Raw genomic sequence first — 121896 nt, forward strand, 5'->3', positions numbered from 1 at the left:
CAAACTTTTAGCGATTTTGTTAACGTGACAGCCGGTTATGCAAATGAGTTCCTTAAGTAAACTCGACCGTTTTATATAAGTAGCTCAATAAATCTTAGATTTTGACCATTTTAAGTTGAAAATATAGTAGGACAGAGATTTTAGACCTCATCGATTGATACTGTTAATTAAACCATTAAAAGGTTGACTGAGCGCTAATCAAATTATGATATTCGATACGTTGTTGTTGACGTCTTTCGTCACGAGATAGCAAAATTTGACAAATTTTACTATCTTGTTAAAATACTCTGTCTAAAACTATCAGGTGTGAATTTACATACAGTGAAGTCAAAGTAGTTTTCTTAAAAAAATAACGCTTCCACAATGCAACGCAATCAGAGTGCGGACACCGCGTGCGCTACGATCTGCCCAACTTTCGATGTGTTGAGGGAAAGGGTCGGAAGCCTCGCGTCGGAAACCGTCCAGCTGCGAAATAATCAATAAGAGAATCCGTAAGTATTGTAACTTTTTGCCTCTGAACAGTTTGGTAAGACATATTGTCACGTTGCTCTGGTTAGGGAACGTTTACTGTTCCGTTTTCGGTTTCGGAGGTACCCTCTCAACTGTAGGCTTATCCGGAAATCTTGCCTTAGGGCATACGTCACTCGTTTCTCTTTTATGAAATATCAAAAGAGAAAAAATGTAAATAGTCGTGGTTTAAGCTCTCCGACCTACGTGTGAACTACATAGATGTCGATCAACATTGACCAGATCTTAAAGCTAAATTTTCATCAACGCCGAAGATATTTTAGAGTCAACAAGCGTCGTAAGACTCCTTTGCACTTAAGTGAGTCCACCTATGCATTCAGAACATAACGAAAGTAAGAAAATACAAACGTTGTAGACAGAAGGAAATCATTTCAGTGCGTGGACCTTCTTTCCGTGCTATGATATGAGGAAATTTTATAGTAGCGTTGCGTGGCACTTATGTCTTCGTTTTGCATCTCAAACAAATTATTAATTCACTTTGTATTTTGGGTTGTGAATGCATACTATTAAATATCGAGAAAATCCCCAGATTTACTTTGTGAGCGATGAAGTGATTCTTATTTCAAAATACGTTTATTCGCCTCCGAGCTAACTTTCGATTTTATTGTGCTTTAAGTTGAGGTCAGTTTTGGAAAATGTGAATAGCATGTGATTAACAATCATACCACTTACGTTTTCACGCGCCATTTATTTTAAAATGCTGATCGATCCATCAGTTAGTCGGTCAGTTGTAGGGTTCATAAGGAACTGAAATTAAAGATGGATTTTTCTTCATGAGAGTAAAGTTAAGCGCGAAGTCAGTTTTGACTCCGCTAATGTGAACAAAGATCGATTATTCCCGGCAGGTTAACACGGTTACGCGACTCGACGCAACTCGAGACTAATCAACCTACAGACTGATCAACTGATCAACTGATCAGCTCAAGACATAGTTGAATTCCATTGTCCTTGCTTCAGTGATTAGTCTTCCTGTTGTTGTGCGTCGTGCTGAATGTGACCCATAGCGCTTTTTCTATTTTATTAGTCTTTTACTACTACTATGAGTCACAGTTCCCGTATCGGTTTTGTGGTGTTTGGTTTGGGTCGAGCAGGTGTCATCCATTCCACGAACCTCATACGAAACCCACAGGCAACCCTAAAATGGATCGTAGATATTGACGAAGACAAGGCCAAGAAGTTCGTGACAGAAAATTTCATGGATACACAAGTTATTGCCCCATCCGACATGGACAAAGCGTTACTTGATCCAACCGTTCAGGCTGCAGTGGTAGCTACTCCAACTGAGATGCACGAGGATATTGTGATGCGCTGCTTACGAGCGGGAAAAGCTGTCTTCTGTGAGAAACCAATTGCTCCTACCTTACAGGCTATAGGTAAAAAGTTATCCAGACCCCTGAATCGCATGTTAATAAACAATATTAGGTATTTCAAGTTTACATGTTCTGAAATATTCCCAGGCCTATTTAACAATGACAACTTCTGTGTTTTCTGAGTCAAAATTTGAATCCATTCCCCATCAAATGTTTCTGGATACGCTCCTGTATTCCACTTATTTTAGTCTTGCTCGTCACATTTTTATGACTAATTTGTCCCCTTACAGTTTTAATTGATTGATTGTTTAATCCATTTATTTATTCGTTCTTTTACGATGTTTCTCAGAGCATTGGCAGAATCGTATGTTAATAAACAATATTAGGTATTTCAAGTTTACATGTTCTGAAATATTCCCAGGCCTATTTAACAATGACAACTTCTGTGTTTTCTGAGTCAAAATTTGAATCCATTTCCCATCAAATGTTTCTGGATACGCTCCTGTATTCCACTTATTTTAGTCTTGCTCGTCACATTTTTATGACTAATTTGTCCCCCTTACAGTTTTAATTGATTGATTGTTTAATCCATTTATTTATTCGTTCTTTTACGATGTTCCTCAGAGCATTGGCAGAATCGCATGTTAATAAACAATATTAGGTATTTCAAGTTTACATGTTCTGAAATATTCCCAGGCCTATTTAACAATGACAACTTCTGTGTTTTCTGAATCAAAATTTGAATCCATTCCCCATCAAATGTTTCTGGATACGCTCCTGTATTCCACTTATTTTCGTCTTGCTCGTCACATTTTTATGACTAATTTGTCCCCCTTACAGTTTTAATTGATTGATTGTTTAATCCATTCATTTATTCGTTTTTTTACGATGTTTCTCAGAGCATTGTTACAAGGAGGCCGACAACCAACACCTTCCATTGCTGTGCGCTTTCAACAGACGATTCGATCCAACAGTTCGGTCTGTGTTCGACAGAGTTCGAAAAGACGACATTGGCAACATTCAGGTCGTTAAGACAACTAGTCGGGACTCCACTCCGCCATCAGAAGGTTATATAAGGATTTCCGGGGGAATCTTCCATGACTCCTGCGTTCATGACGTAGATCTCATATGCTGGATGCTGGGTGAAGCTCCTCATACAGTCTTCTGTCTCGCCCATGCCTTCCATGCGCACATCGGAGCTATGAATGATGTAGATACAGTTGGAGTGGTCATGAAATTTCCAAGTGGCGCCATCGGTCAGATAGATATGTCACGCCATGCTGTTTATGGCTATGATCAACGTGTTGAAGTGTTTGGATCTGGTGGAATGCTCACCAGCGACAATCAAAGCAGTCTCTGTGCCACCTATTTTCACGCCAGTGGAAGCACACAGAATCCAATCAAAGTTTCCTTTCCACAACGATATTCCGAAGCTTATGAGTTAGAAATGAATCACTTTATCGGCGTAATCAAACACAAAGACAATTTGCTCATCTCCAAAGATGATGTACTACGTTCATTCACCGTCGTGGAAGCTATTGAGAAGTCTTTCCGGACCGGAAAACCAGTCAGTTTATGAAAAGAGATGATTGACCAGAACTAAAATCTGAAATATTACAATTAATGGTAGTTTTTGGCCTATGTTCTGAAATTTTAAGTTAATTTTAGTGATTTTCCTCTTTTCTGGAAATGAAGAAATCTTACTATTACTTTTAAATGCAGATTTGTTGGACATTTGATTAAATTTTGCCGAGAAACGCTCATGTCAATGATGGTGGCCGAAAATTAAAACACCGAATATTTAACAATTGTACGTGCCCCGTTGGTTATGGTAATCTTATATTCGGTAAGCCTGAGTAGAATCATGAATTGTTGGAGTAAAAACAGAAAGAAATAACCCTAACAACTAGCTATTATGTGGTTTGACAACGACCGGAAGACAATTGACTTTCCCTTGTCCCAAATGTCGTTCCAACATGCAAATTAATCATGCATCAAGCAAAACTACCTAAATATCCGTTACATTCCTTGAAAATTTTCATACCAAATTTAGTGGCTTTTTGGTGGATATGGAAGTCGCATTTTCTATTAGTACTGCTATTTTTTTAAGTTTCATACTCTGGGGCAAACCGACTTTTTACGGCCATTTCTTCAAGGCTCGCTCATGCACTTGCTCGCTTGCAGACGAATTCATTAACAATATTTGTCATAGCTAGGTTATGAGCTGTGAGCTAGGTTTCAAGGCCATAGCATAACTCGGTTCAGTCAATCAGAAGGCAAGAAATTCAACAACGGTGATCCAGTTTTTACCAAACTAATTTATTTCGTGCAGGAACTGGTTTAGGATTCAAAGAGTAACAGAAAGTTTCTGAAAATTTCCCTTACTTGTTCACAAAATGGCTTAAGGTTTTTTGCTTTTGTTTGTTTGTTTCTATTTTTGAGTTATTAAAAAAAAAAAACTCTACGTCAGCGTATAGAGAGTAGTATATTGCTCGCACCAATCAGATCGTTTAGGGTATGTATCTCGCATCAATCAGAGGGTCGATTTTGTTTTTTTGTTTGAGAGGTGCTCAACGAAGTAATGCGGGATTCGGAGAGAGCGGTTCAGAAAATGTAATCATCTTTTAGAATGAGAAATGTTGGCTTTTCTGTATTTTTAACGTGTATTTTACCACGCTTTATGAGAAATGCGATAATACTGGACAGATGAAAGATATCACCTATAGTAAACGTGTTACATGCTGTGAAAATGGTGGATAGTTGTTCGAGAGAAAATGGAGCCCTGTGCAATGTAGCACGATCATGGTTATTGTTCCTTCACGACGAGAGTGAGTGGAAAAATTTGGAATCAAATATTACTTGAGGTGTTGATGAATTGCACCAAACATTTTGATTTTAGCAGTTCTTAAACGACAAACTGTGTTGCAAGATTCAAGAGTTGTTGATTAGGCCGATTGTATTTTTCTGGATTGGTTTGCTCGGTGCTATCTCGATCTCTAGATGAATGTCTGATTAAAATTAACTATGGACGATATTGTATATGGTTCCGATGCCTGGAGAAAGTGATCTTGTGAAGTCGTTTGTGTTTGGCCATGGACGAATTCAGATACCATCGTTGGCATGTTTATTTGATTTTGTTATCTGGAATGAATGATTTACGGAGGTAAGTTAATATGATGTATCAAGTCCAAGGAACAGTTTTGGTCTCGGTCCGCATTTTTGTTGACAAAATAAACACATACTACTTAAAAAGATATTAATACGGACCACGTGCAAAGCTGTCATTGTTTCTCAAATATTGCGTGCGTTAAATATTCAATAGTGACATCTCATTTACATCTACATCTACATTTATTGTTAGTAAAATCTGTACAGACATCACAGCAAACAACTCGTGCGCAAAGGGAGAAGACTATATGAAGGCTTGAAGTTATATTAAGATCGACTTTGATCAAGAAACGGGCTAGGAATATTCCACAATAGTGCAAATAATCGTGAAAGCTGATCACGGAGGAGCCATTGCGTGACGCTCGGTAAGTTGTAAGATGACATGCTATCACATACCAGACGAAAAAACTCTTTAGATTCTCAGTCTGCATTTTGTAACCACTCTGCAGTCAACATTTTGTACCTAGTCTACATTTTGTATTCGGTCTGCAGTCTGCATTATGTACTTACAGGTATCCGTGACACCAATACAGTTTATTTTCAGTTACAGTTATTCGCACAACACACACAATCTACCACAAGATACCTGTGTGAGAGTTAATTCGGCATTTTCCTTCTTTTTCGCGTTAATACTCTTCTTCCCTTTGTAAAAATGTAGACATCACATACAATGTTTCAAGTAATCCACCCAACCCCCAAAAAATAATTCTTGCATGCATAGCATGCCTATGTTTTTTCAAACTGCTTTGTTTTTATCAGCTCCCTTTTCCTTCTTAGCTTGTTATTATGAATGCAAGGCAAAGGAAAATGGAATCAAATACACATGTAATAAACTGAAGGTCCTGGGTCATTTTTTAGTTATTTAAAAAAAAAAAATAATAATAACTCTATGTTAGCGTCAGGAACCATTAAGGTATCTGTGGCACCAATATAGTTTATTTTTGGTTACAGTTATTCGCACAACACATACAATCAACCAAAAAAATACCTGTGTCTGAGTTTACTCGACATTCTTGTTCTTTTCTGTTATAATACTCTTTCCTTTTGTAAAAATGTAGACATCACTTAAAATGTTTCAATTCATCCACCCATCCAAAAAATAACAGAGCATGCCTATGTTTAACAAAAGTCAGTATGATTGAAGTGAAATGCAGATGTATTTAGAAACCACTGTTTACCAGGGTATCATTGGAGAACACAGCAAAATAAACCAGAAAAACAGCTATCATGGCAAACATCAGTGTGCCTAAGTTTTGGGAGTCCATCAGCAATTCCACAAGAGGTATGCTTCCCATCTGCCAATCATAGCTCAACACACTCGGTGATAAAAGCAACCAAGAGTTGAATGCAATCAGATATGAGTAAGTCATGATGTGAGAACTGAGACAGTCTGAAAATGAGGTAGGGTTGTCCTGAAGTGTAAAATGTGGTAGATTTCCTCCAAGCATCCATACTCTGAATGCCATGAGACAAGAAACCAGTGGCTGAAAAAGAAAAAAATCCAGGTTTACCTCAAGTGAGTAAAAAGGGTGTTAACTCTGAACATAATCAGTAAGGTCATTTGCTTTTTTCACCTCTTTTCTCAAAATCCCTACAAAACTTTAAATCCTAAATATATGCCTCCACACTGTCAAATCACATTACACTTTTTAAAAACAAATTTACTTGCACTTACAGACACAGAGAGAACAAGTGACACAGTTCTTTCTCCAACAACTCTGCTGGTAAATACAGTTAAACAGGAACATGGGCTGTTCTTATTTCATAAAAACTTCTTAAAAGATAGTTGAACAAAGATTTAAAACATACAAATGGAAAACAATACTCTTGAAAAGAGGATCCACTTGTTTCATGAAATAACTTCTTTCTTTCTTCCTTTCTCACTAAAAATTGCTTTTTCTTGATTTTTTTCTATCAACTTGAGGTTCAGGCTATTTCCTCTAGACCCTTTACCTTTCATGAGTGACCAAGACAGAATTTCTCCTTACTATATCTATAAAAAATCATAAAAACAAGTGATGAGAATAAAGAAAAATATCAATTATGGGATTACTAGTTGATCCAATACCAAATTCTCCAAACTTACATAATGAGAATTGTTTGGCAGACAGTAAAGAGAATTACTTATGAGATCTTGGGAGTTAAAGGGTAAAGAACATTTTTAAGTCATTTAATGTCACCTAAACTGTAGCTCCAATGTCTTGTGATCTCTCATAGTTTTTTTGTACTCAGCAAGTAAGGCAACAGTTCACAGAAGTTCCAATGTAATTTATATGATAAACTGAATCATGTGCATTTTGATCTTCATGATCTATTGGAGGAAAGATGCATATATGATGTTTAGATTAATAACCTTTTGCTTTTTCATTGCATAAAACAAATAGATTCCCTGTTTCATGGAATAGTTAACAACAGATCTTAGAAGTTTGAAGGTTGCAAAAGAGTGGCACGACCTGAACTTACAGCTTCTGTATGGACAAGATGTGTAGCAAATAGAATTCCCGCAATAAATGCAAATATACTGGACTTGAAGGCCACCACCTTGCACACACAAGTATACAACAGACAAACCAATCTGTGAAGAACAACATTGACCACATGGTATCCAAAAGGTTTTAACCCATGTATCATGAAATTTCTGTGAAAGGTTAAGACACAAAGCGGTCTGTGCAACTTATGGCTTGTATTACTCAACTTTGGCTTGCCCCTGAAGTCATTAGAGAGTATGTTCAGCAGCAGAGTTTCAGGGTGAATGTCCATGTTTTCTTTGATCGCAAAAATATCATCAAAAAATGTCATCAAGAAAAGAAATTGCCCAGTATAATGTGGGCAGTGTAATGTGGAGAGAGCTTATTATGAAGGGTTTGTCATCAAACAGTCCAATCTGGAGGCAGAGAGATGGTTTCTTGAAGCAGCAAGAGATGGTAAACCTACAGGCAACATAAAGGCTCAAACAGTATTGGGTTTGTTCTACTCCAGACCTGGTGAAGACTCTTTTGACTTACAGAAGGTTGGTTAGCATTTGCTAATTAATGCATGTCAACACTCAACAGCATTATCCTCTTCCAGTCTGTGTCTGGGGTTCATTTAGTAAAACAGAGCCCAATATTTAAAATGGCACATATTTAATAAGTAAATACCACTCAAGTTTATAGTCCCTTTTTGTACATGCTGATTGGCTAATTTGGAGGTAAGTAATGAGTAATATTTACCTCACAGTAGCTGAAGAGGCAAAATCAGGCATCAGGATTTTAATTTCTGACTATTGTTTGGTATAGTTATTAAGAGAAATACACTGAATTTTTTTGTATCTGTATGGTACACACTAAAAAATTTATTTACCTCAATGTTGGTGAAATTGGTGGATATTACCTCCACTGTGGTGAATAACTGTGAAATATAGTAGAGTGAGAAATAGAAAGAGAGAGGCTTTGGGCACTGGTCACTTGACAAACATGAATAGACTCAAGCATCCCTTATTTTTCATCCTCCTTCAATTTTTGAGTGGTTTACTATTGTTACTGAACCCCTGGAAGAGGCAATAGCCACTGCATACAGTAGTCTTTTTTAATATTTTATATACTCCAGGGGGAATCTTAGGTTAATCATAACATCTATCCCTACCTTTGTCTTACTAAAATTTTTTTATCTGTAAGACATCAGAGTAAACTATAAAATGATGTTCATTTGTTCTCATCATGTTTTTCTTCAGGCTTACTTTTGGCATCAGGAAGCCACAGGTAATAGGGGCCTGGAGTCAAAAGGTACAATATTTAATTAAAATGATCCATGTTTTGCAAAATTACAAGAATACAGAGTATTTTGTGTGCTTGTGTATGATTTAACACCACTTTCCTGATACCATCAGGTGCATTAGCTGAATTGGAAATGGCTTTGAAACAACTTACAACTGAGCGACGGCATTTATTGCTTTGGTTTTGCTTTACTTTGCTATGAGATTAATCTTAAAAACTCACACATCAGCTTCTCAGTTAAATTCTATGACAAATCCAACATTTGCTGATATTTCTCGGACTTCAGGCAGTTTGCTCGTTTTTTTGTTGTTGAATAATTATGGGCTCTTTGTCAGAACCAGTTCTCTGTCTCACGGAATAGTCTTGAAATTAACATAGCAGAGAACCTTGCTTGTGTTGAGGTTTTGTGATCATCTGCCGAGAATGGAATACCATGTACAAAATGTAAAAACAAATTCATGATGCGCGTATCATGTCAGAGCGTCAGTCTTCAGTAAGAAGGACCGGTCCCATAATAAGGACCCGTCGTTACTTATCAACTAGCGGGAAGGGGTTGTCGGATTTTGGTTGAGTCACAGTAAAATTTATCCGATCTCCCTAGGTTGTGAATAATAACAAATTCAGAAAATACATTCCTAGACGCGAGTTGTATATTAAACGCTTTACAAAAAGACAGAGACCTAATACACGAATTTTTTCTCGTGTCACTCACCTGGCGTAAATACGGGATCCGTATAAGAAGAAGCCCTTTGCCAGCTAAGAACGACTTCGTCACGCTCCACGTTTAATAAAAAATGTAGCCTGAGAATTTCATAATGCGATTAAAGAATAGAGGATACCTATACGAAGGTTTTGAGAAACCTATCTCCGGAGTCATTTTCTGCGGGAGAGAAAGTATACTTAAAAACAACGCACACAGAAAATTTATATTTATTTACCTTTTGTAACACAATCTCATCTAGCTCTGCCAAACTTCAAGAACATACAGATGGGGAAATGACACCCTAAAACTAACCCTTATTGTCACATCGCAAAGGAAAATCATTAAAATATATACTTATGACAGCTGAACTTTGAGGGCAGAAGATTTCAAAGCGCTAGCGAATGGCAGCAGTCGCACAAGCCAATCAACATCTTCTAACGGTCGACCGCCTTTTGTTACCCGGCTGATCCTGTGTGTCGCCTTGCACAATGTAGAGTAATTCACGAGTTGAGTGATTCCTTTCGCTACTCTAATTTAACTGTCCCTCTTTCAATGATCAAATAGTAGATTTACCACACAATAATTGCGATCAATTAACTGGTTTTTATTTAGGAAAGAAGATTCATAACACGACTGAGTATATGTAGGAAATGTCCTTACAATAGTAACGCTGTGTAACGCACTGCACGCAATACAACAATACGCCTTTTGCGGTTATAGCCGGTCTCACACACTACCACTTAAATGCATAAAACATGGCCCAAAACGACTTCGAGTGATTTCTAAAATGACCTTGAAAACCTAATATGACCTTGAGTGATGTGAACAATGCGGCGTTGACAAAATCTGGATCGGACCGGATCGGATAGGATTGTTCATTTCGGTTTGCCGATTTTACGTGGTTTAGCATTTTGTTTTCGGTTTCCCGGTTTGTCTTCGATCTGAGCGGCAATTTTAATTAAAAGCGCCTCCACTGATCTCGAACAGCCGCGAAACACAAATGTTACTGAGAGGAATTCGTGACAAACCTACGGAACGCTGAGCCATTTCATGCCATCTCATATCTCCCCTTCTTTTTTCACGACCTGAACTATTAGGTCATTTTAGAAATCGCTCAAGGTTTTTTTAAGTCGTTTTAGCTCATTCCTTGTTTTAGTAACTACCCGAAAATGACGCTACCATGATGCAACGCAATCATGCGGCGCTAACGTGCACTGCTTCTTGCGCAACGATCTACACGTACAATTTCTGATGTGTTGAGAGAAAGGATCGAATGACTCGCGCCGGAAACCGTCCAGCTACGAAATAATCATAAAGAGAATCCGTAAGTCTTGTAACGTTTTGTCTCTGAACAGTTTGGTAAGACATATCTTCACGTTGCCTTGGTTGGGGAACGTCTGCTGTTTCCGTTTTCGGTTTCTGTCGACACTAAAGCTAAGGTAGGCACTCATCTGTGGGCTTATATCCGGAAATCTTGCTTCAAGAATGCGTTACTCGTTTCACTTTCTAAAAAGAAAAAAAATATAAATAGTCGTAGTGACTCAACTTGAGTTCTTCGACCAACGTATGAACCGCACAGGTGTCGATAAACATTGAGTAGATTTTTAATTTAAATTTACGTTGCTTTGGTTAGGGAACGTTTACTGATTACGTTTTCGGTTCTTGTCGACACTGAAACTAAGGTAGGCACTTAACTGTGGGCTTATCCGGAAATCTTGCCTTAAAGCATACGTTACCTCAGGGGGCTCAAGCTCACGTCTCGACACACAGGACGTGAGTAAGTTTTATTGATTTTACGTGTAAAATATTCATCTTTCGAAATATTTATCGTTGTAAATCGACCATATTTTGTTCCCCATACTATTCTTTATAACGTGTTCAAATTTTTAACGGTTCCTCTCGTAACTACAGCGAGTCACACAACGCGTGACGCGTTCATGAATTAATCGTTGGCTTTTTCTCGAGACGTGAGCTTGGGCCGCCCATGACGTTATTCGTTTGATGAAATTTCAAAATAGTGAAATATAAATAGTCGTAGTGACTCAACTTGAGTTCTCCGACCTAAATGTGAACCACAAAAATGTCGATAAACATTGATTAGATCTTGAATCTCCTCAATGCCGTAGATATTGTAGAGTCAACAAACGTAGTAATGCTTCTTTGCACTTGAGTGAGTCCAACTATGCATTCAGAACCAATCGAAACTGAGAAAATACAAACATCTAACAGGAGGAAATCGTTACAATGCCGGACTTTCTTTTTGTCTCGTGATATGACGACATTTTATAAATAACGTCGCGTGACATTATCGTATTCGTTTTGCATCCCAGAAAAATTATTAATTCTGTGTGTATTTTGGATTGTGAACGCATACTATTAAACACCGAGATAAACCCCAAATTCATTTTGTTAGCGTCGAAGTGTTTGTTATCACAAAATATGTTTATTCATCTCACAGTTAACCGCTTCAGATTTTATTGTGCTTTAAGTTAAAGCTATGTTTGGAAAATGTGATTTGCACGTCACTAGCAATTATACCTCCTACGTTTTCACGAGCCGTTTATTTTAAAATATTGACCGATTCATCATTTAGTCGGTCACTTGCAGTGTTCAGAGGGAACTGAAATTAGAGACAGATTTTTCTCTATGAGAGTAATGTTAAGCGCGAAGTCAGTTTTGACTCCACTAATGTGAACGAAGACCGATTATTTACGGCAGCTTGTCATGGCCACTTGAGATTTACTCAAGACGTAATTTCCTGAATTCCACGGGCCTTACGTCAGTAGTAAGTCTTCCTGTTGATGGAAGTCGTGCTGAATGTGACCCATAACGCTTTTTCTATTTAATGTTTCCCTTTTAGTTGAATACTATGAGTCACGGTTCCCGTATCGGTTTTGTGGTGTTTGGCTTGGGTCGAGCAGGTATCATCCATTCCACGAACCTCATACGAAACCCACAGGCAACCCTGAAATGGATCGTAGATATTGACGAAGACAAGGCCAAGAAGTTCGTGAAAGAAAATTTCACGGATACACAAGTTATTGCCCCATCCGACATGGACAGAGCGTTACTTGACCCAACCGTGCAGGCTGCAGTGGTAGCCACTCCAACTGACATGCACGAGGATATTGTGATGCGATGTTTACGAGCGGGAAAAGCTGTCTTCTGTGAGAAACCAATTGCTCCTACCTTAGAGGCTATAGGTAAAAAGTTACCAGACCCCCTCCCCTATTAGACCAGTAATTTTTTTCCTTTACTTCTTGTCAGACACCAAATTCTTACAACAGTAGAATCGCATGTTGGTAATCAATATTAGGTATGTAAAATTTAAATGTAATGAAACATTTCCTGGCTTATTTAAGCTCGAGAGTAAATGATAAGTTCTGTGTTTTCTGAGTCAAAATTTTAATCCATTCCCCATCAAACGTTCCTGGATACGCTCCTGTCTTCCGTTGATTTTCTTCTTGCTCGTCACATTTGTGTGACTAATTTGTTCCTAAATTTGATTGATTGTTTAATCTATTTATTTCTACGATGTGTCTCAGGGAATTGTTACAAAGAAGCCGACAGCCAACACCTTCCATTACTGTGCGCTTTCAACAGACGATTCGATCCAACAGTTCGGTCTGTGTTCGACAGAGTTCGAAAAGACGACATTGGCAACATTCAGGTCGTTAAGACAACCAGTCGGGACTCTCCCCTGCCATCAGAAGGTTTTCTAAGGATTTCCGGGGGAATCTTCCATGACTGCTGCGTTCATGACGTAGACGTCATATGCTGGATGCTGGGTGAAGCTCCTCATACAGTCTTCTGTCTCGCCCATGCCTTCCATGCGCACATCGGAGCCATGAATGATGTAGATACAGTTGGAGTGGTCATGAAATTTCCAAGTGGCGCCATCGGTCAGATAGATCTGTCACGTCATGCTGTTTATGGCTATGATCAACGTGTTGAAGTATTTGGATCTGGTGGAATGCTCACCAGTGACAATCAAAGCAGTCTCTGTGCCACCTATTTTCACGCAAGTGGGAGCACACAGAATCCCATCAAAGTTTCCTTTCCACAACGATATTCCGAAGCTTATGAGTTAGAAATGAATCACTTTATCGACGTAATCAAACGCAAAGATGACTTGCTCATCTCCAAAGATGATGTACTACGTTCATTCACCGTCGTGGAAGCTATTGAGAAGTCTTTCCAGACCGGACAACCAGTCAGTTTATGAAAAGAGATGATTGATAAGAAATGAAATCTGAAATATGGCAATTACTGGTGGTTTTTGGCCATATATTCTGAAAATTTTAAGCGGTTAATTTTACTGATTTTCGTCTTTTCTAGTGGTGAAAAAATTTACTCATAACTTCTAAATGCAGATTTAGAAGAAGAAGAAGTAATTTAGAATTACATTTAACTATAAAACATTGCGATAAAATATTTCTTAAAAGCATTTTAAGATTGCCAAAAAACGACCTTTTCGTGCCCATTCTATGAATGATGAAGATATATCGGTCTTAATAATAAAGATGCAGATTATGTCAGGTAAGAGACCAGTATGTCTTCATTATTCATAGAATGGGTACGGATCTCATCAGCAAAGGCAAAGGCGTCAGTGATTGTTTCTCATATGATCTGTGCGATGCAGATTATGTCGGGTACACAGCCTGATACCTTCATCAACACATTGCTGAGCACAAATATTCGGCGATTTCGTGGAAGCTCACTGTAGCAACCACCTCTTGAAAGAAAACCAATTTAGAGTTTTAAGAAAGTGCCAGGGAAATTCTTATTGTTAGTCTTTGAAATGCTGTTCATTAATAATCTCTTTAGCCTAATTTAAATATCCAGATGGACTCCATACGTGCCAAACTTTTTGTTTGATTACTATTGTTTTTTTCTTACAATTTAGCTTTTTATCATCCATCGGTATAGATAGCCTGCAGCAAACAAATATTTTTTCGACTTGATAATGACGTTTAGCCAACCTCGAAACGTCATTGTTTTTAGCAATCTTAAAATGTTTTTGAGAAATGTTTTATCACAATTTTTTGTAGTAAAATGCAGATTTGTTGGACATTGGATTAAATTTTGCCGAGAAGTGCTTATGTCAATGTCAGTGGCCGAAAATTAAAAGACGGAATCTTTAACAATTATACGTGTCCCGTTGGTTATGGTAATTTCATATTCGGTAAGCCTGAGTAGAATCATGAATTGTTGGAGTAAAAACAGAATAAACGATAAACACTCTGGTTACGCATCAGTTTATTAAGCCTCTCTACGCTCGTTTGGTGAGGATCATCGCTCTAGCGTGGCACGATATCCCCTCTATGAGACTCGAGCTTTATGGCTGTAGGGGAGGTGATTCAAAGGTTTATCATTTTCTATCTATTTTGGATGGAAGTATTGCTCCTTATACTTGAACGAGATGTTAATTCATTGAAGGGTTAGCTCACCCTTTTCAAACTTTTTCGGTCTTCATTTAACATCCTGCCCGTAAAGAGGGACTGTGTAGTACAATGTCCTGCCCTAGGACAAGCATTGACACTGCTGAGGCTAGAGCCCAGCCCTCTAGATTTAAAAATCTAGCGCGCCGACTACTGGTGCTAAGTTTCCCCCATCCCACTGAAGAACCTATTGAAAACGCTTAACTTTAAAAAAAATACAAACACATGAAGCTGACAGGCTTAAAAACCTCAAAACAAGCTCTCAAGTGGTTGTAGATGTGAGCAATTGGAAAGTGAGAGGAGATTTGGACAAAAGTCTGCGTATAAAGCACAATTTTAACAAATTCCGGCCTAAATTTAGCCGTTTGAAAACTTAAAATTTTTATGACGAAATTTACGGAGATACTATCAAAGATTTTTAAGAAATTATTTTGGTATAAGTTGTTATATACATTTTAGTCAATTGCAAGCTTGACCTCTTCACCGTGACTAGCAATGGCAAAAGAAAAATAGTTTATTCTGAGACGAAGAATAATAAAGTTGAATCGCTTACTTGCACTATATAAGAACCACATGCACAAACTTCTTACGATGCTGCTCAGATGAACAGCAGATCAAAAGTAACAAAACATGAACTCTGGCGTCTGACATAAACACCCACCCAAAAGAAAGTTGCCGGCTCAAAATACCGGTGTTTTACTGACACAGTTCTTACCATTTTTTTTTTTTATTAATTTTGTTTCGTGAATAGGTTTTGTTCCCCTTCTGAGCCCTGTTTGCATGGAAAGTCTCGAAATGGAAACCAGAAAAATTCCAGACTCCGATATTACTGCTCCTCAGAGTTTAAGGTCAGTTACACGGCACATTTAGCAAGGTTGTAACGTTTTACTGTATCAAATGTATTGCGATTTAGCAATTTTTTCAATCCATCGATGTTAGTAGCACTAGCAGAGTTGGTTATAACTATTCCCTTACCTAAAAACCGGGTAGTGAATAATCCAATATTGGGTTAGACACCTTAAACCTGGGCAAGTCCTCTGCAATTTATATCAGATTATTTCCTATTTATGATATCTTGGGAAAATCTAGAGAAGAAAACCAAAGTCGGGAATTTGCCCTGGTGGATTGCCCATATCCTCCCTCTCCTTCCCGTGCCCGCAGTGCAGCCTCGTTTTGGTCCAAAGCATCTAAACTAAACGCAAGGTAGTCCTTCAGACAGAGGCCTTCAGACTTAAAAGAAAGAGAAAAATCTTAGAAGATAGCTCTATCGGAATAAGTAGGAGGAGGGGGGGGGGGCATATTGATCCTTGATTGTATACAGACGCTGTTTTTTATTTTTGGCTCCTAAGTTACCATCAGTAACACTTGTATCACACATATCTAACAGGTTTTTGATGGCAATTCAGACCTATACACCGTCAAAAGTCACGCGTTAAACCCACCAATAACAGCTCGTTACATCCGTGTTCATACGATTACATTGCGTAGCTACATTGCAATGAGGGTGGACTTCTACGGTTGTATTTCAGGTAAGAAGTGGTTCTGCCTTAGGTCATTCTCTGTTGGTGCATTGACAACTTATGAATCTCCCCATCCTACCTCAGTTTGCAATTAGATGTTCTCAAAAGGTCATCACTAGTTGTTAGCTTCTTTCCTGCAAGGAATCAATGCAACGGTTAGATCAGTTACCAGGTGAAACTCAGAACTGACGTAGAACATAGAAGTTCATGCGAAGGTTATTACTTGCATCATGAAAAAAACGCGGATGTGATATCTAATTATCTTTATGTTTATTGGTCATGTGCATCTTTGTAACTTTGACTCGAAGTAAGTGAGTTGTGAACCTGTATGAAAAGATCTTCTTCCATTAGAATGCTCATGATATCACTAACCTAAGCTTGGAGAAGGACTTGGACTGAGTCTGTTCACCGGGCATTCTATCGAATACAAAGTTGTTGGATTCAGAAAAGAAACAAATGCTTTTGGCAAGGCTATCTATATTACGTTTTCTTATTTGTAACCCTTTCTAGTTATATTGATGTAGCCTCTCGGAAAGAACATCTCAATGGCCGTTTTCAGACTGCACATTGTGTGACGATCTAATTACAGAACATAAACACGAAAGTTCGGTTAAATCCAGTCTTTCTCTCTCCATTTGTTTTGACAATTTTGCTCTCTTTTTCCTAGATCCCCCAGTTCCAATTGCTGTATACCCTTTCAATGGCGAGTTTGGCACCAGAGATTTAGGTCCCCATCAAAATTTACCAGGCATTTCGTATAATATACAACTCGCTCCAGGTCCCTTTGGGTAGCCAAGTGGCTCTATCCGGTTCTCTGGTACTCCCTTTAGCTACATCGAGTTCCCCAACAACGGAGGACTGGACACAAGGTTTTCCTTGACAATCCTGCTGTGGGTGTTTCCAGAAAATGTCAACGGTCCCATGATCAATTACGGAACTAAATATTCTAGTGTTCATTTTTGGATCGATAATAGTGAAACTTGGGCCAGATTGATGGAAAGACTCGGAGGAGTTTCAGGAGTGATACTACGAAATTCTTTGAACCATCATCCGTGGAATTTTATTGCACTTTCTTATGACTATGTGACAGGCGTTCAGAGAGTTTGGAACGACGGAAAAGTTTGTGATGCTGCAAACTTTGGTCAATTTGGGCTAAAAACTCAAGATGTCATCAGAATGGGAGTGAAAGATGGAGATCCAAGATTTCTTAAAGGGAGAATATAATCTTACTTTCAAGTGTATGACAGGGCTTTGACTGAGGGAGAAGTACAAGCTGTTAGAGGACTCTGTTTTAGAAAAGGTTAGTGAACCTTGTAGAAACTGTAAATTTATATAAAAAGATTATATGGTAATTACCAGATGCATGAAATCCCCACGTAGACCTAAAAGCCTATCATACCAATGTGACAAGGATTATTTGCCCCATGATATTAAAAGTAAGTGCCCTTAACTTGAGATGTTTCTGGATTTTATTGTTATATATGGTCTTTGCGGGTAATTTTGGAGATTCAGCGATGTTTGCATCGTAGGATACTTTCAAAATCCTTTCTAGTGGGTAAGCCCTCTTGACTTAATGCTCAGTTTCAAATATAAATAATACTTATGCATCGCCAAATATATGGATTTGTAAAATTCATTACGTATCTATCCTTCAACGGCTTATCTTCGCGAACAAATGTACTCAAATACATTAGTGGATTAAATGGACAATACGAGACAACAGACGCCAGTCACAGCCACAACCCTACCAAAATTCAGGGAAGGCGTCGAATCTTGAATCAGTCTCCTGGCCCGACGGTAACATGGGAGGTTCGTATCAGTTCTGGAGGAACTTAACCAGCTTCATACAATTCCCAAACCTCGGAGGACTGGACACGAGATACTCGATGACGCTTTTGGCTTGGATCTATCACGAACAGATGAAAGGTCCGATCTTAAACTACTTTTCACTTGGCTATTATGGAGTTCGATTTATGGTCAGTGAGCAGGGCTATTTTTTTGTTGAGTTACGCTCATCAAAGAACACAACGCTGACAATTTGGCTCAATGGAAGCGTCGATAACAGAACTATTGTTGACACACCTGTCGAGTTGGCAACCCAAGACAGTGCCTTTATGGGCGCAACATCAAATTCCCAATTTAAGGGAAGAATTTCATGTCTTCAGCTTTATGACAGAGTTTTAAGTGTGCTCGAGATTGAAGATGCAAAACAATTGTGTTCTACAACAGGTGGGAAATTGTTCGATATCTATTACACCTATGTGGTCTTTCAACCTCCTCTTACATTTTGATGTCTGCCTAAAGTTTCCTGTTGCTTACGAATTTTTCCTTCTTTTTTGGGTTAGATAATTTTTTGCTTTGCTTGGGACATGTATGAGGTATGAAGATACTCATACCTTGCTTGTTTTTTTGTTGTTTAGTACGTTTTACTCTCTTTTATGCCTTAGGACGGTCAAATCGTAATGAAACTGTCTATGTGGGAGAAGCAATAAAGTTGAAATGCGACGCTTTAAGCAATAAAACGGTGCAATGGAGCAAAGATGGCGCTGTTCTTCAATCAAAAACCACTGGCTGTGGAACCAGCTTATTCATTGGCTTCGTTAAGTATTCTGAAGAGGGGATGTACACGTGTGAAGTAATTAACAAAGCCGGGGCAATCGATGTTTCTTATAATATAGCAGTCAGGGTAAATGATATGTTCATACTGAGCAGTTTTCACCATATTTGCACTCAAGCGAAAAAAAGGTTCAGGTAGGAATCAGGAAATTTTCCAAAATGGACGATAGCATGCTAGTAGACAGTGGGGCTTGTTTCTTATTCGAACAAGAAGGAAACGCGGTGGTGTCGTTAAGGCGTTAGTAGCGCGGCGCTGGACTTCAAATCGAGCACTAACTACTGTGATTTTATGCTGTTTTGTTTTTCATTTGAGCATCAGCTAACCTTTTTACGTGAGACTTGTTATTCTTGGCGATGACAACAATAGAACATAGTAGGATGCCAGGAATTAGTTCCACTAAGTGCAGTCTCACACTTAAACTTTCTTTGAGTCAGATAAAAAATGATGAACATAGCCGTCGTGATATTTTTGTTTCCTTATAATAACACATTTCAGATCCGAGTTCCCTTTGCTCCGAGTTTAAAGGCCATTATACTTCTAGCGGTAGATGGCTGCGATGGAGTGTTTTGCCATCTTAAATGGCAGTCGCACATTTTACGAGGGAAAATGGTTCCGGGGAGACAAAGGAATAGCTATGACAAGCTCATGTGTTTCGGAAGAGACCTGTGGTGTCAGGGCTCCTGGCTGGTTGAACGGTCAACATCCGTCGAGTGAGACTGGGATCGTTACTCGTCAAGCCTGTTTCAAATTTCTCAACAACTGTTGTTATCATTCAATGCCTGTGCAGATAAAGAAATGCTCAGAATTTTCTGTTTACAAGCTACGGAAAGTTCACCCAATGATAGCTGGACGATACTGCTATACAGAAAGTAACCGAGGTAAAACTAAAGGCTCTTCTTGTATAAACTCTAGGATAAAAACCAACTAATTGAATGAGTGAAAAGTTTGCTTAGGAACCATATAATCTTAATCTCCGTCACTTAAAAGGTTTCAAGAAATTATGACACTAGCCACATATTGCAACCACAAAGAGTAACCTAACTTTTCGAACTTAGTCTTTGACTTTTGGAAGTCCTGCTCAACAACCTGGCTGCGTATCTGTGACGATAAGTTTGGACAATAACAATTATTGGTAGGTGATGGAATAAAAACGATTTTGTTTAATGGTAAAGGTTTAAATTTCTGGAGTATACTTCTTCTTCTTCTTCTTCTTCTTCTTCTTCTTCTTCTTCTTCTTCTTCTTCTTCTTCTTCTTCTTCTTCTTCTTCTAATGTAAAAAGCATTAAATAATTACCAACCATTCACCTCAGTATCGGTGGCGAGTAGTGGATATTTACCCAGACGCGAAAGGGATGGTAAATATTCACCGCTAGCCACCGACACTGAGGTAAATAGTTGTTTGATTTATGACAAAAAGATGATTTTTACACGTTTATTCCTGCAACAATTATAATATTTTCGTGTACAAGTCTCGTATGCGTTGCTCGGAGGTGAATAGCAAAGAATATTTGGAGTCTGAGTAGCCAATCAGAGCACACGTTCAACGCTATCCATTGTTTTACTATGTGTTTATACCGTTCATCTCGGACATAAGTTTTCATTAACTAATTTCGTTGTTCTCCAGATTTTTTAGAAGAAGACGCCATTTTAACTTCCCACAAAGCTGACTGGCTACTTACGGGTCACGTGATGGCATCCGAGAGGTCTGTTGACAGCTCATAACAATGCATGCAGCATTGCGCAAACACAGCTCACGAGCACTGTAGATCATTCAACTACAACAGGGTCACTGGTGAATGTCAGCTGAACAATGCAACAGGGCATGCCCAAAAATCAGCTGACCGGTTGGAGACGAAAATAGGATAAAGCTACTATTATGAAGCTGATAGACCAAGAGATATCATGGTGTTCCCTTAAACTCGAAACATTTCTTTGCTCCCAATTTAGAAGTGATTGAAGTTTTTGTAAATTTTATTTCTTAAGCTTTTAGTGATGGTGCTCTCAGCACGTTATTTAACAAGGGCGGGTTTTAAATGTGCAATGGAAGGGCATGTGCCGTTGTAGCATAATAAATTGACCTTGTCGTTCGTATCGCCCCGATCATTCCAGATACTTCTCAAGCGATCAGAACTGTTTAATTTAATTCAACAGGGCGAACAATCCCTGGCTGCTCAAACTGTCGGGAAGACTACTATTGTCAGGAGGAAAACAAGTTTATGGGTGCTGTCCGTTTAAACTATACATATGAATCATGGAACATATATGGGGGAACCATTCCTAAGTTTCTGGTAAACGTTATTTTCTGATTGTATCATTAGGAGTTAAGTTTCGTCATAAACAAAGGCTTTCACGGTCCATGTTGATACAAATTCGTCATTCAAATGCACTGATGGTAAGTCTAAACTGCAAGTGGAACGTTTTTCACAAGTGGAGCGTGAAGTGATCCCGGTTTATGAGTTCGAGACCGGTAAAATAGACTTTCCGTAGGGAGTACAAGATGAAAGAAAAGATAAATGAAAACCACACAATCTTCTAAGTCATTGAGAAGGTGAATTTTATTTATTCCCTTTATTAATGAGTGAAAAAACAGAGCTGGTCTGACAGTAGAAACTAGTAATACTCAATCAAGAACACGTGAAGAACTTGCATGACTTGTAATCTCAGTTAAAATAATGACCAGAAATCCTGTAAACTATCAATTTAATTTGAAAGGGGAAAAAAAATGAAAACTAAAGAACGCTTTCCTCAGAATAACGCTCCCTTAATTATTTAATTAACCCAGATACCTTATGAGATACGACACACATCTCATAGGTAACCCCTCCTTTCATCAAGATTTTTCAATGGCATCGACAACATATGAGGAGCGAAGCCCATCATGTTTGGAGACTTCTGAAACCTCTTTGTTATTCCTTACATCCATAAAATGATTCATCTCTAAATCGAAAGCTTGGGAATATCGTTGCAGAAAAGAAAATTTGATAGGAGGTTGGGTGCTTCCCGTGGAATGAAAATGGGTTGAGGCCAAGGCGTTTTGGTTGTTGCTGGTAAGCATTCCACCCGATCCAAAAACTTCAATGCGATGATCGTAGCCGTAAACAGCTTCACGAGATTGATCAATCTGACCAATAGCGCCACTTGGGAACTTCATGATTACCCCAACTGTATCCACATCGTCCATCTCTGCAATGTGTGAGTGGAAGGCATGGGCGAGACAGAAGACCGTATCAGGAACTTCACCCATTATCCAGCAGATGATATCCACATCATGTATGCCACAATCGTGAAAGTACCCACCAGAAATCTTCAGGAAATCTGTGGACGGCATAGGAGAGTCTCGACTTGTTTTCTTGACCACTTGAACTTGACCTACATCATCGTTTTGTACTCTGTCAAACACGGAACGGATGGTTGGATCGAATCTTCGGTTGAAGCCGCAGAACAATGGAAGGTTACGGCTCTCGGCCTCCTTATAACAACGCTCTAACAGTAATTAATCAAAAATAAAGCAGTTGATTGTCAAGAAATCAATGGGGTTGTCACTCAGTTATAATTAGCTAACTGACAGCCAGTGCTTCTATTTTTCAACTGTCAATCTCGTAAATGTACGGTTATCTTGTGAGCTAGTTGATCAGTTGGTGTTTTTTCAGCTGTCTGATAATTTATTCCATGGTTCTCTTGACGACCTTGAATAAGCGTTCCACAGCAGTCTGTAATAGATTTCTCGGACTTTCGGCGGTTTTATGGATAAATGAGGTTTTAAAGTTTGATCAGAAGCTGTGTCGATTAAGATGCTGAACTTGAGCATCATGTGCCCAAATCAAGGTTTTAATTTATTTTCGGCTCATGAAACGTTCCGCGTTTGAACCGGGTATCTTTTGCAAATTGTTATATTGTCTCAGTAGTTACCGTTGTTATTTCAAGAATGCTTGTTTAGGTGTAGCATTAAAAAAAATACACAAACTTACGTTTACGCCGATTATGACGCTGTTTATTCCTCTGTCGTTTTCCTATGAACAATGAATCAAGGTATGTGCAAGTGCCTCAGACTACAATTAGTTAGTTTCATTTTTCAGTCGTACGCGATGAGTAAGGCATCTCGCACCGGCTTTGTAGTATTCGGTTTGGCTCGTGCAGGTCATATTCATGCAGCCAACCTCATTCGAAACCCAAGGGCAAGCCTGAAACTGATCACTGGCATTCCGTTCTGCGACCGATAGAGCCATGACGCGTGCTCCTTTCGCGTATTTGTTTTTTCTGCGGCTAATTTCTATCCACGGGATATTGGGCAACTGTATCGGTTGAGTCCCTTCCTTGAGTTCCTTCCTCTCGGTTGAATAAGTTTAGTAAGGACTAGTTGGCAAAGTGACCATCTAACTGATGTACTGACTAGCAGCTGATGAGTTGACTGCTTTACGTATTGACGCACTGAGTGACTCGTGGACTGACTGGTTCACTGACTGACTGACTGACTAACTAACTGACACAATGACCGATTAACTGCCTCATTCGCTCACGGGCTCATTGACTCACTGACTCACTGACTCACTTACTCGCCGGCTCACTGACTCAATAACTCACTCACTCAATGACTCAATGTCTCATTGACTCATTGACTCACTTACCCGCTAATTCACTGACTCACCGACTGATCGGCTGACCAACCACGTAGTAAATCATCAGACAGCTGAAAAAACACCAACTGACGAACTAGCTCACAAGGTAACCGTACATGAACGAGACTGACACTCACTGGCTGTCAGTTAGCTCATTATAACTGAGTGACAACCCCATTGATTTCTTGACAGTCAACTGTTTGATTTTTGATTAATTACTGTTAGAGCGTTGTTATAAGGAGGCCGAGAGCCGTAACCTTCCATTGTTCTGCGGTTTCAACCGAATATTTGATCCAACCATCCGTTCCGTGTTTGACAGAGTACGAAACGATGATGTAGGTCAAGTTCAAGTGGTCAAGATAATAAGTCGAGACTCTCCCATGCCGTCCACAGATTTCCTAAAAATTTCTGGTGGGTACTTTCACGATTGTGGCATACATGATGTGGATATCATCTGCTGGATTATGGGTGAAGTTCCTGATACGGTCTTCTGTCTCGCCCATGCCTTCCACTCACACATTGCAGAGATGGACGATGTGGATACAGTTGGGGTAATCATGAAGTTTCCAAGTGGCGCTATTGGTCAGATTGATCAATCTCGTGAAGCTGTTTACGGCTACGATCATCGCATTGAAGTTTTTGGATCTGGTGGAATGCTTACCAGCGACAACCAAAACACGTTGGCCTCAACCCATTTTCATTCCACGGGAAGCTCCAAACTTCCTATCAAATTTTCTTTTCCGCAACGATATTCCCAAGCTTTCGATTTAGAAATGAATCATTTTATCGATGTGATGAATAACAAAGAGGTTTCAAAAGTCTCCAAACAGGAAACTTCTGTTTTCCTCCTGACAATAGTAGTCTTTCCGACAGTTTGAGCGGCCAGGGATTGTTCGCCCTGGTTGTAATTAAACAGTTCTGATCGCTTGAGAAGTATTTGGAATGATCGGGGCGATACGAATGACCAGGTCAATTGACCAGGCCACAACGGCACATGCGATTGCATGGCACATTTAAAACCCGCCCTTGTTAAATTACGTGCTGAGAGCACAATCACTAAAAGCTAAAGAAATAAAATTTACAAAAACTTCAATCACTTCTAAATTGGGATTGAAGAAATGTTTCGAGTTTAAGGGAAGACCATGATATTTCTTGGTCTATCAGCTTCATAGTAGTGGCTGTATCCTATTTTCGTCTTTAACTTGTCAGCTGACTTTTGGGCATGCCCTGTTGCATTGTTCAGCTGACATTCACCAGTGACCCTGTTGTAGTTGAATGATCTACAATGCCCGTTAGCCGAGTTTGCGCAATGCTGCATGCATTGTAACGAGTTGTCAACAGACCTCTCGGATGCCATCACGTGACCCGTAAGTAGCCAGTCAGCTTTGTGGGAAGTTAAAATGGCGTCTTCTTCTAAAAAATCTGGAGAACAACGAGATCAGTTGATGAAAACTTATGTCTGAAATTAACGGTATAAACACATACTAAAACATATGGATAGCGTTGAACGTTTGCTCTGATTGGCTACTCAGACTCCAAATATTCTTTGCTATTCACCTCCGAGCAACGAATGCGAGACTTGTCATAAATCAAAACAACTATTTACCTCAGTGCCGGTGGTGAATGGTTGGTAATTATTTGAGGCTTTTTACAGAAGAAGAAGAAGAAGAAGTGTACTCCAGAAATTTAAACCTTTACCATTAAACAAAATCGTTTTAATTCCATCACCCACCAATGATTGTTATTGTCCAAACTTATCGTCACAGATACGCAGCCAGGTTGTTGAGCAGGACTTCCAAAAGTCAAAGACTAAGTTCGAAAAGGTAGGTTATTCTTGGTGGTTGCAATATGTGGTATGTGCCATAATTTGTTGAAACCTTTTAAGTGACGGAGATTAAGATTATATGGTTCCTAAGCAAACTTTTCGCTCAATTCAATTAGTTGGTTTTTATCCTCGAATTTATACAAGAAGAGCCTTTAGTTTTACCTCGGTTACTTTCTGTATAGCAGTATCGTCCAGCTATCATTGGGTGAACTTTCCGTAGCTTGTAAACAGAAAATTCTGAGCATTTCTTTATCTGCACAGGCATTGAATGATAACAACAGTTGTTGAGAAATTTGAAACAGGCTTGACGAGTAACGATCCCAGTCTCACTCGACGGATGTTGACCGTTCAACCAGCCAGGAGCCCTGACACCACAGGTCTCTTCCGAAACACATGAGCTTGTCATAGCTATTCCTTTGTCTCCCCGGAACCATTTTCCCTCGTAAAATGTGCGACTGCCATTTAAGATGGCAAAACACTCCATCGCAGCCATCTACCGCTAGAAGTATAATGGCCTTTAAACTCGGAGCAAAGGGAACTCGGATCTGAAATGTGTTATTATAAGGAAACAAAAATATCACGACGGCTATGTTCATCATTTTTTATCTGACTCAAAGAAAGTTTAAGTGTGAGACTGCACTTAGTGGAACTAATTCCTGGCATCCTACTATGTTCTATTGTTGTCATCGCCAAGAATAACAAGTCTCACGTAAAAAGGTTAGCTGATGCTCAAATGAAAAACAAAACAGCATAAAATCACAGTAGTTAGTGTTCGATTTGAAGTCCAGCGCCGCGCTACGCCTTAACGACACCACTGTGTTTCCTTCTTGTTCGAATAAGAAACAAGCCGCATTGTCTACTAGCATGCTATCGTCCATTTTGGAAAATTTCCTGATTCCTATCTGAAACTTTTTTTGCTTAAGTGCAAATATGGTGAAAATTGCTTAGTATGTACATACTGACCTTTTACCCTCATTGCTACGTTATAAGAAGCATCGATTGCCCTGGCTTTGTTAATTACTTCACACGTGTACATCCCCTCATCAGAATACTTAACGGAGCCAATGAGTAAGCTGGTTCCATAGCCAGTGGTTTTTGATTGAAGAAGAGCGCCATCTTTGCTCCATTGCACCGTTTTATTGCTTAAGGCGTCGCATTTCAACTCTACTGCTTCTCCCACGTGGACAGTTTGATTACGATTTGACCGTCCTAAGGCATAAAAGAGAGTAAAACTTACTAAACGAGAAAAAAAAAAGCAAGGTATGAATATCTTCATACCCCATACATGTCCCAAGCAAAGCAAAAAATTATCTTTCCAAAAAAAAAGGAAAATTTCGTAAGCAACACGAAACTTTAGGCAGATATCAAAATGTAAGAGGAGGTTGAAAGACCATATCGAACAATTTCCCACCTGTTGTAGAACACAATTGCTTTGCATCTTCAATCTCAAGCACACTTAAAAATCTGTCATAAAGCTGAAGACATGAAATTCTTCCCTTAAACTGGGAATTTGATGTTGCGCCCATAAAGGCACTCCCTTGGGTTGCCAACTCGACAGGTGTGTCAACAATAGTTCTGTTATCGACGCTTCCATTGAGCCAAATTGTGAACTCCGCCAACATAGTTGTAAGATGACCCAATGAAATGCCACGTTTTACGTTGAAGGACTGATCCCTCAAGAGTTTTCAGCGTTGTGTTCCCTGATGAGCGTAACTCAACAAAAAAATAGCCCTGCTCACTGACCATAAATCGAACTCCATAATAACCAAGTGAAAAGTAGTTTAAGATCGACCCTTTCATCTGTTCGTGATAGATCCAAGCCAAAAGCGTCATCGAGTATCTCGTGTCCAGTCCACCAAAGTTTGGGAATTGTATGAAGCTGGTTAAGTTCCCCCAGAACTGATACGAACCTCCCATGTTACCGTCAGGCCCTGAGGCTAGTTCAACATTCGACGCCTCCCCTGGAGGGTTGTGGCTGTGACTGGCGTCTGTTGTCTCGTATTGTCCATTCAACGGGAAAAAGGCCACTGGATTCGATGGAACTGATAGATAAAAAAAGATTCCATAACGCACTAATGCATTTGAGTACATTTGTTCACGAAGATAAGCCGTAGAAGAAAAGGTATGTAATTAATTTTTCAAATCCATATATTTGGCGATGCATAAGTATTATTTATATTGAAAATTAAGGATTAAGTTAGAAGGACTTACCCACTAGAATAAATTTTGAAAGCATCCTGCGATGCAAACATCACTGAATCTCCAAAATTACCCGCAAAAACGATATATAATAATGAAATTCAGGAACATCTCAAGTTAAGGGCACTTACTTTTAATAGCAAAGAGCAAATAATCCTTGTCACATTGGTATGATAGGCTTTTAGGTCTAGGTGGGATTTCCTGCATCTGGTAAATGCCATTTAATCTTTTTATATAAATTTACAGTTTCTACAAGGATCACCAACCTTTTCTAAAACAGAGTCCTCTAACAGCTTGTACTTCTCTCTCAGTCAAAGCCTTGTCATACACTTGAAAGCAAGATATTCTCCCTTTAAGAAATCTTGGATCTCCATCTTTCACTCCCATTCTAATGACATCTTGAGTTTTTAGCTCAAATTGACCAACGTTTGCAGCATCACAAACTTTTCCGTCGTTCCAAACTCTCTGAACGCCTGTCACATAGTCATAAGAAAATCCAATAAAATTCCACGAATGATGGTTCAAAGAATTTCGTAGTACCACTCTAGAAACTCCTCCAGGTCTTTCCATTAATCTGGCCCAAGTTTCACCATTATCAATCCAAAAGTGAACACTAGAATATTTAGTTCCGTAATTGATCATGGGACCGTCGACATTTTCTGGAAACACCCACAGTAAGATTGTCAAGGAAAACCTTGTGTCCAGTCCTCCGTTGTTGGGGAACTCGATGTAGCTAGAGGGAGTACCGGAGAACCGGACAGAGCCACTTGGCTGCCCAAAGGGACCTGGAGCGAGTTGTATATTATACGGAATGCCTGGTGAATTTTGATGGGGACCTAAATCTCTGGTGCCAAACTCGCCATTCAAAGGGTATACAGCAATTGGAATTGGAGGATCTAGGAAAAAGACACAAAAACTGTCAAAACAAATGGAGAGAGAGATTAAATTTAACTAAACTTTCATGTTCATGTTCTGTAATTAGATCGTTACACTATCTTCAGTCTGAAAATGGCCATTGAGATGTTCTTTCCGAGAGGCTACATCAATATAACTAGAAAGGGCTACAAATAAGAAAATGTAATATAGATAGCCTTGCCAAAAGCAGTTGTTTCTTTACTGAATCCAACAACTTTGTATTCGATAGAATGCCCAGTGAACAGACACAGTCCAAGTCCTTCTCCAAACTTAGTCATGTCATGAGCATTCTAACAGAAGAATATCTTGTCATACAGGTTCACAACTCACTCACTTCGAGACAAAGTTACTAAGATGCATATAACAAATAAACATTATGATAACTAGATATCAAATCCGCGTCTTTTTCATGATGCAAGTAATAACCTTCGCATAAACTTCTGTGTTCTACGTCAGTTGTGAGTTTCACCTGGTAACTGATCTAACTGTTGGATTAATTCCTTGCGGGAAAGAAGCCAACAGCAAATGATGACCTTTTGAGAACATGTAATTGCAAACTGAGATAGGATGGAAAGATTCTTAAGTTGTCAAGGTACCAACAGAGAATGACGTAAGGCAAAACCTTTCCTTACCTGAAATGCAACCGTAGAAGTCCACCCTCATTGCAATGCGGCTATACCATGTAATCGGATGAACACGGATGTAACGAGCTGTAATTGGTGGGTTTAGTACGTGACTTTCGACGGTGTATCGGTCTGATTTTGCCATCAAAAACCTGTTAGATATGCGTGATACAAATGTTACTGAAGGTGACTTAATTAGGAGCCAAAAATTAAAAAACAGTGTTTACATACAATCAAGGATCAATATCCTTGATCATTGTCGTTTTCCCAAGGCAAAACAATGTTTTTTGGCGACACTTTTTGCACTCGATGAACACGTGCAGCATGCCTTTCCACTCCGTAAATTCTTCATTCGCATGCAGACTTGTAGCATGCAATTCTTCCAGAGAAAGAAACTACTGGTGGCGCCTTCCATGCTCTAAAGGTCAACAGAAAGTAATGTATTGGCCCAGTTAGGTTTATTATAGTAACAAGTATTCATAGAAAGCAAAAATGAAATAGTAAAACATGAAGTAACAAACAGTGGGTATCATAAACCATGTACATATATGTTAAAGAATCTAACCGTTTGATTTTTATTCGTTTGATACTGAATGAATATCAAACCATCCATGCTGAATCTCAGGCTGTAGCTTTTCACCCATTGATCATATCTATGTCTTCCTTGGGTAGCTATACGTCTGATCTCAACTTTCTGACCAAAGTTTACTTGTAACCATTGAAGCTGATTGTTGATTCTCGACACCCAACCTCCTTCGTTAGCAGACTGAGGGCGCAGTTCCAATCTGTGAGATTGAGGAAAGGTTAAGCTCGGATACAGAATTTTACCTCCCCCCCCCCCCTCTCCCCCTTACCTTACTTATTCCGGCGGGGCTATCTCCTAACTTTTTCTCTTTCTTTTAAGTCTAAAGGCCTGTGTTTTTTCTTTAAGGACTACCTCACATATAGTTTAGATGCTTTGGACTGGAACGAGGATGCACCAGGGAGGGGGGGAGGGGAAGGGAGAGGATATGCGCAGTCCACCTGGGCGAATTCCCGACTTTGTTTTGGATATCTTAGATTTTCCCAAGATATCATAAATAGGAGATGATCTGATATAAACTGCAGATGACTTGCCCAGGTTTAAGGTAACCAACCCAGTCTTGGATTATTCACTACCCGGTTTTTAGGTAAGGGAATAGTTATAACTAACTCTGCTGGTCCTACTAACATCAATGGATTGAGAAAATTGCTAAATCGCAGTACATTTGATACAGTAAAACGTTACAAACCTTGCTAAATATGCCGCGTAATTGACATGAAACTCTGTGGAAGCTGTAATATCGGAGTCTGGAATTTTTCTGGTTTCCATTCCGAGACTTTCCATGCAAACAGGGCTTGGGAGGGGAACAAAACCTATTCATGAAACAAAATAAATAAAAGAAAATAATGGTAAGAACTGTGTCAGCAAACACCGGTATTTTGAGCCGGCAACTCTCTTTTGGGTGGGCGTTTATGTCAGACGCCAGAGTTCATGTCTTGTTACTTTCGATCTGCTGTTCATCTAAGGAGCATCAGAAGAAGTTTGTGCATGTGGTTCTTATGCAATGCAAGTGAGCGATTAAACTTTATCATTCTTCGTCTCAGAATACACAATTTCCTCTTTTGCATTTGCTTTTTCACGGTGAAGAGCTCAAACTTGCAATTGACTAAAATGTATAAAGCATCTTATAAGAAAAGTAATGTCTTAAGGATCTTTGATAGTGTCTCCTTAAATTTCGTCATAAAAATTTTAAGTCTTCAAAAGGCCAAACTTGTTAAATGTTGCTTCATACACAAGCTTTGGTCCAAATCCCCTCTCACTTTCCAATTGCTAACATCTACAACCACTTGAGAGTTTGTTTTGAGGTTTTTAAGCCTGTCAGCTTCATGTTTTTTATATTTTTTTTTAAGTTAAGCGTTTTAAACAAACAGGTACGGTTCTTCAGTCAGATGGGGGAAACTTAAGACCAGTAGTCGGCGCGCTGGATTTTTAAATTCAGAGGTCGACGTCTGGGCTTGAGCCTCAGCGGTGTCAATGCTTGTCCTAGGGCAAGACACTACTTCACAGTGCCTCTTTTCGAGCAGGATGTTAAATGAAAACCGGGAAATTTTGAAAAGGGTGGAGTAACCCTTCAATGAATTAACATCTCGTTCAAGTATAAGGAGCAATACTTCCATCCAAAATAGCTAGGAAATAATAAACCTTTAAATCACCTTCCCTACAGCCATAAAGCTCGAGTCTCATAGAGGGGAAGCCGTACCACGCTAAAGCGATGATCCTCACCAAACGAGCGTAGAGAGGCTTAATAAACTGATGCGTAACCAAAGAGTGTTTATCGTTGTTTCCAGCAAAGTCCTAAAATTAAAATAATTTCAAATAAAATTAAAATAACAGTAACTTACATAGATAAAACTGCGAAATAAAGGCTTCTGAAAACACAGTGAACACTCAGAATAGAGCCGGAAGTTGCCTCATAAGTCCTTATAATTATTACTGTATTGTTAATTATTAGTGCTGATTGCAAAAGATTCACCACGTTAGCTACGCGCGCACGCTATGAGCCTATAACCTTGAGCAGAACAAGATGAAGGAAAGGCATAATATCTGCTTTAAACTCATAAATAAAAAGGGTAAGTTTCTAAAGAAACTGTGATGCTAGCGCTGCGTCTGCGGGAGAGCATAACAGGGTAATTAATATTATCAACACAGTGGATAACGTAAATTGGCCACCGTGAAGAGTTTCAAAGTTAATGTTTCGAGCATTAGCCCTTGATCAGAGCGATGACGAAAGGACTAACGCTCGAAACGTCAGCTTTGGAACTCTTCACGGTGGCCAATTTACCTCATCGACCCAGTCGGTAATACTAAATTACCCTGCTTTAAACTTAGCCGTGCGGCTTGATAAAAGAAAGATCCTGGGGTCGCGTTGGAGAAGAAGTTTTTTATAGCCCTTCAATCATACTACCTGATTTAGAGGTTCGCAAAACCCGTTCAGTTTTTCACTATAACATATCCTGTATGAAGTAACCCATTGAAGATAAGACCAGTCCTGCCTCCCTTGTGTTGCAATTGAGGTGATCTTGGTGATTGTTCTCAAGTTTACCTGTTGGTGTTATTGCGCGATATTGTAATGAGAATTGCCTATCTTGAGTACTATTTGAGGGTTAGAGTTAAGACACCTTATGCACGTAGAAAAATGACACTTCAAGTGGGAGAATGGCACAACGTTACGACTTATTGAGCAACCTTTATAAAAAGGTTGTTCCCAGTTTAACCAAGGATCATCAAAAGTTATCAGTGGTAGAACTGATGAGAGTAAACTTTTTCCTAGATCGCAGGAAGCCTCAAGAAAGCCTTCTCCATGCAGAGACAGGGCAAAACAATTTTCAAAAAGGCTTCTAATAAGAGGTCTTCTCGAGCTCGACACAAATGTAGACGAACACAAAAAATTTACAGAGGAGTGAATAAAAAAGTTTCTACTCGCCTTCGGTTAAAAGGCTAATTCTTATCTGTTTTTTCCGTTGTCGACATTGCAATAACAGATGTAGCTGACCTCTTATAGATGCTATATCTAATTTTGTAGATCTCAAGTGCAATTCAAGGTATAAATGGTTAGTTGCAATGTAAATGTAACTCAGAATTTGCTGAAACTAGGGTCTAAACATCCATAAGAATTGCCTTCCCAAGGGTTTTTAATATGAGCTTTAGACAATATGATATGATGAAATGTAACTGAAAAGCTGCAATAGATTTCGAGTTTATGGACCTGTATCCATTCTCCTCGATATGCGTAACGGGGGGACCATGCTCCTGGGTAAGATCCACTCGGTACAGTGTTGAGCCGGGCGCGCTCAGGCCCATGGTAAATATTATATACTGAAGATGCTGTTAAGTCAGTGTCGGGAATGGATTTGTCTTCAAGCCCCAGGGGTGAGTTGCATTGCCCTGAAAATACATCAAGGCTGTAGGATTTGTTGTATTTTTTACACACAGTAATGAACACAAAGTCACTCATTCACATCAACATAATCCCCCGGGTCCCGGATCTAGTTACCAGTACCACAAAGGCGCACCTTAAAAATAATCAAATCATAATGAGCTGCCCAGAAGGACCACGTCACGATAATCGGATGCGTTGAATAACTTCCTTCATGCGAGAACTCCGAAATATGACAGTTTAGCGGGATAAAAATAGGTAAGTTGGAAGAATTAGTTTAACAGCATCGATGATGTTTTAGAATGGATAAGATCTGAATCAAGGATTGCAAACAAGTTACAGGATGATACAACAAGGGAACTCCAACCAGCTCTGAACAATTGATTGCGAATAATAAGCGATAGACATAAACAGTATGGTATTAACGAGCCACTGTGAGTAAAAAGAATACGTACACTGACGAAAATTTTTTAGAACCTCAATTCACATCATTATTCTCTCTTGGTACTACTCTATCGTTTTTAGGATAAATTCAAAGTTTGTTGCGATCCTATCCTCAAGTCTTAGAGTTTCATAGAAAAGTTCGATTCGGAATCGGAAAAATGAAAAAGCCATTTTCACATACCAAAAGCATTGGCAAGTTTGATTAAAAATTTCTTTTGTTTTTTTGACACAATTAAAAGGTTTGACGTAACGTTATTGACAAATTCGAAGGTGCAAGACGCGAATAAGGCCTCAGAACTAAAAACTCAAAGTCCATGTAAAACCGACTACCTGACTTGCTATGACTGAGACCTAACATAGCCGCGCTTTTGAAAAAGTTTGTTAGTTTTTCAAATGTTCCATAACAAATACTCATTGAGATATTTTCCGTTTTCCTTACTGTGAGTAGATACCTCACTGAGTACCTCATAATATAAACCATAAATCCATCATGGTTGCTGGTAATGCCCAACAGGTGTTCTTCTGTTATTGCTGTCATAAGTTATAACACTTGAACAAAATAACACCAAAGCAAACTCAATTTTCAGAAATAAGTAGAGCGTCAGTAAACGGGATATTTAACAATAATGTTTCCCTTACATAATAAATATACTTCTCACTGATAAGCATTAGTTCTGTTTTCCCTTGATACAGAAGTGTGGCCTCCTGCTGCTTTCATAATTCGGTCGACGCTACCTTTGCCTTTAAAATTCTCAACTATTGAACTTCGTATTTCCTCGAGTGATATCTCGTTCATGGCTTATGGATAAAAGTTATAATAAACAACTATGTCAAATTATCCTAAACTCACCTTGTGAACCCCAAACAGCGGAATATTCCTAAAAATTTTAAAGATTACCACAACAAAAATATTCAGTAAATTTCAAAGAGCTGTGAAAACTACGTTACCAAACTAGATGCCGAAATTGTAAAAACGGTACGGTATTACAAACCCTTAGAAAGAAAAAGGTAATGACACATATCAAGGAACTTTGTTTCATTCTCTCAAAAAGATTCACGGATCCAACAGCCGCATCATTTAGTACAAAACGTCTGTTCCACTTTACTTCAAGAAAGTGTATAAATTATTAATTGAACTCAGCTAATTGCAGCCTTCGGCGGCGAGAATTGTTATTTTTTACCCAAAAATATTTTTACTAATGTACGTCATGCAGCTCAAGGAAACGAACTTGTTTAATAGCTCCCGAAGAGGCTTCATAAATTATGTACCGAGGATTTAAGATTGCTATAAAATGAACTGACACAAATTGTATTCTTAAAAGTGTTCTTCTCATTCTTACCGCTGATCAAACAGTCTATATTACACGACGGCTTTGAAACAGCGCCTTAGGATTTTCTCTCTCTACCAGTCGCCACTCGGTTCTACTTTGGTCATAAACGTCTTCCAACCCCCTTCCCCCCCCCCTCCCATAAAAAAAAGAGGCAGCAGAAATGGCACAAACTCTTTTTAAAGATCTTTTATTCAAAACCGGAAATATAAGTTTAAAGGGGTGATAGACTTTCTATAACTAGAATGATATGTCTTATAGAACATCATGAAATTTTCCGGGATGGAAAAAATTTTTCTTGGTCAAGAGAGAGGTATCACAATTTTTCATATTGTTAACCCAACTTTCCTCTCGTCTTTCAGTATAAACTTAAAAGCTGCTTGCGCAGGTTAAATCTGTGCTTTTTTGTCAGACGTTCGTCCCAAGTTGAATTCTTTCCCAATAATTAAGTGTTTAATTGACACCAGAATCCATCTCTACTCTTCAAGTGCTCTCTTATCCAGTGATCCAACTTCTCTCGCGACACAGACGCCCTTTTACTACAGGTAAAAGTATAGAAATAACTAGAAGGTACGTAACTCAGCTATGAGCAGTTTTATTAAGAGTGCTAAGGAGTCCAACAAGATCTAAGGGTTCTTCCTGGTATTAAAAAGAGGTTTTGCGTTCACATCTGCCTTAAGGCTTGATCGGGTATCCGTAAAAGTTCTTTAAGCTTAACCTTGCACAGGCTGAGGTAGTTTAAATCCATATTTATGGAAATATTATCATTTCGGTTTTAGCGATATCGTACTGGTTGTATCCAACTTTCATCTCCATGCCAGATCTTTCCTGCGGTGCTGTTCCGTTGTTCAGCTGGCATTCTCTTGTTAGCTTCCTATAGTTGAAAGACTTACAATGGCGGTCAGCGGCGTTTGTGCAGTCCTGCATGCACTGTAAAGAGTTACCAACTGACCCCACAATGGCGATCTTGTGACCATTCAACAAACGGTCAGCCCCAGAAGAAGTAAACATGACATTGTTGATTCGGTCGACAAAGTCTGAAACATAAGGGGAATAATAGGAACAAAAATGAAAATCATTTTCTTAGCCGACTTTTTGACACCCTGTGCAATTTGAAGTATCTCCAGATATTGAAGTCCGAATTACTGCACTAAACGGGTAACTAAAAAACTCACCGACTAATAGTAATTGATCGTTATTATTTATCTTAAGCATTCTTGAATACAAAAAGGGTAAACCAGTCGTTTACATCACGTGGATGTACTGGATAGAACGATTGTTGAGTGATAACATCATCGAACATCATGACATTCAAACGAGGTTTATCATTTAACTTTTGCCCAACTGTTCATAGTTTTACATTACTCAGATCATCATCATATTCCTTTTAAATTAAATTTTAAAATTTTAATAGAGTACCATGAATTTTCGAACACAAGAGTATCTATTTGGTTAAAGCTTTTTTCATCAACATGATTAGAGAGAACGTTCGATTTCTTTAAAGAAAGTAATTGAAACAGTCTCCGGGGTACTCCTTAGAATTCCATGGAATTTAATTGACATTTTTCAAGAAATTCTATGGGGTATTTGGTCCTCTTTTTCACGGAGCCCAATAAAATAGACGTCACGATGCTCCTGGGAATTCATCTGAATTTTTCGCGGAATACCCCAAAGCGTCTCATGAGACATTTTACTAGGAATAGCATGGACTTATTTCATAGAGATAATTAACGATTATTCACAAAAAGCGAGGCGAATAGGACTTGCTATTCCTTTGAACTAGCCAATCAGCGCGTGCAAAAAGCACTTTTCACCTGGTGGTATCTACTAATCGTTTTTATTCCTTTTGAGAGAAAAGTAGTTTATCTACAAACCTAAATTATTTGTTGTGAAACAGTATCTTCCAGGTATCATTGGATGAACTTCCTGCAACTTGTAAGCAAAGAAGTCGGAACATTTCTTTATCTGAACAGGCAATGAATGATAACAGCAGTGGTTTCGAAAGTTCATACAGACTTGACTATGAATAATCCCCATCTCTCTGGACGGATTTGGACCATTCAACCAGCTAGGAGCTTGGACACCACAGGTTTCTTCCAAGATACATGAACTTGTCATGGCTGCTCCTTTTTCTGCCCGGAACCATTTCCCCTCGTAATATTCGCGACTATAATTTGAAGGAGGCAAAACACTCCAGGATTTCCATACGCTGCTCGATTCAGCTTTCAAATCGGAGCAAAGGGAACTTGGATCTAAGATCAATTGAAAATGCATCTAGTTAAGTGATAAATGGGTTTATGACCATTTTTATTAAAACTAAAACACCTAGCTTAAAATTTTTATATATTTTTTTCTCCCTCAACTGCTTATCAAAATGACATGTTAGCGTTGAGTAGCGAACGCTTCCCAAGAGCCCCACAAGTCATTATTTGGCCAATATTATTGGTAAGTGGTGTCCCGCTCTTATTCATAAGTCTTTAATTAGGTTTATCTAGAATGGTAAGGCTTCTCTAGACCATTTACGAAAAAAACTTACAGTTCATCACTCCATTTTCACATTTTTTTCAATTATCAAAATCTATTAAATAGTTAAAGACTTGCCCTCCACTCTCAGAGTGACACTGTAAGACGCTTGGATATCCCCCGCGTCGTTGATGATGTCACAAGTGTATGTTCCTTCATCAGGTGGCTGAACATAGCTGATGACCAGGCTCGTGCCATAGCCGGCGCTTCTCTCTTGAATTACAGTGCTATCTTTGCTCCAGCGCGCAGTTTTCCCTTCCAAAGTGTCGCATTTTAAATCCACTGCCTCGCCAATGTAAACATTTTGGTTGGGATCTGACCTTCCTGAAAGGAGTTGACAAAAAGTAACGTTAAGATATGTAAAAGATCCGTCATAGGATATGCAATGAGAATCAAGGTGTTGGATTTTCAAGAAAAAAAACACTGTTTCCATTTTAAGGAATGACCGAGGATTTCAGTGCTTTGAACGTCAATTTCGTGCCAGTGTATGATAACGTTGCAGGTGGAGAGTTTTTGCAAAGCGTGGTAGAGGCTGAATCATCAACTTTTAGAGCAAGAGCCATTGCAATGCAACTTAGGAAGAAAACGCACCTGTAATGCATGTTAGTAGATTAAGCAATGGCCAGATCTAAGATTACCTGTGGTGGAACACAATTGTTTGGCATTTTCAATCTCACTTTCGGTCAGTACTCTATCGTAAAGCTGAAAACATGAAAATCTCCCGCTGTATTGGCCAGCTTGCCCGGGCAGCCCACCCATGGTAACATTTGCTTGTGTTGCCAGCTCAGCAGGCGAGTCAATGATGACTTTCTTATGGACGCTTCCATTTACCCAAAGGATCAATTCTCCACTGACGTAATCGTAAGACGAACCAATGAAGTGCCACTTCTTTTCTTCAAGAACAGATGCGTTGAGCACCCTCAAGGCCGCTGATTGTGATGTGCGCAGGTTGACATAGAAAGAGCCCTGTTCATCGACCATTAATCTAACGCCATAATAGCCAGGTGCAAAATAATAGAATATCGGACCTTTAGTGTGTTCTTGGTAGATCCACACCAGAAACGTGGACGAATACCTGGTGTCAAGTCCTCCAGTATTTGTAAACGTGATGAAGCTTGTTTCCATTCCCTTGAACTGATACGAGCCTCCATCAAAACCGTCAGGCCCTGGGGCTAATTCAACATTCGACGCCTCTCCTGGAGGGTTTTGGCTGTGGCTGATGTCTGTTGTCTCGTATTGTCCATTCAATGGGAAAAAGGCAACGGGTTTTAATGGAACTAAAAAAAAAATGAGCACAAGAATGGTTTCGTGACTTATTTCGCTAGTATTTTGTACTTATTTACAAAACAATTTTCACCACAAGGCAGAAACATGAAAAAAATAAACATCACACACTATTTGTACGTAACACTAGCTGAAATAGCTTGCCCTTCACGCTTGGAAAGCCTTTTTATATTCCAATTGTTCTCAAAATCTTCTAGAGTAATTGGCTATACTACATGTGAGAGCTTTTCCCAATGGAAGGAAAATATTTCTCACTATCAAGATATGATAAAGCTGTGAGTCGCGCTCTCATTTATAAGGTGGCTCTGCTCAAACTATTAATCTCAAGGTTTTTGGTCTTTCAACAAGGATGGTACACGTATCTCGCTCGCCTGTTGACTGGAACTTTTATTCAAGATTAATGGAAATCCGATACTTTGTTTGAATCACATCATTTTTCGAATTTGCAGCTAAATCTTGGCCATTCACAATCCTCTTGGTATTCCTGAAATCTAGAAAGGTCTAGATATTGCGTTACTATAATTTATTGCACTTTCGCTCACTAAAAATGCAATAATTCAACACTGAATTTAAAAAAAAACCATGTTTGGGTTGGCAAGAGACAGTTGTGAGGGGACCAACCTTTTCTGAAACACATCCCTCTTACAGCTTGTACTTCTCTTTCCGTCAAAGCTTTGTTGTATAATTGTAAGCACGATATTCTCCCCTTAAAAAATCTCAAATCGCCATCTTTCTTTCCCATTCTTATATTATCTTGAGTTCTCTGTTCAAACTGAGCAGCTGTTAACACATCGTAAACTTTTCCCTCGATCCAAAGTTTTTGAACGCCTATGTCATAGTCATACGAAAATCCAATAAAATTCCACGCATGATGCTGTACAGATTTAGTTTGTACTGGTCCTAAACCTCCCAGTCTCGTCACCGATCTGGCAAAAATCTTATTATCTGCTATCCAAAGATGAACACCAAAGTTATCGGTTCCGTAATTGACGATAGGACCGTCGACGTTTTCTGGGAATACCCACACTAAAGATGTGAAGGAATATCTCGTGTCCAATCCTCCGTCGTTGGGGAATTCAATATAGCTAGAGGAAGTACCAGAAAACCAGTACGAACCATTTGGACGCCCAAAGGGACCTGGGGTGAGCTGGAAATTGTGGGGAGTACCCGGTTCATTTTGATTAGGACTCAGGTCTCGTGTGCCAAATTCTTCGTTTAGAGGGTACACTGCAATTGGAACTGGAGGGTCTTAAAAAAAACAGATTACACTCTTAATGTAAAAGATTGAATAATCAGTAGTGTAATTCCAAGTTTTTCAGTATTCTTTTATTTCTTTCCCGTGTCAAATTTCTAAAAGCATGACTCATCTTTGTTCTTCTGGCGTCGTAGTCAGAATAAAACTGGTTAGTGCAAAAAAGGTTTGCGCCAATTATATTACAAGAAAGCTTCAGTGGTTATTTCTTAGCCTTCATTTCCAGAAGCGAAAGGAAAAAGCACCCATCTCGGACTCCAGTTGACTCAGACATCTAACCGTAATCTAGTTAACAATAAGATTGTGAGCTCGATGTTAACATCGCATGATTGTCGATGAGGGCTGATAATCTAGTCGTTCTAGTGCGTGTTTTTATTTTGTTTTGTTTACAGTCATGCTCTGTCAGGCTAATCACTTCACTCACTGACGTGGAATAGATAGCGAGTAAATTAGCCAATCAGATTGTAGAATTTGTGATAGAATGGTGGTAGAATTACATCGAAAAAAGATTTTGACGTATGCCTTTACCTGGAAAGCACCCGTAAAAGTCCACCCTAAAAGAAATGTGATCATGCCACGTGACAGGATGAACACGAATATAGCGGGCAGTGATTGGTGGGTTCAAAACGTGGCTTACCACAGTACCAACGTCCGTGTTACCATTGAATACCTATTTGGAAATGAGACGAAGAAACAAACTGATCGCTAAGAAATGAGAAAGATGGCAAAGCTAGAGCTCTAGATAGCCATCAGCGTCGAACAATGAAATATTAGAGTCTCCCACCGGGGAAAGTGGTCAGATCCGCCCATTTTGAATTCCAAAGGCCGGAGATTCGATTTCTCAAGGAAATCTTTTTTTTTTATTGGCCAACAGTCTTGAAAAATTGAATTTATAGCATTTAAATTTTAAGGTGGTGGCTAAGGCCAAATTATGAAGTACAAAGAAATAATTTCACATAATTATTCGTCATCGCACGCCCGAACGTTTGTCATTTCATTATACCGAATCATGACGGAAACCCTCCGAGGTAGAGTTTAATGTCGGCATGGTTATAATTATATCTGAGCAAATAAAATTCGAACTGCATGAGTTTTGAAAATACGGATACACTAACAAAAAGATACAAACCAGAGAAAACTGATTTTACGAGAGCGCTGAAAAAAAACTGGAAAAACTGAAATAAACTGACCGTTTGTTTTGTATTCGTCTGATAGTGGTGGAACACCATGCCGTCAGAGCTGTAGCGCAAGGAGTATGACGTCATCCACTGGTAGACGTTGTGTCTTCCTTGGGTGGCTACACCTCTGATTTCTACCCGCTGACCGAATTTCACTTGTAACCACTGATTTTTATCGTTTATTTGTGCAGCCCACCCACCTGCGGAGTTTGGAGCAACGTGCTTGTGTAGTCTGTGAGAGAAACAGAGTATCAATCCAAAAGACTGCAAGCCTTACACGATGGTTAATTCACCTAAATTTATATTCAAACTTAAGGTATGCGCCCTCTCGGCAAGGGCATTAGGCAACTCAGGGCGGCGATGTCTTCAAGGAAGCAAATATATCAAGGCTCCAGAACAATGGTTCTGTTAATGATTGTTAGAGCTTGTACATTTCCTGGCTACCCTTTGCAAAACAATAATGCAAAAACTCCAATTCTTTACGACACAAATCCCGACAGCAAATTTTCAAGTTTCCTTTTGGTACAAAATGAGTTCAGATAAAAAGATTCTACCCTATTGAGCGCTGTAGGGGAAACCTAACACCGTTTAATTTAGGAGATCCTCGCAGCTAAGAACACTACTGAAACGAGTAGTTGTAAATAGGACCTGAAAAAAATTCAGGCCCGTACGGGATTTGAACCCATGACCTCTGCGATACCGGTGCAGCGCTCTACCAATTGAGCTAACAAGCCAACTGGGAGTTGGTATTCTCTCCACCGCAGTGCAAATATGTGAATTTTCATATATCTAAAATCTTCATTCACTTGGATGTTTATTTGTACCCAATTCATTGACCAGCTCCCAGTTGGCTTGTTAGCTCAATTGGTAGAGCGCTGCACCGGTATCGCAGAGGTCATGGGTTCAAATCCCATACGGGCCTGAATTTTTTTCAGGTCCTATTTACAACTACTCGTTTCAGTAGTGTTCTTAGCTGCGAGGATCTCCTAATTTCATCTCTCCACCACAATGCTAATATGTGAATTTTCATATATCTAAAATCTTCACCGTTTAATTTTTTCGCACTCGAGAAACTCTCAGGATGAACTTATGCTCGCTTCATGAAGATGCCTTTCTCAGCGAAAGCTGTCTTGTGATACGCGTGCCTCGCGCGCTACGCGTGTGACATCCTCGCGTGTTACATACTGTGAGAGACAAATGATCAACGCATGGGTTCTCCACGTGAGAGTTATTTGCGAAACATACCCTTGTGAGATCTTCGTTAACTTTATTGATCTCAATATAAGTTTTAAAAATTAGATCATTGGATAATGCAATTCAAGAGTTTTCAACGGCCATCATAATATATGAACCATTGCTATATACCTTGACATTTTCACTCAACAAAACTGCGATTAGTTGATTCTAAGTCCCTGATCAAATTCAAATGTGTCCCATCCAGGATACAATTGCGCAGTTGTTGCCCGCGCGCCGAATAAAAAAGCATTTATTGGAGCAAATGTTACCATCAATTTTTACAATTTCCAAATTATTTTGTATTCCTTATTGAGATTACAAAAACATATTTGCTTTTTCATGTACTTCCAAACATTTGTAATTTACTTTAGACTTATTCATTCAGCAAGATTGACGACTGTGAATAAAGAATTTGTGCCGTCTTTGTTTGTATGTTTTTGCCATATGATTGTTTAAGGGAAAGTCTAAATAAATAACCAAGCTCTCAAGGTATGGTCCCTCGGGACTAGTCTCCCGAGGGACCATACATTAAGTGTATATTATACCATGCGCGCGCATGAAGACGAGTTAAACCGGAGGTTTTTCTTTACATTGCAACATTCCTGTTGTTTTTACAAAATAAAGTTGGGAATATTTAGCTATATTTTGGGGCGTTCTTAATAAAACGATTATTTCACTCGCGCTTGTTGAAAATGAGATGATTAAAGTCAACGAGGCCCGTAGGATTTCGGTTGCTATGTACCATCTTATATTTAACACAACTCGTGAATTAATTGTTTAATAATGGTAATGTTAGAAAGAAAGGAGAGGGAAGTTTCTGATTCAGACCCTGAGCAGGAATTCACAGTGCAAACAACTATACTGTCCTTATTTATGATTTCATGTTTTATATATCTTGAACACCACACTAGATCACGCAACATAACACTATCTCACACAGCATTGATCAAGTCATTTTACACAATACTGTACTATTTTATCGACACTCCACAAACCTTGCATTGTGGGGTGCGTGATAGGAGTTATAAACCGATGATGCCGTGATGTCGGAATCAGGGATTTTTCTGGTTTCCATTCCAAGACTTTCCATACACACAGGACCCGACAGTGGAGTGAAACCTATTTATCGAAATGAAATAGCCATATGCAACATATTAAAATTGTATACTCAAGATCTTATTTAGACTCAGTTGAGAAAGTAACTCCAAATAACCTAAACTGTTTCAAACAGTAATTTCTAAAGATCAGAAGATGATGATGATGATGTAACTGCGGAGGTTTTATCTCAAAAAGGCTTCAAATGGTAAAAGGAAAAGGTTTGATATTAAAGGGAGGGTTAGTTTTTAAAGAAACTGTGATGCTGCGTCGGTGGAAGAGTATGGCTGGGTAATTTAGTATTATCAACTGAGTTGATAACATAAATTGGCCACCGTAAAGAGTTTAAAAGCTTCGAGCGTTAGCTCTTCGTTCATCGCTCTGACGAGGGGCTAACGCTCGGAACGTCAACTTTTAAACTATTTTATGGTTTTATGGTGACTATTTACCTTACAAACTCAGTTGATAATAAAAAATTATCCCGTTTGGTATTGAGATGAATTCTGATCGTTTCTGGTTGAGTTCCAGAAGCTTTCGTCTTCTTCGATTGTGCTGAATGATGTTTTTGTAGATGTACCGTTCTATTGCTTTAGATCCATGGTTATGAAGCAGCTTTGAAAAGAAGATAAACAATATAATTGACTTACCTTCCTTGCAGCCGTAAAGCTCGAGCCTTAAGCAAGCGTGTGCATACCATGATACAGGAATAAGCCTCACAAAGCGAGCGTAAAGGGGCGTGGTAAACTGATGAGTAACCACTGTTTGTCTGTTCACATTTCCAACAAATTCCTTTGATTGATCAACAACAGACACATTTTTACGCCAATGAAACCTAGCTAGTGTTACTCAAACAGTGACTTCATTCGCATAAGTACCCATGAAGGTGCCAGCTGAGGAGCTATTGTGCAAAAGGCCTGAACATCAGAAATTCGGAGAGCTTTTTTAAGACGTTCATTATCGAAAAAAGAAAACGGTCCAGTTACGGACAACAATTTTAGCTTGCTTGCTGTTTGTTTAGTCAATCATTGTTGCTTTTTGCATTAATTGCAATTTTCATTTTTATTTTCACAACTAAGTACTCAAGCTTTATCCGATAATCAGCCCCAGTGACATTACCTGATTGAGTGGTTCACAAAAGCCGCTCAGAGATTGTCCATAACAAAGTCTGTATGATTTAACCCACTGAGCACGATCTTGTCTCCCTTGTGTGGCAATCGCTGTTATCTTCATTATCCTTCTTAAGTTAACCTGTGGTTGAAATTATGGAGATTTTGAATTAAAAAAGTGTTAGATGAAAGAGTCAGTCTGTTCTGTCTGTCTCTTCGCCTTTCCCCGTTCACTTCCCCATCATCGAAGTCCAAATCAAACTTGGCCGGTTGAAAAAACGATCGCGCGCTTCTTAACGTTAATTCTCCCTAACAAGACGCCTGCATTGCAGGTTAAGGAATCAAAAGAGATAATGAGGAAGAGGAGAAGAGAGATCTTGAAGGAGGTGCCACTTATGTCCAGAAATACGCACACAAACGAAAATGGCAGATTTGACAAAATTTCGTCAAACCGAGCGAATGTATGTAGATTTGACGATATTGGCGAAATTTAGTCAAATTTGTCAAAACGAAATCAGCTTGGTGAAATGGGCGATTTTGCCGAATTTTAGTGAAATTCGTCAAAGCGAAATCAGCCTAACCCTAAGCAAACCCTAACCCTAACCCTAACCCTAAGCAACAAATTTTCGTTACTGTGTGCATGATTTCTGGACATCAGGAAGTGGAATACGAGTATTGAGGAAGAAGCTCAGAGAGGGGAAGGGAAGGAATCGCCGACCACAAATTGCGCAAGATTTCTCCGGGATTACTAAACTAGCCCCCTAAAGAATATCTCTTGCTCAACAAGCTGAAATCATCATGAAAATTGTGAAAAAATTACGTTTTACCTGTAACCATTCGCCTGGTAAGTGGTACTTGACGCACCAGGCACCTGCATGAGAGGAGTCTCGGACCCAGTTAAGTCTTGCAAGACCTGGACCATGAGATGCATCATACTGTGAAGTTGCTGTTATGTACGAGTCCGGAATGGAATGGTCCCCTAGTCCCAGAGGTGAATCACAACTTCCTGATAATAAGAGGCGCACATTAATGAAGTCCATAAAACATTCTGAGACATAATTAAACGCCAAATAAACATTGCATATTGATCAAGTTATTTAGGAATTTTTAAAAAGACTTATATGCATAGCCGACCACAGTAGAATTAGCTCGTGATTGTTCTTCTTCCATAAAGTGGGTGTCCGGATGTTTCTAAACACAAGTAAACATGCCTCAAACTTGGATCAACTTTGTGTAAATTTCGGTGTTTTTTTTTTTTTTTTTTTTTTTTTTAAGGGAGACGATGGGCATATTTCACTCAAATTGTTTTTATTAAACTATGAAGATTAAAATGCCCCTGAAGCTCCCTGATGGGAATTTCGGTGCCCCCTACAGTTGTGTTTGATGCCATGAAATCTAGTTTGCCTAAATTTGAATACATAGTGTCTAGATATTTTGGCATATGATTTTCAGTCGTGATTCTGCACCAACATCAAATCTGGAGCGCAATTCGTCAATAAATTTTTTATTTATATCCCATTTTTACCATTTTCAACATCTCATCATTGCTGTCGTTATTCTGTTCGAAACACGATCGCCGTACGTTGTATTTCATGAAATGCTGTTGCAAATTTGACTCAAGATTATATGATTGAAGTTTTAAAAGAAGATGAATACACAAAACTCACCTTTAACGAACCAAACTCCGAAATGTTCCTTTGAAAAGACAAACGTGATGTTGATATTGACTAAATGTGAAAACATTTGGAAACGATATTTTTCCTTTTGAAAATTAAAAAAAATCACTATGAATTGTTACAAACCTTTTGAATCCAGAACAGCAACATATACACGAAAGATTTTGCTTTCATTCTCGTGTAATATTTCAAAAGTTTGAACAAACGGCGTACTTCGGGATTAAGATCTTTTCCCGAGTCTTTATCAAGTTAGATAAATTATTAATCATGATTCTGGGCAATTCGCTTTGTTAAAATAGTCTTCAAGTATATATGATTTGTTTCGGTTTTACGTCAAAGGGTTTGCATTATGTATCATTATCATCTCAATCATAGCGACCAAAAAACTGATATCTAGGACAGTTTTACCCAGGGCGAGCTTTCATCGATTTGCTGCCCCGGTCTTGGTTATTAAAAGTATGTCATAGTCATTTGTGCTATGATCTTAAGCGGACGCTTAAAACTGAGACCTCAGTTTTAATGCAATTATGTCATCAAAACCGAACGACAGCGTGCGCACAGCAGGTTGAATTGCTTGTCAAAATTTGTCCTCCCTTTTCTGTCCTTTGGATCTCTCTGGAAAGTTCTCTTCAGTTAATCAATCTGAGTGTTTGCATACACATTTTCTGTCCGTTTGAAAATCTTGAGTGTGATTAGATTAAAGAAAATTTAACCCTGGACACACTGATAAAGGAGAGTCTTTTTAGTAATTTTATAAGTTATCATTCACAGAAAAATAGTAAATTATTTTTAGTGAAATTTTCCAAAGTTTCGCTTCAGTTCAAAGGTCAGCCGACCAGCCGATGCAAAGAATTTTGGGAGCAGCTTGAGAAGAGATGGGGTTGTTTCCCCGGCATGCATTGTACGATACTTAGCATATTTCTAGAAGCGTTTTCAAATACACTGTTATCATAAATAACAAACGCTTAGCTTTGTCAGTAACGACTAAAATGAAATTGTTCAAAACCACGCCAGGCTATTGCAGAAATCTATACAGCTTCTGCATGAAGGCTGGCCCCAATTACAATTTTGTTTATCAGGTTACCGAAGAAAGCTTCCTGGATGTGGTAGTCGGAAACAATTTTCTCGTGGCAAATAATGCATTAAAAATATTTATTTATTCATTCATCCATTCATTCACTCTTTCAAGTATATATTCATACGTTTATTATCTGTAAGCTTTCTTATTCATCTATTTGATAATTTATTTACATATCTATTTAATGGCGTATATATTCATTTATTATCGGAAGTTCTTCAGTTGCGTACCGAAAAAAAAAGACGAAGGTTTTATATTCGTGACATTGAGCCGACAAACAAACTTTATATGTGAGAACGAACCGATGAAAACTCAAAGGAAATACACGTGACCTGGGAAAAATTAAAAGATACTCACAAGATAAATCAAGCTGACTAAAAGGATTTATTGATATATGCCGCAAGTTTTTTCGTGAGTTTCAACCACAAAAATGCCTAGCAAAGGAATACGAACTTAAATAATTTAAGAAACTTAACACAAAACTGTTTTATTTCCCGTTTGTAATAAATAATTAGGCTGGTCTTTAGAAAGATATTAAAGCCTATGCACAGGTAGGGTCTAACTTCTTCATTGATGTAAGAATGAAAATGACGAGGCCGTAAATTCATATATAACTATTAGGCTTAAAATTTCCTGAGCACAATATACTCATTCGTGACCCCGATCTATTTATTTGGATAAAGAGTTGGTCTTCCTTATAATCCTATACATGTTTACTATCTTTTCGTGAATCCCAAACAAGGGCTTTAGGAATGCTAACTTTTCAGCTTCAACAAGCAAAAAATATTTTAAAAGAAACCTTTTCCAAGATTCCAGCGCAAGCGTGTTACGGTATTTATTTAAGAAAAGAGCGAGCCGTTTATGATGTCAAAATTTTATGTTTCGAGCGCGAAATTAAAATGGCGTTCCTGATAACTTTAATGAAAGTAGAATTGAAGGGAAAAGGTTATCTTTAGAAAATTGTTATTTTATTTTGGAAGAAGTCGACGCTTAAAGCAATGTGTTTAGGCGAATCTCGGTTGGTTATATCTGTCACTGTGGGTGACTGATTACCTTCGCAATAAGACTACACATATTCCTCTTTAGCTCACGGCTGCCTCACTTTTGAGAGGCAGAAATTCAGCCAACACGGCCCTAAAAATTTTGGTGAGACGTTTTGCTGAAAAGCGTACTAGACCTGAAAATGAGGCAGGTGATTAAATCATTAATTAATATACTGCAAACCCTTAAATCCTTGGATCCAAGTGAACAAAATTTTGGCTAGCATGACAGCAAAAACCAAAATATATTGTTCTGAGCCATGCTTTTATAGATTTAATTTCTCGAACAGTAGGAAAAAAACATCAGGAATAACGATAAATAATAAAACACCAATAAGCGAGATTATATCTAATTCAAAAAGAGGTAAAAGCTCCATGTTTTTGTGGGTCAATAACTGAATAATCTTTAGGCCAAAGGTCGCGAACTCCACACCTATCGGCTTAGAAATTCACCGGATCTTTTCACTTTCAAGTAGTTTAAAATCATATTCACCAGTTGAAAATAGTGCATTTATTTACTTATAAATTTTGTGTAGTTCCAGTTTTATTAGGCGGAAATATTGTAAACAAGAGACTGCTTTGCACAACATCTTTTTTGGAGTTTAAAGATATCTTTCACAGACTGACAAGTCGTAAAAAGAAACAGAAAATGAACTCGCTCCAAAAGATGTGGGGTTAAAATGAATGCAAAAGACCGATCAAATAGATTTTAACATTTACTGTATAATGAAATAATTTGATTACCGTTCCTAAGTCAATCTTGATTCAGCGATTTTGAGTGCAAGTTCAACCGAATTTCTATCATTGCATGACTTGGTGTCAAAATAGCAAAAATAGTTCTAAGGTGTTTATCCATAACTGAGAACGCCTGCATTATTAACTGCGTCAAAAGCGTTCTTTTCTGGACTATTATTATCTAGTTATTGCACTAATACCCAACAGTGATTTATCAGAATCGTTGATCTGACCAGCCTGATTCAGATAATGTTATTAAAAGATAGCGGTGAGTGGGAAATCTGTCTTCATAGGAAATGGGCAAAGTGTAAATAGTTTTGTCATCATTTCAAAACATGGTTCTTTAGGTGACAGTTGTTGCCGACCGTAATAGATCACTCCAATTTAAACATATTACGCAATAACAATGAGTATTCAAAAGCTTCAATTTACAAACTTGTTCAGTTGCTCTCAGGCAATAAGGAATAAAATAAGGTCTCTGAAATTCATATGTTTTCCTTAAGGAAAGCTGGAAAACGTCCTGTTCGTTTCTAAAAATTGCGGAGCATTCTATTTGAGATAAAATCAAACTTTTCACAATTTCAGATGGTGTTTAGTAAAATATGTGCAATAATAACTATATGCCAATGTCTCTGGAAATGAAAATTGTTCAGTTTCCTTGAGGTGTCAAGCCCCCTAAACTTTATTTCATAAATTTCCTCAAAACAAACAAACCGAACTTCTAACGCACTAAATACCCAAAGCTCATTCAAAAGGTTGCAGTGATTTCCATGATCAAATGCTGGCCATAAGGCTTAATTTGATGTCCCTAAAAACCAATTAAAAAAGTCATTATAACAAGTTAAATGGCTCTATCTATTACGCTGCGAAAATGACGACATAAAGGTCTATTGATAACCATGGTTTCCCCGACAACTGTGATCCATATTAGTTAATTGAAATCCTTACAATGGCAAAATTAGAGAATGAGAAGAATCGATTTTTCGAAACAAAAACCTCACGCGTCTTATCCCTTAATTCCAATTATAGAGTTCTTATGGCAATAACAAAAATCTTTTGTCTGCAAAACAAACATGGTGCAGATGGCTAGCGTGTTAAGGCTTCTTTTGAGCTGTTGTAATTATAAGCCTAAATTGCCTCACCTCGTATCTTAACAAGATTTTGCAAGGTAACTTATGGCTCACTAAAATTTTATGAATAGCTGTAACGACGTTTAATTACCAATTCACTGCTCATTATTATGTAATTAGCGTGTTCATTTATCTGTTTGATCTTGAACTCTGAAATAAATCCGAGAAAATCATCGATCCCATATGCCACTTCTGGGGTAAATCTCGAGCAATAAACAGTATTAAAAAGAAATGGATCTCAAGCAAACGGAGAGTTATTTTCGCGGCTACGTTTTTCTTCCATGCTGCAACGAAGAGCATTCGTATTTTCATGGGTATCAACCCAGTTATTACCCCTCGCAAGTTTCAAAATGTGACGCCATTTTACAAACAAGAAGAGATCGTCAAGTTTCTCATACATCCCGGTTTACGCCACACAGTGGTGAATATCGGTTGTTATTGCCCGCCACTCAGAGGGATGCACGACCACAGCCAAATGAAATTTGCCAACATAAACTCAGCGTAGGAAATTTGCCTGAGAAGGCATTATCAAGAGGTAATCACTTGAAATAATAGTTTTAATGTTTTTCTTACATCTCTTTTGGTAATTTGCCTCTTAGACTAATTTTGCAAACGTCGAAAATTAGCTAACTTTATAATGGACAAAACACCTAAGAGTGCATGACCTTGTTAAAAAAACTGCACTCGGCCTTTCTTGAATATCGCTCATCTTTAACATACTGCACACAAACTTGAGAAACACAGAGAAGCCTTAAATAATAATCGGATGACAATAAGCTTAAATGAAACAAAAATCTTACCTTACTATCGCAGATTTTCGCGAACACCGAGGTTTGAAAACGGAGGCTGGATACAAAAGAAAGCGAAACCGCACAATCTTCACCACAGACCAGTTGCAGCGGCTTGAAAATGAGTTCGATCGTCAACAGTATGTAGTTGGTACTCAAAGATTTTACCTTGCTGCTGACTTGGGGCTGAACGAAACACAGGTTAAAGTCTGGTTCCAGAATCGCAGAATTAAGTGGAGAAAAGAGAATTTAAGTCATCTGGGAAACTCAAAAAGTAACTGTGAAGCAGAAAACTTACATTTGTAGAAAGAAACAATGTCTTGCGTAATTTTAAAAATAGATTGCGTTGTTTTCAAGAAAAATTTAGAGAGCAAATCAAATTTTTATAATAGGGCTAGAAACCAGTAGCGAAGTAATCCTAATCAAAGATGTTATATGGAGATCTGTCGTTGTTTCCTGCAGCTTTCAATAATTCCAGTGAATCTTATTTCGATAAAATTACAACTCCTTATACTTCCTTTTCAAACGTCGCGTCGGGTCTTAGTGTTAAATCATCTACATTATTTCAGAGAAAAGACAGTTTGTAGGAAGGAAGATCTATTACTGAGTCAGTTTTGCGCCAGCTCATTTACGCTGAGTTCTGCGGAGCCTCAAATCATAGGATTATCAAAATTCGTTGGCAAGTAACAAGCATAAGCAAAACTTTGTGCGAAATTAGGGGGGGAGGACTATACGCGCTCCCTTTCTTAGGGAAATAGTTCTATATTATACCAAGTGAACTCTAAATAAGCAGGCGGGCGGGGTAAACGAATAAAATGAACCTACGAAGTATTTCATCAAGTTTTATTATCTTATGAAATTTGGTAGAAAAGCTGTAAACACGGGACGACGAAGCTATTCGTCTACAAAAACTAAGCCCGAAGTTCGTCATACGTGATCCGCCATTGTAACTCATTATCGGTTGTCTTTGATTCAGTCTTGACTCTTTGGGTTTTTTCCTTATCTAGACCGTTTCCATTTTGAGGTACGCTATACTTTTTAACACAATTTTTTTTATGGGTTGTCCTCTTCAAAATGTAATACTTTCACTTCGAAACAGGACTTAAACGACCTAAAACGCATGAAATTTATTCGACATCGTAAATGAAAGGATTCCCATTTTCCACTTTACTATCAGAAGCCAATTTTGACAACTATGATCGCGGAAATTATCAAAAGAACCTTGTTTGCAAAAGAGCAACATATCTGACCCGATACTCCCCCACCGAGAGAGGTAGGGGCTGTCGACGTTGCACTTGCTTCTGTGGGAGTAGGGGTAGTGGTTTTTGTTTCTTCTTTGATTGGTAAAACGTTCTGGCTAAACTGGAAACGATAATTTCCTGGAGGAGAATATCTTATCACCAAAACAAATCTGCCATCCTTTCTGGTGGCATATGCTGCTCCTATCTGTTTTGTGTTTTTCCACACAACCTGTAAGAAATATTTGAAAAAAATTAAAACTAGATAAACATTTGTAACTCTATCTTATCAATAAAACGTCAGGAAAAGTGCAAGGCTCTCTTTTCTACAAATTATCTTTGACTGAGACGAGCGATGACTGACTTTGAATCACGAAGCAACTGGCTATAGCGAATGTCCTTCTGATTGGAATGCTGATTAGTTCAGTTTGACTTACCCAATTCAAGTATTTTCTCTGTGGCGGACTTTTTTCACGAGTTCGTAAGTTCAATTACCTGAGTAAAGTGACCTGTCCTTAGAGAAAATCCTGGGTTGTTATAGTCATAATATTTGACCTCATCGTAGAAAGCTTTCGTTGCAGAGGTACAGGGTTCCATAGGCTTGCGAGAGGACAAATATAGGTTCTCTCCCACCGGGCTGTTTGCTGCGTGTTGAAACAGATTGTTTTCTGCCAGATAGTTCGCCCAGGATTGCGCACCTTGGGCGAGGTTGTCGCTCCAGACTAAAGGGCCGACCTACAGTTTAAAAATGAAATTTTCAGGAATTCAATGCTGGTGTAAGTTTGAAACTGTCGAAATTCGAAGTCTTCGAGATAACGGATTTAAAAATAGAGATTTAAATATAAAGGTATCAGATATACGTAATGGAAACGACCACAAAATTTACTCGTATATGTATAATCTGCATTACCTTTCGCTCATCAACTGAGGTCACTAATTGACGCCCACGCTCAGCGAATTCTTTGTTAAATTTTGAGCTCGGGATTTGTATCGCAAGAGGGTTGATGAGGTCTGGGCCCAAATCACCAAGTACGCATAGAAATAGACACCCAATAATCTAATTGTCTTGACAAAAATCTACATGTGGTTCAAAAGAAAGTGACTGTCAAGCTTCGGCAAAGAGAGCTTGAAGTTTCTCTTTCGAGCTGTTTCACTTTGTTTGCAGCTTAAGTTTTTAAATACAGGCTTATAATAATTTACCTGGTGCCTACTGCGATATTCATTATGCCACTTCACACACTGATCTTTGAACGGGAGAGCTGCATCCGCTACAAGTAATAAAGTGAAAAATGTTATTGAAGAATAAAGGAAAAACAAACAGACAAAATTATGGACGAAACAAAAAGAAAAATACACAATCTATTTTTAAAAGAAGAATCAATCGATGAACCAGTAATAAAATAAGAGAGCAAGGTGAAAAAAAAACTGAGCCGGGAAACGAAGAACATTAACCGAACGATCAAACTATAGAATCGAAGACGAACGATCGAGCAAATTATTTCCGAAAGGATCCGGAATGAAGATAATTATGTGAATGTATCGCGTAAAAATTCAACCGCAGAACAACTGCATGTCAAGGCCGGCTTCCCTGCTTAATTCAGCATCATTTGAATTTCGTGACTAATTAGGAAAAATAGCAACAAACCGCTTGAGCAATATAACAAATTGAGTGGCTGCAAATGGGCGAAGAGGGCTTTACAAAAGAAATGCTCGCTAAAGAAATGTTTAAAGCAAACCGAGAAAGGCCGGTGGTTGAAAATAAGCTTGTAAAATGTCACCTCTCTGCTATTAGAGCAGTTTTGGTACTTTCTTTTCAACTCAACGCTTTAGTTCCTAGTTTTATTCAGAGCGACTGCGTTTTCCGTCGATTTTCAACATTTACTTGCAAATTCGAATATTGGAAACTAAGGTACGATTGAAAACATCTCGAAAACTAGAATTAAGTTTCTGTTTCATGAAGCGAAATGTACCGCCAAGTTTTCATGCGTCGCTTATCTAAATAAGTTTAAATGAGTCCATGAGCATCATTCATAGAGTAAGTGAAAATGAACCACTTTTGTATATGAGCAGAATCAAAACAATTAACGTGTCTGCACGTGATACAGTAAGTAGTCCGTTTAAGACTCTGATTCCAAACAGACGCGTTTGAAACTAGACATAATTGTCCTGAGCATCAAAAATAAGCATTGGGAAAGGAAAACCGAAAAAAAAATTGCCGAGCGACATGCATGAGTTGCAATATTTCTTAAAACATGTTGTGACCTGCAAGTGAAATTTCCGCCTGCTAAAAGACTCAGATGAGATTTGAAAGGATCTTACCCTTGTCAAATGCGACATTGAGAAACATGAACGTAGTTATCAGTAAATCAGTCCAGTTCATTGTAGACCTAAGAACCGGTACCTCTCTTCTCCAGTGGCTGATATGACGCGATGTGGTGCGTGTGTATGTTTTAGCCCAGTATCGCTCAGCTGTCGAGTTATTTATAACTGCTATACTTGATTTAAAATAGACAGATAAATGTATTTGCATAAAATATAAACATAAGTTTTGTGGCATCAGAAGTTTATTTTCGATTGCCGCGGTCACGAATGTTAAAAAGTAACGAAGTAGAAGCCCGCAATATTTCGTACACAGCCGTCCGCTCTCAGAAGATAATCTAAAGTGGCCTTCTGTCTAAATTTTCCTTGAAGGCGAAGTGCAGGAATGAACGATAGAAATGCGTGGTCGCCATGGCGAAGATTAACGGCTACCAGCGGACAGCCACAGCAGGTGTCAGAAACCTACCTGCTGATTATTGGTTCCAGTATTTTTATTTCACAGTTTCATACCAAGAGTCGTAAATGGTTGAAATTAGTTCAGAACCAAATAGTAATTTAAACAATCAAAATAACCAACAGGAATCTTAATATTTGCCTTCAACTTTGAAACAGCTCTTACTTATAATCGGTAAATACTTGATTTCGATTTCTCTAATGAACTTTCAAAACTAAGAATGCTGTATAAGGAAGTTCAAAGATTTTCCCAAGCTCGTGCAATACCCGCTGTGTAAGATTATTCGAGTGCAGATCTCTTAACATAATCAATTTAAGCCATGTACTTTGAATAGTATGCTTTTATTGAATTTTTTTGATTTCTTAAGTGGAAAGAACCGAGTGCGAGGCGAGTGCGACGCCACGCGCGGGTTGAAAAGCTCCTCACTCCACCCGCGACCCGCCCTCGCATTCTCCTCGCATTTTCATGCACTCGAATGAAATACGCAAAAGAAACGCCTGTTCTACACCCTAAGAGCACGATTTTGAAATCAAGTGTTTTTAAATTAAAAATTCGTTTGTAAAGAGATGAAAGAAAAACGCCAAATGGGCCTCTATTAATGGTGACTACAAATCAGATTTACTTCGCTGCCTGCACGTAGAGGTAAAATTCTCATAAGGCAACCATTACATAATATTGCATAAAATGTCACTATGCTACGATCAAAATCTGCCAGACCTGGTAACATACAATGCATTCATGTATTTTTAATTTCACCGGGTCAATAACATATTAGTCAGAGAGTCAGAGAGGAACTTTGGTGCTCTACCTACCTAGTTACGTCAATTGCCTGGCAAACAAAAGGTACTTACCTACGTACAAATCACTTGGAAGAAGAAAAAACGCGATAAATGCAAGAAACATTTTCTCAGTACTGATTTTGTTTGGTCTTCATTACGGCATACAGTAAGATGAGATCAGAAAAGGTACATCCCACTATTTGGGACGTTTGTCCATCACCATTGGTGACAAAGCAATAAAAAAGCTCCCCTGCGGCGTCGACAAAAATTTGGATCGGACCGGATCGGATCGGATCACGGACTGAATCAAGGATCGGGTCGCGTAAACCATATGCTAAACTGCGTAAAATCCGCAAACCGAAAAGAACAGCAAAACCGAAAAACCGAATTAAAAATAGCCAAAACCCCAAAACCGAAAATCCCAATGCCCCCCTCCTGATTGAAGAATGATACGTACCTTTCACTTGCCTTTGTCCATGGCGGTATTACACAACACTCCTCGACATAGCCGTGAAAGAGACTACATAGAGTTGTGGGGCAAAAAAACTTTCAAATGGACTGGCACTTCATTATGTCACGCAGACTCTATTTTGGCTTGTTACGCAACATCTCTAATATTCATTGAAAATATTTTAATTTTTTCGCATCCCCTTTTTTTTAACTCTTTATTATTTTGTAAACGATTTGATTGTGTATTTTCAAAACTCTTCTTTTTTCCGGACCGTGATCCGATGCGTCAGGTTTTGGGGGAAAAAAACTTTCAATGGGGCCTGCGTTCAATTATGCCACGCGGACCTTATTTTGGCTTGTCACGCAAAAGTTCTAATTTCATTTGACAGGATCCGATCCATGATCCGCGATCCGATCCGTCATCCGATCGGTGATCCGGTCCCTGATCCAATCTGTGATCCGACCCGGTCCGATCCAGATTTTGTCGACGCCGAGCTCCCCTAAGAAAAATCCAGAATCCTAAAGAAGATTCGATGAACTAAACATTGTCTGCAAGATTTATCTTCTTCCCAAACATTGGGGAACGACGCTGCGATGAACCCTGCCCTGATTAACAAACAATTCATCGTTGTTGGAAATTTAAAATTCTGTGCACATATGCAATAACTAAACTTTGCGTTATCTATCAATCAATCATCTGAGAAGGGGTGCAAGGAAAATGTGCGCCCTCTTGTTGGGAGGCCTGTGTCAACAACCCCACAACTCTTTGCGAGCCGAAACTTGTGTGGCAGAGAACTGGGCCGAGTATTCGAGCGGAAAATTCGAAAATCGTTTGGTTCTCAAACTATCAGTTTGCCTTTGGGAAATAGGCATTTTTTTGTCCTAATTCATTAAAAAGTCAAATGTCTAAGAAATCAAGAGTGGTAAAGACGTATGGAAGGCATAAACATCGGACTGTGAAGGCTCAAATTTGGCTGTCTCCTGACGAAAATGTTCATTCCCCGTTTGGAAACGGTTTCCCCTCCAAAATCGAAGCAAGCTCATCGAAAAATGTTTTCAAGCCGAAGTCGTCAAAATGGTGAGACACATCTCTGTTATTCCTGGTTAAAACAGCCTCGTTTTACCGAGGTGAGATGAGAACCTTAATCGGTGCAAATCGATGAATGAACTCTATCGTCCAATGGTTTTTTGTCAGGTGGAATTTTGGGACAAAACCACATTTCCGAGCTAAATTGCGATCTCCCTGTTTACAAAAATTCACTGTAAAAATGGAAACAAATGACAAGAAGTGTTTTATTGCTTGTAGGCAATCTAATGGTTGAGTGTTTTATTTTGTCAGGTCCAAGCACTCGAACAAAGTTACAACCTCACAAGCTTCATCTGCTTACGAAAGCTGTGCGATTCCAATCGTTGAGAAACAAGAACTTATAATAATCGATGACAAAGAAAACAGCCATACTTCAAATTCGTCAGCTGATGACCAAAAGGAGAGGAAGTTCAAAAGGAAAAGGCAAACACTATTCAGTAATTGTACGCCGCTATCAACACAAAAAGGTTCAAATGTTGATTCAACTTGTCCGTCGGAAAGTGAAAAGTCGGTAGTCAAAACACCTGAGGTTGTTTTGGTGAATGATAGTTTAGAGATTAGAGAGAAAAGCACCCGCCATATTTACGATGTCATTTGTGTTGAAGACAGCGTAGAAGATGTTGTTTTTCAATCTGGTTGCAATAACCCAACAAATTTAAGTATAAATACGTCAAATGGAAAGCCAAATTTGAGTGGAAATGCTTCTGTATTCAGCGATTGTTCTTCAATATCAAGAGATGGAGAAAATCGCGATTTAGGAAATAAAGACTGCATCCAACTTAACAAAAACAACAACGCAGTTTATCAATTTGACAGCTGCCACTCAACCTATGCCACTTCAACTCCAGTATTTAATGGTGACAATTATTTAGCAATTGGAGGAGTAGGCCAATCAGATTCCCAAAACTCTTATTCAATAGATGGTAAGGTTATTTTGGAACCAATTAGAATCACACCAATTCAGTGGGAGAAATCATTGTTATTGTTATCTTCAACTGAAAAACCTAGCAACGAGAAAACTAGCCAGTTGTCATCTGATGAGCACAAAAATTCAGTAGCACTTGAAACTTTGAGCTTAACCAGCAGTGACAGGACATCCAAAGAGATGAAAGAGTGTGTGGTTTCCTTGGAGAAGTTGAGGATAACACCCTTAAAAAAGAAGGGTAAATATCTCACAGCAACATTATCTGGTGATGGAAGCCTTCCATTCATTAACAGAGGGAAGTCCCAGCTCTCATTTGCTGTAAGTGCACTCCTAACTGTTGAAGAAATGATGATGATGATGATGAGCAGAATAATAATTTGCTATATGATAAGCTGAATAATACACACATTTTGATTGGTTTTAAGTTACGATCTTTTAGAGGACTGACACGTGGATGATGTCACCATGTAAATCAGATACATCCAATAATGCATTGCCATGTATCTAAAAAGTAATAGATTGCAGGAGAAGTCAAAATGTTGGAAGAACATCAGTGTCATAACTGGCTGCACCTCATTTGCCACTTTTTTCTTCTTGCCACATTTTGACAACATCAGTGATCTGTTATTCAACAGATGCACATCAACATGGAATCTATTTTCTAAATGCATAATCAATTTTATGTTTTGCATGTGACATACAATATATTGGAGTACACAAGTTTCTTCTATGTAATCAGCTCATTTTGAAATGATACTTACAATTTTAATTTCTTACATTTTGAAGGAAGCTTTAACTCCAGTCAAGAAAAACCTTACCAAAACAAACTTTGGAAAGGAGTCTGAAGAAGTAAAAGAACTCACTAATTTTGAGAAAGTCCTGATGGAGTGCAATCAAGAGAGACCACTGAAATTTTCAGAAATCTTAGACAAGAGGTAAGCATCTGTGTTACCTTGATACCACACAAAATTCACATACTTCATTCAAAAAGAAAAGTATGAAATCCAGAAAAGAGAAATAATAATCAGATCTTAGGAATTGAAGAGCTAAGTTACAGAGCCAATGAAATTAAGTTACACTGCTGTACTTGACGAGGCTGTTACAACATGTAATTTTCTTCCTTTGCAGTTTACTGGAGCGTTGTGTTAAAATTGGAGAGGGAGTTTATGGAGAAGTATTTAAATCTCAGTATAAAAATGGACAATCAATTGCACTGAAGGTGAATTATACTGATTTTTGTCTATTATAATGAAATCAACACTTCTGGCCACAGGCAATAAATTGTGTCATAAACAGGGGTGTAGTTTAGTTTTTTGTTCTCTTATTGTTTGTGTCTGGCTGTGATTTGGCTATTCAGCATTATTCCTGGACACTATTTTGAAAAGTAATTTCAATTTCAAAATTGTCAATCCAATTGGTTTACTCAGTTGGCAATTAACAAAGATGGACCAAAAAATTCACTTGAATTGATGCAATGGAACGATGTTCCAGAAATTGATTACCAATTTTTCGGTGTGTCTTATTAGCAATAAGCAATGAGAGTCAGTTAGTATGTTAGTATGCTTTGTGTAACTCTGGTATAAGTAGACAAGCATCATATACCAAGAACATGAACGTTCTTTCTTTTTATCTTCCACTTGTGTATGCAGTGATTTCTCTTAATATACAAATAATTATGTTTTAAGTGTTTAGCTCTGGAGGTTTAAAGTGCATGGTTTTTTTAATGTGTTTGAAATTCAGTATGTTATTGACAGATCATCCCAGTTGAAGGTGATTTTCAAGTGAATGGTGAACCTCAGAAATCATTTGAAGAAATTTTGCCTGAGATTGTTATTTCCAAGTAAGGTTCAAAACTCCTATTTTAAATTTAACACATAAAGTACAAATGATTTGAACTCTTATGATATGAAAACCTTCATAAATGATTCAATAATATTGTGAATGCTGACATTGTCAATATTCATTTTAATAGGGAGCTGAGTTTACTTGGAGAGTCTCTTGAGAATGTAAGAATTTCAAACATTTTCCATCAGATAATTAGTTTGTGTCATTCTGTCAGTCAATAAATTAAATAAAATGCCTAAAAAGGTGTCAGTTCATTCATTTATTGCTGTTTTGTTTCCAAATGTTAAGGACAATGGGACCACAACCTTCATCACTGTTCACAGGTTGGTACAGCTCTTTACTTCTTGATACCATTTGATACCTCTTTTTCTTGCCCGAGTAGCTGGCATTTTTAGGGGATCTTTGAAAAATGGAGCAGAGATGAAGCAAGGGTACAGAACTCAAAGAATTAGACGCTTTGCAGATGGAGGCTTTGCCAGTCATCAAAGACCCAAACAACTGCTTGCTACTAAGGATAATTCTTTACTATTCAAAACTGGCAAACAAAGCCTTGTAAAGATGTCTGATTTAAGACACTCGTGTCCAGTTTAAACACACTCTTTGGACACTATTAAAATTATTATTACACCTGTATGTCCAATTTTGGACACTAGTGTCCCATTTTAGACACAAGTGTCTAGTTTTGGACACTCACGTTTGATTTTGGACACTAGTGTCTCATCTGAGATTCTAGTGTCAGATTTTGGACACCAATGTCATATTTTGGCACCAGTGTCTAAATCAGACTCTGTCGTCTGAAATCGGAGACTGACGTTCAAACACGATTTTTCAAGAATGCCTATGATATTGAATGTTTAAAATGATTAAAACCTGGATTTTGATGGAATTCAATTTTTTTTTACATTCGTAAATAACCAGACAAAATGTTGGGCCATCCATGGAAGTGACTGTCCAAAACTTACATTTTGCTAAGCATTGTCCATTGTCCAGTCGCTATTTCATGCAGTAATTAGACTCTTCATTTTACACATTTCTGAATGCTAAATTTCACTTTTTTTTACGTTGAATTCTATTTGTTGTTAAGTGTGACGTGTATTCAAGGTGGATATCCCAGCTATTTGATATCGGAGTGGGACAAATGGGATACTAAACACACATCAGAAAATGACAAGCCTGGTAAGAGATACTCAATAAACTGTATTGACATTTGGCTCTATATTTTGTGCGCATACTTGTCCAGTCTCTGAAAAGGATAAGCTGATCCTTTGACCCCTAAAAGTGACTGGCATCTAATTTCTTAATTTCTCCTTACAATATCTTTCCAGAATCAAACATTAAGGTTAAGGGAATAAAGGAAATGATCAACCACTGAAGAAGCTTTTAATTGTTTAAAAAATTTCCTTATCAGCACCTTAGGAAGCGTAAATAGAACAGTATGGTGAATTATGCAAACTGGTGTGAGAGTGTAACGCTTTAATAGCGATTTAATTGCTCAAGTCTCCCTCAGGTTTCCCGCTTTTAGATACAATTTACATCATTTTGCCTCTTCTCTCACCCCTAATCACACTCTGGCTAGTTGGGTATTCAGGTATACCCGCGTTTAAAATTAAAAATATTAACAGCTGTCACTTTTTTACTTTAAGATATTTCCTTATTCTATAACCTTCTTCATGTGATGTGCTGTTCTGCTTTTGTGATAAGAATACATGAAAGTCATATATTTGTACTGCGGAAAATACATTTTAAGCAAATGAAGATCATCGCAGTATATACTCAACTTAAGCAGTTATTTCTCAACTGCTTAAGTTGAGTATATACTGCGATGATCTTCATTTGCTTAAAATGTTCTGCTTTTGTTGATACTGTAGATATCTTCCCGAGTGATCAGTTCTTCATTGTGTTCGAGTTTTCAAATGGTGGCAAAGATTTGGAGAGCTTTGAGTTCAACTCCCTGTCAGAGGCATGGAGCATACTGCATCAGACGGCCCTTGGACTGGCGGTGGCTGAGAACGCGCTTGAATTTGAGCACCGTGATCTGCACTGGGGAAATGTTTTAATTTGTAAGACTGGGGACCAGTTTGTAGAGAGCACTTTGCAAGGAGAGAAAAAGCTGGTACCGAGTCATGGTGTCCGAGTTAGTCTGATCGACTTTACTCTCTCACGGCTGAAAAAAGGTACCCAAATACAAATACAAAGAGCAAGTTTCTATAGAGTCGAAAGAAATAAGATATTACATTGGTTTTGCTTTAATTACCTCTGTGATTGATCAAGAGAAATCGGGCCACCCTCTCAACCAATCAGATGTAAAATTAAAAAAGCGACGTGGTTGCGCACGTTTTCCGCCCTTGCTGGCTTGTTTTTATTTGAGTTTACACTGGTTCTTTTTCCAGGAAAATTTCGAAAAAAAAAATTCCAAGTTCTCTCTGAACCAGACCATATAAAAACGTCCTTTCCATTATTTACGTTCTCTTTGATGCTTAATCATTTCTTTTGGATTAAAAGTCCCTCTTTTTTTTTTTTTGTTTTGTTTTTTTTTTTTTTCTTTTACTGCAGATGGCGTGACGGTGTTTTGTAACATGGCAGAGGATGAATCGTTGTTCACTGGCAGAGGAGACTATCAATTTGATGTGTATCGGCTCATGAAGAAAGCAAACAAGTACGTACTGTTTAACTGCACGAGTAGCAGTAAGAAAATTGTCGTGTTTACATTGTAAGTGCTTATCTTATCGGAATTTACACTCCAGAAAGTCTAACTGTTTAAGGGAAAGAATCAAGTTTGTTTCAATGGCTGTGAATATATGAAAGTCATATATTTGAACTGCGGATAAAGACGTGAATATGAAAACGGTCTTTGCAGTTATGAACACTACCTAAGCAGTAGTGAAAATATATGACTTTCATATATTCACAGCCATTTATTCACCGCTTCACGAGTTTATTTGGAACCAACATAGTGACCAGCTCCCAGTTGGCTTGTTAGCTCAGTTGGTAGAGCACTGCACCGGTATCGCAGATATCATGGGTTCAAATCCCGTACAGGCCTGAATTTTTTCAGGCCTTCTTTCACTACTGCTTAAGTAGTGTTCATAACTGCGGAGATCGCTTTCATTTTCACAAGTTTGTTTCCTCGCTCACCACGTTTTTGGAGAAAAAAAATAGAATCGTATTAGTAAGCTGAAGGGAACCTTTTAGCGTTCTCTTTGCCCCTGTTATTAGCGCTGCGGGACGCGACTTTATCCACCCGAAGGAATATTTGAGACCAGTCGGGGACAGGTCTGCCGGAGGTCTGACACTGCTAAATCCCATACAGACCTCTGGAAGAAACGTTCGTGCTGAAACGCTAATGAAAAGGACCTGCTCGTGGCCTCGAGCTCTAGTGACTGACCAGAGTCTTAGAGTAAATTGTTTGAACCATGTTATGTTTATATGGGTGCTTAAAGGAAAAACAAGTTTTATTGTCCTTCCTTCCTGTTTCATAGGAACGACTGGGAGCCATTTGAGCCTCACTCAAACGTGCTATGGCTTCACTACCTTGCCGACAAAATGTTAAAGAAGAAGAAATACCCGAGAAAAGATAAAGAAACGGAGACACAGCTGAAGATGTTTTTGAGACAAGCAAGAAAATGCTCCTCTGCTACAGACATTATCCATGAGCTTTTCGCTTAAAATGGGAAATCAAATTACAATTTTTTTGGACCGATCTGGGTTAGCAAATAGTTTCTATGAAACTTCAAATAAGGGATAGGTGTTTACTCGCTATGAGTAGCATGTAAAGTACATGAGTTAGTAGAAGTGTAAAATCAAAATCAATATGTAAATAGACGATCTTTTGGATTTTAGAATATATATCATAGAGCTCAAATAGTTAATAATCGATAATATGCCGATGCCACTTATGTTCGCTTTGTTCCCCACTCATCCCACCTCCCCTTTTCAACCAAATTGTATCGTGGACAATTCGGAAAAAGGGAAATTGATACAAAATTACCAATTTGACCACGTTGTAATATTGAAACTTTTATTAGCAATATTGCATTTTAAGAGGTTTTAATGCCTACTAACTGGGTTTTCTTTAAATTCTCAATAGCATATCGTGTAAATAGTAGCCGATATTATTAAAATTGCAATTCAATCTAAGGGATTATGATTTTATCTCCATGTTAAGTCTAATTACTGTCTGTACGGCAAAAATTATGGAACCGACCTATAGCAGACGGAATTGTCCAGAGTAATATAGACTAGGCCTAAAATACAACCAAACCTATCCCTGTTTGAAATAGACGGAAACATCCGACAATTGTCAGAACCTTGCGAAAAACATCCGAATCACACGAAAACATGCCAAGTAAGATACGTCCAAATAGACCTTTATTCGTATTACACGAAGTTTCCCATTAATGCCTAGCCAGACCGCTGTTTATATGTTATCGCTGGCAATGCTGACCTGTTCAATGTCCGTAAGACTGGCACTAATTTGTTGCCAAGTACAGTTCAGAATCACAAACAATATGGCGTCCGCTAGCAAGTAACCTTGCATATCTGTGAATCTCTTTGTTTTACAAGCTAAAAACGGGGGTACTTTAATAATTTTCCCTAGCTTCGAGTAAGAAAGAAGAAGCAGGACATATAGGAGACGTAGATTACCACAATTTTAAACAAGTGTTTTCGCTGATTTTCAAAATGGAACACAAGCGTTTGTTAAAATGGTGTGTCGAGATTTTAGATTCGTTTAATCCAAGGATTCATGGTGTTTTAGAACACCTTAATATCTGCCTGGCAACAAAAACGGTAAGCCAAATTTTTAGTCCTTTAAAGGAAAGCGTTTGATGACAATTATGTCCATTTTACGTTTATATAAGGTAACTTCTGGAACTTGATCAGCTTTTTATTGATTTTCGTCGGGCGGTTAATTAATGTCTCATTTTGGTGAACTTCTGTTCTCTTCAGGATCTTGGAGAAAGTGATGAATCTTTTCTTACAGAAGTGTTTTCTGGATGCGTGCAGTACACAAATATCCTAAAGGTATGCGTCTTAAAAAGGTTTCATATTTACCCATTCAACTGTCTACTCTGTTTTGTGGTGAATTTGGTAAAATTTCCACACAGCCCCATCCTACATTATGCATTCAGTTCTTGGATAGAGAAGCAATAACAAAGACAATACATTGCCATAGGGAAAACAGATTTGTTTTACAATAGTATGGGGCTATGCGGAAATTTTACCAGTTTTACCTTTACTTATAGTAGTGTCACATCAAAGCTACTCATTTGGCTTTGATTTTAGTTCAAAATGATTCAGGATTTCTGAAAGTGGGGAGTGTGTGTGTGTGCATATGTTGGGCAGGGGGAGGGTGGGGGTTCAGTCATGAATTTCTATGATCTTTACACAAGCTGGCTTATACTGTTACTCTACCCTGTGTATCAAGGGGATAGTATTCATACAATAAGAAGGACCACCATTTGAAATATCTCAAAAGGTACTAATAAAGTTTTATGCTCTGAAGATTCTTCAATATTTAAGTTTCTCCAAACCTGAAATATAATTTTTTTTATGTTATTCATCAATAGGTTGTTGTAGATGCATTCTATGCTGATGTTGGCAAGACTTCCCTTCGTGTTGACAAAAATGTATATACTGGTGAGTGCTTCAATTTACAGGTATTGAACCTTACCCTCATAGTTTGTGGTAGTGCAGTTCGTACATTATGGTAAAGTCTGTACCCGAGCCAAGTAGCCCACCCCACTTGAGCTTATCTTAGATTCCATAGTATGATGTAACTAGGATATTTCTGCTTCTCCGTGGTTGGGATAACTGTCTAGCTAATAAGCAGGGGTTTCAAAATATTTTGAAGTAGATATCAGACTCTGCAAAAGTGGATGACTATGAGAAGTTCATTAAAGGCCAAAAAGTAGTTACATGTATTTTGACCATAGTAAACAGCAAAAGGTTTTCAAGTAGTCGGCAGAACCCCAGGGGTCACTGGCTTGTTTTGAAACCCTTGCTTGAGTTTATCCCTTGGCATTTCATTAATTCAGCAATGCCCATTTACAGTATACTCCTGGATGGAGACCAGGGAGAGGCACTGTGAAAGTATCTGGTGTTTTAGGCCCAATTACACAACTTAATGACCCCCTTAGGTATTGAACCTGGACCTTTCGACTTGAAGTCCAGCACACTGACCGATTAAGGCCACCAAATCTCCCAGTATGTGACTTGAATTATATTCAGCTGGCTTTCATCTTTTCTTTTAGTTCTGGTGTATTTGGCTCTCTACAGACTTGATGAACTGGGCATTGCACATTTTAGAAAATTTGTCATGAGCCATGAAGCCAACAAGATGCACAAAGTAAGAAATGCAATAGCATAAAATCATTTCTTCTGAACACAACAAGGTCAATTTTGTCAATTTGATAAATATTAAATAAAGGATGATTAATTCTACAATACCATGATATTTTTAGAACTGACTCTTTCTCCTGTAAGGGTAAATGGGATGTATATTGTACAACTAATTTCTCCGTACAGCATCACAACTGAATCAAATATTAAGTTCATGAAAATAGCGAAAATGATTGCAAACTAAAGAAGCGTTTGATGGTTAAACAAATTCTCCTTGTCAGTACCATAATGTATTTAAAGATAACCGTGTGGGGAATATGAAAATTAAAGTTAACATTGGTAGTGACACGAGGGGATATTGAATCTGAAACACAAGTCCAAGTCTGTTGTTACCCATAGTCATGTTATGTGCCTAATAGCACCATGAGTACATATTTTATTTTTTCTTTTCCTTTTATTCCAGTTTCTCTCATTCGTGTTCAATGAAAGCAACATAACAACATGGATGAAAGATGAGGTAATTGAAAGCACATTGTCTGGCAAAATTTTTCCTCTTAGTCTGTCATCAAAACTGGTGATTTTGTTTTACTTATTAAAAAGTTTTAACCATAGTGATACTTTTTCTTTTCCTTTAACAGTGGTGTAAACATTACGAACACAGTTATGTTCAAACGCATTTGATATCCCCTCTTTTGAGGCAAGTATTTATTCTGATTTAGTCAACAATTAACTCTTTAACTCCCAAGATCTGATTGTTAATTCTCCCCTCTAGCTGCTACACATCTCTTAGTAAATTAGTTATGAGAATTTGTTGCTAGATCGAGATAGCAGCTTCTATCAAATAAGTTTGAATATTCTCATTACCTGTGTGCTGGAAACTGTATGGATATTATAGGGAGAAGTTTCATGTTAATCACTTCTGGGAGTTGAAGGGTTAATTAACTGGTAAAGCAATAACCTTTCCAGGTGAACTGCAATTAAAGCACTTATTTCGTTTACTGTAAGGAAAATCCTGTCCATCTTCTTCTCTTCTCCTCTTTTTTCCAGACTTTTTTTTTCCTGCTAGTGCTTACTGCAAATTGCAGCTCACCATATATTTACAAGTAGGATCATGGCTTTACTTGATTTTCATTTGCACATTATTAAAAAATTGTGGTTACAGGTAATAACTAGCAATTTTTACAAACATTGAGGTGAATAATACTCAGTGGAATTATTAACCAAGCTGTAAAGCATGTATGTTAGATATCATTATTAATGCATATTTTTATTTATTTTATCTTTTCTTTTTCAGATGGTTACCAGAGTTAAATGGTCTCATTACTGATTTAAGAGATAAATTAGCCAACAAACAGAAGCCCAGAAAATCAAAAGCAGCTACAGGTGATTAGCAAAGACTAAAAATGTTCTTTCTATTATTATTTGGAAACACAGGTTTCAAGGTGCAGAATTGTGCACTGCACTGCTTAACAATGCATTGCTTAACTTCTGGTGAAGAGGGAAGGTTTAGGGAGGGACTGGGTGCCCCATCTTTTTTAAATTTTTTCTTTATTTAATTTTATTTCCAACTTTTTAATTCCAGTTATTTACAGTGATATATGATATTTACATAATAATCTTAAAAATTACAATTTCCTTCACTGTGATTGGTTTAAAATTCTCCTATTTTCTACTAATTCACTTGCCGAGTTGTTATCGGACAGTTTGTTACCAGACGTCTAATATGTCATTGGATGGTTCAATAAGCAATCGCATTCGAACTTTTAGTAAAGATCAACTAATCACAACCTTGATTTCAATTTTCCCTTTTTTTTCCATGACCTGGCTATTTTTTCTTTTCTCAGAAATTTTTTTATTTTTATGATTAATTGGTAACAAGACTTTGTTTTGTTGAATTCTGTCTGAAATCATACTTGTGATAAACAAATCAGACTCCCACTATGCAGTTGTTCGATTTTGTTATCACTCATATCATTACTCACTGAATTGGACTCCACTCAGTCCTATCACCATTACTTGTAATTGTCAACACTAGACTTGAGGTTTTCTTATCTGCCTTAGAACCAAAGCCATTTAACCTGACAAAACCTCGACCAAGAAGTGTTCCTATGCCAGAGAAGGTAAGGAATCCATGTGGATTTGATATTTCTTTCAGCATGAGAAGTGATAATTTGATGCTTTAAAGTACATAATTATACAAGTACGAGTGGCTTTAAATAGTCAACTCCAATACATGTGTATGTCTGTATTGTTCAGTTGGAACTAAACAATTCTCTGTGTTTTCAGATCCCTAAATTAAAGAAGTCTAGACAGGTAGGTGTCCATCAAGCTTCCTAGTACTGAACATTCAGTGTCAGCAGTTGCAGTATGTGTTGAAATTTTCTTAAGTTTTGAAGTGACAAGTTTAACTTAATCATTGTTGACTATTAGAGTGTTTTTTTTTCATCTTTGATTGGAAAGGTCCCTCAGACTACATATCATGCACCTGTTGAGGAAGATGTTATGGCTAAGATTAGGGAAGAAAATCGGAAAAGAGCTGAGGTGAGTGTAAATGTCATTTTATAATCAATACTAAGTAGATAACATTTGCCCTGTTTTCTCTTGAGGGTCTTCTTCCTTAAATCAGGAAGAGCTCTTGCAACCACTTTTTGATGTAAATGTTGCAACTACAGGCTGATTTTTGATACTTGTGGTAGAAATATGTTTTTTAGAATTGCACTGTCTGCCTTCATTCCTGTACATGTACAGCTGTACATACAATTTTGAAGTTGGTTAATGTGACCAAACAGTTCTAGTTAATGAGAGGATCATGTGAATATAGCAGTCTGACTGGTACAATCACCCTGAATGTAGTCTAGTAAGGGCTCATTGTACAGCACAGTACACCTACGTAATAGAGTTCCCCCTCCAAGTAGTTTGATAGTGTATGGCTGTTTTTCCCTGAAGACAATATGTATGTATTAGATCCTTCTTGTAGCACATTGTCTGTATAGTAAGGGGTGGTTTAACTGGGTGCAGAAACAAGAGTTTGCAGCAGGTGCAAACCTAGGCAAGGTGAAACTGCCATAAACCTGCAAGACTCCTGGCCTTGAATAATAACACCACACACCAAATAAAAAGAAAAAGATTTATTGGAGCCGAACGTGCTTGATACTAAGAGTGTGGGTTGAAACTAAAACGAAAAAAAAAAGCAAAAAGGTTACAAGTTGCGACTAAGGTAAATTAGAGTAAAGAAATAACAAAACTGCAAAACGAGGACTGTGAAATACACTTACATTGTTTTGGCCAGAGAAAACTTCTGTAAAGAGGACTGCGAATAACGCGAAGAGGCTAGAAACAAACTAAACAGAACTGCGCTAAGCGCGGACCAAACTGAACTCACAAACTGTACTGACAAACTACGATATTCAAATACGCTAGAAAATGCGGAAAATAAAACTATAGAAAGGCGCTAATGAAGATGAAACAGCACGGAAACGCTAACGAGGGCACGAAAACTGACAGAAAGAGATAAACACCTAAATTAACGCCAAAAAAGAAGACTAAACAAATGAACGAAAGGAAGTATAAACTAATTTGCGTACGCAAAGGAAAAACAAATTAGGCAAGAACGAATAATCAAAAAAAATGTTACACTTGGATCTAACACAAGGTCTTTGTGATGCTTTCTTGGACAAAACATTTAACCCATTAGATCCTAGCATCAGTTGGCCTATGTTACTGACAAGGAGAATTTGCTTAATTGATCAAGAGCTCCTTTGCCTAGCAATCAATTCTGATGTTCTTGCGACCTTAATGTTTGATTCAGGGGCAACAGTTTTAGGAGAAATTAGATGCTTATCACTCTCTGGGGTTACAAGTTAACTTATACAATACATCTGTCCACCCAGGAGTTTAAACAGATAGTAGTAGCTGCTAACTGATAGTAGAAGCTGTTCGGGAAGCTTTCTGAATAGCTGGACTCACAGTCAGTAATTTTCCTTGAGCAGAAATGCTCTCAGCAAGATTAGGGTAATCTTTAAGTAGAAATCATCACCAGGCTTCTAAAACTTAACCCTTCTCTTCTGGAAACAGGAGGAATTCTTAAGATCATCAGCCAGGCAACCTGCGTGTGCAAGTGCTGAGAAATCTGATAAAACTAAACGAAGAATGAGACAAATTACAGAAGAGGAGAACTCCAAGTGAGTAGTGTGGTTGTTAGCATTGATCTATTTGGTTTCATTTGAAGAACATTCATAGATTTAAGCTAATTTGGTTTTATCAAGTGAGTTGATAAAGTGATGATAAACATCTTTGTCAGCTTTCTTCGTCTGCAACTACCATATTATAGTCTATCTTCGTGGTTTTCACTAGAAAAAAGACAAAAAAGATCATGTGCTCTCTTTCTTTAAATGTTACAGGTTACAGTTCAACAAACCCAAAGCACAAGAGGCGCCGTCAACCACAGTAAGAGATGACAGTTCATACTATGTATAAAAAAGGCATTACTTTAGTTTTCCTGGGTAATCCTTTGCGTTGTTTGCTCTTGAAGGAATTTGACTTTACTGTGAGGGTAGTCGATAATCCTATTTTGTTTTGATAGAAACTAGCATAGTTCTATAGCACATCGTAATGTATTTAAAAACAAAGTTAGTGAACTGTTAGTGAAGGAGAACTTCATGTACATGTACCGTACATACAATCACGTGTATGTGTAATTGGCAATGTTCTTTCCTTTGTAAGGGTGGAAACATTCCGATCAAGTTAAATGCAGCAACAATCATGAGAGAAGGAGTGCTTTTTCACAAGAAAGAGGAAGAGGAACTGAAAAGGTAAATATAGGAAACACATGTAATCTGAGTTAAACATGCATACTACACCTGACGGAGGCGCTGCGCACTGGACTCTGGGTTGAAAAGGGAAAAGGTTTGAGTTGAAGTTCTCACAACTATACGGGCCCTATGTAATATTTCTAGATGTAACTCCTCGATGTAATAATGCGAGTTTTTGCTCAAACACCTGTCCATTCTGTTTCTTTCCCTGATTTCTGAATTTCAAACAAACATCCGCTTTTCGGACCCGTTAAGTTACCAAGTCTTTAAAGAAACGAGCTCCCTTACCGGATTATATTGCTGTGTTCTTGAGAAAGACACCCAATCTTCACAGTGCCTCTTTCCACCCAGGAGGGCTAATAGCTACCGACAAACGGGTATGGCCATGATCCTGACGATACGCAAGGGAGGGTAGCCATACTAACAGGCCCTCATCATCATCTTCGGCTCGAGCGTTTCTAATCCTGACCCACGGCGAAATATGAGGCCATGGGCAACGTCAGCCGGTGAGAGGTCGGGAACGGGTTCGGCAATGATAACCAGGATAGTGCCAGACCCCTAGAGAATCTCTCTCGACTCTTCTAAAATCCTCCCACGGGTGGAAAACGCGCGTCCTGCCACGCTTTTATTGAGGGACTGCTCACCAGTTACATGCTACCAAAACTGACCCAGGGATAAGCTACATCAAGGTTCTGCGATTTATTTTCGTCCACAGACTTAAAGAATAATGACTTGAGAGATTCCTAAACGCGTCAACTTACGCTGATGACTATTTCCAATTCCAATTTTTAGACTGTCAGAGTATGAAAAAGGAGGACGTGATGCCACTGAGTTCTTAAGATGGCAAGAAAGTGCCAGAAAGGTATTGAACTAACGTTTGGGAGTATTTTCGCCTGGCTTCTGTTATAGTTATCAAAAACAATTTACAAAGAAAATTCGAAAGTTTAATCAAGATACCACGAGCTTTTTCGGTTTGATACTTTGCTAATCAAATTGAGTATACAGAATGTAAAACTGTGAGGCGTGTAAAAAATTTAGTATATAAAGTTTGGTCAACATTTACTTGATCTCAAATCTGCTTCGGTTTGAATTTTATTCATTTTCATTGCAGCATTTATTGTTCATTGATGTTTCATTTTCTTTTTGCATACTCCTTTGTAGAAAGATTTGGAAGACAGACTCGCTGAGATTGAGAAACGAAGATTGGTAAGTTGGAGATCTCATTTTCTAGACCTAGAAATGACGGGAACACTTGCAGTCTGAATCTTGTGTTTCTAGGAGGGAAAGTTACGCTTAAGATTGAAGTCGTTTCCGCTGCTCTTCTGTTTCAGGAGGGAAAGTTAAGCTACGAGGAGGCGATACTTGCAAGACAAACAATGATCAAACAAAACCAACAGCGGGTCATGGAAATTAAACAAGAGGTGGGAACTATTTGGTCAACCTGAGAATAAAGTCTACAAGATAGCTACGGTCCATTTCTGTGTTGGAGCAATTTTCATTGAGTGTCGGAAAGTAATCCGGAATTGCATCGGATTTGCTTAACTTAAACATGTAATTGGTTCAGAAAACGTTCGCCATCCTCTCAACCAACTAGATGCAAAACTCAAAACAGTCGCGACTCTGTTATGCGCGTTTTCCCGCGCTTCAAGCAGTCTGCTTCTTTTCACTTTCTCATTGGCTAATGATAATGTAAGCTTTCGTTCTGATTGGTCATTGAGTATACTTTTGGTTTTTCAACCCTCAATTGAAAACTGCTCTAATAAGTTATGATAGATTGGTGTTAAATCACGACCACATGTTGTGACTTAGAAATTTGTCCATTTTCATCAGTTGGTTTTTCTGTAATTTACATTATAAAAATTGAATTGCTAGATACTTCTTACAGTCACAAATACGTTGTTAGAAAATGCTGAATTCATTTGTCTGTCTTCGCAGACACAAGAGATGATGCAGAAACATCTTGAGAGAAAGTCGAAGGAAGATGAAGAAATGAGGTTGGTATGCCTGTGTTTACCTTTGTTTCCTCTTCTCGGAACAAATTTTGTCCGAGCAAATTTCGTGGTAAGTGCGTTATTTATATATTGTGCTTTTACATTTATCGTCCTTTTCTTGGTTAGGAAACTCGTCGAGCAAACCACGATGGAACATGAAAATACTAAAGAGGCCCGCAGGAAACTTCAAGAATACAACCAAAAACTGGGTAAGGTGTTAATGGAATCTTTGAGAAGAGTGGCCCATAACCTCTAGTGGTTTATCTTATCTGTAACTAAGACAAAACAAGTTGATAAATCATATTTCGGTATAATTACGATGGCACTTTCTACTTTTTTCGTGGTTTTAGTTCAAGAGGTCAGCAAGGAGAGTCAAGAACTTATGCGTAAAGCTTTGGAAGAAGTGAGTTGTATTTGCGTTACAAATCGATAATTTATTTTTGCGGTTTTTTTCTTTCTCTCTTTTGCTGGTACTAGTATTAGTTTCTCCTTGACATTTACGGCAACTGAAAACGGCTAAAAAGATTCTGAATTTTCTTTTTCTTTGCGCAATCCTTGAATCAACGCTGGAGAGAAATGGCGAAGAATTTCTTGTGCACAACCACAGCAAATAGTTCAAATTAAGTGCAAAAATGGCGGAATTCAGACGGCAAGAAGTTCAATTTTTGTCGTTTGCCAGTTGTTAGACGGAATTTATCATGATTGACTAAATGAGTTATTTACTCGATAACAAATGACATTTGTATCCCACAGGCTGAAGAAGAAATGAGACAGAGAGTGGCGCTGATTGCAAAAATACGAGCCATAGAGAGTGTACCAGTCATTCGATTTAAGGTATGCCTTGTTTTTCTTGTCCATTGTCTGCAGTCCTGATGACTCTGTCCCTGGCTTTACCTCGAGTTAAACGCAGGAGAAAAAAATAAATCACCACTTCGAGGTGTCTAGATAACCAACTTGCAGTTTTAAATCCCACAAGTAGCGTTGTTACTGGCGAGGTAATTATCGAAGAATAAAACAAAATCCCAAGCAAAACTTTGTATCCATGTTCTTGGAGACATATTTCATCAACAGCATTATGTGATTTGCAGAATTTATCCAGCATTAAGGTTAAACTTTTTGGGCAGTTTTCTTCAGAATTTTTTTCATAAAGAACCTCTTCATAGATATATTGCGGTTTAAACTTAATACTCATTTTTTCCCCCTTTTTTGGTTTTTTGTCTTATGCAGCACGTGGATCTCACAGAAACTTCAGGAGCTGGCCTCCTCAGTGAAATGTCTGTAGCAGAGGTATGGTCGACTTCGAACCACTTTATGTTATCGTTTGTAAGAGGTTGGTAGGCATTTGGTTGTCGTATTCTGAAAATAACCTGAGCAATCATTTTTGATCAACTGCAAGGAATGTTAATTTACCCTTTTATAGTGCATTATTTATATAAATTTCCAGTCGATAGTTTTTACAAACGATTTGGCAGCAAACTACTTTTTTCCATCTGGGAAAATACGTGTAGCAACATTTCTAACAGCTTCATTTCTTGTATGATGTGCGAGAGGTTCGTTTTAGTAAATAGATAATGACCCAATCATACGTTAGAGTAGCGAAACCCTCTGAAGCACCTTGTGTTTCAACTTTTCACTCCTCAATAAAGCAGCCCTGTTATGAATGGCGATTCTTTTTTCCCCCTCAGCTTCGTGAGAGGTTGGCGTTACTTAAAATTGCCGAGAAAGAGGCGGAGGAGGAGAAAAGGGACAATATATTGAAGTCCAAAGTGGTGAGTACCAAAAACGAGCCAAAACAGGTCATTAAACCACTTTCAGATGAGGCTCGTAAATCTTCAGAATACCCGAGCTGTCTTCGAAACTCTTGGTATACTCGGATCGTCCTTGACGAAAAAAAGTACAACAGAAATAGAGAGAAAATTCGGTAGTTTTGTCCTTTTTATTGTTATATGTAGCACAAGCCTTATATATCTCGAGGAGGGTTCCAATTGCCATTATTATGGAATTCAATGGGAGGTTCACTTTATTTTTAAGGGTTTGTTCTAAGAGATTGAAGTTATAGTCCTTTGTTTGTGATTTGATCCAAGGCTTCGTTAAAATATTTGTACTTGTACTTGGTTTAAGTATTATTATAATTTTTTTTTAGGAAAAAGACCAGTTCCTTATGGACACTTTAGAAACCATCGCCAAGCACCGAGCTGAGATAGGGAACGAAGCAGCCGTGCAGTGAGTGACTCTTCATTTCTATACGAGTTGTACTGCAGTGAGCGTCATTTTGAGGTAAGCTGACCGTTTTCCCTTTTTGTGACTTAGGCTGGAAGCAAAGAAGCGACAAAAGAAACCCGAAGTGAAGGATCCCAAGCTAAAAGAATTACAAGAACGATTGGAGGCCAGGAAAGCAGGTTTGTTCAAACTCCAGTAGTTTTTTGTCCTGTTTTTGCTGTCCAGCATGTGGTCAAATCACTTCAATTATGGACCCATCTACAAAAATTGTTTCAGACGATTGTAAACACTTGTGAGTTGACTCACTCGTAGATTATTCACATCTGATCCCTCGTTCTAATGATCATCAATATGATCACTGGCTTTGGCGAGATAAAAAATGCGCGTTGTAAATCTGATTCTGAAGCTTAATGCAGACATAAGCTTGGATTTACCTTAAATGAAGTTTGGAGGTGCCAAAATTTGACACTTATATAGTATTGAGGTACTAGATCCCTTGTTCGAAGTATTGTCTCAAATATATTCCTTAATTTTGCCTGTTCTCACACCTAAATCTTGGTGAATACAAGCAAAGGCCTTGCCAATGTACTCGTCAATTTGCCTCTTTCCATTTTCCATCAAAATTACTTTATATTTGATTGTTTAAAACAGAACGCAAGAAAGAAAGCGAACGTCTAGCGGTGGTTCCGAAGAAGAGCTCAGCACGAAGACAAAAGGCTCTACAGGAAGAGAAGGTTGGTAACCAACGAACAGTTAGGGTTATTTTTATCTGGACTGTCACATTATTTTAACTTGTTAAGGGAGGTAATTAAAATGGATACCACTGGCCGATGCAGTTGAGAATCCGGAGAAGATAGTATCTTGACCTCTCCAAATTTCAGTTTAGAGCTGTTCAGTTAATATTTCGTTAGTGGAAAATGATCGATTAGTTTACATCAATTTCACATGAGGATTGCATTCTTTCAGGCGGCACTGGAGAAGATGAGGTGGAAAGAACTTGAACAAACACGAGAAAAAGCAGCTAAGCTTCGAGGTGAAGGCTTAGCGAGTAGGAATTCGGCGGGTGTACGGCCAGTAACAACCCTAAGGTGAGAAAATAAGAGAGGTCAATGAATAAAGCAGTATAGAGCAGTTTTCAGGTTAGTGTCAAAAACCAAGACCAAAGTAATCCCGGTGACCAATCATAACAAAGATTTACATTATCATTGACCAATGAGAACTCAAAATGAAATGGGCAAACTGCGTGAAGCGCGGGAAAACGCAAATGATCAAGTGGCGGTTGTTTATAGTTTTGCATCTGATTGGTTGAGAGTATTGCGCGAGTTCTCTGGGCCAATCACAAAGCAAAGTTAGAAAAAACAAAAGCAATCCTCAATTACTTTCGAAACTCAATTCAAAATTTCTTAGTCCTCGCTGGTAGCGGGAAACATTATTTCGAACGTCCTCGAAAAGGTCATGAAATATCATATCACGTAAGGTTAATTAGTCTTCAGAATACGAATCCTGTTTAATTACTGCATATGAAACAGCTTCGCTCGGTTTAATTCTTTGCAGATGAGCAGATATGTAAAATAACTAAGTATATATTTTTTGCTTTTTTTTTTTTTCAGAAATCAAAGGACCACAACAAAGGTTGCAACCTAGATAAAACAGTTTTAAATTATATGAGTTACGTATATTGATGTTTGCCTGTCTCCAGAAAGTCACACAATAATAAAAATTTACGTTGGTTGAAACTAAAGATCTACAGTTCCCTTATTTCAATTTTTTTTGTTTATTGTTAATGTAGATATGTAGATTCTCCTTCATTTAATTCTGCGCATTACGAGTTATACTTTACTAGTTAATTAACCTTTCACAAAGGTTGCCTCGTGGAGATCCTTTTTCCCAGCTATTTTGGGATCGAATGATGCATGGATGGTTCCGCGATCAAATTACTCATTCGGAAATCGAAATCGTTGTTTATTAGATGAAATACTATTTCAAGTAATTTACTGTCGTTAATTAAATTTTTTTTTTGTGATTTTTTTGGTCATTTTTATCAATACATTGGTTTTGTTTTGCGGGATAAAAGATGACTAACCCTACGTTGGAAAGCATTATAAGTCTGATAACGATGTCACTTTGCTGAGTTTATCCTGCCTTTGAAGAAACTGAGAAAATAAAATTTCTCCTGTTATGGACGTTAATAAGTTTCCTTATTCTCTTAGACACCTGCAGTCAATGTCATTTTCAAACTTTGCACTAACAGGAAAAAAAGCAGCGGCCTAATTTAGTCGGAGACTTTTGAGCAGGTAGTTGAATAAATAGTTATCTCGAACGACAGAGTCCTGTTAGCAAACGGGCTTTCTGATGACGCAGTCTCCTTCAAACTATTTTTAATTTTTGGCAAAAATGAAATGCAAAAGATCGGATGTCACTCCACTTAGCTTGAGATTTTCATTTTCGGAAAGTTACTGGCTGATGCTGAGATATTTTTTTGCGTCCTGCACTCAGCGACATGAAGAAGTTTTTCATGCTATTAAGTGTAATTATTACCATTCCTGACATCGCTGTTTTGAAAGGTAATTTTTTTTGCTTTATTTTTCCTAAGGAATAACGGTTTATTGAAACGCTGAGTTATCGACCGACGCCACAAATTCTGCTCTTTAAAGAGTGAATTTTTAAAATAGGTTTAATTTTAAATGGCGTATTAAAATTCAGTGGCATTCTATATTTGCAATTTATACACAACTTTCAATACATCACTTGCGATTTTTACGTGAGTTACAGAAAACGTATCAGCCGATAGCGTTAAATTTACCATATATCAAGCAAACGCTCACTAAAGGCACAATACAAAAAATCAAATTTAAGTGTATGCTTATTTTGAATGTGGCTTCGTCTAAGTATGTGATAGAATTGGACAACGTAACCTCGTAATTATAGTAATTAGATAGATATATGTAGCTTACAGAAGACTGTCAAATTAACAGTATTTAGAAAAATATGCCAGTGGTTGTTGTAGCTCCTGCTATTTCCGCTCTTTAGTCAGTGAATTATTCCGGTTCCCTTGTTTTAGTTCTCATGGTTTTTATTCGTAATACACTTTGGACCGATATACTTGTTGTATGTGTTACGTTTTCAATGTCTTTCGTAGCCGGAATTAAGACCTCATGAATTTGTTCAACGCAATATGTTTTCCATAGTGATGCCGTGAACACTGCCTCCGAAACAACCTGCGATATTGAAACTTACCACGACGAAAATGGGTCTTCATAGGTGGAGAATATTTGGTTTCTACTTATAGTTATTGAGAATTTTAATAAATCCAACTCCACCACGGAGAAATTTCACCCAACCTGGACTTTTTGACCGAAATTGTTTAGCAGGGGTGTGATAAAACAACAGCCATACAAATGCTTTTAATTTGACTTAACCCCCCCTACACCCTGACATCAGCATCCATATTCTCCATAATGCTCGCTATACATTTCCTAAGATGCCGATAAGGAGAATTTGTTTAATAATCAAAAGCTTATTTAATTGATGATCATTTCCTTTATTCTCATGACAAAATGTTTGATTCAGGGGTGATATTATAAGGAGAAATTAGATGCAAGTCACTCTAAGAGGTTAAAGGGGCAATTTTAAGACAAAGTTTGCTTAATTGTGTGCTAGTTTTTTATTTCCTGTGAAGTCTGATATTCTAGGCGCCATTTTGGATGTGTTGGGAGCCCTGGAGAGACTGGAACCGAGGGTGTTCTTTGATAGGTCGAAGGTCTTCTCCCTATTTCTTTAATGCGCGCTCTTCTTAGCGTTAACGCCACATTCATAGGTTTTACTATTCAATAAAAAAGGCAATAATTGAAGCTGTGTACTGATATTTCAGAAGTGAATTTAGCATTTTCCTACTTCATAACTCACTTACCGGAAGTTATTTCTAAAAGTTCTCAACGGCAATTGACTTTGACAGAATCAGTTCTAGTCCCTGAGGAATTTAATCAACATGTGCTTGAAAAATATATAAATCGTCCATTGTAGCCCTCACCAAAACACACACCAAGAGGACAAGGAACAGTTTCGATAAGAAATGTTTGCTACCAGGTATCTTTCGCTCATCGCAGTTGTCTTCGCCCAGCTCAAAGCGAATGGTAAGCTAATTATCTTTCCAAAAATGTTATACCTTTTTCGTCAGGTTGTCTAATCACGATGTAAATATGTTCTCTGTTATGCGCTTAAACAAAGTTGCAACGCAGTTGTGTCATTGCTAGAAATTTAGTATATATTATAGCTAAAACATCGCAGTTACAGACCACAGATTAACGGGTTCTAAAGTTTTTCCTTTGGCGATACCGATGCACGGGTAAAAAGCACAGAACGGTGCAAAATACGTGTTACTTTCTTGTATGAGGGAAGTTCGCACGCAAGCCCGAATTTTTGGCACGATTTTCAGAGAGCTGCCATTTGTAATTACCGAGTAAGGCAGTTTATTTATCGGGGCACATTGCTACCCGTTTGAAGCAAACAGTAATCGATGGCTATGTCTTGAGATTAAATTTATATCTACATGAAACCTTGCGTGGCAAAAGTTTCAGTGTATAAATAATCGACTTCTTTTTTGCGTGAGGAATTGAAATACGATGCCATCCACTTTAACTTTGTGGATTTGCACAATCACTTCAGTGGAACAAAATCGTATTTTCACATCTTTCTTCGTTTCCTTGACCCCGTTTTCAAAACCTGAGGGTTTCAGTTTTCCAACTTCTGAACAAATTCAGGTTATTTAAAAGACAAAAAACTGAAAACATGGAACACATCAAATTTTATCAAAGAAACATTTAAAAACGAGAGCAAAAGAAAAACGCGAAAAAAGGATCCAAGGAGTAATGTTTCTCAGGCAACAGCCATGATTGTTTGTTGACATTCTGCTCAAAATTTGCATTTTACATCTAATGGTCAAGCTGAAAGCCCATTGTGTCAAAAAAACGGCTCTATATTTCTGAGAGGTTTATCACATCGGTCGAAAAATTCTTGTGCCAAGAGTTCTCTTTGACGTGCTTCTCTCTGTCTTGTTTCGCTGCTTTTCGTTGGTTTTTGCAGTAAGCCAATATCTGAAAAGCTCTCATCCATTACGGAATCGCGCCCATTGAAAAGCGTCGCCCGAGAAAAGTGGGGTACCCATGATGCTTTGCGAGCGCAATGACCTAGGAATGAGGTTGCAAACGCTCACCGCCAACTTCGGTCGCTTTAGATCTGAATTGACAAATTCCCAAACGGGAGTTGTAAAATTTCGCTTTGCGTCCGTTTAGAGACAATGGAGATACAATTGGAGCAATTAGCATTGTTTCAAAGTGACGAAATGCTCTTTTCGTCGGTAAAGAGCGAGGGCCGCGTTTGCATATCAAAAGAGCGTGAAGTGTTCATCCGTAAGCTTATGAGCGTGAGCGTGCACCTACGTGGAGCGGGAATCTACAACTTATACTTAAGCTTTTCGAAAAGTAATTAGACTACCGACGTGTTATCTGAAACTGACGGCAATAACGGGCCAAAAAGGAAGGTAAAATTCCGCACAGCCCCACACTACATTATACGTTCAGTTCTTGGATAGAGTGACAAAAACAATACTTTACCATTGGGAAAACAGATTTGTTTTACCATAGTATGGGGCAGTACGGAAATTTTACTAAAAGGAATATTTCTGTGATGTTTTGCTTTCTTGGCGAAGTTGATGGTCGAACCTCGCAAATCTGCCGCATTTGAGTCTTAACACAAATTGAAAACCCGGCATTTTGAAAGGTAATTTAATTTTACATATGACCGTTTTTTAAACAATATAACCTAATCAAGATAACGCCACTAATTACGTCTATTCTTCTTCGATGAAAAGCGCTACGTTTCGGTTGTCTGCACAAGAAACAATACTTTCGAACACTGCGGACACGGGGGATTACATGATTGACAGTCGGATTGACAGGCCTGCGTGAAGTTACGCATGCTCTCTTTCTCTTTTCTAGCTCATTTGCATTTTCCCGTGCGACGTTTTTCAATGGGCGCGATTCTGTAATGAAAACCTTAGTTAATACCATTTAAGTGGAATGCAGTTAACAGTTTAACATGGGTGAATTTTCTCCCCAAGGGAATGATGATGAATGAAATACAAGAAAAAGCGTTCATAATTACTTTTCATACCATTACCGTAATTACTTAATCATAACAATGTTTAAAGGGATAATTTATTTTACAACCGTATTAAGCAGATCTTAAAAAATTAAAGCTGTCTCTCGTTTGATAGAGATATTGATCGAGACTTACGAGACGACATTGATCGAGTTTCATGTACAATGATATCGCTGAAAGATTGTTAGCCATGTCGGCTTCTTCTAATACTAATGTCACGAAACAAGAAGCAAAGGAGCTCGAGTAAATTCAAAGGAAAACTGTCTCTTATTTATCTAAGCACATTTATAACAATCATCCTCGAGTGCCTGATGAAAATAAGACATAAAATAGCAATGTCGACCTCAAGACATGAAAGAGAAGTAAGAAATTTTCATACCCAGAAAATATCGCAGAACTCAGTGTTGGTAAAAAAGCTCCATACCATATTTCTGGCTTCATACCATGTTTCTTTTTGTAACAGAGGCAGCCATCCCGCCATTTAACGATCAGTGTATACAGTGGCATAATATCTACCGAGAAAAACATCAGGTAAATATTGATAAACCCTTAACACCCCAACATCAGCACCCATATTCTCCAAACTGTTCTCTATAAATTTCCTTGGTTCTGGCGAGGAGAACTTGCTTAAAAATCACATCCTCTTAGGTTGGCGATCGTGTCCATTATTCTCATGATCTTGATAAATTATTCAGAAGTATTGCTGTCAGGAAAAATTATACGATGGTAACTCTTAGGGTTTACAGTGTTAAGAGAACTGTACAGAAAACGTTAAAAAATTAAGATCACATCTACGAACTGATTTACCAGAAGGGTGTAGAACTAAAAATATAAGGGGGTAATTTCCTAAAGAAACTGTGGTGCTCCGTCGCTGAAAGAGTATAACAAGATAATTTAGTATTATCAACTGAGTTGATAACGTAAATTGGCCACTGTAAAGAGTTTCAAAACTGATTTTTCGAGCGTTAGCCCTTCGTCAGAGCGAGAGGCTCTGGCAAAGGGCTAACGCTCGAAACGTCAGGTTTGAAACTTTTATAGCTGGGATATTGACCCTTGGGTATTCCGGTTTTTTTGTTGTTGAAAAAAATTACCTTCAGTTGCATCAAACTGAAATTTAGGACTGACTCAGAGACTATTTTTACAACATAGGTCGACCCTGTGACGTGGGATGACACTCTTGCCAATGGAGCTCAAACTTGGGCAGATTATTTAGCGCAAAATAATTCGTTTAAACATGCGTCTGGAATTCAGCCAGGAGAAAATCTATACCTGTCCGGTTCTCCTCTGCCAGAGGAGCCCTGTACTGAGGCAACACAGCTGTTCTACGGGGAAATTAAAGATTATGATTTTGACAAGCCTGGATTTTCAATAAGTACTGGGCACTTTACTCAGGTACATACCAAGGCCTATACTAAGACGTATTAACTTGCCTTAGTTTTAGGCGCCTTTAAACAGTTTAAGGCTATTTGAGAATATTCTTAAAAACGTCAGGTGACCTATAGTAACTTCAAGTGACTTTAGGGAATTGATAAAGCGACCCTATACGGCTAACATGACCCATCCTTGCGCAATCAAATCAAAGTTTTCTCCGAGTTGACGAAATCTGGTGAAAAAGGGGCATGAAAGAGGTTGCAATTAAAGGTATTTGAAAATAACTCGACTTTTATTTTCGTATACGTGGTTTTTATCCACATAGTTCAACTCAGCCCCAAATGCCAAGTATTGAAAGCAGTTCAACAGCGTTGTTGCTCAGCTAGAACAGAACGCTGACAGAAATAAGAGTTTATTTATTTTGGTTGTCAGGCAGGTCGTGTAAAAGCATAGCTAAAACCCTTACCTACGTCTTCTTTTGTCTCTCGTTCTCTTCATCTCCATCTCTTCACCCAGCCCCAACCTTTCTTCCGCACGAATGTACAGTATAACTTTAGAATACGGACATTCCTCCTTTTAATTTCGACTCAAAGTCCGTCGCGCTAGTCGAAAAATATCAACGGAATTCTGGGAGTAAGTTGCACAAAAAATTCGTGCACTTCATTCCCAGGTTTCTGCACGGCGTGCGAACAGCGGTTTTTTTTCCCTTTTTTTCGCTGACTTCTCTAGACTCGCTCAACGGACTTCCCCGAAAATAAGGGACTGCCCGTAATCTAGTTTAACTGTTTCTACCTTTAACTGGCCGAGAATATTAATTACGTTATTTTATGAATTAACAGTCTTCACTTCATTTTCCTCAGGTTGTCTGGAAGAAAACTAAAAAGATTGGAGCGGCACAACAAACCAGAAAAGATGGAAGGCTTGTGGTTGTGATTCGTTATTCTCCCGCTGGGAACTATGTTACAGAGAAAGCTTTCAGGGAAAATGTTTTACCCGCCCGATCAGGACACGGATTTAGTCACACGCTTTCTTCGTCAGCTCTCGCTGCCTTCGTTGTTGCATGCGGGGCTGTTTTGAATTTTGTCTTTTGATGTTTTCACCCTTATTACGCTATGTAGCAAGGAATTTCAGTTTCTCGTCAGTAAAAATATGCAATTTAATTTTAATACATGTCGAGGGAATTAAAACGCTGTTATTTCTTGTAAGGACAACGTTTGTTGTTCAGAATTTAAAGGTAGCGGTCGGCTTTTTTTGCTGTTAGGAATTGGCTCTAAATTGGCTTCCGTAAAGAGTTTAAAAGCTTACGTTTCGAGCGTTAGCCCTTCGACAATCGCTCTGGCGAAGGGCTACCGCTCGAAACGTCAGCTTTTAAACTCTTTACGGTGGTCAATTTACGGTATCAATTCAGTTGATAATGCTAAATTAACCTTTCATTACCTGTTTAGTTACGTTGTGCATCAGTTTGCATTTCGTGTACGTGTGCTGGTTTGGAGTTTCACGCTGATTTTGGTTAAGGAAACAAATAATGTTGGTTTCACTTCGGCTGTTGTGGCTTCTGTGAAAACCAGAAAGTATTAATATTACTCTGAACAGAAATTAGCATTAGGAAACAAAGAATATAAGGTTAATTCCGGTTTTTCTTTTTTCTTTTTTTTCAAGGAAAGAGTCATAGAGAGTTAAGATAAATCTCTGAATGAAAATATGTATTTGTTTATTACTTCGGTAATATCTCACCAGACGTAGTTTTGGAGCGATTTGGTATTTATGTTTAAGTTTGATAAGTTTAACTTTTAATCAGGTGAGAGTTAGTATTCATATTATTCACGGATTTGGTTACCACACCAAAACCAATTTCGTTTGTTGTAGAAAATAAATGATAAACCGAATGTGGCAAAGCAGACATGTTTTGGTGGTGGAAAGAATTCAAACAAAGCAGAACCGTGTCTTGTGATCGCAATGTGGATTGTAACTTTGAATTTTTTGTAAACTAAAGAAGGAGGAAATAATTTTAGTAAAAGCAGCTTTGTAAAAATTTTAAATTTACCTGATTTTTTTTGTTGATGATATCCTTGGTTCATTTTTAATAAAGAAGAGAAAGCTTGTTAATCAGTCTTCTTTTGTAAAGATTCTGCTTATGATGTGAATTATTTTTCTATGAAATAAAATCCTCCGATAATTTGATGGTACAAACTAGAGATAGCTAAAACTTCTTTCGTTAAAAAATATCTTCAACCCTACAAAAGAATTAAACAATTACAACGCCTTTTCTAAATAGCAAAGATTTATTCTGCTTAACCTCAACATTCCTTGCGAGCAGGTGTAAGTTATGAATTATTTATTCTTCCGTACTGTTTTATAAGGGTTGGTTGTTGACAGAAACACTTCGTACCGACAGAGACGTAGTCGATCCAAATCTCGAAAATGCAAGTTTATTTCGCTCTCCTTTGCTTCAAACTGGGTCTGCTGATGAGAGCTTCTTTTGGAGGTAAGATACGGAATTCAGTTTTGATCTGCAGCGATAGAAGTTGGCATTACAATCAAGTTGGAAGGAACTTGCGAACTTGAAGAAAGTTCAGGAATAAGTACTCCGCAAAAAATTGCTCTGAGGAATCAAAATATTTTGACAAAAGCGTTCTACTCTCGCAGGATCTCGGCTCTCGTTTCCCTGTAATTTTTTCGTTATTCTTTTGGTAACTGACTGCGTTCAGTCGCGTTCTTTCTCTCATAAGTACTATTATCCATGGTGCTGATACAGTAACTTATCAAATGTATAAAAACGCAACTTGACAGACTATTGCACCCAGGGACTATACTATCGTATAGCCGAAAGTGAGCAGGTATTTTAGATCCAACCTGTAACACCGACAGGACTTGGTAAAACAGTCCGTTACTAATTGAAAAATTTTTCCTTCACTCGCATTAATGGAATTTCTAAAAAAAGATTTGTAGACTGACTGATGATCGACCAACGAATTTTTAACAAAATAATCAGACCAAACTCTCCCCGTTAATGAAAATTATTGTTTAATCTTTTGAATTTGCATAGAAGATTATTTGCTTAGTTATGCCTGATGCTCTGCGGCGATTGAAATGGCAGTTTGAAGCATTAAAAGCATTTGATGGGGGTCGAATTTCTCAAGGTGAACTCATACCTATTTAAATTTTTAGAAGATAGATTGGAAATTTTCAAAATTTTTATCTACAAAGATCGTTACGCTATCCACATTGCTGATCCTAGCAGTATATGGGACGCGTGTCACATGAACTTCGTAATAGACCTCTGTCTCTGTCTCTGTGGCTTAGTGGTAGAGCATCGGAGCTCGGAATCCGATCGTCTGAGGTTCGATTCCTCATGGGAACTCAGAATGTTTTCTTAGTCCCACGCTTGTGATGAGATGATAAAAACATCTTTCTCTACATTTGAAGTCTTATCAAAACTAGCTTTTAAGACTGCACATGTAAGCACGTCCAAAACGTTTCTACTGATAAAACTATTTTATTATTTTATTTTTTTTTTTAATTTCAAAGCGAAAAGATTTGAGAATTTTATCTGTCAAGCCACACTATTTAGTTATCCAATTAGGAATTGAAATTTTGAAGTTGAACTCGAATTTTCCGGAAAATCCTACAGTTCATTGTATGAGTAATTTGCTTGAACTGTTATCTTTAATTGATAGCATCTAGTTACTACCGAGTGAAATCAGTTCAGTACGCAATGTAATTTCTAACGGGTAAAATTAATTTAACTTTCCTATTCATGACAGAGGCAGAAATTCCGCCATTCAAAGATCAATGCCTGAAGTGGCACAACGTGTACCGTGAAAAACACCAGGTAAATAACAACCGTATAGACTTCTCTCTGAGAGTAAATTGTATAAGCATGCAGGTTGCAGTAATTGTTTCCATGAATCAACTCCACGATCCACCTAAGACTCATCGGGATATCAATCACACGGGAAGTTTGGAGACCTCCAGGGATGCCTCAGAGTTACTTTGAGGCGTAGCCCGGAGAAAATCTAGCTTCTTGAGTGCCGTTCAAACTTTTCAAGTGCTTCATATCTCGATGAAAGCATGGCTGACGTGTGAATCAATTGTTTTGTGTATCATTTTCAAATCGATATTTCGAACACTGTTGAGAGAGAAATTTGCCTAAAATGCTCCAATGCGTTATCAGCGTGCATTTTGGGAATGTGAAGCACACTTGCGTTACTGAAATTGATTGTACAAACTCACTGGCTATTATATAATTTCCACTAGTTTACTGAGTACGCGTACGTCATTCCAATGTCTCACCGTCAAATGTCCAAATGTTCTGTCAAATGGAGAAGATTTCTAAATAATCCACTTTACCTACTTAAGTTACCATCATATTAACATTTTTCCTTTGTCTACACCCTTTATGTTGAATGTTTGCTAAGCGATCGATCGGCATGACGGGAAATTATTTTGCAAAACGCAGGTTGATCCCGTGACGTGGAGTGACACTCTTGCCAGTGGCGCCGAAAGTTGGGCAAACTATTTAGCGCAAAACAATCTGTTTAAACATGCGTCTGGTCTTCAAGTTGGGGAGAATCTGTATCTCTCTGGTTCCCCTTTACCTGAAGAGCCTTGCACTTCGGCTACTCAAGCTTTCTACGGAGAAATCAAAGATTATGATTTTAAAAAGCCTGGGTTCTCCATGGATACTGGACACTTCACTCAGGTGAATTTACTTTAAAGTAGCTTCAGTTATATCTGTTACCAAAAAAAGGTTTCAAATGAAAGGACAAAGGCTCCCATGCAGAGCATTGAGCCTCTTTCAACCCAGGACTATACATGTGTAGCGGTGGACTTTTCGAGAGATCTGACCTGTAGGTAATTCATAAACAGATTTCATGTTTTTGATTGGAATAAGAATGGGTTCAGCTCGCCAAAGAAACAGAGAAAGATGTTTTCCGTCTTGTTACGAGCGTGGGACAAGGAAAACATTCTGAGTCCCCATGAGGAATCGACCCTCAGACCTTCGAATTCCGCGCTCCTATGCTCTACCACTGAGCCACAGAGACTCTCTAGTGAGCAAGACCCAGATTTCATTTTGCCGTGCCTTTGTGCAGTGTCAGACATACGAGGCTCATCCGAACAGACTCGCGGTAACATTTAACATATTTTTCCTACCTAAGATAGACATAAAAAAAATGTTAAAGGCGATGTCATCTGCGTATCTGTCTTCGAATAGATCAAATTAAGTATTTTAAACAAATAGATTCTATGCTGCCGTGCTGAGTGTGTCACTGATATCCATAAGACAATTTATGAACGATTTTTGTGATCTATTACTATACACAGCCACGGTAACCTGGAATCTATTTTTTTTTTGATATGATAAAAAGCAAAATGCTGACGTCATCTATGCACTTGCCCTCTGATAGATCACAAGTGAGAACCAATCAAAATGGATGTAAAAGTCAACTTTTCATATGAGATTCAATTGCTTTGAAGTAACATGTTCTTCAGGGGGAATAGTGATACCCTGTACTCACTTCATGCTTCCGAAGCCATGATAAACTCCATCGGGATGAGCTCGTGTTCATTCTTTTCTCTTTCGTGTTCTCCCAGGTTGTTTGGAAGAACTCCAAACAGATCGGAGCCGCTCAGCAAGTAAGGAGAGATGGAAGGCTTGTTGTGGTGATTCGCTATAATCCCCCAGGAAACTTCAATACAGACGGAGCTTTCGCTGCAAATGTTTTGCCTGCCCGACTTGATAATGGATCCGGAGTTTGTGATGTGCGTTCTTCTTCGGTTTTCACGGCTTATCTGGTTGCTCTTGGACTTATTTTCAATTTCCCCTATTGATGTATTTATTTGAGCAACACCTTGATTAAGGAGTTTCCATCTTTAGGCTGCAGATGCACAACTTTATGATATCCTATTCAAACACGATTGAATAAATTTGTAAATGAACTCATTGCAAACGTTAACATTTTTAGCCTTTGTATAAGTTGCATCAGTGATCTGATTAGTTGCTGTTGTACAGTGATGTAGTTTTATTGCATTTGGAAGGACAGGATGCAGTTCTGTATAGGCGTCAGAAGTAGAGATATGGCCGGAGAATTCCTAGTGCCGAAATTCATGTAAATGACATATTGCATACAACTGAACGCAACCGTAACATGCTAAGAAATGCTAGAAAACGACAAGTATTACTCTTCATGTAAAGGGCGCCTGTCGGAATTCTGTTCGACGAGCCTTTGATTTTATAATTGATAAACGGTACGGTACTCTGGTTCTTGTGATAAACAAGTTTCGTTTTCAATAAATTTTCATTGTACACATTACACATATCATCTTCATTTTTGTGTAGAACAGCTTTGACAGTATATTTGCAAACAAATCATCGCCAGTTACATGGGAGCTTTGACGTTTCGCCGCTATAACAACAAAACTTAAATTACATAAATTCGCTGTGCTTAATTACAAATAAAGTTGAAATTCAACTTTCAAACGCAGTCACTTTCAATGAAAAGGCAATTTTATATGTGTTTTGTCCATGTCGTATGCATAAATAAAAGTTTTCACAAGCATAAGTTTGCCCCTGAGGTTTAAATTACTTGTTGCGTGTAGAAAGGGTTTTTTTATGGAGGGGGCGGGGGGATAGTCGTAGGTTGCCTTTAGATCTCAAAAGGCGGCTGTATTTTTACTGTGACTTTTCGTATTGGTATTACTTCATCAACTTCTCATTTTCACAAGAACTTTAGAATTTTCATGGGCCAATAGATGCCTTGACGGTATTGGTGCACTTAGCATGAAGCAAACAATACATTATAAATTTAGATATCGAAAAGTGAACACGGAATCTGTTAAAACAAAATTTTCACATTGTCGAAGGTGTTTTCGTTCTTTGGTCGACACGACATCATCACAGCTGGAAAACTGAACAAAAAAACATGCAGATTATAGGAACCGTGCTTTTCGTTACAGTGTTTGTCATAAACAATGCACTTTATGGAGGTACGTTTATTTTGCATCATGGTTAAGTTAAGCTGATAACTGACTCTTTCATGATCATAATTTCCCTACAGATAACTAGTCACCATCGGAGGAACTGGTATCAGTCTAAATAGATCATGGATAGGTTGAGACTCGAATATTATACTAAAGAAGGAGAAGATTGTGAATGAAGCAATGTTTTTTTCACCACAGAAACAAATATAAGGATTTGCAATTTCAACCAGCTAAAAAATTCAACGTAAAATGTTTTTAAGATGCACAAAAATATCGTTACTGAGCATACACGTTTGAATTTGATATCTGGCACGCGTGATCCAAAAGATTTCCTTAAAATGGTTTTGATACCAGTCGTTTTCATAAGCAGTTTGTTAGGAATTTACGTCCTCATTTGCTTTTAACTTCAAATATTTAACGCTCGAGAAACTATTTGAGTACTAAAAATTAATAGCGGAAATGATGAGTCATTCTGTTTCGAATAACGTGCGTAATCTTTAATTACAACTTTCAGTTTTCCTGTTGCAATCAGTTAGTTTCAAAACTAGTAAGACAGTTTACAACGCGTGCTGCATGATTCCGAAAATGCTGAATAAAGAATTCTGGGATTATCTTGCTCTGTTCCCTAAGCTAAAAGGGGAGACAGTTTTAAATTCGAGCATTTTCATATCACGTTTATACTGTTTATGTAAATTTTATTTGCGTCTCCGTTTACCACAGGTAGTTCTACTCCATCGTTCAAAGAACAGTGTCTGAAGTGGCATAATGCATACCGTGAATTACATCAGGTAATTAAAAACAATCGGGACTTTTCTTGATCAAAATCATGTCACTCCGCTTTCTCACATCAGACTTTTAAAACAAAACCTAACGCATGTCCAAGACTGCTTCCAAAATTTGAAGCGTTTTTTTTTTCACGCTTAACATATTCGATACATCAATTTGTACGGTCGTTCTAAACGACAATAATTCATCGCTCCTCCTAAAAATATCAATTTGTTGTCAAGGACCATTTTTGTTTTATGAGATATTGTATTGGATAGTTTATGTCTTGTGGCTTTTAACGAAATGATCTTGGTTTGCATCTCATAAAAGACGATTCCAAAAGCTCTTTTCTTTTTCGTCTTTGATTTCTTTCGTGCATTCGCGTCGGAATCAAACACGCACGTTTTATGGTAAGCCCATGGTAAAATAAAACTGGCGAAAAATAATTTATTTTTTGGTGATATGATTGGTTGATTGATACAAAGGAGAAATTATCGTTAACTCATCTCAGAGCTCTTCACGATGAAGTGTTAACTACCTCAAATAAATTCCGATTAATATATTGGCCAATCAGAACACATTTAAATATCGCACATACCCAAAACCAGAGAACACAAGCTACATAAAAGTTTCCGAACTCGCGCTGTTATGAAAAAGTCTCGATTAAAATTGGCTTTGCATCTGCTCAGTTGAGATGTTGGCACGAGTTCCTTAACCAATCATAAAATGTGTATGGCAAAGCAAAACCACCCTTTATAAAAATTTGCTAAAATCCGGATTACTTGACTTGTTCCTAGCCTTTAAGCGGCGTGAAATTGTACACACAAATTATAAAAGTCCAGACTATGCATATTCGCCTCCCCAACAGGTGCAGAATGTGACGTGGAATGATACTCTTGCGGCCAATGCAGAAAACTGGGCAAACTATCTGGCAACAAACAATCTTTTTGAACATGCCAAAAATATTTGGGAAGGAGAGAATCTGTACCTATCCGGCTCCCCTCTGCCTACGGAGCCCTGCACTGAGGCAACGCAACTATTCTACCGAGAAATCGACAATTATGATTTCAGCAAGCCTGGATTCTCTTTGAAAACAGGGCATTTCACTCAGGTATTCTTTCATAATTTTTTTAATGCGACGGATTCCCTGTTTGTCATTCATGTGGAAGTCACACGTTTCTATCCTCATTCTCCCAGATTAATTAATGATAAAAACTTTTCTTTTCTTTTTATTCATCAAGCATATGGACAATTTTAAATTTGAATTTCCTGTTCCCTTTTCCACCCCAGAACCAGAATCACATCACCCAGAACCAGAATCGGGGCGCCTTCTCACAAATGAGCCATTTGAAAATCAGGACCTCTGGAAAAGGACTCGCCAGTATTTTTCATCCTAGTTCACAAATTAAGAAAATCGATTTTTTTTACGTTCTCCTTATTTGTCTGAAAACCTCCAAAAAGCACAACAATAATACGAGGTTACATCACATTTAGCCCTTTACACCCTAACATCAGTATGCATATTCTCCATACTGTTCTCTATACATTTCTAAAGATACTGAGAATTTGTTTAACAATCAAGAGTTTTTTAGTTGGTGATCGCTTCCTTTATTCTTGACTAGAACCGCAAAAAATTGCTCCAAAAGCCAAAAGTTGCTCAAAAGTTGCCGAGCACAATCAGGACAGCCCTACTTGTAGAACATCATCTAAGATTTCTGTTCTTCATTTTTTTCAGGTCGTATGGAAAAACACCAAAGAGATTGGAGCAGCAAAGAGAATCAGAAATGATAGCAGGCTTGTGGTTGTGATTCGGTATTTCCCCCCCGGAAACTTGATAAGCGGGAAGGAAGCTTTCAAGAAGAATGTGCTTCCAATACCTGAGAGGGAGAGGGGTGGGGCGATTGAAAGGCGTGCTTCTTTAGCTTTTACTAGTTTTGTTTTCATTGTTGGAACTTGCTGTCAATTTCTTTTCTAAAAGCATTTCCCACCAAAACTAAGAATTGGACAACATTTTCAATTTTCCAAGCTCGCTTTTAAGGGGATTTGCTGAAGGGTACCTAAAATGAAACGCAACAAAGATCTTGAGCGAGGACGAAAATCTTGAGTGGAGTGTCAAAAACCAAGTACAATGAGGAGAGATTTTTACTAGGAACCAGTCAGAACGTATCGCTTGAGGGGGGAGGGGGTGGTGGAGGATTCTTAGGGGGAATCGCATGATTCACCGAGAGAATGGAAGAGAAGATCAGTCGTCGCCAGCAAGGTATAGAGGGGGTCTGTCGAAGTTGACTGCTAATAAGGGGGGATCAGAAGAATATTACAGAGCTTTATGGGAGGATCCCTATCCCCCTACCCCCTCACCCCCCCTCCCCCCCCCCCCAACTTCCAGGCGATAAATGATGACTGGTAGCCTTTGCATTGGTCACTACACTGGGTTTTTTTTTTTTGGCTAACCAATGAGCTAAATTTACTATTGTTAAGCTAACATCAAGATGGTTTATTGAAATGTAAACCACTTCAAGGTTAAGAGTAGGAATTATAATTTCTTCATTTTCATTAAGAGCTTTCTTTGGTTTTGTTTTTAAAATTAAAGTGCACAAAAGAGACCAGTGGGGAAAAAAATAAGAACTCTAAGGTATTTTTCTTGCTTAACTGCTGATCAGCTGTTACTTGAACGTACAGCAGTCTGTATTGTTTCACTTTCCTTCGTAAAGATCTCAACAACGATAACAAAATCACGATTTTATTTCGGTTGTTATACAGCGCACAGTGATAACCAAAATGGCTGAATTTTATAACCTTTTTCTAAATATTGTCACCAAAGAAAAGATCCTCACGGTTTCGATCGAGTACGAAAAACTTCTCAACAGATTTTACATCTTTCCTCTATTTCTCTGTAATTGTCTTGCAGATGCCTTTTTTTTAATGGCCTTACATGCAACAGGTGCGCAAACTGAAGGCTTTCTTTTCCGATATCCTTTGTTAACATTTCATTCTCTTTATCAAGTTGCTGCGTTGCTGTTTTCGATAATTAACACCCAAAATGGGCCGTCAGGCTGTTTACTCGTTATTATCACTGAATTCTCAGGTAAATTTCCTTTCAAGACGAGATAACTTCCATCTCAATATTGGATCTCTGTTTCCTTTAATGAAGCTTAATCATCACGTCTGTTTATCCAGTTGTCGTATAGCTCCTCATTAGAAGCTTCCTTCTAATGAAGGTTGGTTGGTTGTGTTCTTCAGTAGACGTGTTCTTTGTTATAAAGACAACAGTCAGTCAATTGTTTTTGTCCTTTTTTTTCACTTAAAATCACTTCTCCATCCATCGAGAAGCAGCTAAATCAACACCCCTTTTCAAGACAAAGTTTTCTTTCCGCGTATGAATGCTTAAAACGCTTCATTTATCGATTTTAAAATCAATAAGCTAATTTTAGAATAGAAAGCGATTGTCAAGGAAGATCTGTTTGAGTTAAAGGCTCGATGTTGTAACCGTGACATCGACCATGAAAAACATTAGCAACAACAGATCTGATCTAATTTAGAAAGAATTCATGGAGAATTTAAAAAACTGAATTTGATCCACATTCGAAAGTGCCCTGAAGGCTCAAGGAGCGTAAGACAACAAACTTTGTGGAAGTGAGGAAGTGATTGATTAGGATTTAGGATTTCTGAACCAAAAGACGCGAAACACAGACCTTTCTATGACGCCTTCCCCAATTCGATTAAAGTTCATCGGCAGGTTGTGCCCCGACATTAAGGTCATTTGAGTTGAAATTTGATTAAATTAACAGGTTTAACGAATAATTCTCATGATCCATTTTCACTCCCAAAAAATACAGTAATTTATCGTGCAAAAGTCGAGTGGTCTTTGAAAACAAGACTTCAACAAAATTTGACTAGCAACAGAAATGTTTCATTGATGTTAAAGTTGAAAACAGTAATGAATCACAAAACCGGAGCGAAATATTTTCTTAACGACCAAAACATTCAACCAATTTCAAAAAAGCTGAAAAGACCTCTTCATTTGGTAAGTAATGAAAGGAAGCTTTTCCCCCACTCCCGTGAAAACTTCTCACCTTCCCCCTTGTATCAAAAGCTCTTCACAACAATAACCAGACAAAAACATAGTCTTTCATCATTTATTCATTGTACTCCACGTTCCATTTAATATTCAATTTCACTCTCCAAATTATTTATGTTTTGAAAATAAAGAATAAACCACGAAGTATTAAAATATTTCTTGCTTTGAGTCTGATATTCTTGGTATTTTGTTCACATTGTACCGCTAGCTATGTCAAACGACAACCACAACCTTAAACTTAATGAAAATTTGAAATAAAAAATAAACAAATGTTTGTCTTTAACGCAAAAATAAGAAACATACGTTGGTGGCAAATAAACGGGAAAAGCATGAAAAGCCAATGCACCAAATAAGAATAAGGAGAAAATGGTAAAATAGAAAAATGAAAAATAAAATAGAAATAAAACTAACAAGGAAATGAAAGGAGCCATGGCACTTTATCTTAGTTTACTTTTGCTTCTTTCCGGCAGTTATCAGTTAAAACTTGCTTAACCAGAAACACGTTCTACAGTTAGGAAAGAACAAACAGTTTCGACCATATTGAATGATAACGGAAGGCTGACCTTTCCCAAATTCTTCTGAATACAACACATCCTATCATTTTTACGTTTCCCTTTCAACCTTTTTCTCTTATTATTCCTCTTTTATCCTACTACAGAACGATCCACGCTGTTTGAAGTAAGGCTCGTAGTTTTCTAAAATTTTGGCGACATGACTCCTTCGATTTGCAATTTTGCTCAGATAAAGCAAAAACCCTAAAAGAAATATTTCGCAATTGGACATCTTCAAAGAAATTCAAACTAAATCAAAAATTGTCGTCTCTGGGCTACTTTCCTTTTTTCTTGAAGAGAATCGAAATTTATAATTTTCAGCTTCTATTTCTAACTCTGAAACATTTTGTCTAGGCTGCAACGCCCAACACATCGATATTTTTAGAACAACAAGAGGTCATTCACGTTACTAGCACATAATCGATTCGCTTGGGTTTTCATTTCAAATCATTTAATAAACGTAACTGCGTACGTTTAAAACATCTAGGGAACACAGTCATGCGCATCTCATACGTGAGAGCACCTTCAAATTCCAATGTGCATTATTCGCCAAATTATCTTGTTGTTTTGTAGTTTCTGACGTTGCAACCGAAAGCAAAGTAACACTATCGTAAATACACGTAGTATTTTTAGATACACCTGTTATGTTTTTTGTTTTGTCTTGTTTGGTTTTCTTTCTGAGATTTCAAGTAAGATATAACCCCATTTCTTAACGTTTAAGTAACTTAAGACACCTTAGGATCTACCATATAATGCCTTGCCTGAGGCGTTTGATGTGGCTTCCAGAGTCACATGATCCTAAATCTATGACATATCCCTAGAATAAGCAGTCTATTGTGTTACAGTTCTTCCCTTGCTACGTAAAGAAATACCTTCTTTTTTCAAACTAAACTAGATTTGCCTTATTAATAAGTTTCCAAAAAATCAATTTACAACGTAATTTGTAGAACTGTAAAGTACGCTAAGTTCGCTAGCGTCAGGAAACAGTTTGCAAACTGAGCTTGCCTTTTACACAGCTGAAACTCTGGATATGAACAAAAGTTCGGAAGTATGGAGAATTTAAATTTTCTAAAGCTGAAGACTTAATTCAGCGGATACTTTTATGTGTTTAGTGATGACCGTGTGTTTGGAAAAATCAGAGTTTTCTAAAAAGTAACAAAAGTTTATTACTACAAGCTCGAATGCAATGACTTTTGAGCGCTTGAATGGTTCACATTGAAACCGGACGGTTTTTTTTAACGATGCTAGATAACTAACGAAGTAGTAAATGTCCAACGCACCCCTCGGTCATCTCTGAAGAAAATTTAGACTAGTTTGATAGACTCATTACATTACATATTGACGATCGGTGAGTTACTGAGAATGCGGCTGAAAACGTTATTGGTAGAGACAGTACGGCTAGTTTATAATATTTGTTAATTGTTAATTACGCTCTGCAGAAAAACTAAAGAATTTAAAGAAAATGTAACTCAATGGGCTGATCTGAACTGCATCAGAGGAGGTTTGAAGATAACGTTTAAGTTTAGACACCGATATTAAGTTTAATAGGTCGTTACAAAAATAAATATATTGCTTAAATAATCAAGGTATTTGATTTCTTTCTTAGTGACAGAGAACTTCGTTCATTTGGTTCGTCAATTTGTCCTAAACATGCACGACATGGGACACGAGACACAATCAATTTGCTCGTTGTCACGCAGCAAGCGAACATCTGTCACACCAGGTTGCTACGTGACAATCAGACTGTTGCAGAAAACTTGAGGAGATACATCTAGTGCTAATAGAGGTAAAGTGGAATTCACGTTTGGCATCAGTTTGACAGAATTTTCAGTGGAAAAGTGTAACGTCTACCATGTCGAACTTTTGACAAAAACCAGTTACCATTAATACACCATTTCTTCTCTACCTACCTAAATTACATTGTTGGTCCGCTGAACCGGCGAAATTCCAAGTCAGACGACTCTAGTATCATTCGCGTCCAACCAAATGCAGCAGCCTCTCTAATATTCACAAACTCAGTTCCATGAAACCGCGGAGAAAATCGGTGTCCCTACATTCGACTTTTCCGACCAACTGTCAGGAATTCAGTGTTTTAGCTCGCAGTATGTCTCAGTTTACATCCAGCATTCACTGGTTTTCTTGGATCCTTTCTTGACCGTTTTCTTTTCTTGTAATAAAAATATTTCTTATGTTCTGTACCACTGTTTGATTTTTCTTTCCGAATAACCTTTGATGTTGAAGCTGGTTTTATCGTTTGCTTAAGGTGTGAATCGAGCTCTAATTCTGGACCACGATATGACGTCACAAGACCACGTATGACAAATTCCCGAAATAAAATCAACACACTGATCCCCCGACGACATAATTATCATAAATTGATACAATAAATCCACAGAAATTAAGATGATATATTTTCTAATGTATTTAGATATCAAGGAGCGCCACTTCCCGCCATCTTGTCCTTGATTTGAGCTTTCTTTTTCTCAGCTAGTAGATTGTCTTGTTCGTCATCTTCGCCATCGTCCCCTCCCATCAAAGAGATAAAGCCCCAGGGTGGCTCGTCCTCGAATAAACGACTGATAGCCAGCAAGGCACTGGAGACGACCGCGAGACCAAATGTAAAGTAAACGAATGTGAGTACTGTGAAGGCAATGACGTAACCAGGGTGATCTTTCTCGCTATTGGCTGGATGCTGGGGCACATAATCTCCAAAACCGATCGTGCTTAGTGTGATGAAAGCGAAATAAACTCCTTCGAAAAATGTCCATCCTTCGTAGCTTTTTCCTATACCTGCCAGAAGTAAGATCATTCCTGTTACCATCAGGAATATACACGCTACAGTTTTGAGGTAGATTTTTCGAGGTTCCTTGTTGAAGATCTTTGTGTCAATTAGTTTCCAAAAATTCGCCGTTGCCTCTGTTATCCGTTCGCCGATCGATTTCAGCATTAAGCCCGTGATTGGAATACCAAATATGGCGTAAAATATACAGAAGATTCGTCCCCAGACCGTGTTCGGAGCCATCTTGCCATAACCTTAAAAAAAACGGAAAAACGTTTTCAGCTCTGTAATATTTAGTTTCGAATTGTAGGGTTCCTATGTTCGGCGGATTCCTTTGCAATTTCGACGTGTAGTGCTTCGAAGCCTTCCGAAACTTTCGATAGAATTCAATCGAATAATCCAGGTTTTTTTTTGCATCCTCTCAGCACAGCATAACAAAGCATTTGTCGTGGTCACTGTTTAGTAACAAAATAAAACAATGCAGAGCCTTAAGTCCACTCCAGAAAATTCTGAAAAAAGAAGCATCTTCTTTACTGCTTGGTAAACTTATTACCTGTGAGCTGAAAATGAAACCCTTCGAAAACAATGATGTAACTTCACTTTAAATTTTTGGCAGTATTATTATCTCCTGGTCGTGCGCATGCTCAGAGACACTGTCAGGTCCATGTGAGTGACGTAAGTTACAGCGTGAGTATGAGCGGAAAAAATTTATATTTCGATTTTTTCATAGACATGAAACCTAGATTTCGTTTTCAGAGCGAAGACGCCGTTTTGAAATTCATGCAATTTGGTGTAGACAAAGCCTTATGATGTACTTTTCACTCTAGTAAGTAAGTAAGTAAAGACTTTATTTAAAGAGGGTAGCACTAAAACAGTATAGAAATACTAACAAACCAGTGGCCCTCTAAAATTATGTACAACACGGATGTTAAAAACTATGGCATAACTATGAGATAATATAACGAATAAAAATACAAGAGATGAGAGATAAAATCAATTAAAAGTACAAAAGTATAACTAAATCACAGAATAAAATGATTTAAAAGCTGCTGTTCTTCAAATTTTTTTTTCCAAAGAGAGTTCCTAAAAGAATTAACCGACGCTATTTTCCGCATAGATAGCGGTAAGCTGTTCCAGGCTTGACAGGCAGTCACAGTAAATGTTCTTCCTCCTTCAGTTTTACGTCTGATAATAGGGCGTTTGATAACAGGGCGCGATAACTCTTTTTGATTGTGTCGTAAAAAAAAACCCAAAGTAATCATAACGGCCAGACAGAAGAGAGGAAACTACTTTTTAGAGCTAATGAGAACTCAAAGTAAAATCAAGCCAACTTCCTAAAACGCGGAAAAACGTGGGCGATCAAGTTGTCATTGGCTTTAGTTTTGCATTTGATTGGCTTAGAGAGTGGTGCCAGTTTTCTGGACCAATCACAGAGAGAAGTAAAGCGAAACTAATGCAATCTCTTATTATTTTTGACACTGAATTGAAAATTACACCCACACCAACTGTCACTTTGCTAACTGCACATTAGTGCTTCACAGTCCCATATCGACCTTCATTTCCAAGAGTTGATGACTGTTTATTTACAGCCGTAAATAATGAATAACATTCGTTAGCGAATGACATTAACGTCTGGAATTTACAATCCTTTAATGAGAACATGCAAGTACTTTGGATACTACAGTAGTTCTTACAACCAAGCGTGAAATAAAACTTTTTCAGTTATCATCAACCGCAAGTCGGTTGCATCAGGACCAAGTTTTCGTGCAAAAAGAAATACGGAAGTGTTATGAAAAGTTGATGACGTGCAATCCGAGCCGCCAGTCGATATCGTTACTATTCGTTCATTTCACTTTCCCAGTTAATGGCTTTTTTGCCATTACAGAGCCCACATTACAAATAATTTGAATATTTGACTAAATGTACATTCGAATACGATTTATAGACATATTGAATGAATAATTCCTTTATCTATTGATATTTTCGTTTGGCAAATAATGGTTATAATCAAAAAGTTAGAAGAGAGAGCCATTAACTTGACAGAGAAAAAACGGTCCACCGTTTTACCAAAAAAAACTGTGTGGGTTTATCGGTGACTTCATGGGGAAAATTAAAAAGAATCAATCCCCCTTCCCCTCAGTAATTCTTAATCATGTTATGTTTTGGTTAATGAAAGGTAATATTTCTAGATAAAGTTCTCTGCGTTTCGAAACATATACTAGAGATAAATTCGCCTTCCGTGGTATTATGAAAAAAAAAATTTAATTGAGGGGAAACACATCACTGGTAACCAGCGATAATATTTGGATTAAAAAAAAAGAAATTTTTGTTTTCAAAGAGCCCTTCGTTTGATTTACGTGCCAGCTAAACTTGCGGCTTTCACATTAATGAATTAAATAGGAAACATTAACGCGATGAAAGGTTGAACATCACTGTGTGATTCGTTGTACCGTTTAGTGTTCCATTTCGTTTCCTTATCCGCCTTCTCGCTTAAAAAACATGGAAGTCTTTAAAAAACCTCACCTATTCAATGACTTGCTAACTCACTCACTCAATAACTCTCTTACCAACTTTCTCGCTCAATCAATCTCTTGCTCACTCATTCCCTCACGCACGCAACAACTCTCTCACTCGCTCACTCACTTATTAATTTATTTATTCACTTCCTCGCTCGCTTTCACGGTTGTTCTAAGAAATGTGAGCGAAGTACAAAAACTATCATTAGACCTGAAAACTGAAAAAACAGAATTCGCCACGTCCTCAGCAGTTGCAACCGCGAGTAATATTCAGTTGTCTAATTTTATCTTCTTTGCTTCGACAATTGAGCGATTCAGATCCATAAAATCGTCGCAAAATGATATATTTCGTAAATAGAATAAGATGGTAATATGATGATAGATTTCGCTTCTAAACTTTTCATATTGTTTCAGCAAACCGTTCAAAATCTCAACAATTGACACTTCTTTAATCTTCTCCAATTTTGGATTTCATTTTAAACTGAAAGAGAGAAGACAAAAGTCAGAGGCGTCCTACGCAGAGTTTTGATCGTATCAGATTCTTACTAGTTAATTGCGCTGTAGACGCATATTTCCGACATTCTGTCTTATCGTCATTCTCCAATTAATTTTAAACTTTGTCTGAGAATATGTCTACTCGTCCCTGCTGTTAGATAGCCACAAAAATTCAAATCAACATGTTTGTTTATTTCTCGTTGGGAGACCAATCGCCTAGACATTATTTTCCTTTTTTTAGAAAAAGTTTATTCAAATTTCAATCGATCTGCTTCATGGATATAGAGCTTTCGTGATCAGTTAACTTTTGGCATGGTTGCCTTATTATGATTGCCATTAGCTTACTTTTGCTTCAGATAACTAAATACTATGGTGAAAAAAAGGTGTTTATGAAATCCCGAAAGGAGAATCGTTGGAACGGCATTTGAGCTCTCGTTATGATTAAATTTCTTCTAGCAAGCGATAGAAAATTCAGCGCCACAGGCGTTGCGAGGTCTGCATAAAATGTCACCCACGCTGACTGAGAAAAAAAAAAACGGTTTTACTCAGAGTAGCCTGTGAGTCATGATAAATTCAGTTTACGTCTTAAATACGTTATTCATTTGTATTTTTGGAAATGCTGGCTAAAACTTTAACTGCCTTTTTTCTTAATTTCTTCAATTTTCCTCGTAAAGAAGGATACCAAGGATAAAAGCGATTCAGAGGTACAGGAAGTATTCAATTTCCCTGTAAGAAAATTTTAAAATTCTATCAAATTGCACTTCCAAAAATATGCAATTCACTTTCTTCAGATTCTCTCATTTAAGAATTTCAGATTTTTTTAAAACAGATATCTTGAGACGAACAACGATTTACCGTGATTTTGTCCTTTGAAATGGACCGCTTCATTCATAATTCTTCAGTGTCCCCCACAAAGAATTTTGAATATGACAAAGTTTTATTGCGTCAAACTTTACGTGCTAAAATATATTTTTTTGTCAATTTGGTGTCCTGGGTATATTAAGCAATGATGTACAAAAAGAGTATTCCGTGGTCGAGATTTTCAAATATCAGTAAATTAACAATAAATTTATTAGAACTTTATAACACAAAACCCAGCAAACAATGATTCATCCACGAGGTACAATGAAAACCATAAATGTTTCATTCGTTAAGGAGAATTCCAAATTACTTTCAATTAAGTCTCTAGAATTCTTTCATATGAAGACACTCGTATTTGTTCAAAGGCGTGCTAACACTTAAGAACAGCATTTACTTAGCTGAGGTAATTTTTACATTACAATGTAAGACGTGAAGGGCGCTATGGCAATCTCAGTGCAGTTGTAACCTGAGTTAATTTTTTGTTGATAGAAGTTATATTTTTTTCTGTCAAAACGAAACGCACTCGATTCCTTAACCTAAATTAAAATCAATTGTGGGTTTGAGTTTATCAGGTGTGATTAATTAACGAAAACCACGTTCTAAAATAATAAAACAGACCTTCAGATTTGTTCTTTACGTAAGCAGAAACACGCAAGTGAATGAACTGACAAAGCTTTCACTCAATTTTATCAAGATGAAATAAGGTTTTGTTAAAATTGCGACTTTAAGGCGAAAATTGAGAAAATCTGCATGTAGAGAATTTCCGATTTCGACAAAGTCGACGCATGGAGCACAGGATAAGAAAATTGGAAACTTATTTGTTAAACCAGAGAGAGAGGGAAACATGCACAGTAATCAAATTTCAATTAAAACCACAAGATGGCCGTTGAATGCGAAATTTGAAATTTAACACCATTTTCCTCTTCTTTCAAAGATTTTATTCTGAGCTGAAAAATAAAACAACAAACAAGAAATCTTCTTTAATGAGGTCGAGTTTACAATTTGGCCGCGTGTGAGATCGGTGATTTAAATTGGCTCTAAAATAACTTTTTTTCTAGAATTTCCCTGCTGCCGGACGAGAATTATTGTTTGCTTCAGAAAACTTTTCGTTCATTTTTTGAAGAGTCGTAAAATTATATAAACAAATGAAATTACAGAATATGCCGGAAAATACAATTCTACACCTCGCAGATATTGTTCAAGAAAACAGTAATTCTAGAACAAAAATGAAAATAAAAATATTCTTTGAACGAAAGAAATTTGTACGTAAGAGTGTTGCTCCAAAGAAAGGTTCACCGAATCTCTAAATACTAAAAGAAAAAGATTATACCCTCTTTTACTTCTACTTTTAAACGTGCGGTGATAACGCTTCAAAGAATTCCAGTTTATTATTTCTTCATACAGTTAAAAGCTGAATTCCCTGATTAACAGAATAAAACGGCCTTATGAAATAAAGTTGCTTTTTTTCTAAAGTTTTTTTTTTCTCTTCACGATTTAATTCAGAAGATATGAAGTTTCCATTCATAGATAGAAAATATCTTTATCACGCCGCATGGATCAGCGAGAAAGCTCATTTCCATTCCTACTAATACAAGTGACAAAAAAGGTGTTAATGCAACTGTTTTTACGCCGCTTAAAGAAACATTTCGGACTCGTTAATTTTTCTTTCTTTGAGCGAACGAAACCGACAACTGAATCTGAACTCGCTTCAAACAATGTCGAGTTTTGCCTCAAAAACGCCAGCCTTCACAGATAAACTTCACTCTCACTATTCAACAAAAGATGAATGTTTTCTACACCATAGATTTGAATGCAACATAGAGCTGTCTTTTTGTTACAGAAATTTTGTTCCAAATACGTCCAAAAGCGGAAAAATCACTCCTTCGTGAAATTGCAAATTTCGGTTGAAAAGTTGTATACAACTCTTGACCATATTTCCAAAGGACCGAATGCTTCTCAAACTATGTAGGATTCGTGCAACGTTTTGTTCATTTTCTTCGAGAAATACGCTAAAAACAGAAAACGCGTTAAAATACATTTAAGTTCCTTGAGGCAGGTGGTGACCATATTATTGAAAGCAATTTTTCGCTATTTCCATTTTTGTTTATGGTAAACATGTCCCTCTCAAAACCCGCCAAAACATAGGTCACCAGCATTTCATCAAGCCGAGGTTTGTCGATCATAAAAAAAATTGCGCGTGTTAGCAAGACGAAAACCGGGCGTGATTCACTGTAGGAACAACAAAAACACATGAAATTGATAAAGAAATATCCAGATTTTTGTTTGATCGGAAGTAATGGAATATACTCTTGTAACAAATTGGTCCTCAAATGCACTTTTGCAGTCTCGGTATATTTCCTTTCCTCTACTGCCGGTGAAAACTGTTTCTCATGATTTCAATACCAATTTCTTCTTTCCAAGGAAAAGATGTCCTTTTTCCTTTAATGTATGATAAATTCGTAAACAAAAAAACTCGAAATGGAAAATAAATCTTGTACATTTAACAGAATATCCGTAGCTTGGTAGTCAAGTGAAGGTAGTACATTCTGACATTCAGGGATCCCACATCTTTCAGGAAAAAAAATTAAGATTTCCTCATTAATATCTCGCCAAATCAAAACTTCTGGCCTTGTAAATTGAATTGGGACCTGTGCTAGATTTCCTTTGGTATAGTGTTTGATTATACCGAGTTTTAGCTTCTTAATCACCTCTGTCATGAAAAAAAGACCCTCTTTTCTAGTGCCACAGCTGCTTCTAAACAAATATACAATTTTGTGTCGGAAGCCTACGCAAATCTTGGAGGATTTGAAACCCCGAGGGATCAATCAGTTCATTTTTTTTGCGCAGTTTCTGGGACTTACTATCAAAGTAAATTCGATCACTTCTACCGGAGTATTTTCCTGGTTAGGATAAAATATTCATTTGCCGCTAATTTTTATTTCGATCAAAATGTCAGATTCGCATTTTGTATAGGCAAAGCCCAATCTTTTATTTACCCGAAGGAAAATAGGCATTTAATGATATCCTTTCTAATTGAGGCCAAACCACTATTCCACTGATATGCCGAAAGTTGAAAATCTTGATTTTTTCGCCTTAGTGAAATTGGATTTTTTCACGGGGCGATAGAAATAAATGAACCGGTAAGCTACTATTGTTATTTTGTCGTCGTCTTTGCTGTAAGTTCATAATCTTTTGATCGCTGTTTTGCATAATACAGACTCCACACAGCTTGAGCTATGAACACTGTGCTTCTCGGCGAAATTAATTCTCGAACGAGCGGCCGATGGCATGTTTTCGTTTGAAAAATTACAAAACTCAGCGATTTTCTATTTTTCGTCGCAGTGATAGCGCGCTATTTCTGTGTTTTAACTAATGAATTCATGGAAAGAACTACCTCTGACAACAAAACAATCTGCAAGCGTCCGATTCAAATCGGAAACAGGAGTTTGAATATTCATATTCAATGCAGATCGAGCGCTTTTTTTAATCCGCAACAAAAGGAGGCAGGACTTTGACAGGATCGTTAAATTCTAATTCTAAAGACCAGCGATTTTTTTGGGGTAAAATGTTTGAAAATTAATAAGTTTATATCAACCAAAAGGCAAACCAGAGATTCGATTTGGCGAGCGATTTTGCGTTTTAATGAGCGCTACAGTTTGACAGCGCCAAATCACGTTAGAAACTGTGCTTTAGAAACTTGAATTTAAGTACTGAACGAAAGGACGCTCAGTTAATCGCTAGCAACGAAGGAATCTTAGTCGATGTTTCACAGTAAATTTATATTTCTAGAAATTAAAATACAACGGTCGCACGGATTGTGTTTTTGCTTCCCACCAAGTGCAAAATATATGCAATCGATATCCGAAGAAGACATTAGTACTGAATGAAAGTTAAATCGCGCAAAGTTCTCAAGAAATTTATCAGAAAACCGCGCACTACACTGCGGTGGTTTTCCGATAAATGAGACAACATGGAGATATCTTAAAGGGTCGAAATTCAACGAGATAACTAAATTTAAAAGCACGGTGCTTCAACGAGTGTTAAAAAAATACCCTGAGTAACAACATAATAGTGGTACTCACCAATGGTAGTCACAACTGTCCCAGTGAAAAAAAGCGAACCGGCAAAACTCCATCGGTCGTAAGCCACATCGAAGTATCCGTCGTCGATGGCCTTCGAAATTTCTGTGAAAAAAATATGCATCTCTTCGTCCGATATGTTGTATTTTTCTTTCATCCGCTGCTGTACTTTGTCAAAATGATGAATTTCGCGGTGTTCAGCGCCCGACTCAATCGTTTGGAAAACTGCCGCGCCAAATAGTAAATACACCAGGAATAAAGTAGTTCTCAAGACGAGATTTTTAGTCGGGCCTTTCAGCGCCCGCAAAAAGTTTAGGAAGAAAACCCCCATTTGGCGAGCGCGGGAGCGATTAGTGAACGAAGCTCAGCTGGGCGAACTGCCCTCGCGTTCGCGGCTCCTGCTTGTTTGTGATGGGTCAGTGCGCTGAACGTGCTATTTTCTCATCCACCGGAGGTAAGGTACTCTGGTTGTCGACAATCGTGGCCTGATAAGCTAGTGACGTCACAGCTGGCAATATTGTTAGGAGAGAAGAATGAATACCTTGATTAGAGAATATTGTGTGCGCAAATTCTGAATGTTCCTCGGTCCATTGTTAAGAGGTTGTACATAAACACAGTTAATTGGCAACGCGCGCGCTTCATTCACCTGTTTGGCGCGGGAAAACGTGTAAGCGTCGAGCTACCCCAGTGCGCGCCACATAAAAAATGACATACACGCGTCTTAAGCACTTTGGTGTTCAAGGGTCTTTGCCTAAAAAACAAACCGCGTGCAGTCCCAAAATTCTATTGTTATTAAATTTGCCATATAAGGCAAACGCAATCATTTCGAACAAGAAGATTTCCGCCATGAAGGAAATTTATCATACAAGCTTGGTTCCGGTGCTTTAATGTGAAGGCGAATTACTACCTGTCACTCGATTTTAGGTTGCTTTTAAGATGTAACGCTGGGATGATGGCGTTTTAAGAACTAAATGAACATAAAGTAGCCGAGATTTATGCGGAAAAATCACAAGTTTTCAGCGGAGAATGTGTAAATTCGAAGACCCCTTGTAGCTTTCGACAATTGAGATTGAATTGCCCGTGAAACAGAAAGCCAGCTGTCTTGGGAAAAATTGAGCAGAGATGCAAGAAAGTGAACAATTGCAAAATAAAATCTTCAGAAATCAAAATATCTTTCTAAAAGGAAAGCAGAGAATTTCTGATGTTTTCCAAATATGTTTTTACAAGGAAATTTCTACGATTTTTTGTATTTTTACACCAGGATACAATGTCTTGAATCTATATTTTAGCCTTTAAATGTCATTTGAAAAAGACTTCCTAGTCTTTCAATGGATGAAAACAGAATTTTATTTGTCTATTACCGACTGGAACTAGTTAAATTTTTTCGAAAGTAAAACTAATTTTTGTTCCCTTGTCAAGTACGATAAAAAAATAATACTCGCAACCTATTATTTCCAAACGTGAATTATTTCGACAAAATTTGTCCAGTTTATTTAACATGTCATGTGAATTGTAATCGAAGGAGAATCAAATCGTTTGCGTCGACTCGTTCATTAATTTTTCATAAAACTCGAAGAATATAATGTAATGGTTTAACTCGTGCAAATCCATTACGGGGCTAAAATCAAACGGGTATCGGTCAAGGAAAGAAAAAAAAGCTTAACATATACCATGACTAGTTTAGCTTTTAAAAGAGAATACAGATAGTTGGCAAACGTTTGACAGTTGAATGTCGTTTTCTTTTCTGTTTATTCCGGTGCGCTGTCAGACTTTCTTCCAATTTGCTATAACTCTTACTCAAATGTATGTCTTGAGAACAAGAACATATTTGCATTTTGTTTCAACAAAGAAGCCCTTTTGTTGACATTTGATATTGCTTGTCAATCCAGTCGCGCGAATCGTGGCCCTCTTGTGAGCGATCAAATTGAAAATATTGACATGCGAGTTACCTTTTGATGGAAATCAAAGTTTATTATTGTTAAAAATGTTTCCTCAGATTTTCCGATATTTTTATTTTGATACCGAATGAGCAAAGTAACATTAAAATCAACACAGAAAGCCATTAACTTTTATTTTTCGTATTATTTTCCTTTGCATTCGGTTCAGGGTAATATTACAGATAACTTGAGGGTGTTGTTTTCATTTCAAAACTTTTCTTGGGCACTTTTATCATATTTGAACTAATTTGTATGAAATTCAGCGCATATAAAAGGATTTTTTGTTCCATTTTCGTACAAACGTGAGAAGATATTTCGGCGAAATCTAAGATCTGATTTATTACCACTTGGCTCTTATCAAGAAATTAATTGAAATTTTCTCTGCTGTTAGTACTTGTTAATGAAGTTGCCGATAGTTATTCGAATTTCAGCATTTATTAATTTTACGGCTTTTGGGTAAACATCATTTGTTTTTGCACATTCTAACCGAAAACCACTTAGATATCTTAGCAACGAAAATTTTTACTTCCTTCAATATTGTTTTTAATATTCCGCTGATGTATTTCAAAATCAAAACTTTTGGCCCTCAATGCAAGGGGTAACATTAAGTTGTTTTGAAAATGAATAGCATAAGATTACATTTTCAAAAGATTTCCAGAGATCCTTTTCCTTGTTTCCAATGAACCATGCTTTGAGGTGTTTTGTTCAAGCGACAATAAAATTCACGCGGAGACTACATGTTTGTCGATCGCCCACAATTTGCAAATTAAACTAAAAATTTTCTCATTGTCCAATGCGTCATAAACGTAAGATTTGAATAGCAAAACTTTCAGTTAATTGCATAACGAAAATTTGAAAATACTCTTGGGTCAGAATAAAAGAAGTTAATTTTCGTGAGAAGAAACGAGCTGGGTATCCTTTTGAAACAACTACATAATCCCTGTTCTGGTGCGATAGGCACGTACAGGAACTTGTTCTAAAAAAATAGGAAACACTCTTCTCCGCCGGTGGCTTTTTGATGAAAGAGTTTCCATTTCAAAATGAAGTGGAAAAAGACATACAGTCTGTAGACAATCACGAACTCATTTGTATAGTCACACAAAAATATCAGATTTAAAGAGCTAATGAGGCTTGAATACAAAATAAACAACGAAAAAGAAAACCGACTGATCTCTGTTTTAAAGCATGTTTTCATGACACAAAGAAAACTCGATGAGATCTCACAACATTCGTTACTTTGCGGGGCAAATTAAAATCTAGAAATAATTCCATGGTGTAGTTTTATTCCAATTTCGCGGATTGATTATTTTACAGGTAATCTTTGCTTTAGTGCGGTTTTGCAAATTAATCTACCGAACATGTCGAAGAAATAAAACAATGCATTCAAAAAGTTCATAATGGGTGACGAAATGACATTAGCGCAAGCTTACGCAGAGAAATTTCTCCTACGCAGCATCTGTCATTAATTGATCGAAGTCAAATTGTGTCTCATAACACAATATTTCTTCCAGAAGAAAATGTGTTGTTTGAAAAGAGATAGATCTTTTGTTATTGATAAAAAATTTTCCTCCTGCTGCGACGAACACAAATATTTGTTAGCTTTTTCTCAAAGGAGGAAGCTTAATTGCCAAAATACTACTATTCTTGGCCGTTCAGAGCGTTATGAAAGATCATTTGGGTAACATCGCAGCCAATCTGTGTCAATAGTTCTTATCGGCTTTCACTATTAAAGGATCATAAATTTCAAATGCGCTTCGCCGCACTTTTTCTTTCAACAGATCATGAAAAAACTCATTTCTCTCGAGGTTATGAAACAATTGAAACAGACTTAAATGGGATTAAAATTTAGCTTGAGTATAGCAGTCCCTTCGGACTTAGATTGATGATTTTCAGAGTTTTTTGAATACATAAAGTTGACATTTTTATGTAGGTTTGGTATTTTTTAAATACATTTCCTATTTTCTACGGACAAAAGAAGCTGCTCGTTAGAAAATTTGGTCTCTTTTTGTAAACTCACTCGAAATATTAAACTTCTCGGAAAACGTATAACTGAAGTACAATTGGACATAACTGAGTAAATTTTGAAAAAAATTATAATAAACCGGTAATATTGACATGATATATTTTTCTACCTTGCAGTTTAAGGGTGCATTTCTTCCCGTAAGCCCGCTCTAAGTATCATCCTTTAGGGAAACGTAGCTGCTGAGATCAACAGTTCTATGTTCCAACTACTCGTGACTTCAGTCGGAATCTGAAACTCCCAATGTCTATCATTTTAGTCTCCTTTGATTTAATCGCTTTGTCGTTATTCTATAAACTTGTATCGTCTAAAGCAATTTCTAGAGAGAAGCAAGAAAAGCCATTCGATTGTGTTTCGTTTAATGCCCCTCCGTCGGAGAGCCCGCAGTCTCTATGGCTGATCAACAATTTAAAGATCGGTTTCCAGGACAATTTCCCCGTACTTAACCCCATCCCCTGATTCTATCCTGACCTTGTCTGAGCCAGCGAGCAGACTCTTATTATTACCGCTGCAGGATGCGCGTTTGTCTAGATCTGCCCGCAGGAAAATTTTAGACGAGTTGGAAATGCGAGCCTTTTACTTGTGACGTGACATTCACTTGGCACATGAACTGTGATCGTGTAATTGGAACGCCAGACCTAGTGTCCTCAATTTGGCGCAAAAAACCTCCACCCCATTTTATTCCATGGAAATAAAATTTGATGCCTGTCTTGTTTTGAACACCTAAGGCAATAACTGCTTCTTTTGCCCTTTAGACCCTCTCAGAGTGATTAACATCTTATTTTTAAAAAATCATAAATTAGTGAGCAGCTATGCAAGCATCAAAATAAACGCGTTTCGTCTGACAATAGCAGACTTCCTTAGGGAACGTTGAATAGGGTCTTAATAAGTAGAGTAGATATTTTCGATCCTCACACATAGTTTGAAGCAGGTCTGTGACACCCAAACACATCACGTACTCTTTTACATGTAACGTTCGAAAAATGTCACGCATGTATAACATCTTTGTCACACCTTGCGAACACTTTCTGCTTGCTCGAGAACTTGAAGCTTATTGCGCTCCTAGCTCAGGTAGCTAATGCGCCGAGTCAAAAAAATAAAATATTTTTATATTAAAAAGATGAAAGTCGATTAGAAAATATTTACATCTGAAAGTAATCATTTCGAAAAAATTCTCTTGCATTATCGAAGAGTCAAAAATTACGCTTTCGGGAATAAAGGAAATAACTGATGGTTAAACAAATTCTCCTTGTCAGTATCGCAGGAAATGTTTAGTGCATACGAAGGCAGGATGTATAGCGTCTGATTTCAAAGTCCGTCCCCTCCTCGCCTTGGTCTAATGCCATCACTACCGATATCAACGTGCTTCCAAATTGAACACGCTCTTTGAAGTGGGATCTTACCCGTGACTGCCAAGCGTTTCGATTTGAATAGGTTATTCTTGCATTCTCTTCATTAATGTTTCCGTTTGCTCTCTGTACGAAATGCCAATAGCCTCGCAAATCAGACGAGGTTTCTACGGTGTTACAACGAAAAAGCCGGTTCGGACGGCCGCCGCTTATGTGATATCTTTGGTGGTCGGAATTCTGTTGCTGAGGAGATTGTCGCAGCGAGGTACGTCGAGTTTTCAGCGTAAATTATAAATTCAAGTTGTGTTTAATTTTACTCTTTTATGCCCGTGGGATGTATCGTTTATCGCGAAACCAAACTAACTTCGGTTTATTGTTTTACCATCGAGTAACTTTTTGTAGATGTCTAGTGTTACATAATGGACATCGATACCGAAAAAAAAAAACAAAAAAAAAAAACAGAACCCTCATGCCAGCCAGTAGCTACCTATTTTTTCCCAAACCCATAGCTTTAAGTTTTATCTGGAATGGCTTTTCTGTCAAGGCATCACTAAAATTAGAAGCCGCCATCATAGTATTACACAAAGGTATATTGATGAAAGAATTCGCGATCACGAAAAATGGACCTTGGCCAATTATACTTCTGATTATCTGCCTAAATCGTTCCCACCCTCGGTGAGGTGTTTCCCTACCCCGTTAATTATTTTCTTTTACTCTTTGTTGATAATGATTTCGTTTTATTTGAATTTAATTTCGGACAGATTAAGAGGCATTTAAATTGCGACAGTTCTTTCAGATAACAATATCCTGCTGTTGGCAAACCAACAGATATGTCACAAATTTACGAAAACTGGCTTATCCAACAGATTTATACTTTGAGTAAAATTATTTCCTTTCAAACATTGATCCGTTTTCCGCCCAAAACACAAAGCAAACAATAGGTTTGTAAACCAACAACCGTGATATCTTGGGCTGAGATGTAGTAATAATATAACTTTGTCTTGCGTGACTCGATACATCACCTTGACTGTGTCACGCTTCTAAGTTAATACACGAATAGCCTCACTGCTTCCTAAATCCCGAACAATTAAGTAAATCTGCAAAATTTCGCAGGAATAAATTGAAAATTCAAAATTTAGTGTCACACCTCGTCAACTTTGAAAAGGGGGGAGGGGAGTCCCACATTTTAGTGATTTCGAAACGAATTCCTGTTTTATCTTTTGTCTACCTCCGTAGATAAAATTATTTATATACTTTTGCTTATTGTTGCTAAATTTTTGGGGTTCATATTTTGAATACTAATTATGATTTTCGGCGCCGCGTGACTCGACGATAGTTTTTTTTTTAGCGGAAACACCAATAAGACAAGTGGAGAATTGTTTCGGTCCGTGGATTCTTTTTCCATATTCCTAACTTATCTGGGACGATGTCATTATTTATCACAATGGGGGGGGGGGGGGGGGTCTGGAGGATTTTGGGCCGGGGAATTATGCGGTTTTTAAGAGGGAACGGAGAAGGAGATCAGTCGTTGCCAAATGAGAATAAAGGGCAGGACTGTAGGTAATTGACTGCCATTATCAGGTAAATTTCATCGTGTCAAAGCCAACCCTCACCTCCCCCCCCTTCCGTGCCTGGGGCCATATCATTCTCTAACTCAGAGTACTTTCCAAATTATACACACGCTAAAGAAACTTAGCCATGAAAATAAATTTCATTGCTGCTAAAAAGTAAAGATCTAGAATTGTGGAAAGGATTATTTTTTTTTTTCAGAACACAAAGAGGAGTTTTAATAGAGAGTTGAACGAAGCTTAGTGAGATCTAAAGGGGCCAAACTCATTTGATACTTTGTTTTTTTTGTAATTCTATTCATTTGGTGTCTTTTTATTTAAGATTACGAGGACACAAATTCTAGTCTAACTACAGCTGCACATGAGCACAAAACAGTAAGTACTTAACCTAACCGTCTAACAAAAAGACATTGGAAAAGCCTTGATCAACGATTGGGTAAATGCTACAACATAAATCAAAATTCTGAAGTGTTTGACTATTGTTACCCTCTTGGGGAGCAAAGACCTCTTAAAACTCGACTCACTATCGATGTCTGACTTGTTTTTCTGTTGGTAGAAGCACTTTTTTAAGGTGGCATTAGTGACAATTAAAGTCTTGTCAGTACCTAAATTCCTCCCAAAAGTCATGTAGTAGTTTCATTAATTGTCACTTGCTTGTAAAGATGAGAACATGACAATCTTACCAGTAAGTCTTGCATTGGTTCTCTTAGGAACTGATCATTATTTATCGACGGGGGGGGGGGGGAAACTAGCCCCCCCTCCGTTCCCCCTGAAAACGATCTGATCGCCTAAAAAAACCTTCGATTCCCCCCTTCCAGCCGATAAATAATGGCTGTCCTTATTGATCGGGATTTATTACTCCAAGTTTATAGTTTATTTATTAGCAATACTCCTCAGTTCCTCTCTCAGACAAAAACCTTCACAAAGACTAGCCACTAAGCTGAACACGAGTATCGAAGCACCCCACCCCCCACGGATTCATAAGCCAGACGGTCGTGCTTTTTACGTCAACTTCGTTATTAGGATCTGCACCACGTAGCTAGACAGAGGACGCACGTAAAGGAGAGGAACTAAGAAACAAAAAAAAAGGCGCATTTTTATCGTAATCAATGTATTTATGTTTCTTTTAAAAGTTATACGCCATAAGCCTTAAAGATCTTCTCTGGAATGCTTAGCTATTTAAAAGGAAGGATGCATCCAAACACGACTGCCTTGAATTGGTACAAGCTTCCCTCAGCATTTTCAAGTTTCAGTTTTCTGTAGCAAATCACAGTTCGTTTCATGTTACAGGTGAACCAAGACAAGATCCAACAAGATCGACTTGAACGGATCCGAAATTACTGCAATGCATCAAGAAACAACAAGAACATCTTTCACAAACTTCCTAATCGAAATCACTTTAACTTTGTCGTTAGTGAGAAGCACAAGTTTATTATCTGCTATGTGCCAAAAACCGGCTGCAGCCAGTGGAAAGATTTACTTCTAAATGTTCTTGCAGTTCGCCCGGTTACACCGAACCATGACATCTCTTTGTTTGATTATTCAATCTTTAAATTCTTGAACGAGTTTTCAGTAGAAGAAAGGAAGAAAATGCTGGAATCTTATCAGAAGTTCTACTTCGTTCGGGAGCCATTTGAAAGATTACTATCGGCTTACCGGGATAAATTTGTTGGTAAAACGACTCACTTATATGAGACAGTTGCCCAGAAAATAATTCAGAAAGTTCGCGGTGTTGGTCGAGACAAGGAGAACGGTGGAAGACCAACTTTAGCAGAATTTACCACTTATCTTAATCAGTTACCAGACCCTTCCTCGTGGGATATGCACTGGCGCCCAGCCCACCAAACCTGCTACCCATGCGCCGTTGGTTATAACTATGTTGGCTACTTTGACACCATCAAGGAAGACGCTGATTATATTTTAAAAAAGTTACAATTGGATGACCAGTTTCAATTTCCAGCATTTAGATCTCACACTTCAGTGTTGCTGGAAAAACACTATTCCCAGATCCCACTGCACCAAATTGTCAAACTCGCAGATATCTACCGGGAGGACTTCGAAATGTTTGGTTTCAAGTACCCCGCTACCATCAAAAAGCTCTTTAAGGACTGGGTATGAGATATCGCAAAATTAGAGAGGTTAGGGACCAGTCACTATTTTTCGCCTGGATTTGGGGGGGGAGGGTATTTCGCCAATTAACTGCCAATGGGAGGGGAGAAGCATAAGAATATTACAGAGCCTCAAGGGGGAATCAGATAAATTTTATGGCGACACAAACGAAATCCTCCGACCCACTCGTCCCCCGGTGACAAATAATGACAGGTCCCTCAGATTATATCAAAGCAAATTAACGATATATATTCCTTACAGAGGACAGATAGGTTGGCGGAATCTATAGGAGATGAAGTTAAAAGGCTAAATCTCTCATTTCCTAGGGAACTCCGTCTTCCCACGTTTTACTTCTAAAACAAAACTGATTTGGGACATCATAGATCAATTCAGAGATACTAGGTCTTCTTCTCAGTTGTTATTCGCTCTTATTACGCAACGCTTTCAGCATGCTGGATTCTTATCAAAAGTCCGCCTCTGTGCGAAGTCGTTGCTAATGGCGCCGGAATTAATTTTTTTCGGGAATAGGATCCTTGTTTTTTTCAGTTTAAAACGATGGCATGGGAAATGATTCGTAACCGCAGTGATAGCAGAGGCAACAAATAGAGCAAGAAGAAGGACATTCCACGGACGAGCTTTGCTATTGTAAATGACTTGAAAAGGAGACTTGACGAGGACACGGATAATTTTTCTTGGTAAAATGAACCCAACACCCCCTTTTTTCCCTTTTCTTGCCATGTCCAAGGAAAACCTAATTGATGGTTGGAATCTGTGAGCCTAGGGCAGGATTTTGATAAAATCAATATTTAAAAAAAAAATTTGAAGACGGTGGGAAAATGAAATTGTTTTCCAGTGCGGGTTTAATTTCCACTAACGACCAACTAATCGGACGGAAGAACATTAGAATATAAGAGGAACACAATATCCTCGTTTATATATTTAATGCCTTTTTTTTAGAGGGAACCAATTCATAAGTGTATTCCATAGTGCAGTACTGTTTGTCTGTTCTGTTTTAGATCACAGACATAATGATGTTAAAATTTTCAAGAAAAACATACCAGACTTTACAAGCCAGAGAGGAGTGTGTTACTTATTTTCTCATTAAATTTCGATATTCTCCGTGCACTAAAACTAAACAGACACACGGTTTAATGGAATCTTTTTTTTTTTTTTTTTAATAAAAAGGACAAAGAACTGATGAAAGTGAAATTACAAGCTTGCCTCGTTTTGATCAGTGGCTCGAGGATTTGTTCTATGTCAGATATTATTTAAGACGCCAGGAGATCTTCCCATCTCGTCTCTTTTTCAGAGAGAAGCTCCTGGTAAATCTTTCCTACTCTCGAGCTCATTCCGAAATAATTTTTATAATAAAAACAGTGCGTCGTCTTGGACCAAAGAAAAAATATCTTTAAAAGAGGTTGGGTCTATACACTAATCGATCGTAGGAACTACCGAGTACAGCGATCGAAGAAGTAGTTTGTTTTAAAGAGGTCATCACCATTTGACTCGGAAGCGGAAAAAGTTGTGTGTGGGTTAAAGAGTATAAAAGTGCCACTAGATCGAAAATGAATGAAACTGTATACTGTGAGTGGGCAAATTTATTTCATTCTCAAAACCTTCTGTTGATAAAGAACCGGTTCTTTGGAAACAAACCTCGTGAAAATGTTTTTCAGTCAATGATTCGCAAAGAAATATCACTTGAACTTAGTACAATAAAATATTCGATCCTCACTTTGTCTGACCTCGTCCACAATTAGTTCAAATTGATAATGAAAAACTTTGTGGGCGGGGAGGTTTTTAACTCATTGATGGAGCAACATTGGACGCAACTATTGTCTCGTGACGTGTTTAACCCCATACATGCTATCTGAAACTGAGCAAAGATTATCGGCGGAAAGGTAGCTAAAAGTCGTAATTGCGATCGAAACAAACCGTCTCATTAGTGTGACACACTATCATAAACTAATTTTGATTTTGTTTGGTGCCAGTTGGGACTAAGATGGGAATGACGTTGGTTCTCTTTAATAGGACAACCGGCGATTTGCTGTGATAGATGGTTTCCTAAAAAGCTTTTTATAGAAAAGAGATTCCGAGTATTATTTACCATCTCCAGAGAGAGGTCAAATGTTGTTTGAAAGAAAGAAAAGATTGATTGACGTGTTTTTAAGTAGGGAAGGCCCTAATTTCCTTTTGTATTATCTCTGAAAAGGAAAAAAGTTATCACCAGCGTAAAAAAAACTCATAGAGAGGTCAAACAACGACAAATCTTGCCTTAACGCATCGATGTCGATGCAATACTTCGTGGGAAGGATTACTAATTTATTTCAAAAACTTCGCCGACGCCTGTCGGGCAAAGGTGTTGTTTACAGGCCTTTTAAAGTCACGTTAAAAGTTTGCTATATATCAGATTACAAATCCTCTTAATAAATATTCATGGGCAAATGTTCACAAGTCTTTTTGTTTTCCGATTGGTTATTCAGTCAACGTCGCCAAGTCGTAACAAAGGGTTTACGCGCCATTCAAAGAACTGAGTTTACCGTCTACCTAGCGAGTTCACGCATCTTAATTTTCGACTGTAAACTCGAGTTAAATCGATAGCCGGGTTTAGGATGAAAAAGGAAACAAAGCGACTGTTAATTCGGGGGATTCTTTTCGTGCTTTATTTAACATTAGGCATGGTGGTTTTTAGACAACTCGAATCCCACAACGAACAACTTGGTATACGGAAGGCGAAGAGAGCTATAGAAGACATGTTGGTTAAGTACAACATAAGCCATCAAGAGATGAAAGAATTCGTTGAAATCATAACCGAGGCAGAAAGTTGGGGCTTCACAAGTGGATGGTTAGAAAAATGGAGCTTTATCGGATCACTTTTCTTCTCCGGAACTGTCATCACAACAATCGGTGAGAATATTTTTTTTAACATATATATAAGCTTATTGCTTATAATCTGATGCCGTGAGCGATGAAAACTCACTTTAAAAAAAAGTTTAAACTGGACAAAAGCCATAAAGTAAACTACACTTATTTCATGACAAGTCGGTTATACCATTATTTCATTTGGAAGAGACGTTTTCTTTCATATTACTATCGAGTCTAAAACGCCGGTAAAATGAGACAACCTATTTTTCCATAAAAACATTTTTTTCTTTGATCGAATTACTTTTTGAATTGGCATATTATGAGAAAAGCAATAATTTTCCTTCCTCAAGACTAAATGAGAGTACTAAATGGTTGGGGAAGTCAATGTTTTGTCCTAGTGAAATGGCCTTTTACATATTGCGAATATTTAAATAAACTTTTCTTTTATTACAATTAATAAAAAAAAGGGATTGTAATCGAAATTATGTAGGCGAAAAGCTTCGCACAAAAAAAAAGCAGTTAAATTGTTTTGGGATCAAGCAGCGGTTAATCGCGGTAGTCTGTTATACAAGAGAAATCGTATGTTATGTTTTAAAGATCTTAAGTCAAATTCAAATTAGCACGTGGCAAAAGTTAGGTCAAGGAACTGTAAATAATAACACGAGAGATGGGCATAAATTAATGACAAAAGCGCGTGAAATATTTGTGTATGAATGACAATATTTCTCTACGCTGTTCAAACACCAGTTCATTTTAAAACGTTCTCCATTAATCATTTTAAGTTTGCACTTACAAAGTTGTTAAGGCTGTCTAATTACAAGCGCAAAGTTGAAATTTGTTCAAGTTTATTTCTGACGCTATATTTGTAACGCCCTCTGTTTTGACCTCAATTCTTTTGAGGGATTTTAACACTTTTCTAAATGCCTTTTAAATTCATCCTTGCTTTCATTAATTATTGAAAAGAACTGAAACGATGTACACCTGTTTGAGCAACCGAATGTTTTTATTTTTTTTCACAAATCATCTAAGACAATACTTTTTTTTTTTAGTTTTCTTTTAAAGTAATCATAACCTTAAAAAATAGTTTTATTTTGATTCCTTTCTTCCAATATTTACACGTTGCATGATGCATGATTATGCTAATCCCTTACAAATGGCTCCCATACGATCGTACGAATCGGTCCGATTGCCTCCGTTTTTGAGTCGACTGGGATGATTCGGGCGGTCGTATGGACATTACGCACGTACCCGGTTCTATTCGGATGATCGAGGTACTCGCAAACTGATTCATTGGTTGACGATTGGCCTATATTCCAGATAATCATCCTTGTCTCTTTAATGAGCTCTATTTGAAACGATCAAAGAGTATGGTCAAACTAAATTCACAGAGGCAGTGCGTCTTAGCGCATGTAAGTCTAGAGATTCTTGTAAGAGGCAAATGCTATCAGCAATCAGAAAGGTTTTTTTAATTTTGCCGTTTTACACCAAAGCATGACGAATAAAAGTATAAAAGCATGTCGACAAAGACAGAATCAAGCTGAAAAGCTGAATCCCTCATTATTCAAAACTAATTCCTTCTCAGTTAGAGAATCTCGGCTTGCTTCTCAGTGTATTTTTGACCACAAGGATCTGGTGACTTGTGCGATCCAGCGTGCAATTTTTAAAAACCTCCAAAGAATCCCCGTATAAAGTCAGTGTGCTATGGCGCGAGTGGGGCTGTGCAAAGCTGCACTGCTCTGTATGTGGCCATGCGACTCTGATGCAAAATACAAGAAGGCAGATTTGGAGGCGTCCGTATGATAGAAAGCTAATCGAATGAGATTAAGAGAGCCAGACGGAAAGGTATTTGGCTTTAGTAAAAAAGATCTCGCGCAAAACCTGTTCCCATCTGGCCCTCTTACTCAGTCAAAAAGTACATGGTACATCGCACGTTTCTTGAATGTTTTGATGGAAAGCCCGCTAGACGCCTCAGGGATGTTCACGCGAGCAAAACTTACAATATCCCCCTGGAATCTCCGTAGAAGGTAGTGATCTGAAAATAACTGGAGAGGAATAATGATTCTTAGAACGTCAACCTATGAGCTTTATCTTATCTTCGTTAGATGCGATCAATAAATGGAATCTAATCGTTTGTCTCCGATATTCTTTTTATATGCATTGCGAGGTTTCGACTGCGTACTGCCTTTTTCAGCCAGTAAGGTCGACTGGGTACGCGTCACACCGTGAAACATTTAATTCCACAGTGACTGGCTCGATTTTTAAAGCTCTGATTAGCGCATTTCGAAGATGAGTTTTCACACAGATCGGCTGTCTCACAGTTCTACTCCTATCTTGTTTCTTGGGCATCCACGCCTCTCGTCCCATTCCACTCTCCTTGTTTAAGTTTGTGAATAATGATTATCTGATATTCTATGTTTCTCTTACTGGATAGGTTATGGACATTTCGCTCCAAGAACGTTGTCAGGTCGTCTGTTCTGCATGGCTTACGCTTTTTTTGGTATACCGATCACGTGGTTGATGCTGACGTCATTAGGTCGAAAAATCGTGGAGCACATTGGCTTGGCACTGCAGAACAGAGAATGCAAACCAGAAAGCAAGCTGTTCAGCCTGTTTTGTCTGCTTGTTGCCATACTGCTGGCAGCCGTTGTTATGGGCATCATCGCCATAGTGGGAATGTTTGCAGAGGACTGGACATTCTTCGAAGGAATATATTTCGCTTTTATAAGTTTAACCACCATCGGATTTGGCGACTATGTTCCCATGCATCCAAAGTTTGATCCTGAAGATGCAGAGCGATCTTCGTTCGTGATCTCTTTGTTTGTTTTATTTTGTCTTTTGTTGTTTTCCTTCGGGCTTGCTGTCAACACTAGTGTTCTATTATCGATACGAAAAATCATGGAAGATAAGGCAATTTTTGGTTTTCAATCGCTATACAGTACGGATACTGACGGAGAGACAGACGTTGAAGAGGAAGTAACTAGAATAACAAGATTAGAATGACTTGGACTTTATTAAGTTATTATTTTAACAAAAAGGGAGAGTTAAGTAAGTTAAACAGGCAAAAATAACTCATCAAATGCCAGACCCCTCATCACTTTCAAATAATTTCAAACTCAAATAATCTGATTTCTTGGAGAAAGAAATGCACTTAACTCGCGTTTTGCTTGAACGTTTGGGCCGAAGAACGGAGGAACAGCGCAAGGAATTAATAAAATTGATGACACAGGTGTGTTTGCCCATTTCGAGATTCCCTAGAGATCTCCGTAAAGCGAAGCTGACGAAGAAATCATTTCTTTATTGAACAACTTAAAAAGAATTTCCTTCGATTTAAAGCCCTAGATGAAGCTTAATCCTATCTCGTAAAAAGATAATCAGGGATAAAATATCTCAGTACCCTGAAAAAGAAATACCGACCCACAAGGATTTAGCAGCATGCGGAGATGTTCCCTGAAGACAACAAGACAGCAAATAGAATAAGTTACCCGCGGAACCAGATTCCGACCATCTTTAAAATAAGTTGAGCATTCTACTTCTGTTGCAATAAACTTTATGTATTGTTTTAAAATAAAAGCAAAAAGTTCTCTATTTTTGGAGTGTAACAATAAAGCCTTACCAATCTAATGAACATTAATTCCATAGCCTATTCATAATTATATGTCTCCCCTCCCCTGCCTCCAGAAACACTACAGGGTCGCTATCGGAAAACTTTTTGCATCTCGGAACATATGACGTCCACGGAAAAATATCCGGACATACGAAATACGTTTTTGCGTAAGTACACAAACACAATTGCGTAAACATGCACAGAACACCTCACTCTGAAATCACAGTCGCTTTGACGCTGTTTAAACCTATACCGACACCTGAAAATAATACTTACAGATCC

General features: G+C 37.9%; 13 protein-coding genes, 2 long non-coding RNA genes and 2 pseudogenes across 25 annotated transcripts in view; 11 read left to right on the forward strand and 6 right to left on the reverse strand.

Annotated features, from left to right (window-relative positions):
• The window catches only part of LOC113685498 (uncharacterized), a 3993-nt gene extending 345 nt beyond the window's left edge, over positions 1 to 3648 (forward strand). The window contains exons 1-3 of the mRNA XM_027203005.2: positions 1 to 491; positions 1553 to 1901; positions 2738 to 3648. The exon at positions 1 to 491 is cut by the window's left edge and continues 345 nt beyond it. Coding sequence (XP_027058806.2) covers positions 1568 to 1901; positions 2738 to 3417 — 1014 coding nt within the window. The 5' untranslated portion in view covers positions 1 to 491; positions 1553 to 1567 and the 3' untranslated portion in view covers positions 3418 to 3648. The remainder of the gene's footprint in view (positions 492 to 1552; positions 1902 to 2737) is intronic.
• A 2272-nt stretch (positions 3649 to 5920) lies between these two features.
• On the reverse strand, positions 5921 to 9666 carry LOC113685510 (uncharacterized). Its single transcript, XR_016183988.1, has 5 exons — positions 8349 to 9666; positions 8147 to 8228; positions 7187 to 7581; positions 6682 to 6999; positions 5921 to 6490 (listed from the first exon to the last, which is right to left on the reverse strand). It is a non-coding gene; the product is annotated as an uncharacterized LOC113685510 (long non-coding RNA).
• On the forward strand, positions 7580 to 14710 carry LOC113685499 (uncharacterized). 6 transcript variants are annotated; one of them, XM_089197537.1, is made up of 4 exons: positions 7580 to 8016; positions 8719 to 8770; positions 12325 to 12667; positions 13010 to 14710. In XM_089197537.1, the coding sequence occupies exons 3-4, from the start codon at positions 12334 to 12336 to the stop codon at positions 13687 to 13689; spliced, it is 1014 nt and encodes a 337-aa protein (XP_089053663.1). In that variant the 5' UTR covers positions 7580 to 8016; positions 8719 to 8770; positions 12325 to 12333; the 3' UTR covers positions 13690 to 14710. The 6 variants fall into 6 exon arrangements, with proteins under 6 accessions (XP_089053663.1, XP_089053664.1, XP_027058810.2 ...); XM_089197538.1 differs by having other exon boundaries at positions 8719 to 8746; XM_027203008.2 differs by lacking the exons at positions 7580 to 8016; positions 8719 to 8770 and adding exons at positions 10676 to 10903; positions 11098 to 11146.
• Positions 10048 to 11493, reverse strand: LOC149051089 (uncharacterized). Its single transcript, XR_016183991.1, has 2 exons — positions 11201 to 11493; positions 10048 to 10966 (listed from the first exon to the last, which is right to left on the reverse strand). It is a non-coding gene; the product is annotated as an uncharacterized LOC149051089 (long non-coding RNA).
• Positions 14037 to 20908, forward strand: LOC149051090 (uncharacterized; annotated as a pseudogene).
• Positions 20909 to 24582: 3674 nt separating this feature from the next.
• Positions 24583 to 34719, reverse strand: LOC149051091 (uncharacterized; annotated as a pseudogene). The gene is made up of 13 exons (XR_016183705.1): positions 34616 to 34719; positions 34474 to 34501; positions 33009 to 33187; positions 32208 to 32345; positions 31456 to 31597; positions 30492 to 30615; positions 29786 to 30005; positions 29230 to 29372; positions 27949 to 28578; positions 26895 to 27525; positions 26447 to 26692; positions 25646 to 26028; positions 24583 to 25080 (listed from the first exon to the last, which is right to left on the reverse strand). The product of XR_016183705.1 is annotated as an uncharacterized LOC149051091 (transcript).
• A 406-nt stretch (positions 34720 to 35125) lies between these two features.
• LOC113685474 (uncharacterized) lies at positions 35126 to 46561 on the reverse strand. 2 transcript variants are annotated; one of them, XM_089195611.1, is made up of 13 exons: positions 46428 to 46561; positions 46293 to 46320; positions 45453 to 45631; positions 44636 to 44767; positions 44167 to 44308; positions 43420 to 43543; positions 41201 to 41420; positions 40539 to 40680; positions 39380 to 40006; positions 38113 to 38751; positions 37553 to 37798; positions 36826 to 37203; positions 35126 to 35988 (listed from the first exon to the last, which is right to left on the reverse strand). In XM_089195611.1, exons 1-13 carry the CDS (start codon positions 46473 to 46475, stop codon positions 35702 to 35704), a joined length of 3192 nt encoding a protein of 1063 aa, XP_089051737.1. In that variant the 5' UTR covers positions 46476 to 46561; the 3' UTR covers positions 35126 to 35701. The 2 variants fall into 2 exon arrangements, with proteins under 2 accessions (XP_089051737.1, XP_027058787.2); XM_027202986.2 differs by lacking the exon at positions 44167 to 44308 and having other exon boundaries at positions 46428 to 46523.
• Positions 46562 to 50467: 3906 nt separating this feature from the next.
• LOC113685467 (uncharacterized) lies at positions 50468 to 51607 on the forward strand. The gene is made up of 2 exons (XM_027202980.2): positions 50468 to 50819; positions 51098 to 51607. Exons 1-2 carry the CDS (start codon positions 50516 to 50518, stop codon positions 51376 to 51378), a joined length of 585 nt encoding a protein of 194 aa, XP_027058781.2. The 5' UTR covers positions 50468 to 50515; the 3' UTR covers positions 51379 to 51607.
• Positions 51608 to 51901: 294 nt separating this feature from the next.
• Positions 51902 to 56076, reverse strand: LOC113685466 (Golgi-associated plant pathogenesis-related protein 1). Of its 2 annotated transcripts, none has more exons than XM_089197511.1 (4): positions 55935 to 56076; positions 53511 to 53578; positions 52806 to 53045; positions 51902 to 52542 (listed from the first exon to the last, which is right to left on the reverse strand). In XM_089197511.1, exons 1-4 carry the CDS (start codon positions 55984 to 55986, stop codon positions 52246 to 52248), a joined length of 657 nt encoding a protein of 218 aa, XP_089053637.1. In that variant the 5' UTR covers positions 55987 to 56076; the 3' UTR covers positions 51902 to 52245. The 2 variants fall into 2 exon arrangements, with proteins under 2 accessions (XP_089053637.1, XP_027058780.2); XM_027202979.2 differs by lacking the exon at positions 55935 to 56076 and adding an exon at positions 54630 to 54813.
• A 1046-nt stretch (positions 56077 to 57122) lies between these two features.
• LOC113685433 (uncharacterized) lies at positions 57123 to 64301 on the forward strand. The gene is made up of 11 exons (XM_027202947.2): positions 57123 to 57390; positions 57652 to 58642; positions 59111 to 59259; positions 59453 to 59543; positions 60079 to 60164; positions 60297 to 60330; positions 60458 to 60492; positions 61254 to 61345; positions 62038 to 62343; positions 62723 to 62825; positions 63649 to 64301. Exons 1-11 carry the CDS (start codon positions 57215 to 57217, stop codon positions 63833 to 63835), a joined length of 2250 nt encoding a protein of 749 aa, XP_027058748.2. The 5' UTR covers positions 57123 to 57214; the 3' UTR covers positions 63836 to 64301.
• Positions 64302 to 64643: 342 nt separating this feature from the next.
• Positions 64644 to 77271, forward strand: LOC113685471 (cilia- and flagella-associated protein 99). The gene is made up of 27 exons (XM_089197512.1): positions 64644 to 64957; positions 65117 to 65191; positions 65737 to 65806; positions 66421 to 66515; positions 66972 to 67025; positions 67147 to 67205; positions 67803 to 67891; positions 68570 to 68628; positions 68795 to 68821; positions 68969 to 69049; positions 70583 to 70689; positions 70909 to 70954; positions 71231 to 71319; positions 72112 to 72181; positions 72481 to 72525; positions 72651 to 72740; positions 73255 to 73313; positions 73437 to 73519; positions 73661 to 73713; positions 74064 to 74144; positions 74538 to 74597; positions 74996 to 75079; positions 75454 to 75533; positions 75621 to 75709; positions 76182 to 76264; positions 76497 to 76618; positions 77141 to 77271. The coding sequence occupies exons 1-27, from the start codon at positions 64850 to 64852 to the stop codon at positions 77172 to 77174; spliced, it is 1992 nt and encodes a 663-aa protein (XP_089053638.1). The 5' UTR covers positions 64644 to 64849; the 3' UTR covers positions 77175 to 77271.
• A 677-nt stretch (positions 77272 to 77948) lies between these two features.
• On the forward strand, positions 77949 to 85169 carry LOC149051092 (Golgi-associated plant pathogenesis-related protein 1-like). 2 transcript variants are annotated; one of them, XM_089197514.1, is made up of 4 exons: positions 77949 to 78094; positions 82153 to 82220; positions 82839 to 83081; positions 83921 to 85169. In XM_089197514.1, exons 1-4 carry the CDS (start codon positions 78031 to 78033, stop codon positions 84149 to 84151), a joined length of 606 nt encoding a protein of 201 aa, XP_089053640.1. In that variant the 5' UTR covers positions 77949 to 78030; the 3' UTR covers positions 84152 to 85169. The 2 variants fall into 2 exon arrangements, with proteins under 2 accessions (XP_089053640.1, XP_089053641.1); XM_089197515.1 differs by lacking the exon at positions 77949 to 78094 and adding an exon at positions 79493 to 79663.
• A 249-nt stretch (positions 85170 to 85418) lies between these two features.
• Positions 85419 to 89541, forward strand: LOC113685448 (Golgi-associated plant pathogenesis-related protein 1). Its single transcript, XM_089197513.1, has 4 exons — positions 85419 to 85545; positions 86825 to 86892; positions 87520 to 87762; positions 88656 to 89541. The coding sequence occupies exons 1-4, from the start codon at positions 85482 to 85484 to the stop codon at positions 88890 to 88892; spliced, it is 612 nt and encodes a 203-aa protein (XP_089053639.1). The 5' UTR covers positions 85419 to 85481; the 3' UTR covers positions 88893 to 89541.
• Positions 89542 to 89849: 308 nt separating this feature from the next.
• On the forward strand, positions 89850 to 93409 carry LOC113685487 (Golgi-associated plant pathogenesis-related protein 1). The gene is made up of 4 exons (XM_027202995.2): positions 89850 to 90047; positions 90762 to 90829; positions 91675 to 91917; positions 92542 to 93409. The coding sequence occupies exons 1-4, from the start codon at positions 89984 to 89986 to the stop codon at positions 92779 to 92781; spliced, it is 615 nt and encodes a 204-aa protein (XP_027058796.2). The 5' UTR covers positions 89850 to 89983; the 3' UTR covers positions 92782 to 93409.
• A 1519-nt stretch (positions 93410 to 94928) lies between these two features.
• LOC113685453 (two pore potassium channel protein sup-9) lies at positions 94929 to 107972 on the reverse strand. Of its 2 annotated transcripts, XM_089196264.1 has the most exons (3): positions 106812 to 106894; positions 106169 to 106673; positions 94929 to 98468 (listed from the first exon to the last, which is right to left on the reverse strand). In XM_089196264.1, the coding sequence occupies exons 2-3, from the start codon at positions 106494 to 106496 to the stop codon at positions 97867 to 97869; spliced, it is 930 nt and encodes a 309-aa protein (XP_089052390.1). In that variant the 5' UTR covers positions 106497 to 106673; positions 106812 to 106894; the 3' UTR covers positions 94929 to 97866. The 2 variants fall into 2 exon arrangements, with proteins under 2 accessions (XP_089052390.1, XP_027058764.2); XM_027202963.2 differs by having other exon boundaries at positions 106169 to 107972.
• Positions 107973 to 111405: 3433 nt separating this feature from the next.
• LOC113685441 (carbohydrate sulfotransferase 12) lies at positions 111406 to 116319 on the forward strand. Its single transcript, XM_027202953.2, has 3 exons — positions 111406 to 111736; positions 113362 to 113414; positions 114330 to 116319. The coding sequence occupies exons 1-3, from the start codon at positions 111607 to 111609 to the stop codon at positions 115155 to 115157; spliced, it is 1011 nt and encodes a 336-aa protein (XP_027058754.2). The 5' UTR covers positions 111406 to 111606; the 3' UTR covers positions 115158 to 116319.
• A 213-nt stretch (positions 116320 to 116532) lies between these two features.
• On the forward strand, positions 116533 to 121595 carry LOC113685468 (two pore potassium channel protein sup-9). The gene is made up of 2 exons (XM_027202981.2): positions 116533 to 118052; positions 120442 to 121595. Exons 1-2 carry the CDS (start codon positions 117758 to 117760, stop codon positions 121008 to 121010), a joined length of 864 nt encoding a protein of 287 aa, XP_027058782.1. The 5' UTR covers positions 116533 to 117757; the 3' UTR covers positions 121011 to 121595.
• The last annotated feature ends 301 nt before the right edge of the window (positions 121596 to 121896 follow it).

This window comes from Pocillopora damicornis, chromosome 2 (assembly GCF_964200805.1).
Source record: "Pocillopora damicornis chromosome 2, jaPocDami1.2, whole genome shotgun sequence".
NCBI classification, from domain to species: Eukaryota; Metazoa; Cnidaria; class Anthozoa; order Scleractinia; family Pocilloporidae; genus Pocillopora; species Pocillopora damicornis.

Excerpts from the sequence above, each read along its gene's own strand:
- LOC113685471 (XM_089197512.1), top strand. The coding sequence starts at position 64,850 with ATGGAACACAAGCGTTTGTTAAAATGGTGTGTCGAGATTTTAGATTCG. Across the intron at positions 65,807-66,420 it reads TGACAAAAATGTATATACTG|TTCTGGTGTATTTGGCTCTC; the intron begins GTGAGTGCTTCA and ends CTTTTCTTTTAG. Across the intron at positions 72,526-72,650 it reads AGATTGAGAAACGAAGATTG|GAGGGAAAGTTAAGCTACGA; the intron begins GTAAGTTGGAGA and ends CTTCTGTTTCAG.
- LOC113685453 (XM_027202963.2), bottom strand. The coding sequence starts at position 106,496 with ATGGGGGTTTTCTTCCTAAACTTTTTGCGGGCGCTGAAAGGCCCGACT. Across the intron at positions 98,469-106,168 it reads GACAGTTGTGACTACCATTG|GTTATGGCAAGATGGCTCCG; the intron begins GTGAGTACCACT and ends GTTTTTTTTAAG.
- LOC113685499 (XM_089197537.1), top strand. The coding sequence starts at position 12,334 with ATGAGTCACGGTTCCCGTATCGGTTTTGTGGTGTTTGGCTTGGGTCGA. Across the intron at positions 12,668-13,009 it reads TCCTACCTTAGAGGCTATAG|GGAATTGTTACAAAGAAGCC; the intron begins GTAAAAAGTTAC and ends GATGTGTCTCAG.
- LOC113685433 (XM_027202947.2), top strand. The coding sequence starts at position 57,215 with ATGTCTAAGAAATCAAGAGTGGTAAAGACGTATGGAAGGCATAAACAT. Across the intron at positions 57,391-57,651 it reads AAGCCGAAGTCGTCAAAATG|GTCCAAGCACTCGAACAAAG; the intron begins GTGAGACACATC and ends TTATTTTGTCAG. Across the intron at positions 59,544-60,078 it reads GACAATCAATTGCACTGAAG|ATCATCCCAGTTGAAGGTGA; the intron begins GTGAATTATACT and ends TGTTATTGACAG.
- LOC113685487 (XM_027202995.2), top strand. The coding sequence starts at position 89,984 with ATGCAGATTATAGGAACCGTGCTTTTCGTTACAGTGTTTGTCATAAAC. Across the intron at positions 90,048-90,761 it reads AAACAATGCACTTTATGGAG|GTAGTTCTACTCCATCGTTC; the intron begins GTACGTTTATTT and ends CGTTTACCACAG. Across the intron at positions 90,830-91,674 it reads CATACCGTGAATTACATCAG|GTGCAGAATGTGACGTGGAA; the intron begins GTAATTAAAAAC and ends CCTCCCCAACAG.
- LOC113685448 (XM_089197513.1), top strand. The coding sequence starts at position 85,482 with ATGCAAGTTTATTTCGCTCTCCTTTGCTTCAAACTGGGTCTGCTGATG. Across the intron at positions 85,546-86,824 it reads GATGAGAGCTTCTTTTGGAG|AGGCAGAAATTCCGCCATTC; the intron begins GTAAGATACGGA and ends TATTCATGACAG. Across the intron at positions 86,893-87,519 it reads TGTACCGTGAAAAACACCAG|GTTGATCCCGTGACGTGGAG; the intron begins GTAAATAACAAC and ends TGCAAAACGCAG.
- LOC113685466 (XM_027202979.2), bottom strand. The coding sequence starts at position 54,690 with ATGAACTGGACTGATTTACTGATAACTACGTTCATGTTTCTCAATGTC. Across the intron at positions 53,579-54,629 it reads CAATGTCGCATTTGACAAGG|CGGATGCAGCTCTCCCGTTC; the intron begins GTAAGATCCTTT and ends TATTACTTGTAG. Across the intron at positions 53,046-53,510 it reads AATATCGCAGTAGGCACCAG|GTCGGCCCTTTAGTCTGGAG; the intron begins GTAAATTATTAT and ends TTTAAACTGTAG.
- LOC113685468 (XM_027202981.2), top strand. The coding sequence starts at position 117,758 with ATGAAAAAGGAAACAAAGCGACTGTTAATTCGGGGGATTCTTTTCGTG. Across the intron at positions 118,053-120,441 it reads AACTGTCATCACAACAATCG|GTTATGGACATTTCGCTCCA; the intron begins GTGAGAATATTT and ends CTTACTGGATAG.
- LOC113685441 (XM_027202953.2), top strand. The coding sequence starts at position 111,607 with ATGCCAATAGCCTCGCAAATCAGACGAGGTTTCTACGGTGTTACAACG. Across the intron at positions 111,737-113,361 it reads GAGGAGATTGTCGCAGCGAG|ATTACGAGGACACAAATTCT; the intron begins GTACGTCGAGTT and ends TTTTTATTTAAG. Across the intron at positions 113,415-114,329 it reads CTGCACATGAGCACAAAACA|GTGAACCAAGACAAGATCCA; the intron begins GTAAGTACTTAA and ends TTCATGTTACAG.
- LOC113685474 (XM_089195611.1), bottom strand. The coding sequence starts at position 46,475 with ATGAAAGCAAAATCTTTCGTGTATATGTTGCTGTTCTGGATTCAAAAG. Across the intron at positions 43,544-44,166 it reads GCTTTACGGCTGCAAGGAAG|GTTTCACTCCACTGTCGGGT; the intron begins GTAAGTCAATTA and ends TTCGATAAATAG. Across the intron at positions 37,799-38,112 it reads ACAATTGTGTTCCACCACAG|GAAGGTCAGATCCCAACCAA; the intron begins GTAATCTTAGAT and ends AACTCCTTTCAG.
- LOC113685467 (XM_027202980.2), top strand. The coding sequence starts at position 50,516 with ATGGATCTCAAGCAAACGGAGAGTTATTTTCGCGGCTACGTTTTTCTT. Across the intron at positions 50,820-51,097 it reads TGAGAAGGCATTATCAAGAG|ATTTTCGCGAACACCGAGGT; the intron begins GTAATCACTTGA and ends TTACTATCGCAG.
- LOC149051092 (XM_089197514.1), top strand. The coding sequence starts at position 78,031 with ATGAAGAAGTTTTTCATGCTATTAAGTGTAATTATTACCATTCCTGAC. Across the intron at positions 82,221-82,838 it reads TCTACCGAGAAAAACATCAG|GTCGACCCTGTGACGTGGGA; the intron begins GTAAATATTGAT and ends TTTACAACATAG. Across the intron at positions 83,082-83,920 it reads GTACTGGGCACTTTACTCAG|GTTGTCTGGAAGAAAACTAA; the intron begins GTACATACCAAG and ends CATTTTCCTCAG.